Source organism: Dermacentor albipictus, unplaced genomic scaffold (assembly GCF_038994185.2).
Source record: "Dermacentor albipictus isolate Rhodes 1998 colony unplaced genomic scaffold, USDA_Dalb.pri_finalv2 scaffold_19, whole genome shotgun sequence".
Lineage (NCBI taxonomy): Eukaryota > Metazoa > Arthropoda > Arachnida > Ixodida > Ixodidae > Dermacentor > Dermacentor albipictus.
Genome location: NW_027225573.1, coordinates 283,716 through 427,894, shown reverse-complemented (window position 1 = coordinate 427,894; position 144,179 = coordinate 283,716). Strand labels below are relative to the sequence as shown.

Sequence of the window (144,179 nt, the reverse complement as noted above, 5' to 3'; positions counted from 1 at the left end):
TGACCATCAGCTGCGAAACAGCCGTACGCCGCACATGAAATTTATCAATCGCGTGACTTGGCCGCACAAGAGTGAGGGCGAAGATTGGCATCAGTTAGTGCAGCCTCAAAGCAAGCGCCCAATGGAGACAGCAGCACCGCGGTGCGGCCCAGCAGCCGCTCCTGCGTCCGGAGCCGTGGGTCGCATACATTTTATTGCGACTGTACATAAGGTATGATCAATATCCGGTAAACTGCAACAGCCTACGGGTGCACTCTCTAAGGGACGGACACGCTGGTCACGCTGCACGAGTGTGAAGCTAGACGCGGCCACCCGATACTGCGACCACGAAACGATGCGCACGTGCGGGGTGCGTGATAAAAAAGAACGTCTGGCAGACAGTAAGTGTGAAAAGGAGAGCAGAAGGGGCCAATGCGAAAAGACCCATCGTCTGAAGAAGACATGCATAAGCTTCCTTGAATGTAGCCAATGTTCTTTTTTTAACATTAGTTAGTTTTGTCCCCGTGTGAATTATCCGCTGTTAAGGCCCGTTCACACTACCTGAAATATCCGGCGAGCCAAGCGGATTCGGCCGCTATTGACGCCGAGGAGGGCGGAAAGCGCTGCGGTGAAGGCAATCGGTCCAGGACCAATTTTTTCCGCTTTCGCCACAGCTGGAAGTTGCGTTTTTGACGTCACAACCCATCTAATATCAACATGGCAGCCAGCATATGTCTGAGCGACCGGCCTTCTCCCTGGAAATGCTCATCGATACAATCCCGCTCCCGCTCCTGCAAAGACGGGAGGACCCATCCACGGTCGTCGCCAGCGCCGCGATCTTGGTTGCTCAATCCGTCGCAGCTCTTGAAGCATAGCCATCATTGAGTTGCAGAGGAGATGCCATGGTTTGGTACTCCTTATGCGATGGCGCACGCCCACTGTGAGAGATTGGCCAAGGTTTGGATGAAATTAGGCAATCTTTATGAAATACTAAAATTGGTAAAGCTAACTGGAGGAAATGAACAAAAATGAAATGTTTAAGAATTCCAGACAATCTCTTTGTAGCAATTATAAATTCCTCCACGGTTGAGCAAATATCCCTGGGGCACTTTCCAAGACAGGAGGCTCCTAGAGAAAGGATATTTATAGTTGAAAAGCTTAACCCAAGCTGTGTAAATCTTAGTTCTAGAATATTTTTTTCTTTAAGAGATAAAACGGCGGCAGAATATGAAAAAATGATCTATTGTTTCATCTTCTCCACAGACTGGGCACAGAGGGGAGGGCACGAGACCAGCCCTGGCAGCGGTTGTGGCAACAGGAACCCAGACTTACCAGCGTTCTTTGTATCCGCAGGCTTCTATCGTCGTCTTCGACTCCCCGTGACCAACGTACCGCTATCTGCTTCCACGTGTGTCCACCCGGCCTACAGCAGCTGCGCCATTCAAGAATCTCCGGTGCTATCGGAACCAGCGTTGCGCTTGCGCCACCAGCCCACCGTGAGAAAAGGATATAAGGAGGCGCAGCGGTACCGGCACCTTATTCTGGCAGCGGTTGTGGCAACAGGAACACAGACTGACCAGCGTTCTTTGTATCCGCAGGCTTCTATCGTCGTCTTCGACTCCCCGTGACCAACGTACCGCTATCTGCTTCCACGTGTGTCCACCCGGCCTACAGCAGCTGCGCCATTCAAGAATCTCCGGTGCTATCGGAACCAGCGTTGCGCTTGCGCCACCAGCCCACCGTGAGAAAAGGATATAAGGAGGCGCAGCGGTACCGGCACCTTATTCTGGCAGCGGTTGTGGCAACAGGAACACAGACTGACCAGCGTTCTTTGTATCCGCAGGCTTCTATCGTCGTCTTCGACTCCCCGTGACCAACGTACCGCTATCTGCTTCCACGTGTGTCCACCCGGCCTACAGCAGCTGCGCCATTCAAGAATCTCCGGTGCTATCGGAACCAGCGTTGCGCTTGCGCCACCAGCCCACCGTGAGAAAAGGATATAAGGAGGCGCAGCGGTACTGGCACCTTATTCTGGCAGCGGTTGTGGCAACAGGAACACAGACTGACCAGCGTTCTTTGTATCCGCAGGTTAGTCATATGCGTATGTATCGTTGTCATTTGTGATTCCAATATTGCTGCAGCCGCTGCCAAACATTGCTGCTGAACTTGTGTTAACTTGTACTGCCAAGCTTGCGTCGTCTCGTGCGGCCTTCCGGGTGTGGTCGGTGAACAATGCCTACAAATGCGGAGCTTGCCAAAAGAATTGATGACATTGAATCTAAGCTTGGAAACGTAAGCGAAAAACTTCTTGATGACATTTTTGGGAAATTTCTGCTGAGGGCGAGCAATTCGGGCATAGACGTCGTAGAACTTAAGCAAAGAACTGACAGTTTAGAAACTAGCGTTGAATTTCTAAGCAAACTCGTCGAAAAGCTGAGCGCCGAAAACAAAGAGCTGAAATCCGAAAACAAAGCTTTACAAGCAAACAACAACACTCTCACAAAGAAGGTTGGCGAACTGGAGCAATATTCTCGATTAAACAACGTCGAGATTAAGGGCATCCCTTGCACGCAAGGAGAGGACTGTGTGACAGTCATACAAACTATTGGCAACAAAATTGGCTGCCCAGTAACCGCCAGTGACCTCGACGTTGTTCATCGTGTTCCTACTAAAACAGAACATAAGAACATCATCGCTCGCTTCTGCTCGAGAACGAAGAAAGCCGAGTTCGTCGCGAAAGCACGAAAAGCTAGACTCTGCCTGAGTGATATTGGCCTCGCAACAGCAAAAGAGAACCCTGTCTTCGTTAATGAACATTTAACACTTGAAAACAAAGCTCTCTTTTCCAAAGCCTTGGGTCTGAAAAAAACGAAGAACTGGAGATTTCTGTGGACAGAAAACTGTCAAATCAAGGCCCGGAAAACAACTGAAAGCCGCGTCTTTCGCATCGCAACCGAATCCGACCTTTCAGTAATAACCTAACTCTAATCCACCTTTGCGCCACACCTGTCCCGTAGGCAAATCTCACAATTTCGACCTATCTCACAGTTAACCAGTTAAACAATCTTCTTTCAAATCATCAGCGATCTGTCTTGCACTTGAATGCGCGCAGTCTGCGCAAGCACTTCGATGAATTCTCCGATCTCGTTTCTTCATTCACCTTCCCATTTTCAATCATCGGAGTATCTGAAACTTGGTTGAGCGACCATGATAAACACCTTTTCTGTTTTTCTAGTTTTGTTCCTGAATACTCCAATCGTCCGTTCAGCAACCATGGCGGCGCAGCGCTGTACATCTATTCAGATATTACTTACAACCGAAGAAACGATCTTAAACTTAATGTAACTAATTGCGAAGACGTTTGGATTGAACTTAAAAATGACTTCCTCAACATAGACAACAAAGACCTAATAATTGGTTGCATATATCGTTCACCCTCGTCATCAGCAATAGACTTCTGTACTGCTCTCCATAAAGTCATGGGACTACTAGCAGATGAAAACAAAAATGTAATAATTATAGGTGACATCAACATTAACCTCGCTGATAGTACGTCTACTAATGCTTTACATTATTCTGATTGTTTTAACAGCTTTGGTTATGAATGTTTAATTAAGATACCGACACGATGTGCTAACCACCCCATAGGTACATTAATTGACCATGCATTATCAAATTTAGCATATCCACCAGACGCAGGTGTTATGATGACCGACATAACTGATCACTATCCTATATTTCTAAATTTTCACTACACTCATGGCTCCGAAAAAATCACGTACACGAAGTTTATATTAGACAAACAATCATTCCTTGACGCCGTGTCAAACCTTGACTGGTCCCCCATCTTTTCTACAAATGATCCACAAAAAGCATTTGCACTGTTTATCTCTATGCTTAAGTCATGTGTTGATCGTCATTCCGTTCAAGTTAAATGCAAGAAGAAGTACGCGTCCCCTCAAAATCCATGGATAACAGATAAGCTCTTAGCTTTAATGCGCAAAAAGGATAATCTTTATAAGAAAACCAAACGACAACCATTTAACAAGAATTTAGCAATCCGGTACAAAAAGTTTTCTAACCAACTTTCTGCCACATTGAAAAAAGCTAGAAAAACATGGTACGAAAGGAAAATTTTGGAATGCGATAAAAACGTAAAAAAGAAATGGGAAATTCTTAACTCCTTCTTAAACAGGGCAAATAATCGCGAAGCTATAACAGAAATTGCATATCAGGGTATGGTATACAAGACCGCCAAAGAAATAGCTGATGCGTTTGCTGATTTCTTCTTTAGCAGCGAGCTACAGCCACCTGCGCATGACAATCCCGTGCCCCAGCGCCTGCCACATTCTTTCTTTTTATTTCCAACTACATCTCAGGAAGTTCTAAACATTATAAACAACATGAAAATAACCGGCGCCGGCATCGATAAATTACATCCTTCACATATAAAATTAATTGCACCCCTAATAAGTGATGTCCTTGCAGACATAATCAACGTCATGTTTAAATCAGGCAGTTTCCCACAAGAGCTAAAACAAGGCAAGATCACCCCAATTTTTAAGAAAGGTGACCGCTCTTTAATTTCCAATTATCGCCCCATCTGTGTATTACCATTCTTTAGTAAGGTAATCGAAAAGCTAATAGAAAAACGTTTAACTAATTACCTTACAAAATTTAACATTCTCTCACCATTCCAATACGGCTTTCGCTCGGGTTACTCGACCGAACTGGCTCTCATTGCTCTAACCGATCAACTAAAACTAGCTATCGATGAAGGGAATTATGCAGCGTCAGTGTTTGTAGATTTAAGCAAAGCGTTTGAGAAAATAAATCACCGCATCTTATTTCGTAAGCTTGAATCATTGGGAATCACCGGCCCAGCGCTCTTGTTACTACAAGATTACCTAACAGACAGAATGCAAGTAGTAACCATTTCAGCCGTTCATTCTAAAACCATGTTCACTAATATTGGTGTGCCCCAGGGTTCCATATTGGGTCCGCTTTTGTTTTTATTATACGTGAATGATCTGCCTAACTGCCTGTCCTTTTCGAAATGTATACTTTATGCAGATGATACTACTATTATTAATTCCAATAAATGTATTACAACCTTAGTATCTAACCTTAATAGCGACTTACACAGCCTGATGGAGTGGTGCCGAACTAACCAGCTACAGATAAACCCGTCTAAAACAAAATTTGTTGTATTCACTTCCCACCAACGAACACTTCACTCCATTCCTCCTATCTTATTAGGCGGAAGTCCTATTACTACAAGTTTTTCATGCAATTATCTTGGTATAGAAGTAGACAAACATCTTAAATTTACTGAACACATAACCAAACTAAAACAGAAGATTGCCTACGGGATTAGGGTACTTCTAAAAGCACGAAACATATTTGACCATCAAATATTACTATCATTATACTTTTCATTTATTCATTCCCACATCATTTACTGCGTTACTTGCTGGGGAAACACTTACGTAACCCATTTAAACTCATTGCAAATTCTACAGAATCAGGCTATTAGGATAATTACGTTTAGCCCGTATAATAACAGCGCCTCATATCTTTTACGAACTAATCACATTCTTACAGTCACACAACTCGTTAAATACAATCTAGGTACCTTTTTATTCCGCCAAATCAATTACACACGACGCGATAGCTTGTTACCACAGTCTTCTCTATTAAATACTAATATTACCAGGTTTGCAATAAATAGGAACTTCATTTTACCTAAAATCCATACTAATTATGGCAAACAGAGCGTCCATTTTTCATCTATCGCATTTTGGAACACACTACCAATTTACATAAAAACACTTAAAATTCACGAATGCAAGAAACAACTAAAAGATTACATTATGTCGAATACTGATGCCTAGTCCATACTCGTAACATTTCTTTCAGGGTCCCTTCATTTCATTTTCATTGCCATACCGTTAGGTTTCTGTTCTTGTATCACATATACATTAGAGTTAACAAATTCTACTATGTTCGTCACGTCATCTACGCAGTTACTTCATCAGTTGTCAACGAGATTGTGTTACAGAGCTTTTTTTCATGACATTTATGCATATGTAATTCTTCAATCATGGTATTCATACTAAAACCTGTAATTTTTTAACAATGTGTTGAAAACTGCTGTACTTTTGTTTTATTACGTTTACTTTGTAAAGGAGGTCCCATTGCAGTCTTTGACTCCGGGACCTCCTCCTGAATATTAACAACTTGTAATCATTCTAATGATCTCAATAAAAACCGATTCTGATTCTGATTCTGACGATAGAAGTTTAATTTTGGTATTCAACAACGTAATCGGGTAAAGATTTTCCGTGAAAGGAATTTTTGGGCCAAGGGAATAGGAGGTGTCGATATTCTAAAAATTTGCTACAGCTGGGTTCAAAACGTCTTGAACAATTGTATGTCTCTTGAATCTAGTAGTCGTTAGGTAAGCTATTGGAGGAAGTAATGGTAACACAGGGCCACTGAGGGCCGCTCTCGCGAGACTGTCAGCCATTTCGTTCATGAGTAATCCTTTATGTCCAGGCACCCAACGCAATCTAATTAAATTTATGTGGGCAGGTACTACAGAATGAAATGTACGTAAAAGGTTAGTGGCACCATTTGCTGTGAGCGAGGAACATAAGGATAAAGAATTCGTTATTATTATTACCACCAATATTGACGAATTTAGTTTGCATAAAGCTAGAACTACAGCTAGGAATTCAGCCAAAAATACGAAAAAGAAGTCCGGAATCCTGATTGCAAATGACCAGTCTAGAGCAGGAGAGAAAATGCCAATTCCAGATTTTTCTTCACACTGTGAGGCGTCTGTCGCTATGACCGTACTTATAAATAAACTCAATAAATGGTCCTACAATAAGTCGTTTAATATAGTATAAGAGAGAAGATTTGCATTATTCGGGTAGATGTCATCATATATATCTTATAGGTTCTCTCACACATCACAAATAGTCGGTACCTCCTAGAGACATACATTTAAGGGATTGATCCATGTTTGTATGAAGACCACCTGTGGTGTGTGAAAACGATGCCAGTGTACTCCGAAGAATAGCGCAGGCTGGGAAATGAATATGTATTGCAATCTTGTTATAGGGGATTCATACAATTTTAAGACTGTTTGCACCGTCAGTAAACGAAATCTACACAATATTGAGGGCAACCTTACTTCTTGGTGTAGTATGTTATTGGCAACACATTTCGGTAATCCGCAACACAGTCGTAGGGCTTCCCGCTGAAGTAGAACAAGGGGACGTAATTTATAAGCTGGAGCACCAGAAAATAAAACACATCCAAATTCTAAAATGGGCCGAACATATATTTTGTATATCATTAGAAGTGGATCTCTCCGCATTCCGGACCGACTGTTGCACAGCTTACGTAGCATACCAACTGCTCGCACTCCTTTTTTAACTATATGGTCAATATGGCCGAGCCAGCTGAGGGAGCCGTCATATACAACACCTAAATATTTCACCGACTCCACTTGAGGTGTAATCAAGAGGCGATAGGATATCCATATGTTAACGGGATTGCTAAGGGAGAAAACCAATATCGAGCATTTTCTAACGTTAAGTGAAAGGCGAATTTTGTTTACCAGGTTTCTATGGTGTTGAGGTAGTTCTGTAGTCGATAATATAGAGAGTGAATATCACTGTCTGACGCGAAGAAATCAATGTCATCCGCGTATACGTATGTTTGTACATCTTGATGAAGAGGAATGGAACACATCAGAATATTGAATAGTAAAGGTGAAGTGACAGCTCCTTCACGAACACCACTGATTGATTATATATACTCCAGGAAACGCCGCTTCAACAGCAGTAAAATGTCCTTCCATTTAAAAATTCATCAATCCTGTTTGAAAAATAATTTGTAATCTCTAGATTTCGCAATATATCTAATAAAATTATTTGTTCTACACTGTCGTAGGCTTTGGAAATGTCTAATGTCAGAAGAGCACTTATTGGCCTCTGTCGCCATGCTAATTTTGTTCTACTTTCTAAGTCCACGTGAGCACGCAAAATTAAACATGATGGTCGGAATCTAATTTGGAGGGGCTGAGCAAGTTTTTGTTTTGCATAAATTTGATCATACGGGCATATATAATTATTTCGATAAATTTAACCAAATTTAAAGTTAGCGCTATTCGCCTAATGTTATCTATTGTATATCCTTCCCCATGATTTTTAAGAATATAGATGACTTTAGCAATTTTCCACGCAGGCGGAATCCATGAGAACAAAATTGAGTAATTTACAATACCTAAAAGGTCATCAGAAGCTTCCTTAAATAAAATTCTGATCATAGTAGATGTTACCTGACCCACGCCGAGAGCTGAATCTGGAAGTCGTTCCCCGATTTCAGCCAATTCTAACATGGAGATTTCTGTAAAATCATCTGACGCCCTTCGTAAGCGAGAACAACTTGGCAAGACAAAAGAAAATCTAATTTCTGATACCTTCGCGGTTTCTTCGAGTGATTGTTTCATTTCATCGCTACTTGAGATTATAGAGCCAATATTAATTTGACGCGGAAGAACTTTTCTACCACGGAGAAAACGGAACAATGCAAGCTTATTTTTATTGTTAGACAAGAAATCAAAAAGCTTACAGTCGAATTCATCTTCGGCTTTAGAAACTGTATGTTTAAAGACAGCTCGAAAAAATTTATAGTCGCTCCAATTTTTGGGACTCTATTTATGCAATAATTTTTTCCAAGCAGCTTTTCTCTTTCTGTAGTCTCGAGTGCACTCTTCATTCCACCAAAGACTGTAAGAATTTCTTTTTTCTATCTAACCTCAAATTGAGCCTTTTTGGAGAAATTTCCAAAGCGGAACAGAAAATCGTGGTTTTTTGTTCTGTAGGCGCATCAGACAGAGATGGAAGAACATTTCGGCAGCATTTTTTTAAATGTTGTAATTTATGAAAGTTCGAACCTGGTCACTCATAAATGATACAGGACGTGCAACGTCAAATACTATTGGAAGGTAATCACTGCTTGTCGAACAATCAATAGTCGACCAAGAAGTTACGGAGAGACAGGGGCCACAGAATGAGAGATCTAGTGAAGAGTAAGATAGGCCTCTCACAAACGTAATAGATCCGGAGTTTACACACGTTAGTCAATTGTCCGACGACCAGTTCCACAATCGGGTGCCACACAAATCTGTTCTTGAACCCCATTAGATATGGTTACACTTGAAATCACCTGTGATTACAATGTCACGTCCACAAGACTTAATAACACCATCCAGTGTGCTAGTATCCAGTACGCCAGATGGAAAATATGCATTAACTATGGTAAAGGGACAACATCCCGGGAGAACCAGCTCTATGGCTAGGATTTCAGACTTAGGAGTAGAAAGTTGAAATGAAAGTTTATCCTTATGGCAAATTTTCGATGAGATAAATGTAATTAAGCCGCCATCTCTTATAGGACGGTCTAATCGAAATAACTTGTAAAATTTCATTTGAAAAGATTTCTCAGGAGTTAGCCACGTTTCTTGTAACATAATTAAATCAGTAATAAGTTGAGAAGTTAGACAAGTTAAATCTACTGAAGCAGAATATAAAAAGCGGCAGTTCCACTGAAGCACTTTTAGTGATCCTATTTTTTGGAAAATGCCGCAGTCGAAACTGCCTTCTGTAGAATGTTTTCCTTTAGCCCAACACTGGACTGACTTTTCTTAGTTTTTGAGTGAGGACCGGGGAGGAGTCTTCATTAATAGAAGATATGGTTCTTTTATATGCTCGAGCATTTTGTTCCACCTATGTCATCTCCAAATCTGTATTAATCATATTACTAGTTGTAGGGCCCGCGGAAGAGGGAGTTGAAAGTTCAATAACATTATTGCAAGCATGGGCATCTGATCTTTTATGGTTCGTTTTGTGCTCACGGTGAACTTTTTGCGTTGTTACAGGAGCTGGGTAGGTAGTTTGCGTCAAATGAGATAAATAACTAGAAACGGCCTGTGAGATACATTCATAAAGACTCATTGCTAACCTTTCCATAGCTTTTGCAACTGCCTTTTCCACAGTGGCCTCTATAGTTGCAGTAAGTGATAGGTCCGTGGTAAGATTTTGTCTGCCTAGTATCCCCGCATAGCCAGAAGCCCTTGCTTTCACAATGTTTATGGCCTCCATCCTAGAGCAGCGTCGTCGATAAATTATTTCAATCACCTGTAATTCTTGAGCCCTAACAAATAATTTAAATAATTGGCTGGATGATTTCCATCACAGAGACAGCATCGCTCTTCTTGGGCACTACAATCACTTTGAGCGTGTTCTTCCCCACATGCGCAACAACGATGTCTTGATATACACCCTGCCATACTATGGCCATATCGCCAGCAATTACGGCATTGAATTGGACGCGACGCCAGGTGTTCAACTCTGAACACAAGGGGCCACACCTTTAGCTCTGATGGGCACGAAGTTCCAGCAAAAGTTGCGATCACCGATTTTGTTCGGAACCGCTCATTGTTAAAAAAAATTAAAATATGGGGTTTAACGTGCCAAAACCACTTTCTGATTATGAGGCGCGCCGTAGTGGAGGACTCAGGAAATTTCGACCACCTGGATATCTTTAACGTGCACCTAAATGTAAGTACATGGGTGTTTTCGCATTTCACCCCCATCGAAATGCGACCGCCGTGGCCAGGATTCGATCCCACGCCCTCATGCTCAGCAGCCCAACACCATAGCCACTGAGCAACCACGCCGGGTCCGCTTATTGTCTACCACTCGATTGCATCGGTAAACAGTAATTACTCCAGTCCCAGACAATCTCTCTAGTGTTTCAGTGGGAGAAAGATCAGCATCGACACCTCTGACTATTGCCTTAGTGCAGACGAGGTGAGCAGGGATGTAGGCACTCACCGGTAATGACGCGAATAATGAGCACTTAAGCAAATTCCCGATACAGGACTGGTCTGACTATCGACACACGATACCTCCACCTGCCTCACTTCCGTGATGGTCTGATATGAAGAGGTAGCAGTATCCAGAGATTTCTGGATCACCTGGGGGTTGGTCAGACGTATAAAGCCTCCATTTGAAGGAGCTAGAGCCACCGGGATGCTGCTCACACCTCTGCGGATGAACAAATCAAGAGGTAATTCATCCGTTGGAATAGAGGCCGCCAATGGGGAAAAACCCCTGCCGGGGGAGTTTATGGCCATCAGCCTAGGATGAAGCTGGCGTTAGAATCAGTGAGAGCTCAACAAATAAGATTAGTAAAGCCTAATATCACCCAATACCTGGCCAAGTGATGGAAGCCGCAGCGAACGTGGAACGTTCGCTTCTTCGTTCGGCCACCGGTTCTTTTCTTCTTCTTTTCTTTCTTCTTTTCTTTTCTTCTTTTCTTATTCTTCCGACACTTCTTCGTTTTCTGAAAAGCTCGCCATCGTGCTGTGCTCAGTATCTCGCAGCTGGAAGCCCAGCAACGGCGCAATACAAGCAGACACAACAAAAGCGCGCGAACGAGACGCACTCATGTGAACTCGCGTCTCGTTCGTGAAGTCGCGAAACCAAAGAAGAAACGGCCGTGAGATTTCGCTGTCGTCGCGGAAAAGCGAGAAGCGGCGGCGGATCCGCCGATGCGCACGTCAACGGATTAGAACACGCTCTCTTTCTACCGGCGAGCGAATTCGCTTCGCTCGCCGAATTTTTGTAGTAGTGTGAACGGGCCTTTATTCAAGCCCTAAGGTTTAAAGTTATAGCATCATCGCTCAATTAGAAAACTACTACAAGGTCATTTGTGTACAAAGGCAAACTCCTAGCAGCTGTCGTCGCCTTCTATCGTTCCCACGCACTTCGCTCTTTCCTTTTTTTTAAAGAAGAATCAAAATGGTGCTTTTTTCTTTTCTTTTTCGTGGCCTTAGACGCTTTATCGCTTCGAGAACGCTCGGCCAGCAGCATGCATTTGCATCGTCATGCGATAATAGCCGCATGCCCAGATACCTACTGTTACGTTGCGCCTACGACGCGCGGTATAGGCGGCGTGGATGCAACGGACGCCGCGGCTTCATTCAAAGTGGCGGACATTTTGGCCCGTTCAGCGCTGCCGTAATGCCTCCTGCCATGCGCGTCCAGGCATGTTTCAATGCCACGTGTTTTCGTGTGTGCGTGTGCGTGTGTGTGCATGTTGGTGCCCACGCTTGTCAAAGCGCGGCAGCCGGGGAGAGGAGCTCCTCCAACTGTGAAGCGAGGAGGTCTGACCGGCGCCGGCCCGGCGGATGCGTCACCTACTCGTCTCAACGTGTCTCTCAGCGTGTCCGTGCCCGCATCAGGTGCGCCTCTGACGAGGCGTTCCTCCTTGCCCTCGACTCCGAGAGTATAAAAGCAGCTGCCCCCGGACGCCAAGAGAGAGGCTCCGAATTCTTCCGTCGAGTCGTGTGCTCTCCCGTCTCTCCACTTCGGTCGACCTGACCGGCGGCTTTTTTGCAATGCTAGAATAAACAAGTTGTTCTGTTAGCAGTCGACTCATGCTTTGCCAGGACCTTCGGATGCTTCCAGTTGTGCCCCAGGCCGCCAGGCCAGCGCTACTCTTGGGGTTTGCGACCCAGATACAACACTACACCAGGCATAACGCCCTGTCTCGGGCCAGTCTCACTGCAGCCGACCTTGTTCGTCCATCGCACGCTTGAAAGCCGCGCAATAACAGTGCGCAAGCGCCCCGTCATGTGGTATTTGTTTTCATATTTCGCACGCTTTCTTTGGAACGCGGAAAAAAGGACCATGTGAGATACATCGTGTTGGAACAACTTATTGAGAGGTTTCTCAAGGTGCTCTACAACTTTGCGTATGACACTTGGGGACTGCAGCCAAACTTAAAAAGTGGGTGAATTAAACATAACTAATCCGTCAGTTTAGGGGGAAAATAATATATAGCTTGAGTAACTCTAGGCGGTGTCAGCAATATGCAACTCGCCGTTGTTGCTTAGTGGCTATGGTGTTGGAGTAATAAGCGCGAGGTCGTGGGATCGAATCCCGGCCACGGCGGCGATGTTTCGATGGAGGCGAAAACAGCCGTGTACTTAGATTGATGTGCACATTGAAGAACCCCAGGGGGTCGAAATTTCCGGAGTCTCCAACTACGGCTTGCCACATAATCAGCAAGTGGTTTTGTTACGTAAAACCCCATAATTTAATTTTTTTTATTTAACATTATGCATTCAATTGAACTCGCGCCCGGAGTGCCTTTCATTTTTAAAACATTGGCTGAAGTTATGTGGGCCAAGCTATGTAGCCGCACTTACGCTTATCGCTGGAAACACTTCATTTTTTGGTAAAAAAGCGCGCAACGTAACGCTCATAAAGACGCCACTACATTTTTGTTTCACATGTGCAATGCCTCTAAGAAGCAACGTGCCATGGGAAATCCACACAGCAAACCGTGATAGAATGCGTAAGCGCGACTGAACGAGAACGTAGACAGAAACAAACACACAGAGACAGCGCTTCTTCTGTTTGTTTCTGCGTCCTCGTTCAGTCATACTTGCACATTCTATCATGGATTTAACCAATTAGTCGCAAAGGTGTTTTAGCCAAACATCAAAGGAAAGCGACAGCCGACGACAGCCATCGTCGTCTGATGATTGGATGGAGATGCGTATTCTATACCCCTAACACCAGCCGTAGGTGAAATTACTTCATTCACGCCTTTCAGTCGCTTCGTGCGATGTTGTTTCTAGCTTTTACTCTTCTGACTTAAGAAACCCGTCATAGGCGTTTGTGAATTCAGTGCACGAATTTTCTTCCGGCCCGCGACGCTCTTACGGTGCTCCGTGCCTGCTTCTCAGTAGTCAGGTCAGTTTGACGGCGTTAAATAACCTGCGCAGCTTGCACTAGTGGTGCAGGGCTAGAGTCAACACCGGAGCTTGTGATCACCTAGCTTTTATGCGGCTTGCCTAAGTTGTTTGTAGGTATTGCGAGGTTGTTGTAGGTTTTGCTAAGTTGTTGGTAGGCCTGGCTAAGTTGTTTCTAGGTTTTCCGAGGTTATGCTATCTTTTCCTAAGTTGTCTCGGTGGGCTTGACGCTGGAAGATTTCGAGCAATCGCAAGCCGGGATCGCTTTCTCGACGACGTCGTGCGTTCAGGCGCCGACTCTCGCGTTCCCTGGACTGAAACTCAGGATCCTCGACTCGGCGTCGCCTCTTCTCAGCGGCAGCTTCGGCGCGGTGTTCCGGATCAGCTCGGCGGCGACGCATCGCTTCTCGCTTCGTAGTACGGCGCTCTTCCTGGTAAGCCACTTCTTCTTCATGAAATGAGCGCTGCGAAGACGCGGACGAAAGAACACATGTACGACAGACAAGGCGCTACTTCCAACTAAATGTTTTTTGAAGAAACAGAACTTTAAATAGATGCAACCAAGAATGGCCCATCGTGACATCACAACCTCCCTATCTCTTCAGAAAAGCTATCTCTTTTTCAGTAAGCGTAACTGAAGGGCAACTAATGCACGTGCCCTCGGCCTTAGCAATGTAAAAGGCTTCCAATATCTCCCGTTCTAGTCTATCTCTAGACCATGCCAGAAACCTGGTGTCGCGAAGATACGGACGGCAATTGTGGCGTTTACAGTGTTCCGCCAGATGGCCCCCCGCGTTGTTATTTACGGCCCAATTGTGCTCTCGCGCCCTTTCATTAAAACACCGTCTGGTTTGCCCGATATAAACCTGTTGGCAACTTAGGGGTATTTCGTATACGACATTACTTTTGCAAGCAGTGTACGGTGCAGCATGTTTCTTAGAGCATGGTTCGGGTTTTGCTTTTGTCATCATAGGGCATATCTTGGCCAGCTTACATGGTGCACTGAAGAGAAGATTGATGCTGTGCCTTTGTGCCACCTTCTTGAGATTGTGGGATACCCTGTGCCAATAGGGAATCACGTGTGATCTCTTCTTATCAAATGGCTTTTTTGTGTTAGTACCCCCTCTTGCCTGTTTGATCTTTTGAAGAAGCTTGTCGCAAACGCTAGAGATTAGTAGTGAAGGGAAACCGGCTAGGCGTAGCCTTGAAACTTGGTTATTGAAACTGATTTCTGTTTTGTGGTTGCAAGATTTGTTTAGCGCTTCTTTTAGACAAGTCATTGCAACCCCTCGTTTCGACACCTCAATGAGGTATGTCGATGACTACCTCGTGGTTGTTAACCACGTTCCAGGGTCTAGACTAGATGACACTGTAGAATCGATAATTAACACTTTTAGGAATGCATCGGATGCTCTAATCTTCACGTGCGAAAGGCCTTGTGACAACAGCATTCGCTTTCTGGACCTCAATCTCACTCTGATGAACACGCATGTCTGTTTCGAATACCAGCCCAGGTTGAACAAGCAGCTAATGTCATACGACACTGCGCATTCCAAGCTAGTTAAACGAGGGGTTGCAATGACTTGTCTAAAAGAAGCGCTAAACAAATCTTGCAACCACAAAACAGAAATCAGTTTCAATAACCAAGTTTCAAGGCTACGCCTAGCCGGTTTCCCTTCACTACTAATCTCTAGCGTTTGCGACAAGCTTCTTCAAAAGATCAAACAGGCAAGAGGGGGTACTAACACAAAAAAGCCATTTGATAAGAAGAGATCACACGTGATTCCCTATTGGCACAGGGTATCCCACAATCTCAAGAAGGTGGCACAAAGGCACAGCATCAATCTTCTCTTCAGTGCACCATGTAAGCTGGCCAAGATATGCCCTATGATGACAAAAGCAAAACCCGAACCATGCTCTAAGAAACATGCTGCACCATACACTGCTTGCAAAAGTAATGTCGTATACGAAATACCCCTAAGTTGCCAACAGGTTTATATCGGGCAAACCGGACGGTGTTTTAATGAAAGGGCGCGAGAGCACAATTGGGCCGTAAATAACAACGCGGGGGGCCATCTGGCGGAACACTGTAAACGCCACAATTGCCGTCCGTATCTTCGCGACACCAGGTTTCTGGCATGGTCTAGAGATAGACTAGAACGGGAGATATTGGAAGCCTTTTACATTGCTAAGGCCGAGGGCACGTGCATTAGTTGCCCTTCAGTTACGCTTACTGAAAAAGAGATAGCTTTTCTGAAGAGATAGGGAGGTTGTGATGTCACGATGGGCCATTCTTGGTTGCATCTATTTAAAGTTCTGTTTCTTCAAAAAACATTTAGTTGGAAGTAGCGCCTTGTCTGTCGTACATGTGTTCTTTCGTCCGCGTCTTCGTAGCGCTCATTTCATCAAGTATGCATAACCAACTCACCCACATCAAGCTTCTGCCACTTCTTCTTCGCGTGTCCGGACTTTCTTCGGTCTTCTCATGGCAGCAGCACGCACGCACAGAGTAGAGGACGCGGGCGGGGAGGGGGGCGCTAGCTGTTCCGAGCTAATACTCGCTTGTGACGTCACGACACCGCCCTATGCGCGTGGCGTACGAGGATCTTGCGTGGCTCAGTGCTCTCGCAGCCGGTTGCTAGGCAACGCGAGGCGGCGCAAAGCTGGGCTGCGTTTTGTAGTAACGCTCCACGGCGTAACTAAAAGGTTGAAGAGCTCCGCTGTTAATAAAAAGCCGGCTACAGTGGCCTTGTATCACGAAGTGAACAATGTGAAGCGGGCACGACGCTAAGCGCGGACCCGCCGTGGTTGCTCAGTGGCTATAGTGTTAGGCTGCTGAGGCCGAGGTCACGGGATCGTATCCCGGCCACGGCGGCCGCATTTCGATGGGGCGAAATGCGAAAACACCGGTGTACTTAGATTTAGGTGCACGTTAAATAACCCCAGGTGGTGGAAATTTCCGGAGTCCCCCACTACGGCGTGCCTCATAATCAGAAAGTGGTTTTGGCACGTAAAACCCCTTAATTAAATGTTAATGCTGAGCGCGGTCACTAAAATGTGTTGTATCAAGAAAATCAGCATTTGCGTCGCTCGAGTTATGCTGCCTTGTGCGTTCTCGCAGCGGCGCACAGTTCCATTGCTTAATTCAGTGCGTTTGGAAGAAGCTGCAACATTTGTGTGTAATTAGTGGGCTAAGTGTATAGCGTATGGATTATACTGAAGGACTGAACGATGTTCACATCAAAGCCGTGGTGCTTGCATCATTTGGCTGTCGAGTCATTTTTGTTTCCTTTGTGCGTAACCTAAATATTTACCTTCAATCAGAGGGCCGGTATCCACAACTCCTCAGGCATTGCCTCTGTCTCAGCAATAGTTGCGGCTTCACATATTTTCATTATCTGCCAGACCAGTGGAAAAGTACATATTGGCCAAGTGGTCAGGCAAGGATACACAATCTCTCCAATAGAATAAACTGCATCATTAGAAGAAATACTAAAGTTGCTAGACTGGGAAGGACTAGCACTGACGTTCAACGGTGAATATCTCAACTGCTTTCAACTTGCCTATCACATTCGCCTGTTCAGCAACACTGGGGACATATTGCAACAATTAATTGAGAACCTTAACTGAGAAAGTGCAAGAGTAGATTGAAGAATATGCAGAAAACAAAGGCAATTTGAATAACCTGATAGGCGAACAAGATTTCATGATCGGCAGTAAGTCTCTAAAGTGTGTGCAGGAGCAAGTTCTGTGAGGAAATTAGAATGAGACGGTCTGTTTAGCCCACCATTTTAATGAACGTCCTCTTCTTCCGTCCCCGCACCCGCCGTGGTTCCTCAGTGGCTATAGTGTTAGGCTGCTGAGCACAAGGTCGTGGGATCGAATCCCGGCAACGGCAGCCGCATTTCGATGGGGGCGAAATGAAAAAACACCCGTGGGTACTTATACTTACGTGCACGTTAAGGAACCCCAGGTGCTCGAAATTTCCGGAGTCCTCCACTATAGCGTGCCTCATAATCATAAAGTGGTTTCGGCACGTAAAACCCCATAACTTAATTTTTTTTCTATCCCCGCACCCCCCTCTCGGTCGTCTTCTTCGTTATCTTCAGAGAGGTTCCGCTCCAGACACTGCACACCCTCGGCTGCTTTGACTATCTCCCCTCCTGGGGCAATAGGGAATCACGTTGCGGATGGGCCTGGATACAATATTCTCCCCTAGTGCTCGCTAATAAGTGTTCTTCCGAAGGACTAGTTGTTTCACTGTTTTAGTTACCAGGTAATGGTTGATGAATGGCCACTTCAAGTCGTCCTGTCCTTTGCGTACAAGGACCTAGTGCCCAATTTCGATGTCTGGAATTTTAGACAAATGTTTAGTGTCGTAACATTTCTTGTCTAACAGCTTGTACTGCTGCCATTGTTCTTTTGTCTTGACACGCTCTTGTGTAATTACCTTGACTGAAGTGTGCAACCAAGGCCAGCCGTATAGGAGCGGTTGTGATCCTGGACAGAAGCTTCTAGAGCGCATTTCCAGCCGCCACGAAAATTTGGATATATTGTTATGTATGCCTTCCAATCGCGAATCATTCTGTTGACCAGAGCGTTTATCTCGGTATCGTACGGTGTAGTGAACCAATGGGTAATCGCCTTTTCCTCTGTCCAAGCTGTTAGCCTTTCGCTTCTGAATGCTCGACCGTTGTCGGTGACAATAACTTTAGTATTCTTAAACATTTCCAGGTGCATCAGAGGAATGGCAGCGTTAGAATCATCATTTCTTGATTGCGTTGCTGCCATTCGTGTACATTGGTCAATAGCAACCATAAAATCTTGCTTCTTATGCACTTCCGCTTTCTTTTTATTCTCACGAAGTTCAGCTGCACGACTTGAAGTGGCTCATTGAAGCAAACAGGTGTGGTAATTTCCTTTCCTTTAACAGTGTACTTCACTTTTTTCACTTGGCAATCATAGCAAGTCTTTACATAAGCATGAACACCATTTTTCATATTTCTTTACGTGAATCACTGCTGCATCTTCCTATATGTCCTCCAAGAACCGTCGTGCCCTCCTGAGTCGGGGCTTTAGTGACCAACCTTCAAAATCTTCTAGAGACTTGTTTATGGTACATCGAAATTTCCATCCTTCAACACAATCTCTTCAGTGTCTTCGCAAACACTTGCGACATGCTCATTTTTAGGTATTTCCGGCTCCGGATTATGTAATGTTGATAAAGCGTCCGCTTCCATGAGCTTTTTTCCGAGACGGTGGACGGCGTCGAAGGCGAACAGCTGGATTTCGCTGACCCAACGAGCAACCCTTCCCATCGGTTGAGTAAGGTTCAGCAATTAAGTCAAAGCTTGATTGTCTGTAAACGAGGTAAAGTGTTCCCCTTCAAGGTATGTGCGAAAGTGCCGCAGTGCCATGACGACAGCCAAAGCCTCTTTTCCCGTGGTATTGTAGTTTCCGATTTGCTGAAGGTGTACGAGTAATCTTCGATTACATTCAGCTGGCGCCCCGTTGGTTTACGGACATTTTCTTCATAGCAGACTGCGCCGGTTCCACACAGGGATGCTTCAGTACACAACTCAAAGTTTTTCTTGAAGATTGGGAGTAGTAAGACAGGATCCGACGATATTGTTTTCACTAGTTCTTGATAAATGTTTTCGCATTACTTGCTCCAAGTGAACGGGGCGACTTTTTGGATTACTGCTGTCAAACACCTTGTTTTGTGGCAAAGGTCGTGATGAACGCTCGGAAATGTCCAGCTAAACCAAGGAAAATGCTCAAAGAGTGCATGTCGCGCGGTTTCGTCAAAACTTTAATCCTCTTCCCCAACTCTTCCTTCGTACTCTTTGTATGACCATCAAATGTCCTTCTAGAAAAACCTTTTATGTCTTGAAAAACTCGCTCGTTTTAAAATTGATCTTGAGCTTTGGCTTGGCCAAACCATTGAAAACTTGCGAGAAACGCAGCTTATTTCTGTATTTGGTTCTAGAGTAGGCAGTAATGTCATCGACGTACACATTTCAGCATTTACCAGTCAGGGGTTCCAACACCACGTTCATCATTTTCTGGACGCCGCTGAATTTTTCCAGTCAAATGGGAATCTATTATATTCATATATATCAAATGGGCTCCCACGGGCTGTGCATTTGTTTGTACTCCTCGAGTGGTGCCTGCTAATACATTTTGCAAAGATCGATTCTAGAAAACTATCGACATCCCTCTGTCAAGAAACGGAAAGAGGTCTATTTGCTTATTAATCATGCGGTAATCAGTACAAAGCCTGATTGTTCTATCTTCCTTTGTCACTGCTGTAATGGGGGAAGCTTATATCGGCGTTGATGGCATTATAATTACACTTCAAGCATTTGCTGCATTTCCTTCTCCACCATCTTTTTCTCGTGTAATAGACGGTATGGTTTCTTACGGACCGCAGTTGTGAATCGTAAGGGAAATGGCGTTTCAATGAACAACGCTGCAGAATGGTAAGGTGCAATGTATTGACCCTTTACGCGGCGATCCCGTGGGTGCTGCTTTATTTGATCACGTGGTGACGCGTCCATTGCTTGCCTCAACTGCCTCCGTTGCCTACGCGTTTACAACTGGTATGACCGACGTCGGTACGACTTAGCAAACCTATGTTTCGGGAGATATCGTACACAGGAACTGGGTGAACGACACGAACTTTGGGACAAAGCTTCAAAAACATGCAGAAGCACTTTGGAAGCTTGTTAAGACGAAACTTGCCAAGGTTGAAGACTGTGAGTGTTGGTATAGCATATTAGATGATGGACTTCGCAGCAGTTTGACGAGACACACAGAAGAGAAACACACACCACAGAAGCGCTCTGTGGTGTGTGTTTCTCTTGTGTATGTCTCGTCAAAATGTTGCGCAATCCAACCTCTAATAAACTTGTTAAGACATCTGCAAACGGCGCGAACAGCGTATATGGTGCTTGTTTTAAAAGCGAGGCTAAATATGTATTCTAAGCTGTCCAAACTTTCCGCTCATGTATTGAATCACGATTAGTGAGTTTTGCTCTTCGTTCTTTATTTGGCAAATATTTCGAAGCAGCGGCTGTCACATTTCTGACTTGGTAGATTTCCTTGGTGCGGTCGCTATCTGATTGATTCTGCCTAATCGCTCCAGAGTGTGCTCATTTCCGATAGATAGATTCCTGCACGCAAGGCTTGAAACGTGGCCGTTTTGTAAATTGCAATACCTTGTAGCAAAGTTTATTATCGCTAGTAACTCGCCTACTCTTGTGCACCGTCATGAAACATTAATATTTGCAAACATTTTCAGCATAATGTTCATTATCTCCTGAAAGGTATCGCCAACTTCATCCGTTGTGCTGAGAGTGTCTCCGCGTCGCCGCCTCCTCGCCAGCACGCAGACGCTTAATTTGTTCCAGTACAGAGACAACTGTTGGGTGTGTTTACGTGGCGAAGTCGCTGGAAGGTTCACCTTACCGTTGTTTATGCCCCAGTTGCCTTCCATCTATTCCCATCTTAGTACAACAGCGGAGGCGCTTCCGCGCCAAAGCACGCAGAGCATGTCGAGTGCTAATTGGCGCGTGCGCGAATGTTGCGCATTCGCGCCAACCCACAAGTTTGCGTTCCTCCCCACTTGCGATGGGAAGTCATGCTTCGCAGGCGGGCGACGCTCCGTCGCTAACTTTGTTAGCGGTCGCGCGCGCGAACAATACATCCTCCGACGCACCTGCCGCGGTTGCTCAGTAGGTATGGTGTTGCGCTGCTGAGGACGAGGTCGCGGGATCGAATCCCAGCCGCGGAGGCCGTATTTCGATGGGGTCGAAATGCGGAAACGCCCGTGTGCTTAGATTTAAGTGAACGTTAAAGAACCCCAGGTGGTCCAAGTTTCCGGAGTCCACTACGGCGTGCCTCATAATCAGAAAGTGGGTTTGGCACATAAAACCCCATAATTCTTCTAATCTTCCGACCCAAAACTTTCCGGGGGCAGGACGACGGTGAAAGAAGCTAAGGTAAAGCGGATGTCTATGGCAAGCGAATGCCCGTATCGCTGCTGTTCTATTCAGGAACGGCTGTTTTAAGCTCCAGAAAAGGAACGAATCACTGCCACAACGAGAGCACTGCACAAAAGAAATAGAAAGAGCGAGAAAGAACTGGCACTTAGTTGAAACGAAGACAAATGGTGACAAAGTGTGCTTTTCCAACCCTCCCACTTACGCGCACGGTTTCGCTTCCAAGTTGGAATCCACGAAGAAAGCGGAACACTCGGCACCGGCGGCAGCGTCCGCGGGGCTCCTTCCGCGAGCAGTAGGCCGAGGCATCTCGTGTTGCCCGAGATCTCATACGTGGCACGGGTGGAAGTAAGAGAGAGGAAGACGCTGGTGATGAAAATTCAAGTGAAGCACTTAGTGAAGAGGGTCAGTTCCACTAAGAAGCTCCGTGCAGATTGAAGCGAATTGGTCTAGCCCGGCGCGAAGGAGTAGTGGAACCAATTAATAGGCCGGGAAACTGAAAGATCTGAAAGACTCAGAGATTAAGTTGAACAGCCCTTTTGGGCCAGTGGCGACATATCTAAATTATTATAAGCGAAGACGGCCAGCAAATGACAAATGGCTGTTACGAACAAAGAGCTTCAAGAATGCAAGCTCCGGTTTTCGAAACTATATAAAAATTTCAAACTAAAAGACGTTAAATCACAAAGCATAACAAATAGTGGCGCACCGAAGCCCCGCGAGTGCACGCCTGTTTATTAAGCGGTGAAATGTGAGTTATACAGTTGTGAGCAGCCCTTGGATACTCAAGGTGCAAGCTACAGCCAGAATATAGGCTGTGCATTATTCCTGAGCTTATTTATAGTTTTGTACAAGACCTGGAGCTGAATCAACACAGGTTTTTGTTCGTAAGTGCTGTTTGCCATTGGCCGCGGTCGCCTTCGCTGGTACCGTGTCCAGCATGAGGATTAGTAGAAATTTTGCCTTACGAGCGCTCTTAGCGTAAGAACGTTTTGTGAATAGGGGACCTAGTTAATCGATAAAGGTGTAGGTTAGTGTGTCGGTGAAAACGTGTTTAATGAGGAGTGTTAAGAGACGATTTGCGCATGAGCCGCAGTTTAGCTGAATGTTGTGCACACAGCTCTTTCCATAAATTCTCAACGCGTTTTCCTTTTGTTTTTTTCTTGGTAAAGTCACGGATATCAAACCACCTTGAAGCACTTCCATGGACATGTCCAACATGTTTTCGCTACAGCTATCTTGTTATGTTCTGTTATAATGTTCTTCACGTTAACCTTCTTTTTCAATACAGATTTTTGTATTTCCTCAGATTTTCGCTGCCTAGTGTCTCCGAACAACTCCAGGCTCTCTCTAAAATGGCACGCGTGCATCAATGTTTTTGTACGAGACAAGCAAAGATACAGTTAGTGCCTTGTCTAGGGAGAGAGTGGCGAACAAGGCCTACAACATATATTGCGGACAACGTCAAGTAAGCCTGATGCCTACAATTATGTTTATACTTCACCCACCACCCTGCCCTCTTTGAGGTAATAAAATGCAGCTTAAAGTATCAACTAATACTGCCTTCTTACGCCTGATTTGTTTATATTTTTCTTCTGTGCAATTTTTGTTGTAGATATTTCATTGCCCAGTATGTCCTGATAGGTGTTGGATCGTTGGTATATGTTGCCTGCTGGTATAAGTTGCGCCTGCGTGCCGCCCCTTTATGACCTGTGCTTGTACTTGTTTTCTGCTCCCCAGATGTCCTCAGGCTACTTTTTGCAGATTTTTTGGGTGGGTTCATTCCCCAATTTACTAGGACGAACAAAAATTCATTCATTCAGTCATTCATTCGAACCATTGGCTGTGGAGAGATAGAGGTTAGCAATATCTACGTTACTCTATTTCTTTATGTTCCCTAGGTATCCTTAATTAAGGCGCGAAATACAATTCGTGAAAAGGGACTGAAAAAAGAAAGACAGTGAGGCGCCAAACTACCAACTGTTTATTAAAAGCCTGAGAAACGTATAGAGAAAAAGACAACTTCTGCGCATGTGCAGAGAGCCGAGGTGTGACGTAGAACAACATGGCCACGAAAGCACATTTCTGCAGAATACAATAGGATAGATGTATCGCTGACGCAATCAGACCCATTCTTTTTAATATAGAACGCTTCCAACAACTCCCTAAAAGCTTCGTTCCTACTTTTGCGAAGAATCAATACTTGCTCAAAACAGGGCGTACAACGAAAAGCTTTACAGTGCGCAGGGAGATGCACATTGTCGCATATGCCAACACTATTACCAGGCTGTCGTTATTATAACCTCCAATTTTTCCACCGTTGAACTTCACGCAATCTAGGGGTATCTCATAGACCACCCCTTCAACACAGTCCCTCAAAGGTTTGGCGTGCTGCTGCTGACAGCCCGGCGGCACATCGCGTGTGATCCGGGGGCACAATTGAGCTAACTCGGGAGCCGAAAAGACAACCAGAATGCGATATCTGGTAACCACTTTCTCGAGACTCTGGCTCACACGAAAAAACTGACCTTCGCTACTTACAGAGTGCGAAGCTGGTATTGTGCCTAAAATAGAGATGTCGGCGTCGGATTTTGTTTCCCACTTGGAAGCTTATCTCAAGAGTACCTTTGTAACTTTTGAACATGGCATATCTTTTTCAGAGCAAGGACATTTGTATTGGCTCCCGTGTAGCACACATTTTAGGTGACATTTTTTATCCTACTTTGACCACGCACACAATGTGTTTTGACTTCATTTGATCCTAATGTTCTTAAAATTCAGGTACGTTGATGATTTTTTAGTTGTTTGTCGCAATAGGTGCCTCCTACCACGTCATGAAACGGTTGAGCAGTTTTTAGACGTTTTTTGAGCGAACCCAAAAGGACATACTTTTACTAGTGAGCTTCCGAAGGACCGTTCGTTGGAGTTTTTAGACCTTAGCCTAACACATCTGAGTGATCACATTTCTTGTGCGTACCTCCTTCGGGGCTAAAAAAAAATTGTTGTGCTACTCAGCGCATTCTAAGGCTGTGAAGCGTAGAATCGCCTTACTTTGCCTGGAATCGGCTATGCACAAGTGATGTGTGCATATGATGCGGGCCAGCTTTCGCAATCAACTTATGAGAGTTTTAAAAGCAGGCTACCATCAGTCTGTCTTAAATACCGTGATTAAGTCCCTGCTGCAGGAGGTGAAAGCTGGCGCTGCGAGTGTGAAAGCGCACTCGAAGGAAAGGGAACGTGTTAAGCCAGAGGTAGTCTCTTATGTGCCCCGTGTGAGTCATAACCTCTAGAAGGTGCCTACAAGATATGGCATTCCGGTTGTCTTTTCGGCTCCCAACAAGTTGGCTCAATTGCGCCCGCGGATCACACGCGATGGGCCGCGGAGTTGCCAAAAGCAGTACCCCAATCCTTTCAGGGACTGTGTTGAAAGCGTGGTCTATAAGATACCCCCAGGTTGCGGCAAATCCTACGTTGGACAAACGGGACGTTGCAATAATGACGGACTGAAGGAGCATGCTAATAGATAGGTGAGTGTAACAAAGCGCATCTTCTTTCGCACTGTAAAGCCTGTCGTTATACGGCATGCTTTGAGCAATTATTGATTCTTGGCGAAAGTAGGGACCTAACTGCATGGGGTTGTTGGAAGCGTTCTATGTTACAAAGAAAGGGTCGGATTGTGTCAGTGATACATCTATTCTATTGTATTCTGCAGAAATGTGCTTTCTTCAAGATATATTATCTACCCTGTAAAAAAGTTTGTCTTAATTTACAGAAAATCTGCTGGTAATGTGTGACTGAACTTTTTTCGTAAATAAAGAACGGTCATTTCCGTAGAACGGACAGCTGCAACAGAGAGACCATATTACAACATACGAGTGATTTTGTATCTAGAAAACGGAAAACTCTGTATGCTGAATCTGTACTGTAACCATCAAAGTACAGTTGCTTCTCGTATTCAGAAAACGGAATACCCTGTATGCTGAATCTGTACTATAACCATTAAAATACAGGTGCTTCCGGTATTCAGAAAACGAGACTCCGTATGCTGAATCTATACTATATCCGTTGAAATACAGGAGCTCCCCATATTTCGTCTTGCAAAGCACGGCCATTGTTTGGAGCATGTATCATTGGGGGCAAAATTGCCCAGGATGCGTGAGAGTCGACCAAATTTTGCAGGTGCGCTATTTGCTGGGATCAGCCGCGCTAAGATCTGCGTTGGGAATGTGCATACGTGACTTTCTGTTTCCAGCGGTCTTGAACACATAGTTGCAATTTTGTCGACGCTCGCACTTCCAGGGTACTTTTGTACGCGCTAGTACATCTTTATTGCAAATGTCATGAAGGCAGCTCATAGCCGAAGCAGCAGGTCACCATTGAGAAAACTGTATTGCCAACACACTGACACGGCTGCACAGATAAAACACTTTGTACTTTGTGATATGAATGCAGTGCATAGAATATATACTAAAAGGTGCAAAATTTCAGTCTCCAAGTTCTTAGATCACAGAAGCAACTTTATTTACTTCAATCACTCATCTTGCACTTTTTCCAGGAGAAAGTTGTTCTTGACCCCACACGCCTTGCAGGGACAAACTAGCTGCTGTTAGCAGAAACAAATAGTATTCGTGAATTTCGATCCTAAAGAAAGCGGTAAAAAAGTATAATCACAGAACACAACAAAACAGTAACTTCTACGTTAGAAAAACATGTACGTAGACCAACATTGTTTGAACAAGGAATGTTGCTGTAGCCGACATTTTGACATAGGTGCTTGTCATCAGGGTAGCAAATGTTTTCCTTGGCAGTGTTTTTTCTGCATTGCTCATTGGACCCTACCCTCTTTGAGGGAGAAGCTGCTGCATATAACAGGTCAAGAGAAGCCAAAGTGTTCAAATAAAAGCAGGAAGGGTGTGCTTAGCAGTAGTGATTGTGAGGGAGTGGGTATGAGCACTGCTGTCAGTCCTTGCTAAGAGTAGGGGTGACTAAGGCAGAAAACGATGTACGCAGAATGTAAGCAGTCATTAATCCGGTAGACCTAATCTTCCCAGAAGTCAAAATAGGTAGTAAGATAAACTGTTTGCACATTTGGAAAAAGGCAACGAATAATTAAGGAAAATAAATTATGTGTCAAGATGCATCTGGTTAAGATCAGTGTAAATGGTAAATGAAGGCACATTATGAATACACATTTTGTTGAAAGTTGACGCAGAAGAAATATATTGACCAAAGTTTAAAAAATGACATTAAAATTAAACTGGGTATGACCATACCACAGTAAATAAAAGCCTGTGGGAAAATATAGGATGGACAATATGATAACCAGGTGCAAGATTTCGAAACGTTGAGCGCTGTGTATATTCATGTTGTTGCTGATGGCTTCAAGATTCTGTCTTCCCATGGAACCTTTGTCTTACTTGAACAAGGAAATGGGTAATTTTTCAACAAATGTAAGTTCAAATGCTGCTCAAAGCTTCAGCATTAATATAATGAAAGTAAACATTATGGGCAGTTCTCCTGGGTGGGTTTTCATTCATCAGTAATTTTCACAGGTGTAAGCTCAAAATTTAATGGTCTAAATGGACCTTAGCTCCTGGCAAACCTTTAGCTGGCCTTTTTTTCAACACAGATGCCTACACATTATGTATGTTGGCAGGAGCGCTAGCGAACTACATATACTTGTTGCCACAACCAAATTGAAACTTGGTAACAGTAAGTGGAAATTAAAGCATTCCACAGTAATGATTCAAGTCATCTGGAAAAGTTGCTGAAGTTATACTACAGCCCCCACCCCACCATACACACTGACTCTCAGGTTGTCAACAATGCTATTATAACAATAGGCATCAAGTAAGGAGAATTAGGGGACAAGAGGGCACAATTCTTTTTGTTAGAACATCAAATGTGCTTTACTATATTGCTACATTCCAACTAAGAAAGGAGTAGCCGGTTTGTAAGATAGTGACCAATGCATACGAAAGCTCATGATATTTTGTGCAGCAGAACGTTGCCGATGAGGAGTTGTGCGCACAAGTGCACTCTTTCACACAAAATGACATTCTGCAGTCAAACCTTGTGCCAACATTGCAGTTTCGAAAATAGCACAGTGGAAGGCAAAGAGTGCTAAATTTGTTGAAAAGTACTAAAAATCATTCAATTATTCATTATGCTTACTATTCGCTAAAGATTCACAGACTGTTCTCTACGTATGCCGTAAACAGGCACCCTGCTTTTACACTCGTGGTAACAATGATCTGTAGGGCAGACAAAGAGAAATGCTTATGAAGTTTTTGCAAGAGCATACCCTACAAATTACACCCCTTTTCACATTCCAACCTGGTAGAGGAAGCAGAGGGAAAAAGTTATTTTCTGTTGGAGAATGCTTACACCAGAGTATAAGAAATTAGTATACCCTAACCATTGCTGTTGCCGATCTCTGTGCACTAGTAGTTACATATAATATGGCAGTTACAATTGTTATTGCACAAGCACTGCAAGCTGCTGCCAGTTTACCAGTACACAGCTGCAATACATTGAGGGCAAGTTAAGGCTCTCTAATGAATTTAACTCATGTGACACTATTGGAATGCCATAAGAAGCCAACAAACACTGACACCAAAGACAACATAGGGGGAATCACTTGTGCTTAATAAATGAAATAAAGAAACGATAAAAATGTTAATGAAAGTGCATGAAAAACAACTTCCCGCAGGTGGGGAACGATTCCACAAGCTACGTATTTCTCGCGCTATGCTCTACCAATTGAGCTACCGCGGCGCCGTTTCCCCATCCACTTTCTTGTGTATTTATGTTTTCTAGTAGAACCCTGGGAGTGTTAGCCAGCGCCACCACTCAAGAACCTTGGCATCGGATGTGGACCATCCTTGCTGCCCCAGGCGTCACGAGAATGTGACTTTTTTGGGGGGTGAAGGCAGCCGGTCAATAAACCCACACACTCTCCCTGAAGGCATCAATCTTGCCGGATTCGAGACGCTCTTTGTGTAACAAACGATAAGAAAGGGGGTTAACCGAGGGGCCCGAGTTTTATTAGTCGTATCATATCCCACAACATTCACCCCCAAAAAGATCACCTTCTCGTGACGCCTGCAGGATAAAGGATGTTCCACATTCGACGCCAAGGTCTGTGAGGGGTGGCGCTGGCTAACATTCCCACTGTTCTTCTAGAAAGCATAAATACCCAAAAAAGTCGATGGGGAAACAGCGCCGCGGTAGCTCAATTGGTAGAGCATCGCATGCCGAATGCGTAGGTTGTGGGATGGTTCCCCACCTGCGGCAAGCTGTTTTTTCATGCACTTTCTTCTACATTATTTACCGTTTCATTATTTCATTTATTAGGCACAAGTAATTTTCCCTATGTTATCTTTGGTGTCAGTGTTTGTTGGCTTCTTATCATAAGACTAATAAAAATCGGGCCCCTCGGTTAACCCCTTTCTTATCGTTTGATACATAACGAGGTTCTCGAATCCGGCAACATTGATGCCTTCAGGTACAGTGTGTGGGTTTATTGACCGGTTGCCTTCACCCCAAAAAAGAGGATCACATTCTCGTGACGCTCGCGGCATAAAGGATGTTCCACATCCGAAGCCAAGGTCTGTGAGTGGTGGCGCTGGCTAACCCTCCCGGGGTTCTACTAGAAAACATAAATACCCAAGAAAGTGAATGGGGAAACGGCGCCGCGGTAGCTCAATTGGTAGAGCATCGCACGCGAAATGCGGAGGTTGTGGGATCGTTTCTCGCCTGCGGCAAGTTGTTTTTTTATGGACTCCATTTCAATTCTTTATCGTTTCTTTATTTCATTTATTAGGCACAAGCAATTCGCTTTATGTTGTCTTTGGTGTCAGTGTTTGTTGGCTTCTTATGATATGGCTAATAAAAATCGGGCCCCTGGGTTAGCCCCCTTCCTGATCGTTTATTACAATTGGAAGGCACTTTTCTGCAAATAAGTGAAACGCTATGTGCCATCCCATACAATGAAACACCCTTGAAGAACCTGAATCGCCACCTGGGCCGTGACGAGGTAAAGTGTGTGTTCTGTGTAATGTAGAGCAGCTGTATCCTAAAGCTGTGGAGAACGTACTTAGTATCACTTCTGAAGGCCTCTAATTTAACTTGCACACAGTAAAAACCTCCATGCAGTTTTGCGATACGCAAAACCCCCACCTTTTTGTTCTTTCAAGGTAATGACAAGTAGCGCCATTACACTATGGGCTTCGTTCTCAAACAATCAAAGCGAATAGCACCACCCTAAGTGTTATGTTCCGTCTGTCTCTCATTTGCTGTCAAAAATTGCCAGTGACGGATGCTGCGATCGGCAAAGAAACTGATTTCTGGAGCAACATAAAGTATTAAGTGTTGTAATCTGAGTTCTATAACTGCTGTTTACCATTATCAGTACTTAAAGTCAAAAATACAATATAGTACAACAATATATACATGTAAATATAGAACATGTATATTGCACGTCGCAAGCCTCATGAGGTATTTAGTTTTCTGAATTGTAAGGGATTCCAGATTTACAGCGCAATACAGATTTTATGCCACTGTAAAGATGACATCACGCCAATGATTCTTGCTTTTGGTGCTATATTTATTTGTATTTATTTCGGTTGGAACGTGTGTGAATTGTCTGCGATATCGGTTGACATGTTTTAGATTGACTGTTTTCCCAATTTAAGCAAAGTTGTATTCGCAAGTAACCTTGTGGATGGCATGAAGAACTCCCTTAGCAGGAGCATTTCTAACATTTGCAAGATATGAGGCTCTTGAATGCAAATCTAAGCCTGGGGTGCATGCCGCCCTCTAATCTCATCAGCAAGTTTCTGGAAATCATCAACAATGTTTCTTATGATGGATGTAAATTTGCTTGTACGGGAGAACCAGGGAATTGAAACAGGTGAAATATGCAGCATAAGAGTGATGTCAGCAAGAAGCAAGCATCAAGAAGCACTGTCGCTGTTACAAGAAAGCTCAAGAGATGGTGCCACCATCCCGCACGTGCTGGCTACGCACCCCTTCTGAAACATCCGCTCCCACCGTCGCGGCAGCCCTCCTCCTCTATGAACTCTGAGCAGACGACATATGAAGTTGCGTCTGGCTCTCCCGCTCCTCTCCTGCTGGTCGGCCGCCGCCCCGTCTCAAGACACTCTACTCTCTGTGCCTCCATGTAACCACACCCATTCCTGTGTACTCCATGCTTAATTAACCCAGTTAACCTCCGTTAACAAAAGTCCAGTGTTCTATCGTCCACTATACGAGACATAACGAAACATGGTGCCAGAAGGGAACTAGTTCTAACGTCAGCGCATCAGCAATGGAGAAGATTCCTGCACCTGCAAAATTCGACTCCAGGGGAAACGCTGCGGAACAATGGCGAGCCTTCAAGCAGAGCCTCACGCTGTACCTCAAAGCAACTAACGCAGCGAGAGCACCATCTGACCGGCAAGTAGCACTTCTTTTGACCGTCGGTGGTTCTTCACTGCTTGATACCTACAACACTTTGGACTTCGGGGGATCGACTGAGGAAAGACCAAACCCATAATTTAACTACGCATATGTCATCATCAGCGCATATGTGTACGCATATGTCTACGCATATGTCATCAGCCTCCTCGATGCGGATTTCTTACCGAAGCACAAAGAGCTGTACTCGCGATACGTCTTCCGAACTCGCATGCAACAGGAGGAGCTTCGTAACAGATTTGAAGCTCAAAGCGCGCGATTGTGGATTCGGAAACGAAAGAGAAGAAATTATTCGCGACCAGATCGTCTGTAGTATCTATGACGAAAAAGACCGTGCAGACATTCTCAAGTTACACGATCCGACCCTAGGGAAGGTTGAAAAGGTGTGTCGAGCACACGAAGCAATGAAAATTCAAAAGAAGGCATTTAAAGAGGGTACTCTATCAAGGAGTGAGACAGTGCGCGCGGTGAAGAAATTCGTCCATCGCACCAATGCCAACTCGAAAAGCGCGAAAGGAAAACCACAAAAAGCTAACGTACCAAAATGCAGGTATGCGGTGGTAGCCACGAGCGCAAAAGAGAAACATGCCCAGCTTGGAAACAAACATGCAGCAAGTGCAAAAAACGAAATCACTTCGCGGCAGTTTGTAAAAGCAGCAAGGTAATTGCTGGCCTGGCAGTAGATGGTGGGAATGAAAACATACTAGCAGTTCAAAGCCACAAACTAAGCTCAGATCACACATTTCTGAGAGTGAACGGAACACAAGTAAAGTTACAAGTGGACAGCGGTGCAGCTGTTGACGTCATCCCGGCTAGACACGTCAAGGAACAGCAAATAAAACCATGCACAACAACACTGCGAACGTGGAATGGAAGCAAAGTTCACTGTTCATGCAAGGCGCAACTAGATGTTACAACTGCAAACGGACAGAGACATTCTGTGGAATTCCTAGTTGTTAAAGATGACTTCACTCCTCTCATCGGAAGATTGACAGCTGAGAGAATGGGTCTGATAACCATAGACTATAACCTTGTGGCTGGAATTGACGAAATTACAGAAGAAAATTTCACTCGTAAGATAGTGGAAAAATACCCAGATATTTTTGGTGACACTCAAGGAACACTCCCGGGAAAAGTACACTTGGTGACCAAGCCAGATACGCTTCCGAAAGCGATAACAAGTTGCAGAGTGCCTGTCAGCAATAAACCGCAATTAGAGCAAACATTGGCTAGCCTGGAAAAAAGAGGTGTCATTAAAAGTGCATCAGAGCCAACGCAGTGGATGAGCAGATTGGTTATGGCAGCCAAGAAAAATGGTGAAATGCGAATATGCATTGACCCACAAGCACTGAACTAGGCTCTCGAATGAGAACGTCACACATTGCCCATCCTCGATGATGTGCTACCCGATCTTGCCAAAGCAAAAATCGTCTCAAAACTAGATGTGCGAGAAGGCTACTGGCAATATTCTCTCGATAATGAGTGAAGTTTTATGACCACATTTCAAACACCAAAAGGACGTTATCGGTGGCTCCGCCTGCCGTTTGGACTCGTGGTAAGCAGTGAAATGTTTCAGAAAAGACTTCAAGTGGCACTTTAAGGACTTAGTTGAGTTCTCTGCGTTGCAGACGACATTCTTGTCTATGGAGTGGGCGAAAATGAAAAAGATTCTGTCAAAGATCATGACAAGAAATTAGAGAGTCTACTCCAGAGATGCCGACAAATCCCAATTCGTCTCAACAAAGAAAAAACTCAGCTCAGAGCCTCATCCAATGTCTTCCTGGGTCACCTGGTGACAAAAGAAGGACTAAAACTTTATCCAAATAAACTCAAGGCAATTGAACAAATGCCAAAGCCAGTCGACGTCCAAGGAACACAACGCTTCTGCGGAATGATCGACTATCTCTCCAGATGCTTGCCGAAAATTTTGCGTGTATTAGAGCCATTGAGAAAGCTCACTGTCAAGGATACGCCATGGCACTGGGGAAAACCGCAAGAAGAAGCATTTCAAAAGGCAAAAGACGCCGTGACAAGAGCTCCAATTCTGGCCTACTTCGACTCGCGAAAGCAGTTAGAAATTCAGTGTGATGCAAGCGATCTTGGACTCGGAGCAGCTCTTCAAGACGGACAGCCAATCTCGTTCGCCAGCAGAGCACTTACACCGACAGAAAGCCGCTATGCACAAATTGAAAAGGAAATGTTGACTATCGTCTTCGCACTAAACAAGTTCCACCAGTACACATTCGGAAGAGAAACAAAGATCTTCAGCGATCACAAGGCACTACAAGCGATCCTGAAGAAACGATTGGATAACGTTCCAAGACGACTACAAGGCATGATCCTTCAGACGCAAAGATACAACTTTGTCATCGAGCACAGACCAGGCAAAGAATTACTTTTGGCTGATGCGATGTCACGTGCGTTCCTTCCCAACGAAAGCAATGAACAAGAACTTGAAAATATCGACGTCTTGCACTACCCTCCCGTGAGAAAAGAAACCCTGGAAAAGATTCGGTCTGTGACTGAGAGAGATGAATCACTGCAAAGTTTAAAAACCATCATCTTGTCCGGTTGGCCACAAGATAAGCGTAAACTACCCCAAGACACGCGCATGTACTTCACACACAGAGATGAGCTTACAGTTGAAGACAGCCTTATTTTCAAGGGATTACGTCTAATCATACCAATTTCTCTGAGAGGTGAGACCAAAGCAACGCTTCATTCATCACATCTTGGGATTGAGAGCCGTCTAAAACGCGCTCGTGAATGTGTCTTTTGGCCAGGAATGAATGCAGAATTAAAAAACCTCATCGCAGGGTGCGAAGTGTGTCAAAAGCACGCACACTCCCAGCAACGAGAAACATTCTCCCCTTACCCAGAACCAATCTATCCATGGGAGCGAGTTGGATGCGACATTTTCGAATTGAATGGAAATAACTTCTGGATCACATTGGATTACTACAGCAACTTTTGGGAAGTGGACCAACTGAAATCAATGACCTCCAATCAAGTAATACTGAAACTAAAATCCCACATTGCAAGACACGGAATACCAAGAATCTTGATACGCGACAACGGACCACAATTCACCAGCGAGGAATTCGACAACCTTTCGAAATGCTGGAACTTCGAACATAAAACGTCAAGCCCAGGATACCCGCGTTCCAATGTAATGGATGAATCAGCCGTAAAGACGGCAAAAATGCTGCTCAAGAAAACAGAATACAGCCTCTCAGATGCACAAATGGCGTTTCGTGATTACAGAAACACTCCGCTGCATGGACTCAACGCTAGTCCAGCGCAATTACTCATGAGTCGCCGCACTAGAACGACTTTGCCAGCACCATCGGAGCTACAGCAACCTAAAGCAGTCGACGTGAGCGAGAAAAGAAAGGCGAGAAGGCAAAAAGCAACGTTGTACTACAACAGACAAGCCAAGGATTTGCCGAGCCTATGCGAAGGTCAAAATGTCACATTCGACCACAAAGGGACAATAACTAGAATGGACGAAAGGTCGTATGAAGTTCAAGTTGGTGAAGGCGTGCTGCGGAGGAACCGAGTATTTTGGTGAAGGCGCGCTGCGAAGGAAACGAGTATTTATCAGACCAAGACCTTCCGCGACTGCCGACAAAAGTTAACAAGAACAGCACGACACTACACCGCAACCAGAACCGGATACCAGCGCGACAAATCGGGCAAACCGCACCACCATCAGACCTCAAAGAAACAGAAGACTTCGCAAGAGGTTCGAGGATTTTGTCGTTATCACGAAAAAAGTGAGGATGTTACAAGAAGGCTCAAGAGATGGCGCCACCATCCCGCACGTGGTGGCCACGCGCCCCTTCTGAAACCTCCGCCCCCACCGTCACGGCAGCCCTCCTCTATGAACTCTGAGCAGACGACATATGAAGTTGCGTCTGGCTCTCCCGCTAGTCTCCCGCTGGTCGGCCGCCGCGCCGTCTCAAGCCACTCTACTCCCTGTACCTCCATGTAACCACACACATTCCTGTGTACTCCATGCTTAATGAACCCAGGTAACCTCCGTTAACAAAAGTCCAGCGTTCTGTCATCCACTATACGAGCCATAACGTAACAGTCGCTCTATGCGCATAGACTATCAAACGCAAGAATTATTTGGGATGATTTAAAATTCCGGTAGTGGAATTAAATATCTCATCATCATCGCCATCAGCCAGGTGACGCCCCCTGCAGGGCAAAGGCCTCTCCCATACTTCTCCAACTACCCCGATCATGTACTAATTGTGGCCATGTTGTCCCTGCAAACTTCTTAATCTCATCCGCTTACCTAATTTTCTGCCGCCCCCTGCTACGCTTCCCTTCCCTTGGAATCCAGTCCGTAACCCTTAATGACCATCGGTTATCTTCCCTCCTCATGACATGTCCTGCCCATGCCCATTTCTTTTTCTTGATTTCAGCTAAGATGTCATTTACCCGCGTTTGTTCCCTCACCCAATCTGCTCTTTTCTTATCCCTTAAAGTTACACCCATCATTCTTCTTTCCGTAGCTCGTTGCGTCGCCCTCAATTTCAGCAGAACCCTTTTCGTAAGCGTCCAGGTTTCTGCCCCATGCGTGAGTACTGGTAAGGCACAGCTGTTATACACTCTTCTCTTGAGGGATAGTGGCAACTTGCTTTTCATCATTTGAGAATGCCTGCCAAACGCACCACAGCCCATTCGTATTCTTCTGGTTATTTCAGTCTCATGATCCGGATCCGTGGTCACTACCTGCCCTAAGGAGATGTATTACATTACCATTTCCAGTGCCTCGCTACCTATCGTAATTTGCTGTTCTCTTCCGAGACTGCTAAACATTACTTCAGTTTTCTGCAGATTAATTTTCAGACCCACCCTTCTGCTTTGCCTCTCTAGGTCAGTGAGCATGCATTGCAATTGGTCTCCTGAGTTACAAAGCAAGGCAATGTCATCAGCGAATCTCATGTTGCTAAGGTATTCTCCATCAAGTTTTATCCCCAATACTTCCCATTCCAGGCCTCTGAATACCTCTGAATATCAGACAGAGAGATCGTATCTCCCTGTCTGACGCCTTTCTTTATTGGGATTTTGTTGCTTTCTTTATGGAGGACTACGGTGGCTGTGGAGCCGCTATAGATATTTTCCAGTATATTTACATATGGCTCATCTACACCCTGATTCCGTAATACCTCCATGAGTGCTGAGATTTCGACTGAATCAAACGCTTTTTCGTAATCAATGAAGGCTATATATAAGGGTTGGTTATATTCTGCACATTTCTCTATCACCTGATTGATAGTGTGAATATGGTCTATTGTTGAGTAGCCTTTACGGAATCCTGCCTGGTCCTTTGCTTGACAGAAGTCTAAGGTGTTCCTGATTTATTTGCGATTACCTTAGTAAATACTTTGTAGGCAACGGACAGTAAGCTGATCGGTCTATAATTTTTCAAGTCTTTGGCTTCCCCTTTCTTATGGATTATGTTAGCGTTTTTCCAAGATTCCGGTACGCTCGAGGTGATGAGGCATTACGTATTCAGGGTGGCCAGCTTTTCTAGAACAATCTGCCTACCATCCTTCAACAAATTTGCTGTTACCTGATCCTCCTCAGCTGCCTTCCCCTTTGCATGGCTCCCAAGGCTTTCTTTATTTCTCCCGGCGTTACCTGTGGGATTGCAAGTTCCTTTAGAGTATTATCACTTCCATTAACATCGTGGGTGCCACTGGTACTGTATAAATCTTTATAGAACTCCTCAGCCACTTGAAGTATCTCATCCATATTAGTAATGGTATTGCCGGCTTTGTCCCTTAACGCTTACATCTGATTCTTGCCTATTTCTAGTTTCTTCTTCACTGCTTTTAGACTTCCTCCTTTGCTCATAGCATGTTCAATTCTATCTATATTATTTTATTTATTTATTTATTCAGCATTGATTCAGACACAGTGAAGGTCTTGGATGGCAAGGCTAAAGGCAGTACATTGTCTGCCTGACTAAGGCCCTGTCACCCATACATTGCTCAACAGTGTGGTAGCATATAACATACAGATAGTATACACACATATCAATAGCGTGGATTAAACGTACATAGCATACATTGCAAACATACGTGCATTAAATACAACAATAACTATACAACTTTCGAAGTAGAAACAGTTTAGGATCAACAGAGTAATATGAACACGAAAAAAAACTTTATATATATATTTATATATATATATATATATATATATATATATATATATATATATATATATATATATATATATATACAAGCACAAAATGAAACGCAGTTAAAATAATTGTACATAAGACACACAAGAAACCAATTAGCACAATGTCAATCAGAAAGGGACAGCAAATATTTTTTCATGGCACTTTTAAAGCAGTTTAATGATCTGAAGTTTTGCGCGATAGTGATCGTGCTAGGATGTGCATTTATGAAGGATGGGACTAAGTATGCTAGTTGCTTTTTACCGTAGTTCGTCCTGCAAAATGGAGCTCTAATATGGTCATGCCTGAAATTGCATTGGGTGTAATTTGAGAGGTGGTTTTGATAAAAAATGAGTGAATTTTTCACGAGTTCACCTCGTATGTATATAGCGAGCTTAAGTTCGTACAGTTGATTAATTCTTAAAAGTGCATGCTTTATGAAAAAAGGTGCCGTGTGATCGCGGGGTCCAAGGTTCTCAACACAGCAAACTGCTTGTTTTTGGAGACATATTAATCGATCCAAGTTTGATTGGAATGTAGTCCCCCATACCAACAGGCAACAACTAAGATGAGACTGAATTAACGCATAATACAGACGGCGTTTCAACCAAGTAGGAACAAGGTATCTAATTTTAAACAATATGCCTATTGACCTACAAATGCTAGAATGAATCTTCGTTACATGAGGTGTAAAACTCAGGTTCTCATCACAAAGCACACCTAAAATTTAAAAGCTGAAGTCCGCTCGATTACACAACTATTGAACTTCACACAAAAACCACAGTCATCAGGCCTATTTCTAGGCTTAAAAACCACATATTTTGTTATATTGACGTTTAACTGCAGGCGGTTTGCTGATAACCAAACTGAAAGTTGATCTAACCAATTATTAGCTGTAATTTCTAGCACTCGTAGGCTGTCACCTGAGAAAAACAAACTTGTGTCGTCAGCATACAAGACTATGTCTGGAGTAAGCGGTATGTTTACAATATCGTTTGGGACCCAAAATTGACCCTTGAGGGACACCGAGTGCAATTTCTTTCTTGTATTAACAAAAACCATTATAACACGTGTATTGCTGTCTGGTAGTGAAGTAATCTTGAATCAGTTTCAGGGTCACTCCGCGAACTCCGTAGTATGTCAGTTTATTAAATAGGATGGTGTGTTCAATGGAGTCGAAAGCTTTTCTAATATCCAGGAAAAGAACAACCGTATATAGTTTGTTCTCGATGTTACTGAGGAGTTTTTCTTTGATCTTAACAAGTGCCATTTCAGTAGATCTGTGTTCACAGAAGCCAAACTGTTGGTCCACAAGGGCGTGGTTTTTATCTAGAAATTTAGTTAGTCTGCACTTTACGATTCGTTCCAACACTTTTAAAAAAAGAGGTAGCATGGATATCGGTCTATAATTGTTTAAATCATTGACAGAGCCTCCCTTATGCAATACAATCACTTTGGCAATTTTCATAGAATCGGGGAAAATGCCATTCACGAAAGCACTGTTACACATATGGCATAATGGAGCCGAGACAACATCAGCAACAGATATGATTGGTCCTGCTTTTATGTCATCAGTCCCTGCTGCAGTATCCTTTTTTAAAGCCTTAAGAACGGAATACACTTCCATTTCAGTGCAGGGTGATAGGAAGATAGAATTGGAAGTCTCGTGGTTTAGAAATCTTTCAGGTGGCAGTAATGAAAGACTAGAGTAGGATGACCCGCCACCAAGTAAAAAATGATCGTTCAGTTTATTGGCCAAGGAAGTTTCACTGTATTCAGTGTCATCAAACGTTAGAGTATTCGGGTTTGTGTTATGCTGGGTTCCTTTTAACCTGCGAACTGCATTCCATAATTTCTTTGGATTGTTTGCTACCGTAGAAAACATATGTTCGTAATACCTGTTTCTAGCTTTTTGAGGTCTGAAGTCAACTTGTTTCTTATTTTCTTGTATTCATTTAGTATCGCAAGATCCCTGTACCGAATAAATGTATCAAATAATTTGCATTGTTTCTGCATTCTTTTATACATCTCTCGAGTTACCCACGGCTTCCTAGCTTTCTTGTAGGTCTTTATTTGTTGTAGTGCGAAAGCAGCATCATAACACGATTTTATTATCTGAATAAACGTGTCATACGAAATATTTGGATCATTTTCGCCATACACTGTAGACCAGTCTGTATTCTCTATCATGGAGCGAAAGGAACTGATATTTTCATCGCTAAAGTGGCGACAGAAAGAAAGTTGACTTCGAAAACGCCTTCTTTTGTTTTCATGTCGTGGCAAAAAACAAAATACTGGCAAATGATCACTTAGATCAGAGGTGAGAATTCCAGAAAAAACATCATTTGGATCGTGGTTCGTTATACATATATCAATTAATGATTCAGAATCTGGCGTTATTCTGGTTGGCGAACAAATTGTGTTAGTGCAATTATAGGAATGTAGTACGTCAATGAATTGTTGAGTCTGAGCAGTAGGTAATAATAAGTTAATGTTCATATCGCCAACCAAAACAACCGGGAAACTCAGATCAGAAGCATATTCCAATATTTTGGTAATGAATTCAATGAAATCATCAAGATCACCTGAAGGGGGACGGTACACTGATGCAATAAAATATTTACAACATTTTACAGCAATACACACATAGGAATGGGTAACGCACGAGAATTCGCACAGCAGCTCGTAGGACAGATCGTTTTTCAAATAAAGTGAAGTACCTCCACCACGGCGGTGTTTACGATAAACACCTTCACATTTATAACCATGAAATTGAATAATATCATCCGCGCTTGTGAACCACGTCTCGGTAAAAGCTAGGACTTCGAATTTATGTTCTAAAGATTCCAAATAAGTTTCCGTTTCCATATATTTATTTTTCAGGCTCTTAGCATTTACATGAAAGATAGATAGCTTGTTATCGTTTAGAAAAAATGGAGCATTTACGGCAGAAGTAAATAAAGAACTGTCATAGTAAGCTGATGCGCATGTACCCGCCATGAGAAAAAGTATTCTGTAACGCCCAGAAGGCACGCGAAAGTCAGCGTATCTGAGATAAATCAGCTTCGCATGCAATATGGATTGCGCGCTCGCCCTGAGCCCTGCGCACGAACAATTTGCCGTCCTTATGCCAAGCGAATTGGTAATGCTTCTCCTGACATCGTAGCTTCATTTCCCACAGAAGCTTCTTGTTTTCTGGCATCAGATTATCAAGGAAGTAAACATTCGATTTCCTTACTTTCAAATTCTTTTTGTCATCCATTCGTCCCGCGTGACACAGGATACAAAACGGACGAGTACTACAGTTGCTTTGCCTGCTTTGGGTGGAAGCCTATGCAAACGTTCAACATCTGCTCGAGACAGTTCGGCAAGTTGCAGTGTTTTCGCTAAGTTGTTTACTTTGTCAAGCAGTACTTCATTGTCACTGTGCGGCATACCATGAATTTCCTAATTGTGCTGCCTACTATGCTGCTCAAGTTGGTTAACTTGCTGTCGCAGTTTAAAAATATCTTCTTTACCATTGTACTTCCATACTTCCTTATGCCAGCTTTCTTATGCTTGTTGATTAACTTGGAAAGATCTGCCAGTTCTATCCTATCTGTAGGGTTAGAGGCTTTCATACATTCGCGTTTCTTGATCAGATCTTTCATCCCCTGCGATAGCTTGCTGGTCTCCTGTCTAACAGAGTTACCACCGACTTCTGTTACGCACTCCTTAATGATGCCCATAAAATTGTCGTTCATTGCTTCATTATTATTATTATTATGAAAATTTTTGGTGAAGGCTGTGGCAGTAGATTGAATAATCAAAGAGTTTATCTATAGATTAAAATACATATACATATTTCATTTCATGATTGAAGCAATGAAATATGTATTTTATTCTATATATAAACTCTTTGATTGTTCACTCTACTGCGACAGCCTTCGCCAGAAACGTTCATAATGATTATCATATTTAGGCCACATGATCCTGGCCAATATTGAAGCCTTCATAGGCTGCATTTTTACTGCTGATTTTCTGCGGGACAGAGGTGTCCTTATCAAGACTATACTATATACTTATTTCCCGTTTTTTTTTCGAAGTGATTAAAACATTTCACAGTTAAAATGCATTGATCTTGAGCAAGTTCTATGCTTGAAGCTGTTGATTCTTTTTCCGTTTGCCATCTTGGACTCACCTGGTTAGCTAAGCAGACAGAAAACCTACAGGAGAAAGGTGGTGGTGCCAAATTAGACTTGTGCCCCAGGGGACCTTTTCACGGTCACTGGAGGAACTGCCTGTGGTCTTGGCTTCTGCAGTGAACTGCTTTGGCCCCAGCATCTACCTTGAGGGCCATGGCCATATCTAAGAAACGTTGTCTCCACAGGCTGCATAGAGAAGGATAATTTTCTGAGCTAAGTCTTTATCTTAAAAGAACCCATTTAGGTCGAATTCGTCGCTTTGAAACACAAAATTGCCACAAGACTGGCCACTCAAGGCACTTTACGTACGTGTACTCGAACGCCTTTTTCTTGGAAAAACACTTTTATGTGGCACACGATGAGTAACAGAAAGGGGTATCGGGAGGTTTTCATTTCGCTCTAAATTTTTTTCATTTACATTTTTCATTTATTTGTTTGAGAAGTTTATTACGAATGAAGAATTATTATGTAATTAGGCAGAATGCAAAAAGAAGATGAGTATCTCAAAGCGATGGCAAACAACATTGCCTTCGTTCTGTCTGGTTACCCCCATTTACATATTTCTAAATCTTGGTGCATGATCGTTAGGCCACCCTTTAGATCAAAAAACAATATTACAATTTCCATAATCATCTGTTGCGTGTTATTGGTGGCTATGGCTGCTTCAAGTGATTCTGTGAGTAAGGTACAAGCACTTTTGAAGTTAAATTGTTTTGCTACAAGTGCATGTAACATAGAAAATCAAGCAAAAGGTCAAATTGTGTTCGCTATTCAGATGTTTAACTAAGAAGCTGTAGGAAAATAAAACAGGACACAACACCAAACAAACAATGCAAAATTTGAGAATCTCAACTGAACAAGAAACCAGTTTTTGAAAATGCATAAAGAAGCCACCAGCTTACGTCGAGTACACCCTTGCTATGTACTCCAAGTTGTTACTGTAATGCTTGGGCACCATATGAACGTAACGATCAACAACTTTCAGCAGAATATTAACACGAGTAAATGAACTGGGCTTTGAAGGTTCTCAATCTGAAATCCTGAACGACTTGTTCTGGTGTTTAATCCGTTGAACTCATTCTGTATTGTCAAAAGCTGGCTATCGGCCATAATTTCTCCAAATGCAACACCAGCTTAAGTTTCAAGAGAGGGTTGACCTGTAGATAAAGAGGATAATGCATGGCAAACATTATGAACACTCTTACATGTTAACTAGTGGGTTCGCTCATGCAGCCATAAAATTATGTGATGCAGACACATGATATATTAAAGCTGGTTTCGTAAAGTGTTTCACGCGTCCAAGGCTTCTTCTCCAGTTGCGAGCGCTGTCTCCACTAGCTAAATAAGTGATGAGAATGAAAAAAAGAACTTCAGCATGCCAACAATACGTTGGCCATTTGCAAGCAACCAGCAGTCTTTTTGGTTCCTAGGTTCCCTGGTGCAAATTTACTATGCCACAGTACTTGCTTTACCCAGTACCAGCCACTTTAAAAGGCAATGTTTTCAGAGCCACTTCCCTCTGTTTTTCTACTTTCGAACCAGTTTACCATATGTTCAGTTGGCGTCGAGAAAGAGGGCAGAAAACACTGTGCACCACTGATTTCTAATATGTTTTGCTAGATGCAGCACGCCGCACCGGATCCAGTCGAAGTCACTGCATATGTGGTGTCGTGCCGTAACTTGCCGTGGAAGCAGGGCGTATGGTGGACTAACTAGTGCGTTCGACGAGATAATATTGCTTCCGTAAAAACTTTTCTTTGGGGTTTTTCATATTTTAGCAGATGTTGTCTCTACCTGTCTGGTAAGCGCTTTTATGACAATCTGAATCCATATACGATAGTTTTTTTTCTTACATCACGTGTTTTCTCATTTAACATTGTTTCCATTGCGCGCCTCTTATGTTAGCGACACTGTGGACGCTGCAATGGAAAATTCTGGACACCTCAAAACACTGCTCTGGCATGCTTGGGTAGTTTAGGGTGCATCAGGCAGGCATTTTAGTGGAAGAAATGCCTCAACCCGTGCAGACAAACTGCTGCTGCAAAGTTGTGCTGTCCATTCCCTGTAATATAGATCAGTGGTGTGGACCCTTTTACACTGGCTTTTCTTTATCGTCGGAACCTTGGCAACACTTACACCCTACTTTTTTGAACCTGCAACATGTGTAGAGAAAGTCATGTCGCTGTGGGTTGATTCTATGGCTTTATTTTTCTACACATTCTATCAAATCATTAAAAAACACAGTTCACACATTTTTACAACTGTATATAGACAGGCTAGTTGCTAGACATGTGAAACGTTACCATCCCGTTGACAGAATGTAACAACACAAGTATGCACTGGAAAGCTACACTACAATTTAAATTTACGTGACACCGTATCAGCATACAGTATGCTTACTGTATGCTCTAGCCCTGTGTCAAGTAAAAGTTGATTGTCAATTGTTTATGTTGTATTTGTAATTATTCTGAGCCGTAAAACTTTCCAGTCAATGTTCCAAGTTTACACATTGTTGGCTTTTGATTGCCTATGTGATCCGCTTCCTACTTACACATGCAGTAATTCCACTGCACTAAGAAAAAAGAGTTAGAAAAAGAACTGCCGTGATAATCTTCCACATTTGCTGAGGGCACGAGCAGTGGCCGATAGCATGTGGTTGAAGCTACATAAATTTTCAGTTTTTACACAGCTTAATTGCTCAGCAAGTAATAAAGAAGTACGCTGTGTGCCTCTGCGTGATCAATGCAATCTGTCTACTTGAGACTGTACTAAGGCTGCTGCTTGGTACTGTTCGGCAGTTCGGCTTCGGTTTTCTGCTATAGAGAACTGTTTAGGTACCAGTAGTTCACTTTGCGAGAAAATGTAACTTGAAGAACTGGTCATTTGCACATAAATAATGCGACAGCAAATATCCACGCCCGATACTGTTTGAATGTGTGCTGTTGAATCCTAGACCTGAATGAATGTCACTTCATCCCTCGTGTTTTCGCTTGTTTCAAGGTTTCTCATTTCATTTTTTTTGCTTTCGTGAATGGGGACGTCGAACTAAATCCGGGACCCTTGTTTGAGGCGTCACTTCCTCAGCTTCTGGATGGCCAAAGGGTAATTACGGAGAAGCTTACAGCTATCGAGGAAGCACAGACACAGCAGACGCTTATCATAAGTGACCTCGGCTCCCGAATCCATTCTTTAGAATCAAAGTTTCAATGGCTTGATGAATTAACAGCCTCAGTCAGAGAATGCAAAAATGAAAAAGAAAGACAACAAGTACTGCAGTCACTTCTGTCAAACATTGATGACCTCGAGAACCGCAGCCGACGCTGCAATCTGCTCTTTTACGGAATGGACCACAAGAAGGCTCACGAGTCTGGCAGTGTAAACTGGGAATAGAGTCTGTTTCTATGGAACGGGCTCATAGACTTGGAAAGTTTCTGCACGGAAAATGCCGTCCTTTGATTGCTAATTTCACCCTGTTTAAAGAAAAGCAACAGATTCTGAGCAAGGCGAAAAGCTTAAAGGAAGTGACACCAGTGTTTCGGAGGACTTATCTAAAACAGTAAGGATGAAGCGAACATTTTTATGGGGGTACGCCATGTCCCGAAATGAAGAAGGCGACAAAGTGAGCCTTCTATATGATGCTCTGTTCATGAATGAGCAGAAGTATATGTATGACAATGGCGTGAAACAAGTAGTACGGCTGACTTGATCATCCCAAGTAAACGACACAGGGCTCTGCTTTCTTCTGGTCAACTGCAGAAATATTAAAAATAGTAGAGATGATTTCAATTCTTTGATTGAAACAGTCAAGGCAACTGTTATCTTGGGGACTGAGTCGTGGTTAGATGACGACATTGCTGACAATGAAGTATTTCCTGACGGTTTCACCGCCTATAGAAAGGACAGAAATTATCACGGTGGAGGCGTGTTCATTTTAGTAGATAGCAGTCTTTCGTCAAGCATGGTCACCGTTGACGTAGGCGCTTGTGAGGCGGTGTTCTGCAGGCTGATACTACTTATTGATAAAGTGTTGCTTGTGGGCAGTTTTTACCGGCCACCGGGCTCCCCCGTGAGCGCACTGTTACAGCTTGCGAAGGCACTTGAAACACTGCAGACAGACACGTCAGTAATCGGCGGTGACTTTAACTTGCCTTTCCTTGATTGGAACCAACAGACTAATACTGTCACCACAGCGGATAGCTGTAGTCTAATGAAAAACTTAATCGATCTTTTTGAGCTTCGCCAAATGGTTTTGGAGCCAACACGCGGATAAAATATTTTAGATTTAATTCTGACAAATCAACCTGAACTCGTTTTCCCCAGTTTGTCGCACCTGGTATAAGCGATCACAGCGCTGTGGTGTGCGAGTCCGAAAGGCCGAAAATTTTAATCAAAACTTCGGCTCTGTCTTCAACCCAGTGGTCAGAACTGATGGGAAGACACAGTACCCTCGAAGCAAAATAGGCGCGATGGATAACATTCACTTTTCCGGACCTGGTATTGAGGTGTTCTTGCTGGGATTAAATGCCTCAAAGGCCTGTTTCCCTGATGGCTTGCCAAACAGACTTCTCCAGCTCTGTGCAGTATCAGTCGTGCCATATTTAAAGATAATTTGTGACAAATCTCTAGAACAGTCCTGTCTTCCGGACGAGTGGAAAGTTGGGAGCGTTGTGCCGGTGTGAAGTCGGGCGCACGCACTGAAGTAGCGAATTACCAGCCAGTGTCCTTGACATGTGTTTGTTGCAAAGTTTTAGAGCATATTTCGTATACTACAGTTGTAACCCATAATAATGAACATTGTCTGTTTAATACAGCTAAGCACGGGTTTCGGACAGGCATTTCCTGCGTTAAACAAATAACAAAATTTACACACGACATAGCAGAATCTCTCGATCATCGACTCTCAGTAGACTGCGCTTGGACTTTCAGAAGGCATTTCCCACTGTGCCCCGTGCTACTTTAATTGAAAAACTTGGAGCTTATAATATACATCTGCAGGTTATATCTTGAATAAGATCATATCTCACATCGCGAAAACGGTTTGTCATAGTTAACGGGGCTCAATCTCAGATCGGGAGTGTCACGTCCAGTGTACGTCAAGAATTTGTGTTGGGTCCATTGTTATTTCTATTATACATAAACAATATAAATCACTGTATCAGATGCGTTTATTCGCCGATAATTGTGTGCTATACAGGTAAGTAAAATGTGTTGATGATGTGGCTGTTCAACGAGATCTAGACAAAATCAACGCGTGGTATGTAAAGTGGCATATCAAGTTAAATGAAAAAAAACTATGTACATGACATTTACCGGAAAAGGTATCCACACATGAGCAGTTATAATCTGCACAGCATACCTTAAAAGCAAGTATCAGATTACAAATTCCTATGTGTTTATTTTACATCTCCGCTAAGGTGGCTGAGACACGTTGATTACGTTGCAGCCAAAGCTGGGAAAGCGTTGGGCTTTTTGCGTAGGAATACCATAACTTTTCCTGTACCTACTAAAGAATTGTTGTACCAAACTAATGTTAGGCCACGTCTTGAATTTTCCTGCACAGTCTGGGACCCCCCAGCAAAGTGAGATAATGATAAATTGGAAAGGATTCAAAATTTGGCTGCCCGGTTTGTGTCAGGCAATTATGGCAGGACAATTGGGGCGGAAAGTGTAAAAGAAACGCTGAATTGGGAGCATTTAGATAATCGTCGACGTAAGTTGCGATTGAAATCCTTTCATGCTGTTTACCATGGTCATGGGGGGATTCAAAATACAAAATAGTTGCTATGTCTCAGACCAAGTTGGTCATATGTTCAAGGTACGGGAAATCTCATGCAAGACTGATTTATTTCGATTGTCTTTTTTTCCTAGAACAATCCGCGAACGAAACCAATAGCTGTCAAACATTGCCTCTGTTATGTCTAATCATGTTTTCTTTTCTATGTTACCATAACCGCCTTTAAGTTTGTTCCAATGACATGTGTATTTTGTGACTGATTCTGATTAGTGGTCATTTTTATTAGTTGTGTGACTGACACTGTATGTATTTCTTTATCTTTTTTGTGTATACCCTCCCCCACTGCACTGCCTGTTAAGGCGCTGTGGGTAATAAAATAAATAAAATAATTAACACAAGGATAGGAATATGGGTCTTTTAGAAAAATAACATGTACATTACGATTATAATGTGGGGCGCTATAACATAAAACTATTCCAAACTTTTCTATTCCAATTCTGCAATCAGCCCTCCGCAATTGCTCAAAAACTTCTTTGGACCACCGCCACTTCACGTGCCTCTCACGCGACGTCACGAGAACCGCGATAGCTGCCCATCTGATATTACGTGTACACACTGATTATGCCTGATTTGGCCGAACAAAAGAAATATAGTTATTTCTGATTCGACGCCTCTTCGCCATTAGCCCTCGGCTATTGGTCAAAAGTTTTACGGCTGTACCCACGTCACCTGCCTCTCACGCGACGTCACAAAAACGCAAAAACTCGCCGCGTCAAAGTGACGTGTAGGCGTTAAAGATCCATTAGTATGCCGAACAAAACTGAATTTTCTTCTGAATAGCCGCAGGCTGCCCCGTTCCGAAAGGAATAAAAGATGCCTGCGCCGATTGTTCAGGCACTGGCTACTCGCACCTGCTGGAGAGCATGGGTTTGTTTGCGCGTAATAAAACTTCTTGCGTGGCCGTGTAACGTTTTCGAACACTTTCGACGCGTTTACAAACTCGTTCTGCCAATTCTTCTTTGCTGAGAATCCGTTTTAGCGTCATCCTTAAGCTTCCGTTGCATGCCGCCGCGATTTTAGACCAGCCATCGCAAGCTAAGTAAGAACAAGCGGACCAATCGCAGATGCTGGCGCCACCCTCTTGATCCATTTATCGTTTTCAGTGCAGTGGCTCGGCCCCATCGAATTCCTCTCCACTTGAGCGTGCTCCTCTCTTCTTGTGAGCCAATTAGAGAAGACAAGGTGCTCAGTGTAGGCAATGTTATTCGTTTGTCAAGCAAACAAAAGTGGCCTCCTATGAACGAGGAGAGCGTTTGATTGGTCTGTTCAGACAACCCAGCGGGTGAGCGCCCGATACTTGTATCGGCGGTTACGCGAATTTGACGTCAGGAGATTGGAAAAAAAAAACATTTCGGAATAGTTTTAGGTTATAGGGCCCATGATGTGATAGGGCCCATGATAGGGCCCATGATAGGGCCCATGATAGGGCCCGTTATAGGGCCCATGATGTGCCCACGGCGTTTCCACGCCACCAAGGTTATCAGACAGACACTACTTCAAAAGTGCCCACAACACAGTCAAACAAGGCGAAGCGGCCTTTCCTTGTGTGTGTTTTAAGACAGCTCCACACGCGGTTGCGATTCCTGTGCTGCTACCCAGTGGTTTAGCTTGCTGCAGTTTGAAGTGCCACAAACTATGAGGACAGAGAACTACATTCTATAAATTCTATAAGGACAGAGAAGGATAGTGTTGTTGCAAACAAGAATATAAGCTTGAGTGCATTCCGAGGCCTGAAACTATCGTGAAAAAAATGTAGAAATATATTCATGCAAATTGGTAAGCTGCATGACATGTTTCAGATGATAAATTTTCATGATGCACCATTGTGGATGGCGTTATAGGCAAAGTCAAATACATTTCGTGCAAATAATACACTATGATGGCACAGAGTAATGGTAATCTTTAATAATATAATAGGTGTTGCCTTAATGTTACAACAAAAGTTGACATTGTTCAATCAGATGCCGGTAAATGTTAACATGCAGGGGCACCACTTTCTTAAACAATAGTGATGTAATGTCTACGTGTGCAAGTATTGCCCATGCATTGATGCCATTTTCCAAATGGCAGAAATGCATGGGTAATATTTGTATTCATTGACATGATATCCCTGTTGCTTAACCAAGTGGTTAAACTAAGTCTGCCTCATACAAGATTAGAACTAAACCATAAAATATATTTAGTCAACCTAACAGTAACACCTCATTTGAACTTCACAGTAAGTAGACACCTGTTGATGCCAGCCTCCCCCAATGCTAAACAGTTCTACATGCTTTACAAAGAAATTATAGTGGTGTCCCTTAACTCTGAAGCTATTCAGAACTGCAGCATTGTAGAAGACATCTGCAAATGTCCCATTTCATGTGTAACAGCTTGACTGGCTTCCACATCTTACCAAGTGCAAATTGAAATTTCTTCTCGTTTAGCATTTTTGCCTGCTATACCACAAACAGATGACATCACTATCTCAACATATTAACTCAGAGAACCTAATTTGACTGATATATTGTTACGGGGGGAAAAGAGAACAAGATTGACGACTGTGAAGACGACGAAGTGGCGACAACCTCTCGGGATTCGGGGCTGATGTTTATATACACATCGTGTAAATACATCGCGTAAATAGTTTTATACGCGTGACATTTTGGTGGAGGTGCGGAGTACGCGTCTTCGCCACGGAGCTCCACAGTGGACTTCTCACCCGACCTGGGACCATGCTTCCAGTAGAAGGCACCGCGGCGGCAGCTGCAATGCCGACTACGCACACCAAGTACGTTGCTCTACCTCAGCCACAAGACCCCGGCAATTCACCGGCCTCGAAGGTGTTGACGTAGAAGAATGGTTGAAGATGTATGAGCACGTCAGCAAGGGGATCAGGTGGGATACGACCATAATTCTGGCCAATGTCGCGTTCTACCTGGACGGAACCCCGCGAACGTGGTTTTACACACACGAAGAAGAGCTACCCAGCTGGGACTTGTTCAAAGAAAAGCTCTCCCACGTTTTTGGCAATCCAACCGGTCGACAAGTAGCCGCCAAGCAACAACTCGTCACGCGTGCCCAAACTGCTACCGAGTCATCATCATCATCATCAGCCTGGTCACGCCCACTGCAGGGCAAAGGCCTCTCCCATATTTCTCCAACAACCCCGGTCATGTACTAATTGTGGCCATGCCGTCCCTGCAAACTTCTTAATCTCATCCGCCCACCTAACTTTCTGCCGCCCCCTGCTACGCTTCCCTTCCCTTGGAATCCAGTCCGTAACCCTTAATGACCATCGGTTATCTTCCCTCCTCATTACATGTCCTGCCCATGCCCATTTCTTTTTCTTGATTTCAACTAAGATGTCATTAACTCGCGTTTGTTCCCTCACCCAATCTGCTCTTTTCTTATCCCTTAACGTTACACCTATCATTCTTCTTTCCATAGCTCGTTGCGTCGTCCTCAATTCGAGTAGAACCCTTTTCGTAAGCCTCCAGGTTTCTGCCCCGTAGGTGAGTACTGGTAAGACACAGCTATTATACACTTTTCTCTTGAGGGATAATGGCAACCTGCTGTTCATGATCTGAGAATGCCTGCCAAACGCACCCCATCCCATTCTTATTCTTCTGATTATTTCCGTCTCATGATCCGGATCCGCAGTCACTACCTGCCCTAAGTAGATGTATTCCCTTACGACTTCCAGTGCCTCGCTGCCTATTGTAAATTGCTGTTCTCTTCCGAGACTGTTAAACATTACTTTAGTTTTCTGCAGAATAATTTTTAGACCCACTCTTCTGCTTTGCCTCTCGAGGTCAGTGAGCGTGCATTGCAGTTGGTCCCCTGAGTTACTAAGCAAGGCAATATCATCAGCGAATCGCAAGTTACTGAGGTATTCTCCATTAACTTTTATCCCCATTTCTTCCCAATCCAGGTCTCTGAATACCTCCTGTAAACACGCTGTGAATAGCATTGGAGAGATCGCATCTCCCTGCCTGACGCCTTTCTTTATTGGGATTTTGTTGCTTTCTTTATGGAGGACCACGGTGGCTGTGGAGCCGCTATAGATATCTTTCAGTATTTTTACATACGGCTCGTCTACACCCTGATTCCGTAATGCCTGCATGACTGCTAAGGTTTCGACAGAATCAAATGCTTTCTCGTAATCAATGAAAGCTATATATAGGGGTTGGTTATATTCCGCACATTTCTCTATAACCTGATTGATAGTGTGAATATGGTCTATTGTTGAATAGCCTTTATGGAATCCTGCCTGGTCCTTTGGTTGACAGAGGTCTAAGGTGTTCCTGATTCTATTTGCGATTACCTTAGTAAATACTGTGTAGGCAACAGACAGCAAGATTGTCGGTCTATAATTTTTCAAGTCCTTGGCGTCCCCTTTCTTATGGATTAGGATTATGTTAGCGTTTTTCCAAGATTCCGGTACGCTTGAGGTCATGAGGCATTGCGTATACAGGGTGGCCAGTTTCTCTAGAACAATCTGTCCACCATCCTTCAACAAATCTGCTGTTACCTGATCTTCCCCAGCTGCCTTCCCCCTTTGCATACCTCCCAAGGATTTCTTTACTTCTTCCGGCGTTACCTTTGGGATTTCGAATTCGTCTAGACTATTTTCTCTTCCATTATCGTCGTGGGTGCCACTAGTACTGTATAAATCTCTATAGAATTCCTCAGCCACCCAGTCATATGTCTCTTACATTCAGGACGTCCTAGCCCTCTGTTAAAATATCGACACGTCCATGCCAGAGGCGGACAAGGTTGGACACATCATCAAAGGCATCGCGGATGACACATTCAAGCTTCTGTTCTTTAGAAACTCATCGAATGTGGACGCCATCATGAAGGAATGCCGCTGCTTCGAGCAGGCGAAGAGTCAGTGTATAGGCAATCAGTTTACATGGCTTCCAGATACTGCAGCGACCTCTTCCTGTACCGACCCCACCTACCAATCTAGCTCGCCACCACCAAGCAAAAACGTGACCCGAATTGTACGCCGCGAACTCGAAGCAGCGTTTACTGCCTCGTTTCAACAGACATCTTGGAACAGGGACGCTTTAACAAATTTGTTGGGTCCCGAAAGTGTGTACTTTGCAATTGTACACGTTCATTGTGGCAAATAAACTTTCAAACTTTCAAACAGCGCTGAGACGAGATCGTTGATCCAGTGCATGGTTCGCGAGACAATAAATATGGGTCTTCCCAGAGCCTGCTCCTTGAGTCACCCCGACAGCCGCCCTCCTCTTATGCCTCGGTCCTATCGCAGTCCAACTCACAGTGTTCGTTATCCCTACGCTACCAGGAATCTGTCGGACTGGCGTACACCTGACGACAGGCCGATCTGTTTCTGCTGCGGCCAAATCGGTCCCGTTTCCCATCACTGCCGGAGCCATTGGCCATCTCCTCCACGAAACACCTTCCGGAATTCAAGTTCGCCCCGAAGTTCCCACCCCGTCGTTTCTACGACGCTTACGACGCCACCACCTCGACTCACCGCTATGCTCGCTCACCCTCGCCTCAACGTCGCCAGCCACGTCCACCCCAGCTTCACCGCTCACCGTGGCCGACCTACCCAGGACCGTCCCAGCAGGAAAACTAGGCAACGCGGCACCTCGAGGTGGTGCTGCAATGTCGGATTAGCCGCAAAATCCTCCTTTGACGCTGTTTACGAGAGACAAAGCTCTTGACATCCAAGTTGATGGCACACCCAGCATAGCACTCATAGATACAGGAGCATACATATCGATTACGACCAGGTGCCTACGCCGCCATTTAAAGAAAATTCTTGCGCCTGCCATTACTCGGTTCGTACGAATCATGACGGTATTACGGTGACCGTGGTCAGAATGTGTACTGCACGTGTGAGCATTTCCGGCCGCCATACTGTCGTCCTTTGCACTGTGCTCGACCAATGGTCCCATAACCTCATACTAGGCCTAGACTTCCTCTCCGCCCATTCAGCGCGCATCGATTGTTGCTAAGTGCTGTGCGTCTTGACCTACCTCTACTGGACGTTCCTCCGGCACCACACGAAATTCGCGTAAGACTAACTGATTTTGTTCGCATTCCACCACACGTCTTGACATATATCAAAATGTCGCTTTCTACGCCAGTTCCCGATGGAGTTTACATCTCCGCTCCCCTAACTGCGATCGTCCTCACCCGCAACGTTACTGTCCCGCATACAATAGTGAGAGTCACAGACAATCGTACGTATCTCCCTGTGGTGAATTTCGGGCTCGTTAAGCAAATTCTGCCTAAAGATATCACCATGGCTACAATCACTGCTTTCGAAGTTAGTTGCGTGGAGACTTTTGCCATCGACGCTTCCTGTGAGCCTTTCCGGTCTGCCAAATGTACTCACAATGACCTTAGGAAAATGATCGCTCCAAATCTCACTCTTGCGAAGGCTGAACAGCAGAGCAGTCAATTGCGTTCCTACAAGGATATATTCGACCTGAACAACCAAGCCTTAGACTAGACGTCACTTGTCAAATATCGTATACATACAGGCGATAATCCACCCATCCACCGGCATCCCTACCGAGTTTCAGCTTCGTAGCGTCATGACATCAAAACAGAAGTAGACAAGATGCTAACGAAAGACATCATTGAGCAATCGTCAAGTCCCCTCAACCGCATAAGCCCCCTAACCGCAACCGCAGTGGGCTTGGCAACGCCGGTTACAGAAGGATGCTGATCCCAATTCTTTTTGCCCAGATCGCCTGCCGGGCGTACTTCGCCGTGGGATCAACGGACCCTCCATTCGAAAGGACTCCTGAAGAGCATGCGCCGGCTGACCTGGTCATCATGCCATCGTCACGGCTAACCCAAGGAACAACGCCCTACGTGCATCAAGCCTGTCAGCGTATCAGCTCGGTGACATCATCGGATAGCGACCACTTCAGGCATAAATACTGGACGCTCTTGCAAGATTCCTTCAGTGGGCTTGGCAATGCCGGCTACAGAAGGATGCTGATCCCAATTCTTTTTGCCCAGATCGCCTGCCGGGCGCACTTCGCCGTGGGATCAACGGACCCTCCGTTCGAAAGGACTCCTGAAGAGCATGCGCCGGCTGACCTGGTCATCATGCCATCGTCACGGCTAACCCAAGGAACAACGCCCTACGTGCATCAAGCCTGTCAGCGTATCAGCTCGGTGACATCATCGGAGAGCGACCACTTCAGGCATAAATACTGGACGCTCTTGCAAGATTCCTTCAGTGGGCTTGGCAACGCCGGCTACAGAAGGATGCTGATCCCAATTCTTTTTGCCCAGGTTGGTGACAAGTATCTAACTTCTTCTATTAGAGATGATACAGTCATATTGACGGTGTTGCCAAGCCCACAGTGTTTGTTTGGTCTATTATGTGACTGTTTGCATGTGATCAGGTTATTGCTACTAACATCTGGAGAAATAGAGCTAAATCCGGGTCCTACTTCTGATTCAGAGTCTGAGACACAGTTAAACAACCAAATACTCAAGAAAATTTTGAAAGAGCAAACAAAGACTAATAAGACTCTGGCTTCGCTGACTAATAATCTGAAACAAGTAGAATCGACAGTAGAGGATATTCAAACCAGGATTACCAAAATTGAGAAAGAACTGTGCCGAATAGAGAAATGTGAGCGAAGGTTGGAGAAAGTGGACGAATCTTGCAATAACACGAACAAACTAGTGCTTGAGTTAACGAAAAAGGTAGATGATCTGGAAAACAGAAGTCGTCGCAACGATATCGTAATATATGGAGTAAAGGAAGATCCAGAGGAGGACTCAGAAGAACTAGAGCGGAAAGTTAACGGAGAATTTTTAAAAAGATTCTAGGTGTTGAAGTACACTCAATAGAGCGTATTCACCGAATTGGCCTAAAACATGCACAGCGACATCGTCCGATCATTTTGAGATTTTTTAACTACGTAGACAAAACTAAGATTATGAAATCCTGCTTCAAATTAAAGGGCACAAAAATAGCTATATCGGACGATTTTTCAAAAAACATTCGGGATATTCGTGCAAAATTATGGCGTTCAGCGGCTGAAGAAAAGAGCAATGGTTCTAAGGTTTCCCTTCGTTTCGATAAGCTCAAAGTTGATGACAAGCTGTACGTATGGGACGCAACGCGCAATCGCAGAATAGAGTTATCCAAATCATCTGCGCCTGCCCAACCCGAAACGTCCTCTCAACGACCCACACGTGCGAACACGCGTAAGCTAGATAACAAATGACGGGAATCCGTCAAGACGCTACGGCTTGTCTCGTTGAACGCACGCAGTGTACTGAATAAGATCCAGAGCCTTGAAGATATGATTCTGACCTATCAACCACACGTACTAGTGGTAACTGAAACCTGGCTGCATTCCGATGTGCAAAATTCAGAAATAATGCCTCCTTCGTACACGCTTATCCGTAAGGACAGAGGATCTAGGGGTGGCGGAGTTGCAATTGCAATAAGGAATAACATTAAATTCACACGCTTAAACGGCATCAATGATCATGAAAGCATATGGTGCAAAATAAAGTTTTTTGGAAAAACTATATTACTAGGAGGGGTCTATCGGCCTCCGAATGCTCCTCAGGAATACTTAGATTCCTTATATGATTATTTGCTGCGAAATACAAATTCGCGTTCCAACATCCTTATAACAGGAGATTTTAACCTTCCAGGAATTAACTGGTGCAGCCTTTCCCATGACGGCAAAGATTCCAAAAATGCTGAATCATTACTACTAACTGCATTTACGTTTTCGTTAACCCAGTTGGTTTTGGATGCTACAAGAATTTCCAGCTCTGCTGTACTTGACCTTGCGTTTGCAAGTACCTCGCTTCCAGACTGCTCAGTCAGTGTCAAGGACGGTAAATCTGATCATCACTTACTTGTTCTTGACTGTCCTATTTCGGGCTTGCAATCGTATGTTAAACCTTCTGACGCCTTTGTAAGAGACTATACGCATGCTGATGATGACGGAATTATTAGTTGTATGGAATCTTTATTCCTTTCCTTTAATGAGACAAATGACGTTAATGTGCTGTGGTCAAAGTTTACAGACATAGTATTGCACTGTGAAAGCACCTACGTACCTTTAAAGAAAAAGCGCATCAACAGGGAGTACCCGTGGATGAATAGTAATCTGATACATCTGAAACCCAAAATAAAACGCTCTCGAAAACGTGGTGACAGGAAACAACTAGTAAGTCAAGTGCGCAATTTCAAAGATAAAGTGCGCGCTGCAAGAGATCAGTTCTTTTCTTCCACATTGACTTCTTTCATGTCGGAGCAACCAAGGAAATTCTGGCAATATTTATCTAAAGATAAAAGCGGCATCACAGAGATCAGAACATCTAGCACAAGCATTGACGATCCTTTGACCATTGCTAATGAATTTAACGCCTTTTTTTCAATCGGTGTTTACCAGAAACGCATCGCACGCGCACTTGCAACCTTACACGCTTCCTAATCCGATGCCCGAAGTAGATTTAAGCAAAAACGGCATCCTTAGTCTTTTGCGTAATCTAGACATAAAAAAGTCTTCAGGTCCGGACAAAATGTCTAATGTTTTCCTCAATAGATATGCAATCTGGGTAGCAGAGTACTTATATCTAATATATAAAACATCGTTAGAATCCTGTGTGATACCAGATGACTGGCGCTTTGCAAGAATAGTTCCGATTCACAAATCTGGATCCCCTTTAGAACTAAATAATTACAGACCAGTTTCCTTAACATCCACAACTTGTAAACTGCTAGAACACACTTTATTTAAAGCGATTATAACACATATAGAGAATAATCATTTGCTTCATGCAAATCAACATGGATTTAGGGCTGGTTTATCCACAATAACACAGTTAGCTGAGATAACAGATGATTTTATGAATGCACTGAATATGAGGGGTCAAATTGATGCAGTGTTTCTGGACTTTTCCAAGGCGTTCGATGTAGTTCCGCATGCCGATTTAGTAATTAAACTGCTCTCAATGGGCATTGAACGTAATATCATCCGTTGGATAGAATCTTATTTGTCCTCAAGAAAACAATACGTTGCTGTTAAAGACTGCGTTTCTGGTACACTGGAAGTGCACTCAGGGGTGCCACAGGGGTCAGTTCTCGGTCCCTTGTTATTCTTAGTTTATATCAATGACATCTATTTATCTGTTCAATCGCCTGTGAAGATCCGTTTGTTGGCGGACGATTGTGTTATTTATACTAATGTAAATCATCACTCCGACCAAGTAAGACTTAATGATGCGTTGCACTCAATTAGCGTCTGGTGTGAAACATGGGGACTTAAGCTAAACACTTTGAAGACGTCAGCTATTACATTTACCAACAAGAAAGAACCCTTAGATTATGCTTATATTATTAATAATTCTTATACACATAAAACCCAGCAAGTGAAGTATTTAGGTGTTACGCTCACAAGCAATTTAAGTTGGGAACCCCATATAGAATACGTTTGCAGCAACGCGCTAAAAAAGCTGGCATTCTTGAAACGGAAATTGCGCCATACTTCATCGACCGTTAAGTTAACAGCATACAAAGCTCTTGTAAGACCAAAATTAGAATATGCGGATTTGATCTGGAGCCCTCATCAAAAATATTTAATCAAGAAAATAGAAAGAGTGCAAAATTTAGCTTTGCGGTTTATATATTCCACATACTCGCGTTTTTCTAGCGTGTCTGTTCTTCGCAACAGAGCGAAAATGAAAAAACTAGCTCATCGCAGAATTGTATCTCGCATCAAATTTGTATATCAGCTGTACCATGGTCGCTACAAAATACCGCGTAAACATTATTTACCTGAGCCTCCCATGCACTCTGCTCCTACAAACCACAACAAAACAATTAGGCAACCATTTAGTAACCTTAACATTCATCAACGTTCTCTTTTTCCCCATGCAATTTCACTATGGAATAAATTGCCTGAAGAAGTAGTTAACGCAAGTACAACAGAATCGTTCGTTCATCTTTCAAATAACCTTTTCTTTGACCTCTAAATGGCCGCAATCAAAGCAGTTTTCTTTTGCGTTACGCTTTTTTCATTGTTATTTGTTTACGTATTGCACTGTTGTAAGTTCATGTTTATTTCTGTTACGTATAGTGTTACAATGATGTATGTACATGTTTTGTTGTGTTCTTAATTGCTAAATTGGCAGTTGTAGTTTACGTTGTTGTATGTACCCACTCCTGCTTGGGCCCGAATAGGGCCTGCAGTATTTGTAAATAAATAAAATAAATAACAAAGAAGGACGTCTACCCACTACTTCGTATTGATGACGCCCTCGATTGCCTATACGGGGCACAGTATTTTTCGTACATCGACCTGCGGTCCGGATATTGGCACATTGCTGTCGATGATATATATCGTGAAAAGACCGCCTTTATAACACCTGATGTTATTTACCAATTCAAAGGTATGCCTTTTACGCTATGCAACGCTTTGGCTACCTTTGAGCGCATGATCGGCTCACTACTCCAAGGATCCAAGTGGTCGACTTGTCTCTGCTACCTAGATGATGTTATTGTGTTCTTGTCCTCATTCAGCATACACATTGAGCGCCTTTCAGCTGTACTTGTCGTTTTTCGCAAGGTCGGTCTACAGCTCAACTCCAAGAAATGTAACTTCGGCCACTGTGAGATAACTGTTCTTGGACATGTCGTCAATGCGACTTGCACCCGACTGAACCCAGAGAAAATTCGCGGAACTCTTTCACGGGCAGCCAAAGATATCCGAATTCTCGTGGGCCTTTGCTCTTACTCCCGCCGCTTTATTAAAGATTTTGCCATCATAGCACACCCTCTCACAGATCTCGTGAAGAAAAGTGTGCCGCTTTCATGGGGATCCTCTCAGGCCACCGCCTTTTCTCGCCTTACCACCATTCTCACCACCCACCGATTCTAGGACACTTCGCTCCTTCTGCCCCTACAAAGGTGCGCGCCGATGCCAGTGGCCACGGAATCGGTGCCGTCTTGGCACAAGTTCAACACTGCCATGAACGTGTCATCGCGTACGCTAACCGTCTTTTGTCACCTGCGGAGCCGAACTACTCTATTACCGTGCGCGAATGTTTGACCGTTGTGTGGGCAGTGGCGAAATTCCGCCCCTATTTATGCGGCAAGCCCTTTTCTATTGTAACGGACCACAACGCCCTCTGTTGGCTTTCGTCCTTAAAGGATCCCACACGGAGGCTTCGATGATGGGCTGTGCGGCTCCAAGAGTATTCCTATTCGGTGGTGTATAGGTCTGGCCGCCTACACAAGGTTGCTGACTGCTTGTCCCGTTACACTGTACACACGCCCACCAATGCCGACATGGACGCTTCCGCAAGTGTTCTTTCCGTTTCCCAGCTTTTGCACATGGCCAACGAGCAACGCCATGACGCTACTTTGAGGACCCTCATTGACCGAATGAAATCTGCTCCTACTGATTCATCGTTACGGTGGTTTGTCCTCAATGACGGGATATTGTACTGGCGCAGTTTTCATCCTGCCGGTCCTCCTCTTCTCCTTGTCGTTCCTCAACACCTCCGTTCAATCGTGCTTCAGGAGCTTCATGACGCCCCAACTGCCGGATACCCTAGTTTGCTCGTATTTACGACCACGTGCGCCGCCGCTTCTAGTGGCCCGGCCTCGCAGGTTCCATACGGCGCTGTAGCTGCTTGCAAACCCTGTCAACATCGCAAAAAGCCAGCTACGCTTCCTGCCGGGTACTTACAGCCAATCAACATTCCACCTGAGCCACTCTTTCGCGTGGGTTTGGATCTCCCTGGCCCTTACCCCGAGTCCAGCTCCGGCAACAGGTGGATCACTGTCGCTACTGATTACGCGACGCGCTATGCCATCACTCGGGCACTTCCCAGGAGCTGCGCAACCGACGTCACAGATTTCCTACTCCGGGATATCATTTTAGTACATGGCGCCCCACTACAACTGATTACTGCCCGCGGCCGCACTTTCCTCTCCCAAGTCATCGCCGATATCCTAAGCTCCTGTTCTACCAAGCACAAACTGGCTACCTCCTATCATTCCTAGACCAACGGCCTTACTGAACGACTTAAACGAACCATTACTGACAGGCTATCGAAATACGTTTCATCCGACCACAAGGACTGAGGTGTGGCTCTCCCTTATGTCACGTCCGCCTATAATTCATCACGCCACGAGAATGCTGGGTATTCTCCCTTTTACTTACTCTTCGGTGGTGGCCCTATATTACCATTGGACACTTCACTCCCTTTGATACAGAATTAGAGGACAGAGTATGCGTGTGACGCCATCGCCCGCGCTGGCCATGCGCGCCAGCCTGCTCGTACTCTTTTGTTGGCATCGCAGGAATCTCAAAGGCACGCTTACAGTCACCGCCATTGTGACAAATATTTATTACCAGGCTCTCTCGTGCTACTTTGGTCCCCTTGCCGCCGAGTGCGGCTTTGCGAGAAACTCCATACGTGCTACAAAGGCCCTTACTGTGTTCTACGTAAAGTGACTAATGTCACTTACGAGATAATCCCCGTGACCTCCGTCATGTCACCCGGTTCCACATCACATGACGTCGTACACGTCTCTCAGCTTAAGCTTTACTATGCCCTTAGAGACAGCCCCGTCTGAAGCACCGGTACGGCGCTTTTTCTGCAAGGGATCGTGTTACGGTGGAAAAGGAGGACAAGGTTGTCGACGGTGAAGACGACGAAGCGCCAACAGCCTCTCGGGATTCTGGGCTGCTGTTTATATACGCATCGTGTAAACACATCGTGTGAATAGTTTTATACCCGTGACAATATTAACACATTTGCATACTGCCACATCTTCACTCTGTCATATGTGTTGCCATAATGAAGAAGTGCTTGTCCACCGGCACTCCAATGTCACTAACAGTGATCACCTACACAGCTAAGTAGATGGTCAAGATTAAGGTAGCAAATAGCTAAGAGAAAACAATCCACTCACTTTGATAGCTAGAATACTGCGATAATTTGAAACAGATGGACCGATTGTCGGCAGCAGGCCTCTTCTTAGCTCCAGCAGGAGAACAGCAATTTGCCTTTCAGTAAAACAACAGGATGAATTAGTAATGACAAGTTACCTTGTTCCTACTAAGTATCAATACAATCTGATTTATGCATATCCACTCTCCGCTTTAGTAATACAATTGAATTATTCGTAAAATAGAGTATATGGTGCTACCATTCACTTCTCTTGTATGTCCAAATTTTCTTGCACTGATACAATGTTTACTGCTTGCTTGCTGACACGAATGCCTTGACTGCCTGGACATCATTCGAAGCAACACGTCTTGCTGCGCCGCAAGTAGTTGCACCAAGGAAACACACAGCAGAGCAGCCAAAGCGAAGAACTTTCTTTTGGTCACTACAATTAAAACGTGAATCCAAGCAAGAAAGTAACGTTCACACGTAGTACCTCGAGCATTTAATTCCGTATTCTAACAGATTTTCTTGTACTGGATACAGTATGATCTCAAGCCCGTACAAGCGTCAATATAAGTGCGCCACTCAATGGAGTTTTATCCTACGCTTTCAAACAAGTGAGCAAGAGGTTAGAAGTGTCACACGGAGATTGCGATCGAGCCGATCGCGCTACCACTGAAATCGATCTGAAAAGATAAGGTCATCTTTTTCCCCATTCATGCGTCATTTTTTCGCTAAGACGCTGGATAGTGGGCTTCTGAAACAATATTTCTGTTTGCGACGCCGGCTTACCACACATCATTTTAACATCTACGTTATGCAAACCAAATAAAATTAAAATGGGCTTATCTCGTGAGCAGGTTATGAGCGCGCGTAGACTGTTGAACACCCGTTGAGAGCAGTCTATCGCGTGTCCAAGTGCATACGTGCACCCGAACACAGGACTTCTTCGATGCCGCAGCGTGCAGAGTTTTGAACACGAAGTAAAAGACATTCAGCGCAAATATCCCCACGCGATGATGGCACATGACGAGTGCACAAGCGTACACCACACTGCGACAAATTCGGAACTTTGCCAATTCGAACGTGCCGAGACATAAGCAGCGTAACCATCCATCGCTTCTGTTTTCTTCGCGCCCGCGCGTCAATATCTCTTCCTAGGGACTTTCCTCCACTCTTGAGTACAAATCAAGACATACTTACGGTAAATCAACAATTTTTACAACACGACACGATAAATGCCAGCTAACTACAAATATTCAGCTTCCTCTACTACTCCTTAAATCGGAAGCGTTAAGCCCCTTAAACTTCGTAAAGTAGCGGCACGCTTTGAAGAATGCCGCCTCCTCCTCGCATGCTCTGGCCGAGGCCGACGCCACGCCGCTATTGGCCTAATAGCATGACGTGGGCCCTCGCGCCGTGCATCAGCACCATTTTCACTGGAGAAGCCTCTACGGACTTGCGAGGAGCGCATGTTGGCGCCGTTGCTATGCTCGAGCAGTGTAGGCGGCGCGCGCGCGGTCGAGGAGCGAGCGCGAAAGAGAGGAGAAACGAGGAGGAGTGACGGCAGAGGAGGAGAGTGTTGCTACTTTACGAAGTGTAAGGGGTTTTACGAGAGCGCACCGCGCGCTGCCCCCTTGTGCCGCACTCTGTGAGCGCGGAGAACAGAACAGAATCTGTTTCGTTTTCGCATTTGTGCTCTAGTTACTGGAGCAGCAAAATAATTGCTTCACAAACAACTGAATTCTGAAAGAGCAGAACGCTTTCTCTCCCACAAGGTAGTGCGTTTTATAAAAAGGGAGAGAGAATGCAAGAAGCAGAAAAGCAGGGAGGTTAACCAAACCGTCTGCTACTGGTGATAATAAACCCTTGGGTTGCAATGCAGTGCAAAGCATTGCATTGCGATGCGTCAGTAAGCTATAGCATAGTGCTAATCTCGGCTGGTTGGTGCATGTAATGAACGGGCAAATAATGAGTTGTGTCATAACATTTACCCATGGATAAAGCACACGGAACAAATTGTGTTGCATTCTGGGTCAAAAAGAAATAAAGCTTGAATCGTTACAAATCAGCCCTGGGCGTTCTTTCTTGCCGTGTTTTTCTTTTTTTTTCTTTTTGACAGTACAAGCAGTACTAGCACGGTAGTAGGTCTTTCGTCTTCAGTCACCTTCCCGCAGTTTGCACACATGTCGGCGCATGTTCGCGAAGCCGTACAAGAACGTGCGCACTCACCAGTCTTGTTTCAAGATGAAGCGCCAAATATTTGCGATTACATCTTACCGCAATAATTAACACCTGAACAGTGAAGATTATGTGCAATCTATGTGTCGCAATGAATGGGCAGTTATTGACGGAGACGAGATATTTTTGAAATATTATGGAAATGAGTCAAACCAACTATATACATTGCAGTTGTGCAAAGCCCTTTCACACTTGGGTTAATTGGTTCCCGCATTCGGAAATTTCATCCGACCATTGTACTTGAATCTATAGGCCACCAGTCCCCTTCGAGACCATTTGTTGCTAATTGTAAGCGCAGTTACGGTCATTAGACCACTCCCTGCGTTTCTGTACTGATTTATAGTGCGCACAATTTTCGGCGTACAGCACCAATGTCATTCTCAGTGCACCAGCACCTCAGTGCCGCAGGTTTGTTCACATAGGCACGTATGCCCATGGCTCTTCGTTCACTTAAACATATATGCTGTATTATTAACTACAAAGTGCCTAATTTGCGCGTTGCACGAAAAGTTCGTAATCTTGGGCGAGGTGGAGATGATCGATGTTGTCGCACGGCAGCATTCCTTCTAACATAGTCTACACTTCACGGCCGTAAACGAGGTAAAACGGCGTGAAGCGTGTTGTATCTTGCGTAACAGTATTGCAGGCAAATATTACATAAGGAAGAATCTTATCCCACGTTTTGTGCTGTACGTCTACGCACATAGACAGCATATCTGTCATCGTTTTGTTCAGTCGTTTGGTCAAGCCTTTTGTCTGTGGATGACAGGCAGTTGTCCTTCGATTGGCCGTGTAGCTGAGTTTAAAAACGTCTTTAATGAGCTGTGCTGTAAACGCGTTACCTCGGTCTGCGATGAAGTGTGATGGGGCGCCATGCCCTATAGGACGATGCTCTGTATAAAAAACTGGGCAACCTCGGAAGCTGTGCCTCGAGGCAGCACCTTTCTCTCATGATACCGCGTTAAGTAGTCTGTGGCAACGATTATCCACCTATTGCCAGAAGATGACAGTGGAAACGGGCCCAGAAGATCCATGCCGACCTGGACGAAAGGTTTGCCAGGCGGGTTACTCGAATTCAGCAATACCGCAGACTTCACAGCTGGCGACTTTCGGCGCTGGCATTCACGGCAGGCTCGGACGTACCGCTTAACACACTCGACAAGTTTCGGCCAGTAGTAGGATTTGCGCCCTCTATCAAGCGTTCACGTAAAACCTAAATGGTCAGATGGAGGCTCGTCATGACAGGCGAACAAAACTTCCGCACGGAAGTCTGCTGGAACGACCAAAAGGTAGGTCTTGTTGGTGGCAACGGAGTCTTCTTATACAATACGCCATGTCGTAAACAAAAAGACAATCCTCGAGCAATATGCCGGGGTGTTGATGGGTTTCGTCCTTCCACATGTTCGAATATGGGCCGTAGTGCGTCGTCGGCGTGCGGTCTTGTGGACAAATCAATAACGCTTATAGCCCCAAGGAAAGCGCCGTCGTCCTCAATGTGTTGGTTGGTAGTGTCGATAGGGGTGCGCGAGAGTGCGTCAGCGTCTTCATATATGCGGCCCCACTTGTACACGATGGTCACGTCGTACTCCTGCAAACGTAGACTCCATCGTGCCAGTCATCCAGAAGGGTCCCGGAGATTTGCAAGCCAGCATAACGAGTGATGATCAGTTACAACTTTCAATGGGCGGCCGTAAAGATAAGGTCGAAATTTGGCCAGGGGCCATGGCATACGACGGCAAGACACTCTTTCTCTGTGGTGGTGTAGCTGGTCTCTGCACGCGATAGTGTGCGACTTGCGTAGGCGATCACTCTTTCAATACCTTCCTGCCGTTGTACAAGCACCGCACCAAGACCAACGTTACTGGCGTCTGTATGAACTTCCGTGTCCGCCTCCTCGTCAAAGTTGGCCAAAACTGGCGCAAACACCAGACGCTGTCCAAGCTCGGTGAAAGCAGTCTCTTGCTCTGAGGCCCAGGTGAACGATGCATCATCCCTCGTGAGGCGAGTCAGCGGCTCCGCCATCTTCGAAAAATTCTCGATGAAACGCCGGTAGTATACGCAAAGGTCCAGGAAGCATTGGACACCTTTCTTGTCGGTAGATGTTGCAAACGTTGCTACAGTGGCTGTTATCCTGGGATCGGGGCTAACGTCTTCCGCGCTGACTACGTGTCCCAGAAACATCAGCTCCTTGTAGCCGAAATGACACTTCTGAGGCTTAAGGGTGAGGTTAACCGGTTTGATAGCTTCGATAACTTGCTGCAGTCGTTTCAGATGGTCGTCAAATGTCGCCGAAAAAACAACCACGTCGTCAAGGTAGACGAGGCAGCTTCACCACTTCAGACTAGCGAGAACGGTGTCTATCATTCGCTGGAAAGTTGCTGCTGCTGAACAGAGACCGCAAGGAAGTACTTTGAATTCGTAAAGGCTATCTTGGGTGACGACAGCAGTTTTTTCGCGGTCTCGTTCATCTACCTCAATTTGCCAGTAACCGCTCTTTAGATCGAGAGACGAAAAATACTTAGCTCGCCACAATCTGTCTAAAGACTCATAGATACGTGGTAGTGGGTACACGTCCTTCTTGGTAACGTCGTTGAGGCGTCGATAATCAACACAGAAACGAAGCGTTCCGTCTTTTTTCTTGGCCAGAACGACCGGCGAGGACCACGGACTGTACGAAGGCTCTCTGACACTATTCTCTAGCATCTCCTTGACTTGGGCTTGAATTGTCTCACATTCTGCCGGCGAGATACGATAAGGCTGTTGTTTGATGGGGCGTGCGTCGGCGGATGTCGTTATTCGGTGCTTCGTGGTTGACGTTTGGCCCACCTTAGTAGACCGATCGAAGCACGCGCGGAATTTGTTCAAGAGTCCCCGCGCTGCGTTCTTTTGGTCGTCCGTAAGCTCGGATCGATGTCTCCGAGCAAAACGTCATCTGTGTCCACTTCAGAAGCAAAACACTCGACGATGTCCGTTGATGGTTCGGCGTAGGCGATGGCAGGGCAACAAAAAATGTCCCGATGCACAAAAATAATGCTGGTAACGAGGACTGCTGTCTGGGTTTCACGAAGTTCCACAAGGCTTCGCGCCACAGAAATACCTTGCGTATTTCTGAAATAGAAATTTTGCCTTCTACAATGGCTTCACCATCTTGTAGCTCATCGCACTTGACCGGAACCATAACATTCGCACGCGACGGTATCGTGATGCTGTCGTCCCAAACGCGACGTGAGGATCTGTGTCCAATGGCGTCGGTCTGTGTTGTTGCCCTTTGTGTCGAAAAAGTGATGCAGCACTCGCGGAGGTCAATAATGGCGCCATATTCCCGGAGAAAGTCCATCCCAAGAATTAAATCGCGGGAACACTCGCGTAGAATCAGACAAGTGGCAAGAAAAGCAGTACCGCGAATTTCTACTCTTGCCGTGCATAAGCCAAGTGGTGCGACGACGTGGCCACCTCCCGTACGAACTGGTGCCCCATTCCAGGGCAACGTAACTTTTTTCAGAACACTCGCCAGCTTACCATAAAGAATACAGTAATCAGCGCCGGTATCTACAAGTGCACTCATTTTTCTGCCGTCGATCAACAGAAGTATGTCCAGTGAAATCTTGTTCGCGGGAACTAGTTCTATTGTCATCGTCTTTTCGTTGTTCCGTGGTCGGCACGATACGAGGTCTTCAGTGCGTCGAGTATCACCGGCCCCGCCTCGGAAGATCACTGATGTGCGGTACCACATGCGCAGTGGTGTCTACGCTGGCTCGCTGAGCTATACCTCACTATTGATTCGTGCACGACTGCATGAGAACGGCCGCCGCTGGTCTTCAGCAAACAAGGCCACGTTGAAGTAAGGCTCAGATATATAACGTAGAGTGGAAAACTTCTTAGGGAACTGTACGAGCCTGCCAAACCTTAATATTTCTTATTATCGTCTCAGAGCGATACGTCGAATGTCAACAGTACGGATGAATAGCTATAGTAGGAGACCAAAACGCAATAATATTTTGCTACGAGCTTGAATTCAGAAATAAACGCAAGATGGGGACGTGGTCTTGCATTCACTGTCTTTCTTCATTTCTTTTTCGGCATCCCTTTGCAGTCTGCTTTTGGAACTGAGAACATCGATCAGCCTACAGTGTGCTGGCGAGATTGGTTATTGTGGTGGAAGAAAAAAATAAGCCGAGATGGACAAAACAAGTCGAGGTTGTTCGATGGTTACCGAGAATGCGGCAGCAGCTCACTTGTCCAAAAGCTTTCGAGTTCACTTTGAGAACTCTGATACAGAGATCTAATGCTCCGTATTTTAGCAGTGGAGCTGCTAACGTACGGAGTATTTTTTTTCAGTGAGTTTAACCTCTCAGCGTGACATACAGGCTATGAGAGGAGCTGAGCTGACGGGCTACCGAATAACTCTGACTCCATGTAGTTCTTTAACCGGCTGCAAAACACGATACAGGAGATTTTTTGCGTTGCACCGTCATCAGAATGCGGCCGCTGTGGCTGTGACGTACCATCAGGAGTTATGGTGCTTAATGAAGCCTTTTTTTAATATGAGGTTATACGTGCCATAACCAAGGCCTGATTATGAGGCACGTGGTAGTGGGGACTCCGGAAATTTGTGCCACCTGCGTTTCTTTAACGTGCACCTGAATCTGAATACGCGGGTGTCTTCGCATCCCCCCCCCTCCCCCCTCATAATGGGGCCGCCGTGACCGGGATTCGATCCCGTGGCCTCGTGCTTGGCGGCCCAACAAAATATATCCACTAAGCAACCACGGCGAGTAATGACGCATTTTGATAGGATAGTTACAGTACATGGAAACGAAATAGCATGAGCTAAAGAATGTAAATGCCTAAGAGTATGGGTCAAAAAGGGAGAGAACAGCACACAAATGTTTTATAGATGCAAGATTTGTATGGTAATTTATGTGAAGAAGTCTTCCAGAACCGGTTAAATAAATAGCTTAAAACTGAATTCAATACGTACAACTGGCACTTTGTATTCGCTTTATGCACAGTGTAATTTCATGTCATGAGTGTGCTCCGCAAATGTGAAAACATTAGTCTCATGGAGTTTTATATTTGTGGTCTACACCATCTGCAAGCTATGCCGCAATGCAAATGCCAGTTCAGGCCGACGCACACTGTCAAACATCGTCGCAGTGATTTCACGATGACTGAACCGATATTTAATTTTGACCAAGGAAAGAATTCTTAGGATAGTTGTGCATGCAAGGATAAGAAAAACACACATTATAATATACGCATTGTGTCCCCGTACATATATGTTAGTACACACCATGCTTTTCTTCCCCTTGTATCATAACGGTGCATTACCATTCTGGTTTATTAACCAAGGATGGGCCCATGCACAATGGCACATGTACAATGGCCTGAGAATGGTGGTAGGGCACACATGAAAAAGTTACAAGCATGTGTAATTTTGCTATTTAGACCTTATAGGAATACTGTGTGTAGAGTGGAAGCGTACGAAAGTGGCTAATGGCTGACATTACAAACAAAAGCAATTAGCTTTTACAAACATGGTGTTGAATATACCCGACTCATTCCAAGCCGTACTATACATTATGAAGAAAACATATGATTTCCAAGCATATGTGCCTTCGGAAATGATGGAAATGGCATTTGGAATCATTATGGATATAATGCCCTTCCCGGGGATCATTTCCTGCACTTTAGGAGCACAGGTCCACGGGCGACTGCGCGTTTCCAAAACTACTTGGCCTCAGCCGCCGCGTTAGTACGCTACATACACAGAGGTGGCCACAACTCAGGCTGTCAACCAGACCATGCCAGACGCTCGCAGAATGCCTTCTACTCGCACTCAAGAGAAATGCGTGGGTGCAAAGCCTGTTTTCAGTCGTTCATAAGACAGTATTTTCGAGTTCTTTGTTTTTGAGCTTCGTGGCGTTATCTGTTGCGCGTTCTGCCAGTGCAAGCATCACATTCCAGTGTTATGACACTTGGCAACCGCTCGTCGTGCTTTGAACTAGAGGGAGTACCGAAAGAAGGCGCATGTCGTGGGGCCGTAGAAAGCGTCACAAACTTGTCTCACTAAGATTCAGTACACGCCAAACTGATGGTCACCATGGCCAGCTTGATTTTCTCTAACTGCTTCACAACCGCAAGCGCGGCGAGCGTGCCTCTAAAGCATCCCAAAAAGTTACGAAATACGATAATTTTTGGCGTCAGAGAATCCGGCACGAACCTGTCCCAGTAAGATTTAGTGCACGCGAAACTGTGGCACACAGCCGAGCTGCTTTTCCCTAACTGCGTCACAACGCCGGTCTCGGCCTCTGCGCTTGAGAAGTACCCCAAAAAGTAACGAAATTCGTTAGAATAATATTTGGGGTCAGAAAAAGCACCGAAACTTGCCCCAGTAAGTCTACGTTCGCACTTGGTCTCGGAGGAAGTGGAAGTGGCAAAAACTTGACAAAATCGACCCGCCCATGCGGTAAAACGGGCGGAATAGCAGACGTCGAGCCCGATCGGTCTCGGACCGATTTTATCGCCATGGTGGAGCGGAAAGCCGTTCCGCTTCACCGGAAGCTGGACTACCATGTAAACATTCGGTCATAAAATTAAACATCTTCCGTTGTCCACCGGCCATGTACAACTAGCTAAAAGGATCAAAACTATGTCTTCTTCCTCTTACATGGTAGACGAAAGTAAAAGACGGCGCGCGCATTGCGCGAAATGATAGCTTTTAATAACTGATGTGTCAATAAATGCACAAACCGCTTAATGGATGTTGTGAGCGTGTCCTTTGGAACGGGGCAGTGGGTTGCGCTACTAAGCTCTTGCTATTACACTGACAATGCCCTACCTAGGATAAAAAAGAAAAAAAAATAAGAGAAAAGAAAGAAAGCACGATGAATTCGCATAACCAAAAATAAACAGTGCAATGAACAGTGCCACCCCGCCGACAAACGTACACAGACTAGATGGATGTGGGCGAAAGCAACAGTTGTTTCCGTTGCAGTGGCAAAACAAATGTGAACAACTTGGACATGCGCGGAAAAGATTTTCCGTCCGCTATGACCTTTCCACCCGCTTGCCGCTCCCCAAATATGACGCTAACCTAAGAGTCAGTACGCGTGAAACTGCGTCACACTGCCGAGGTGCTTTTCGCTAACTGCGTCACAAAGCCGCGGGTGCGGCGCGCGTGCCCAAAAACTACCGAAATAAGGTATAATAATCTTGGGGCTCATAGAAAGCGTCACAAACATCTCCCAGGATGAGTCTATAAGTCAGATAAATAATAATAATATATGGGGTTTTACGTGCCAAAACCACTTTCTGATTATGAGGCACGCCGTAGTGGAGGGCTCCAGAAATTTTGACCACCTGGGGTTCTTTAACGTGCACCTAAACCTAAGTACACAGGTGCTTTCGCATTTCGCCCCCATCGAAATGCGGCCGCCGTTGCCGGGATTCGATCCCGCGACCTCGTGCTCAGCAGCCCAACACCATAGCCACTGAGCAACCACGGCGGGTAATAAGTCAGATTAACTACACCAGGACAGCCAAGCTGTTTTTCTCTCGCCACGTCGCAAGTCTCGGTTCCGTGCCATAAAACCCAAAATTGGTTTAAATTGCATTGTGCCGAGGCGCTGTCTGGTGAAAGAGGCAGGTAGTGTCGGGCAGTCTTCTGCGGAATCTGTACTGAAACAAAAGCTAGAAGACCCAATCATGTAATAATTCCATGAAGGATGTCGTATAAAAGGGGACGTTGGTATGACTACGTCTATAGCGAAGTGGCGGAAGTGCAGCAGCATTATTCAGACTGGAAAAGTCGGTAAGATCAGACAACGGTGTTTATTTATACTCACGATGTTTTCCTGCACACGCTCAATTAAAATGATACTTTAATTCCTTCTACCATTCCACACCACTGGGGCATAGTCAAGTAATGGCAGACCGATGGATGTAAACAATCTGAGGAACGGAAGTGGGTTGGGTATTATTTTGTAAGTCTGCAGACGGAACACAGCGCTTGCTTGCCTCATGATGCTACCCACTTAAAGGGGGTGGAGAAACTTAACATGCTGTCACAAAGCACAACTGCAGATCACTTATTGCAGCGACCCTCGCCAACACTGCATGATCAACAGAATAAGTAAAGACGATATTCAAGGTTGTACGCGAGCAGGACGAAACTTTAGTTTTCGATTAATTTAGCGTGAGCGAGTTTACAGGCACAATTCGGAGAATGAGGATCGGTCAGACTTCAGAGCGTGTCAGACCTCACTACTCTGATATCCTTAAATATATTGATGTCATCAATGTAAAGACGAAATGAAGACTGTCGATCGGATTGCTGAGAAAATGTCATTTACAATACTCAAGAAGAGAAGCGTACCTGACGCGTAACATTGGAGCACCGCCACAGGATACCATACAGACAAAGGACGATTGATCGTTGACGCTCACTAAACAATATATATCGAGGTGACAGCTGGGTAGTAGCGCCACAACAGCAGCTTCAACAGCAAGTGCCGCAAGCTTCTCGGGCACTGGCGATTATTGACTGCGACAAATGCATTGATGAGGTCGCAGTACACAGCATCAACTTGCCCCATTAGTGTGACAGGCGTGGGTCACTACATCCTAAAGCGGACAACGCTGGCGCTCATTGAGCGTCTAGAAAAAAAACCTATGCTGGTTTCAAATAAATAACACTTTCGACGCTGAATAAAAACAGACTATAGATACCTAATTTGCAAAGCTTGTAAATCGCAGAGAGAAGAAAAATCGAGCCATAGTTTACCAGGAGAAAGGCGAGTGAAAAAACGCGACTGGATTTCTAAGTACGCGGCATAATAAATTATTCAAACAGAATGATGTCAGCATATCTACAAAGATGCTGTCTTGGCCATAATGGTGGTTGGGATATTTCAACCGCAGAACCAAGATGGCCTCAGACGCCTCGGGCGCCTGAGGTATTCACTGATGAGGCTCTCATCATAGTACCGAGCGGAAATTCAAGCTGAAAAGCGCGGTTGGTGAACAGTGCTGTCAGGTGACGGTTTATATATATAGGAGAAATGAGCAGAAAAATACCAACTGATTGCACCTCTCCAACACAGGAGCCAAGCAGACGGATACAATGTCCAGGTTTACTGAAGCGCATACCAAAGTGTCTCTAAGAGTCCATCGGCCGATTAGAGGCGCTGTGTAATGACTCAATGTGAGCCTAACGCTTATACAGTGAATTACCGAGGTAGCTCAAGAGGCGGAATCCTCCTATCCATTTGGTAGGCTGAGGATTTTTTACTTTTCTGTAAGCACGCTCTCTACGCTTTAGGGTGGTTATAAGATTCCCTAAGAATTAATGTGAAATGTACATCTTTTAAGCTTACACAGGAATATGTTGTCACGCATACCATCCAGTACGAGCACGGTAAACCGATGTACCTGTTCGTTGACAGCTCGTCTGCGGTCCAGCTTTGCCAACTCTGCCAAACTCTGCCAAACTGGCGCACCTCAGTGATGTTCTGGAAATGGGACGTCGCCGATTGCACTTCAATCTGAATCGCTTCTGTATTATTCATCCGTATCACGCTGTCATTGGTTGGAACAATAGCCATAAGCCCCAAGAGCGCCCCCAAAAAAGCTCAGAAATGGCCGCCGGAGAAGAGCGGAGAAGACGCGGGGGTTTTCAAGCTTCGCCGTCAGGGTCGGATACTGTTACCTCTTCTTCTGGAATACGAGGTATTCGTTCACCTTCCTTTTCTGGCGCCTGCTCACGCAGCAACGACCGGATGTAAGCAATAGTAAACAACCACTACGCAATATTGGTGACCAAGCGGGCGCTTTGAGGAAAAAGAGGAAAAAAGAGTTGTACAGAGTTGCTTCCGAGCCTTTTTGGGTCATCTAGTGGTGCGAACTTGATATCAGCCAATCGAGGCCTCGTCGTAGCTCTAGATTTTCGGCTACACACTGTCCGCCATCCCAGGTCTTCAGTAAAGTCCTCCGCCGGGAGCACTTCCCCTTCAACGTGCATTGCTGCCATGCCGCGCTAGGTCTATCAGAGGCTAGCTCTTGGCCAGCGTGGCGTGAGCACAGAAGTTCCAATAAAGTCCAAAAAAGAGGTGGCCAACCTCAAAATCAGGTATAGCGACCTGCTACCCTCTCGTTAATGCTATAAAATTCATGATGTTACCAGCTATATCCTTATTAATCAGGAATCCGGCTCCTAGTTCTCATCTCTCCACTAAGCCTCGGTAGCACAGGACGTGCCCACTTTTTAGCACTGTATATGCTTTTTTTGTCCTCCTAACTTCACTGATCCCTAATATATCCCATTTACTGCCCTGTAATTCCTTCAATATCACTGCTACACTCGCCTAACTAGATGACGTTCTAGCATTAAACGTTGCCACGTTCAGATACCAATGGCGGCCCGTTCGGACCCAGTATTCTCAGCACCCTCTGCTGCGTCCCAGGTCTGACCGCCACCGTGGTCAGTTGCTTCGCAGCCGCTGGGGACTGAGGGCCGGGGTTTGATTGTTGTATTCATATAGGAGGTTGTGGCCAAGTACTGCACCAGAGTGGCCAACCCTGCTCTGGTGAGGGAGTGCGTTACCGGTTCTGGTCACTGGGATCACGCCGCACTCCAGGACTGTTTCTGCAATTTTATCAACACGCGGATTTTTTTTGTAAATGCGGTGGAGAATGGCGCGGCCCCGGGATTCGAATCACAGTCCTCTTGCACGCGAGGCGGATACTCTACCTCTACGCCACTAAATTTAAACGCCCGCTCCTGTCCTATAAATCAGCAATCTTGTCCTCCAAGAATTATACCGTGCGTTCAAGACTCTCCACGCGTGTAGTTTGCTTTTCTATTTATAAGAAACCAGAAGCCCAATCCACAAAGCGTTTTTCTGTGCTTGTTGATTGCGGAGCGCTGCTACATCCTCGGCTCACTTATTCTGATCCAAAGGTATTTTTTTCCAGCAATTCACAAGTACTACTATCCTTTGTGTCAGGGCCGGGATTTAACTCAACGTCTCCGCATACGAGAAGCCAGCACATACACTGCACATCATGTGCCATTGAGACACAGTGCTGTGGGCACAGCAAGACCAAAAGACAACGACAATCGCTCCTTAAGGAGCTGTAGTAATGACTAACCTACACACGGCAGAATAATGACCATTCGACCACACGCTCATTCCTGGTCTGCCTTGCCCACTGAAGAGCAGTACCTGAAGCTCTTGATTTATGGCCCGATGTGGTGAAGTCAAGTGAAAGGAAGATGACACTGTTGGAACACCACGAGTCAGCGAAAATATGACACCAGGAAGATGAGGCACTAAGCAGTGTGACGTTCTTGCGCTGCGGTAGATTGGGGTCCCGTGGTAGCTATTTGAAGGATCTGATGATCGATCAGTCCAGTGAAGCTTCTGTCTTGCTTCGTCGGTCCGGCAATAAAAAAAATCTCAGTGCCCTTCAACTCTGTCAAGAAGGATGACCAGGGAAGCTGTGTATGAGGGCCCCTAATGGCGAGCTGCGCCTCCACCGCTGGTCGGCCTGGCATTGCACTATTTTCGGGATCGGCCCTCGTATGGGGAGTGCTTAACACCTGCTTCACCTCCGCCGCGGATCGGCCCGGCATTTCACTATCATCGGGATCGGCCCACGTATGGGGAGTGTTTAACGCCTGCTTCACCTCCGCCGCGGATCGGCCCGGCATTGCACTATCATGGGGATCGGCCCACGTATGGGGAATGCTTAACGCCTGCTTCCCCTCCGCCGCGGGTCGGCCCGGCATTGCCCTATCATGGGGTTCGGCCCACGTATGGGGAGTGCTTAACGCGTGCTTCACCTTCGCAGCGGGTCGGCCCGGCATTGCACTATCTCCGGGATCAACCCACGTATTGAGAGTGCTTTGCTTACCACGCCGACGGCACGAACAATTCCTTGGGCGGTAGAAATATACAGCTTCGCTGTAAAACAAGCACCTAGACAAGGCAGAAGAATGGCCCATTAGACCCCATGCTCATTCCCGGTCTGCCGTGCCCAGTGTGACAGTGTGGATGCAAGCTACTTTTCAATGAAACCACGGTGTTGTTTTGATATCGCGATGCTCGAACATGGATGATTATGGGGGCATGCTTTACTGACAAATCACCAGGCACGTGTGTGAGTCGGCCCTCTGTACCCCTAAGCTCGGTTGCGATTTCTTATCTCGATCAACAATGAAATCGTTAGCTCTAGTGCTCTAGTGCTAATGTTCTAGCTTTTCGTGAAAGTGACCTTTCTTGGTTTTTGTTTTCAGTTGTACTGCACATGTGCGTGCGCTCGTGGTTTTCATTTAGGCTCATGGTTTTCGAATAAAAATTGAGTTGTATGAAGCGATCGTGCGTTTCTTTCTTCTCTCATGCTCCGTAATATTGTCCTACAATTGGATATGCTCGTAATCAGAGACGTAGTAGAATTATAACAACACTAATAGAATTGCTTCAATTGCAAATTATTTCTAAAGCAACCCTATAACTGGAATAAGAATTTGCAACTTTAAGTCATTTATTGTGTCTCGCGGTAAGTAGCCTTATAGTGCTATTTGGGCGGGCAGCATAATTACTGATTAAATTTTATTACAATGCCACAGTAACATTCTTAAATAAGGTCCTATCCACAATGTACCCATGAGAAATTTGATTTATTCAGGAAATGGCAAGGCACCACAAGTGTATTGTCATGCACGGATCACGCAATGACGTCCTAAACTCAAGGCCATCTTGGGAAGCGATTAAAAAGATGCTAGCAAACAAAAAGTTTTCCAATCTCACAGATTTTTGCAAAACGATTCTGAATAACACACAAGCTGCCAATATGATGCAACTCTCCACGAAAGAAATGAGGCAGCTGAAAGAAATAGCATAGGAGAAGGCTTGAAGAGAAGGCAGAAATAACCTCCAACAAGAAAGCCGCTGCCGGAAGTGCACACTGCAATAGATGTACTTACACGCGCAGACAAGGGCGGCTGTGACTACGTACATACAAACGGCAGTAAACGATTGGAGGAAATACATTAAGATTCGCCTGTTGTCCTGCGTATGGGCCATACAGCTTCTAACTGGAACTGAGAGACGATTATCCATGGGCGCCACTCCGTGGATCAAGTATTTCCCCAGGAATCGTTGTCTTGTCACCAAGTACTGGCTCATACCCATAACAGGGGATTGGCCTTCGTGTTCTGTGCTCTTCGTGTCCTTTTTTTCCTCGATATATCTATCAATTCAGCTGTTCAATGAGCATTTCGTCGTTGGTTGTCATTTTGAGGGTTTCAATCGCTGGTTCCTGAAAACCATTTCGCAGCTTCAATTGGTTACGCGCACTCTTTCTCTTTGTCTGCGTAAGTTGAAGTTTTCCCATTCGCTTTTATGTTTCAAACTGAGGCACGTATCTTGAATGACGTTTCTGGCGATGGTCACAAAGTGGGGACTGGTTTGTGCTCTCATTCTCCGGGTCACAACCAAGGAACTCTGCGTCGCAGTTTCCGCAACACTGTTCAAACCAGCGCTGCGCGTGTTTTGAATATGCGTGTGCAGCTATCGCAACTGAATTGTGGGGAGTAGACAACCTTGTATCGCGCTGAGTTAGCATTAAGCTGTTGAGTTCATAGTAAACTCAAATGCCTTTACGAAAGCAATGACGACACATCAGGACGACGCTCGCAATGTATTTGAAAACAAAAATGCATTCAATGGTGTCCATAAGTGAGGCAAGCCACATCTGTGGGCGCTAGCATCAGTGTCACTCTAGATGCAACAGAAGATCTTGAAAAACGTAAAATTCGTGAAACGGCCTCATTTATCCTGATGTTTATTCTTACAGCTACGTATGAGTTCGCTCTTGTAGCGCGCTCAGCTTTCAGAACGCAGCTGTTGGGCGCCTGTTCCCGCTTGAGAGTCGACGTGCCTCGGCAGCGTTAAGGCCTAATCACCGGCACGTGTCCGCAAGATTCGGCACGTGCCAATGCGTCAAAAACCTCGGTTGCGAACAGGGCGAAGCGTGTCGACGGGCAGAGATTTTAACGCGACAGCGTTAAGGAGCTCGTGTCGCAGAAAAGCCGGTGTCGTCGGCGTCGGCGGCGTGGGCCGTGAGCGATAAATCCCGGCAGGCACTTCATGAATAAAAAACAACTTGCAAGATGGGCTGGGTGGGAATCGAACCAGGGTCTCCGGATTGTGAGACGGAGACGTTATCACTCAGCCACGAGTTCGATGCTTCAAAGCGGTACGAAAGCGCCTCTAGTGAATGCGGTGTTGCCTTAGAAATGAGACGTAGAAAGTTATACTGCGGTGTATATCGGTAATTATGAACATGTAACTTACAGAAGTCGCAGTTACACGAGTAGCGAAGTGCGTTTCCGCTACATTTCATCTGCCCTTTCCGCACACACAGAGCCACCTTGCGGAAAACACAGAAGACCCCCTCCTCTCAATGTACGGCGCTGCCCCGACAGGTGGCTCGCCACGCGCGCATTGGGGCTGTGCGGGGACCGGTGCGAGTCGCGTCACGGCCCGGATGCCCTCTCCCCTGACAACGCTTCACCTTGCTCCCTCACGGGTTGCAGAATCAAACGTCCTCCTTTCTTTAGATCACTATCTGTCTATCTCTCTGCCCGGGCCGATCACAACGTTTGGCTGGCGTGCATCGTTCGCCCCCCCCCCCCCCCCCCCCCGAGACACCGAGTTCTTAGGTTCGTTCCGCTTTCTCAGGCACACGTATCGTTGCCGCGCCGAACGCTGCGTTGCTCGACGCTCACCGTGTCCGATACGGGCTCCTCGTAAGTGATCGCTGCGCCCTAGCCCATTGTCTTACACACCTTGGAGGGTCGACGGGAACGCTGTCGCGTTCCACTCTTGAAGGCGAAGCTTAAGCGTCCTCCAATTTTTTGTCGGCTGCCGATGCAACAAGTTCGCCGACCTCACCAACTGAGCTCGCAGGTTTTCTTCAACACGGCGTTGACGTTCAATGTGGCTATCCTCGTGTACTTTTCGCGCACTTCTTTAAACGCTTTCTCTCCAGTGTCATCTCTTACGCTACTCGCTCGTGCTAGACACAACAGAAACATGCAGCTACCTTAATTAAGTATCAGTTACAGGCTAGTTCACATGGTGTCGATGTACATTTCCATTGATCACCGGGACAGAATGTGACCCTCTTTTTGGTGACATCGGTCTACAGCATCTCCCAACAACACCGCTCTTTTTTTTTTGATCACTTCTTTTTTTGTCGACAGGAGCTTACTGCATTTCTTCTGAATATACTTCCGGTTTTAGGTGCGGCCTTGCACGCCCTCTTATTTTGTTACGCTGACGGCGACCGTTGTCGTCGGGCCGCCGCCTGATTCTCAGGTTCGCCGTCACCAGAAAGCACATAAAACTGTCTTCACGAACAAGCCACTGGGATCCGAGCCCATGTATTTGCAGCATTCTGCATTTGGGGAGCTGGGCACCCTAACCATTACACTACCACAACGAAGGACTGTTATACTTCTGATAGGGGTTCATTTATTTTTCACCGCGGAACTGCAAGTGCAGGGGGCGCCGCGCCCATACCGCGGCCCCGTACTGTAGCCGCGCTCTTTTTCCTCTAACCATATGGCCGCCGGCCGCCTCACGCGCAATGTAATCAGAGGATTTGGCAGCCATGTCGTTGATGCAGTGCTGTGCTACTCCGGGAGCTGCACCGACTAGTTTTCCTGTGCCACAAACGCGGGGGAAGAAGAACAGCGGGCTTGCAGTGAACGAGACCGACGACTTAGGGGCGATGGTAACCGGCTGGTTCACAAGGTCGGAGGTACGTTGTCGGTATTCGTAGATGAAGAACGCACAGAGAAACGGGCAGCACCTTGATCTGGATGGTCGGACGGGAAGCTCCACCAAGGGGCGATGACCGACGACGGCGGCAATGACAACCGATATGTCCAACACGCGAGCAATTGAAACAAATCGGCCCATCGTCCGGTATTCTGCAGTCGGCCAAGTTACGATGGCGAGTTGAAACCACTGAAAACGGGGAAGCAGTGGTTGGGCGGGGCCGGTCCTGGCTGAGCGCAGCATGACGAATGGGTCAGAGAAACTATACGCCTAAATTTGCTATCTCCTGTCTGAGAACGGCCTGTACAAGCGATCAGAACGTGCGTTCTCTGGGCAATGGTGACGAGGAACGGGGGGAGATATGGCTTAGAGGTCGCGACGAATTAACCGCGTAAAATTTTCTTGTCCACACAGAGGAGGTCCACATGGCTGTTCTTCCTACGAGGATGTCGCAGCTGTATTTGGTAGCCTGTTGAACTGCTGCGCAATGCAGCGACTCTTTATCAGTTGGAAATCGTGGCACTCTGACGATCGCGTCCACGGAGTGATATTTCTTGCAGATACGCAGGTTAAATGCGTCATCTGCTATGCGCTTCAAGATGTGGCCAATCTTGTCGGTCTCGTTCATGTCTTTGTCAGCTTTACGACAGAGCGCGAGTACATATTGAATATATGCCACTTAGGATTCTGTTGACGTTTGAGCATGGCTCGATAGCTCCTTCTTCGCTGCCAGCTGACGGCCAAAGGGCTTTCCAAAGAGGTCTAGAATCTCCTCCTTGCAGACGTCCCCACTCGTTATGGCGTGGTCATGGGTCTCGTGCTATGCTAGCGGTGTGTCTCGGAGGTAGAATATCACATTCGCTAGCATTAGTATTGAGTCTCACCGATCATTTCCGCTTACACTCTCATGCCAGGAAATACGATCTTCAACATCCGTACCATCGATGCCATTGAAGGTCCCTGGGTGTCGCGGCTGGGACACCACAGCGTAGGTCAGAGTCTGCAGCACCGGATGTGGGTGGTCGGTCATTGTGGCGTTTTGTCTGTCGATCATCGTATCATGGCTCACGCGGCGACCGCTTTGGAGCTTTGTGTTGGTACCCAGCACCTCCACCAAAATGCTGCGAGGCGGAGACAAGCACGAATGTTGTTTATGCAAGGCGAATGCTGAAGGCACCAGCTGACACGAGAACATTGCGGTCGAAATGCCCCAGCAACAACACTTCTACGTCATAGTCTCTTGTATGTACATCCTGTTCTATATCGCGACAATATAACCTCCTTGCATGCAAATGACAGCACGGTTGCTAATAGATTGTTGGCTTGGATATGTTTAGCACGAGGCCCAAGACGGCACCCTGTCTTCTAACGCGTTTTTATGAAGCGTACCATACCGTAGCATGCTGCAAAGTTGCCTGCGTTGAGCGTATGTAAGGCGAGAAACGCTTGTCTAAACTGTCTCTCTAACTTGAGCTGTAAACCCATGCGTATATTATTCCCGTACTCGCAGGAGTCACAAGTATGGCAACCATAACCGCGAGTCACGGTATGGTCGTAAATTATTGTGACAGCGTAGTTGTAATCCACATAACCTGCCACTAAGGAATACGCGGCGAGGTATTGCCGATGAATAATTACCAGGAGTGATATTCAGTAAACGTTTATTACCTAGAATGACGGGTGCTTATAGTACCGCAAAGAACGGATGCTGGGCGGTTACTCCAATCATTTGCTCGCCACATCACACATCTACACTGTAATTCAACCGATTTCCCCAACTATCATATTTAACATAACATATTTTATTGACCATAAACTGCGACCGGACTACAGTTTTTCCTCTTTTTGTCCCCTGCTTCTTTCCCAGTGTACTGAGATGTGCTTGCACCAACGTTTGCTCCTCCTTTTTTTTCAATAAATAAATTCATTCATTCCTAAATTGCTGCAGAAAATAGCGTGTCTTCCTCACGATAACCACCCTGTCTCTCATCTGGACTTTCCCATTGCAAAACAATGCTGCTATGTTGCAAATGGCTGGGCGTCGCACATACAGTTTTCTAGGAATGGGAAGCAGCGCGGCGTGCAATTTTCGGTGAGTGACGACACAGTAAAGATCGCCTTCTTGGCCTCTTTCACACTCAACATTCTGCTTCGTGAGCAACTATTAGCCGCTTGGGCGGAAGACCACTCACGGAGGAAAATACCTTGTGAACTTGACCTAAGCATTATTCGACGCACAAGGCCACAAAAGACTAACTGTACTTCTTGAAAGCACTTGCACTGTATGTAGTACAGTGTTCACTCTCGCTACGTCTTCATTCTTTTTCTTATCTGTCCTTTTCCTTATTTTCCTGTTTTTACTGTTAATGCGCAGCATTGGGATTGTGAAAGAGGAAAAAAAGTGTAAGCATGTGAAGTTTGGCAAGCTGGCCACGTGGAGGTGGTAGGGAAGGAATGGGACTGACCCCCGTCGCTTACACGTCACTCCAAGAGGCAAGACGTTTTTCGAGTGAGCTCCTGAACAGCACTTTCGTCTTTTGCGTGTTTGCGAACCGGAGTGAAGGACAGGAGGGTAACACGCCTTCCTGAAATGAAACATTCAATCAATCGATCAATCAATCAATATTTATTTTTGACGAAATCAAATACAAGATGGGTATACGTGTACATTCAAAGGTCCCGAAGTAACAACAGTCGGGGGGACCTTCTAAGAAGACATGAAAAGGGGTTAGTAGGATCGTGAAAAACAGTCATGTCATATATTAAACAATTTCTACATCAGAATAGGAAATAAACGGTAAGAGGAAAAAAAATCTATTAAAAATATCACAAGTATAACCACATTGTTAAAAAAAGAAAAAAAATTGAAGAAATCTTAAAAATAACTCGCAGAAGTTCAAACGAGGATAAATAGCACGTAAAGCTAACACAGAGGAGAAGTATCAATTATAGGCAAAATTCTGTGACTCAGTAATTTGAATAGTGTATTGCATAATGGTAAAGTAGAACAAAATCTAATTAATGCTAGATTGGTTAAATTATACTATGTGTCAGATAAAGTGTTCATGAAATGCTCCTTCGTTCTACGCTCGAATGATACTAATGTAGATGACTTCATATCAGATCGTATTGAACTCCAAGCAGAAATGCCTGAAAACGCGGCAGTAAGTTTCTCATAATTAGTTCTCGCTTTTGGAAGAAGAAGATTTATATGTGCTGAAAATCTTGTGTTGTTATAATTGATGAGGCTAGAGCGAGTAAAACCTGGAATCTTGAACTCGGTATTCATATAAATAGTGACAGCTTATGATTAAATAACATGCGTAAAGGTAAAACATTTAGGGAACGGAATATGGGAGCAGAGGGACATGTATGCGATTGGAATGCAATTAATCGTAATGCCTGCTTTTGCAGAACTTCTAGCTGATGAAGATCTGTGGCATATGTATTACCCCAAGATGACAGGCAGTATGAGAGATGACGGTGTATGTACGCGTAATATAAAGACACGAAAATGGTTTGCTGAAAGAAAGAGCGAATTTTATGATGATGTGAATACGAAATTACATTTTTTGATAAGTGATTCAATATAGCAGTGGAACTTTATGTTCTCATCTAGAGCTACACCAAGAAATTTAGTAGACGCGGATCTTGCAAATACAATATTATTTAAAGACACTACAATAGAGTTAATGTGCAAAGTTCTTGAAGAATGGTATTCCATAAATGTTGCCTTAGATGGGTTAATTGTTAGCTTGTTTTTTACAAACCATGAATGAACATTCGCTAGGTTAGAGTTAAGTTTATCCTGCAATGCGAATAAATTTTTATCAGATGCGAGAATAGTGGTGCCATTAGCATAAAGAAGGCAGTGCGCATGTGTTAATATTTCTGGCAAGTCATTAATGAATATGAGAAATAAAAGTAGCCCAAGTGTTGATCCCTGAGGGAGGCCTGTATTTAAAATTTTTGATGAGGAGAAGACACCATTAACTTCTACTATATATGGTCGGTCTATTATGTGGTTTCGAATTAATTGTAAAGGCGGCCCAGAAATGCCATAGGATTCAAGTTTACTTAAGTCAATACGATGGTTAATTTCATCAAATTCCTTGTGAAATAAATAAAGTGAGCACCGACTAAGAGGCCTTGATCGATGGTTAATTTAACCCTCTTAGTAAAAATAATAGGGGCTAGTTCAGTTGAAAAATTGTCACGAAAACCAAATTGATCAGCAGTTAAACAATTAAATTTGGATAAGTATTTAGCTAGGCGATTGTGTTTTAGTTTTTCGATCATCTTACTAAGGAAAGACAAAATGCAGATAGGACGAAAATTACTCATGCACTTACGGTCACATGTTTAAATACTCGGATAACTTTACCTGGCTTGAGGCCATTAGGAAAGATGCCATCTATAAATAATCTGTTTGCTTTATGTGCTAACTCAGGTGAGATTTTGTTAGACACAAGCTTAATGCTAGAGGGGCGTATCAAGTCGAGGCCTGGACCGGTTGTTTTAAAGAAGCGGAAGACACCACTTTGTCGAGAGTAAATTGTGAAACAGCGGAAGCCTGACACCATTGGCAACGGCGATTTGTTGCGTCGGAAACACCACGGAGTCACACAACTCGGCGGGAACACACGACTCATGAAGTCGATTGCCCTGCCCTATGGAGTGTTTGGAGCTATGTACACACAATTCACTTGTACTTGCTCGGCACCCGCGGTGGTTGCTCAGTGGCTATGGTGTTGGGCTGCTGAGCACGAGGTCGCGGGATCGAATCCCGGCCACGGCGGCCGCATTTCGATGGGGGCAAAATGCGAAACCACCCGTGTGCTTAGATTTAGGTGCACGTTAAAGAACCCCAGGTGGTCAAAATTTCCGGAGTCCTCCACTACGGCGTGCCTCATAATCAGAAAGTGGTTTTGGCACGTAAAACCCCAAATATTATTATTATTATTACTTGCTCGGCTTGCCGCGGCAAGGTGGCGGTCACGGCACTTCCGAGCTTCATTCGCCTTGGTACCCGGAGATTCAGCGAGTCGCTTCAGACGCACTGCGTCTCTTGCGTTGGCCGGTCGCCTCCCTGGACTGTGCGGTGTCGGACGCGCCTCGCCGCCTTTATGCATGCGACGTATACGCTCAGCCTCTCTCGAGCGCCGCTTGCGTTCAGCAGCTGCCGCACGTCGCGTGTTGGGAGACACTGACCCTTGAAACTTGTTGATACTCGTCCTATAAATGGAAATAAAATGTTCTAAAATTTCGCCCATTCGGTTACACAGGTGCGTTGCCCTGAAGTGTCACAGGATGGGGAAGGTGCAATGTGCAGAATTCCTGAGTATGTCCATGATACAAGGCACGATAGTTTTTAGAGCGCAGCTCTTTGGCGTCCGTTCCTGGGTTTCGCGTCGTCGTCGGCGTTGTCGTCGGCCTCGTAACCAGCTCCGCCCCCCTTTCATCCCCCCAGCGCTAGCAGCGACCGACTGATACCGCTGGATGCCGCTGACGCCGCTAGAGAGTCAAGATAACGTGACTGCATAGAACACCGTCGCCGCCATGCAGAAAGAGGAGGAAAGGGTCCCCCCCCCTGTTCCTGTGTGGCGGATAGGGTGCTCTTCAGTTGCCGACGCGCCGGTTATTTCACGTAGGCCCCGGCACGTCGACGAATACGTGACCACCTTCCCACGGCTAGACCTGGTTCTTAGCGCTGCGGAAGCGAGGGTATCATATTGTTTGTGTCGGCATCGGCGGCGTTGTCCCTGAAACCAACTCCGCAGCTGGGGTTGACTCACTATCGGCGTCAGCGGCATCAGTCAGTCGCTGCTATCTCTTCCCTCCTCCCTTTATCGTGTTGTCCGCTTGCTGCGCGCGCTTCTGCCCCCATCGTTTGCCGCTGGGTGTACACGCCGCCCCCCTCCCCCCTCTTCCTGCGAGTCTCCGGTTGTCAAAGCGCCGGCTCGAACTTAATTCCTTTCTTCGCTCCTCCTCCATTGCAACCCCTGTGCGGTGGCAATCAGAGAGCCAGATCGGTGGCGGCGGATCTGTATATGTGCACCGCCCGAGCCGAAATTGCCGCTGCCGTTCGCCCTGTGCGGTGGCAATCAGAGAGCCAGATCGGTGGCGGCGGATCTGTATATGTGCACCGCCCGAGCCGAAATTGCCGCTGCCGTTCGCCACTGCGAAATTATCTGCCAGTTCTTTCTGAGCCATGAGCGAGACGACCGATGGAAGTCCTCCGTCTGCTGCTGCTGCTGCTGCTGCTGCTGCTAAACGAGCTGCCAGAGCAGAGGCCCAGCGCCGTCGCCGTCAGAATCCAGAGGTGCGTGCCGCCGAAGCAGAAGCTTACCGTCGCCGCCGTCGAGATGCACTTCCTGCAACTCGCATTAACCGTCCATCGATCCACACCGATGTTAGTAGTGGGGGACTTTAATGTTGACATAAAGACAAACAGCAATTTCCTAACACTTATGCGGGAGAACATCCCGTTCCTCTCGCTCGTAACGCGTCCCACGGCTGTGACAACCTCGCGAGGCACTTGTATAGATCTCGTCTTTGAGAATCAAGCATTGGTGTACCAAGTCGAACATATATCAGTCTATTTCTCCGACCACAAAGCTTCCTTCATGACTGTCAAGAACTGTTAGTGGAGTCTTTGTTAAAGGAATACGTGTGAAAAAGAAAAAAAAATTCTGTGAGAGCGCATACATGTGTTGCTCGATTTTTTTGCCTCAATCTATCGAAAAGGTGAAACAGCTTATTTGCTGCGCTCAAATTTCGCATTAGGAAGTAACGTAATCGTCGGTAATTTTTTTCCCGTAAGACAGACATGCGCATGCTTGTTGTTGTCTAAGGAATGAAATTGGATAATAAAGGCGATGACTGAACAAATAAGCAGCCCGTTGCTACGTTTTAGTATGCAAAGACAGAAAATATAGTACTTGCAGTGCACTCCTGAAAAAAACAAAAACTTAAGCTTTATGCTTAGGTCATCTTGGGGGGGGGGGGGGGCTGTCGAATTCAGTCCCACGTAGCGTTAAAGAAAATTATCAAGCAGCACGCCATCGAACCGCAGCCCGCATGACGCGGAGCGATAGGTGCGAGCGAATAAATAACTCGGCCACGGTTGCCAACACTTCCGCAACTGATACGCCCGGGTTTTTGTACATACGACGTGAAGTTGCACAACTGTGTGTCAAAAATCGCTTTAGAGAACAGTGTTACGCCATGTGTAGAGAGTCAAGATAGGCATCAATCGAAAGCTGTGTCTCCGGACTACATACAATGCAGCGGCCATAGAGAAAGAAATTCAACAAGAGGGGACAATCGGCAAGAATTGGCGGCAGGAAACACGTCACGCCTTGAGTCAACTCCATCCTTTAGTTGATGCGAGCATCAGAAAAAAAGAATGTGAAATGAACTTACAGACAAGGTTTTATCTTTTTTATTCTTTCCCGCTAAAACTAAAAAGTTTCGAGTATAGATGAACTTATACTTCGCCACTCATTTTTCTTGCGTCACCTAGCAACAAGCTAGCGGCGTGCCAGACGCGTCATATGCATGCCTGCATGAGTCATTCGCCTGACATGCTACCGAAGCGAGCGAGGCCGGATGCGCATGTGAAGCTCGCCTGCTCGGCGACCCGTCTCTTTTGAATGTAGCCCGTTTGTCGAGCTCCCGGCGTTCTCTTGCGTTCCGTCTGCATTTCGACACGGCACCGCTGCAGTACTGGACTACAGCAAGCTGAGGAATTTCGTTTGACAATCTGCGACGCACTTCATGCCCATTTAGGCATGCTGCACAAACCTGAACCTATATATAGCGACGCAGTTATAGAAGAACAGCTCAGCCGGCCAGGTCTAGTTAAGATGAGTTAGTGACTCGTACTGGAAGATGTTTGCAACGCTTTCTGTGAGCCCAAGCATTATTATAACTTATTTCGGCAGTTCTTGGGCACGCTCGCCAAACCTGGCTTTCTGACGAAAAGCACCTTGGCGGTGTGACGCAGTTTCGCGTGCACTGAATTTTACCGGGACAAGTTTTGGCGCTTTCTCTGACCCAAGACATTATTGTAACTGATTTCACTATTTTTTGGGGTACTTTTCAAGCACAGTGGCGTCGCTCAGTGTAGTGGCGCAGTTAGTGAAAAGCAGCTCGGCTGTGTGCCGCAGTTAGTTTCGCGTGTACTGAACCTTACTGGGAGAAGTTCGTGACGCATTCTCTGACGCCACAAATTATTGTAATTCATTTCCTAACTTTTTGGGACACTTTTTAGGCATGCTTGCCACGTGGGGAGTTGTGACGCTGTTACCAAAAAAGCCGGCTGTGGTGAGTTAGTTTCACGTGTACTGAATTTCATCGGGACAAGTTTGTGACGCTTTTTATGGCCCTGAAACAACATATACCTTATTTCAGCACTCACGCTTGTCAAAAACGCGTCGAGCGATTGCCGAGAGTAATAACACGGGAGTGTGTTGCTTGCGCCGGCAGGACGCGTAAAAGATAACGCGGAGGAGCTCAAGAACTTGACATCTGTCTTCTGAGCGACTGAAGACAGGCTTTCCAACCACGAGTCTGTCTTGAGTGCGATTCGAAGGCGTTCTGCGAGTGTGTAACATGGTCTGGCTGAGAGCGTGTGTGGTAGCCACCTCTGTGTACTTGACGTACCATCGCGTCGAATGAGGCCAAGTTGTTTTGGAAACGCACAGTCACCCGTGCATTTGCGCTCTTAAAGTGCAGCAAATAACGCCCGGGAAGGGAGGGATGCTTGTAAACCGCATGTTCTCTTCTTTTTATGGCATTGTTTGGGAGGAGTCTATTTGCTACTAAATGTACGTAACAGTGAATTTATCTTTAATGCCACTCATTGACCCCCTTACGCACGTTTCGTCTCTACATGCAATATTCCTGTTAGGTCAATATACCAAAATGATACATGCTTATAATTTACTTTTTTTTCAGCTGATGGCATCCGGTGGAGCTTCGTACGGCAACTACTGCAGCTTGCCTGGTGCCACAACTTTCGATGAATGCACAAGTCTGGAACGAGCATTTAAAGAGCAAAATAAACGATTTCATCATTTCAGAAGACGTCTTGGGTTTCTTTATAAAATTGCACGGGACAGATTCGGTGGAGGTTTGTCAAGATCGTTCGCAATCATTTTTACTAAATAATAAAGCGATTACGTGCCGAGGCCGCGCGTGGTTCAGCAGTAGAAGCGAAAAAAAATGAAGAGCCGACACGCTGCTCTTCGCAAGCTTAACGGTCGGTCTGATCCAGGCCCACACGGGGTCACTAAAGAAACGCTTCGCAATCTCGATGACGAGTCCATGTCTCATCTGAATCTGACTGACTACATCAACGATTGCTGGTGCAATGGCGCCCTCCCAGCCGCCTGGAAAACTGTCAACGTTATCCTAATCCCAAATACTGGCAAACCCGTTCCGTAACATGAAAGCCATCCTCGGACTCTACCTCACTCATGCCTTTGACAGCATTTCGCATGCAGTTATCCTTGACCAGGTCTCCCACCTCCACCTGGGAGAGCGAGCCTACAATTGCATCCGTGACTTTCTCTTCAATCGCACGGCCACCCTCTTGGCCGGTGATGTACGATCAAACCAGCTTCCCCTTGGCAGCAAAGGCACCCCGCAAGGTTCAGTTATCTCTCCCATGCTCTTTAACTTAGTCATGATTGGCCTTGCCCAACAACTACAAAGAAGAAGAAGAAACTTTATTAAAAAATAGTGCGGCAGTTCTTGCTGTGGTGGCCTCAGGTGGCGGCTCGAAGGCCTTCGACTCGGGTGGCATCTTCGGCTTGCCGTACGGCCCAGAGCTGGTCTGCCAGCTCAGAACTTTTTATAGGCGCCTCCCAGCGGTGGCGACGCCTACGGAGAAGGTCCCCGGTGGCTCCCGCATCCGATGCGGCGAGTCGACAATATCAACCATACCATCTACGCCGACGGCATCATCATCTGGGCGTACCGAGGCCGTGATGGTCAAGTGGAGTCAGCCCTCCAAACGGGGATTGACACGGTTGAAGCCTATCTCCAAGGGATCGGACTGCGCTGTTCGCCGCCTAAATCGTAGCTTCTTCTCTACAAGATAATTCAGCGGAGTCGCCCTCCCAAACACCAATCTGATCACCGACACTGTGACGCCATCACCCTACGCCTTCAAGATGGCAGTCCTATCCCACACGTCACTAGTATCCAGGTCCTCGGTCTCACCAGCTCTACCAACGGCTCCAACGCCTTGGCTCTCAACATGATAAGTGCCCAATCTCAATACACCCTACGCCTTCTTAAACGTATCTCTAACCGACGAGGGAAACTCAAAGAAAGCCATCTCCGCCTCGTGCAGTCCTTTGTCACATGTCACATTACCTACGTTGCTGCGTACCTCAACTGGTACCGGGCTGAGCAAAACAAGCTCGACACCCTCATAAGATGGGTCTACAAGTAAGCACTTGGCCTCCCGCATTCCACCAGCACTGAACACTTCAACCACCTAGGAGTTCACAACACCCTTGCCGAACTCACTGAAGCCCAACAACGCTCTCAGCTTGAACGGCTCATCCTTACTGAAACGGGACGCTTTATTCTATACACGCTTGGCTTCACCTACCATCAGCAACAGGGCCCAAAGAACCGATCCCGACTGACATCCGTAGCTGGATTACATAGACCCTATCCGTAGAAACATGCACCCTGAATATAACAGCGCCCGGCGCCAAGCTCGGGCCGGAGCTATCATAAAAGCCCTTGCTCACGTACCTGGCGTAACATTTGTTGATGCAGACCAATATTCCCTTGGCACATGATTTGTGGCCGTCACCACACGCGATGGAGTCCTACACCACGCCTCCAGCGTCACTACCCCCACTGCCGAGACGGCTGAAGTGGCCATCGCCCTAGCCACTCTAGATCCCACCTGTCCCACCATCATGCGTGACTCTCGCTCAGCCGACACTAACTTAAGCAAAGGCCGTATTTCTCCCAAAGTTCTTCGCATCCTCTGCCATGCACCACACTCTAAGGACAGCATAATGTCCCTGACATGTATTCCGGCCCATGCGGGCCCTGTCCACTCACACCTCCCCAATCTCAACGAGATCACCCATTCCATTGCGCGAGGCCTAGTCAACCACGCCACAGTCACTGGAGACGCGTTGGACACCAGGGACAATCTGACCACTTCTAACGATCTCGTTAAGGCCTTTTACCTCCGTCGCTGAACCTTCCCCCACCTCATCCCAATTTTAAGCCGGGCGCAGGCTACCACCCTGCGTCTCCTAGAAACAAACACGTACCCTTCACCCGCCCGCCTCCACCTCATATTCCCAGAGGTTTACACTGCCCCCGACTGCCGGTGCTGTGGCATTCACCCGGCTACGCTTCCCCATATGCTGTGGCAGTGCCCAGCACAGTACACACATATTAACAGCACGACGCTCTCGTCAACGTTGCATGAGGCTCTGTGGAGCTCCACCCTCGACGACGAAACCTGGGCGACCCAGCACGCCCGTGAGGCGGCGGCGACGCAAGCCCTCGACGTCCCCTCATGGGAGGCTTGGGCCCGGCCATCATAAACGTGTTACAATAAATGGTTATCACCCCCCCCCCCCCCGTGCCGACCAGTGGAGCCGGCGTGGCGTGTACCAACTGGCGTTCAAAAACGCGCGCGGGCAAAACTGAAACCCGAAGGTGTCAATACCATCCGCTTGGTGCGCTACAGTCAATTCGGCCGCTGGCTTCTATGGCAGCGTCCGCTCTTGTTGAAATTTCTTTCTCTATGCAGCGGCTATTACAATAGACGTCGTAGATTTATCACAACTACCGTTTTTTGTCTAGAAACTCGAGTACAAATTTTCGTCGTTTCCATAGACTTCCATTGCGAAATCTTAAACCGCTGTGGGAACAAAATTCTTGCTTGCCACAGCGTGATCACTGCATTTGGCTCGTGTGGAGTGTCTTCAAGAACATGTCTGTCACCTGTCTTTTCAATAATCAACCTGTCGCTTTACTTATACGCGAAAAACCCGCTCGTTGAATTGAAAGTGCGCTAGCTTTGTGCCAGGGCCGTTCGGGGCGCTAGTTGGTACGTGTCCAGAGAAGCTGGAAATATGATTTCGTCATTCTTTCATGTCAGCGGTACACGGTTTCTACTGTACTTCAAGCGAACAACGAGCAGTGACCGTTCACGTGGTTGATGTAAACAAATGTGCCGTTATGCGGATTTGTTTGCGCATAGCACACAAATATGCTGCATGCAGTATCGCCATGGAGAAACATATTGGTAAAGAGAGCGCACTCCCGTAGGGCCCTGCGGCCGAGCTACTACAGGGCCGCCAGCGCCCTGAGCGGCTGGTCAGACCGCTAATTTTGTCTTGCGAGATTTTAGACGCATAGTTGAGCTCTGTCTTGGTTTTAGATTCGATAACAATGCTTTCCATTCTGGTTTACCGTTGGATGGGAAAATATTCAATACGTCGTGTCTAGTGGAGCGCAATAGCTTTAATATTTTATTTTTAACATGTCACACAAGTGGCCTTAATAAACTCGTGGATGGCAAATATTTTATTGGAAAAGCTGCACGGCTTTTCGAAGAACCACCAAGGCTGAATCAGCTCATGCAGGTTATAAAACAAGTGCAATCGGGGCTCTCTTTATTTCAATTCTGTTAGCGCTTCTGAGCCGCTTTTTTTTAGTTGCACCCAACAGGAAGCAGTGGTTCCAGCCAAAAAAGTTCTCTTTTTTTTTTCTTGTCTACGTAGAGCATTGGACAGAAAAAAATTGGCGGCGGCTTAGCTCAGCAAACCCTGGATATGCAAAGTGAAAGCTTGGTTTAGCCGTGTCAAGTCATGGTTTCACTCGTTCACCTTTGATTTAGCTGTAAATATTATACTTTGGTATACAGTCATCCTTAAGCCAGGTATGACGGCTGTGCCTAGTTCGGTGGCTAGCCATGACTGTTATTAGGCTTGGGTAGACAAGCACCGTTCGACGGGGCGACGCCTGTTGTGCCACAGGGAAAGCGCAAGTGCTAGACATGCAAAGGGACTCGGTGATTATGCGCAGCATCGAAGCACAAACGCACAGGGCGCAAAACATGGTCACTACATTCATCTCGACGGTGCAACGCCATTATATTCCGGACCCTCTCCAGTGAAGCAGCTCACCGGGCGTTACCCGCGGGATGGTCAGACGCCGCTGGGCGACGACGGCTCAAAGCCTCCCGCTCCCGCGTAACGCTCAGAGAAGACAGCCCGACCTCGCTCTCATCCATGGCCAAGCTCGCACTTACTAGGCGAGCGCGGCGCTCTACTTAGGTGGCATGCGGTGAGACCCACGGTCAGGTGGAGACCCAACTGCGGAGAGCACACGCGCCAAGCCGGCGGTCACGTGATACGTTGCCAAAGCTACGGCGCAGCTTCGGTCAAATGAAGGTCAAAATTCTGGCGATGGCGAAACTCGGCTCGAGGCGGTTAGTAAAGCGTTCGCTTTAAAAATACTGAATCACACACTTCATAAATACACAAACCACAAGAAGAATGTTTTAGCAATGACAAGCGATGTATCGAATATAAGAGGCATTTGCGAAACGGGTCAGGCGCATGCAGCGTGTAGTGAGGTAAACATCCTTCACGAAACGACCTCAAATGTGCATTACACTGTGCGAGCCGCGCCAAATGTAAAGTTTGTGCGATGGCACAAGTGAGCCCCATATAGCAAGTTCTTTGCTTTACACCGAAGGTCTCGCGAGTGACGTTTGGAAAGTTACGCGTTGGAAGTCATGCAAACTCGGTTCCGGAAAAGATGGGTGCAAAAACAAACGGTTGGTGGCACGGTTAATGGGTGCCACGCTCAGATTCTGTGCTACACGCCCAAAGTACGCTCACCCAGCATAACAAACGTCTTGCTAACAATTATGTTAACACGATAAGCAGAAAAATTATCTCTGCACAGGAAACACCTTACCACACCAATGAGGGGCGGGCGCTAAAAAGCGTCGTGGGGTGGGCGTAACCAGCGGCAGATGACCGGCGCAGCATCAACGTCTCTATGGAAGCGGGATGCGTGGATAAGCTATCTACCTTTGAGGTAAAGTGGATGCGCAAATCGCTACGCAGCCTGGCGGGTGGTCAGACCCTTACTTGCTCGGTCACGAAACGGCTCGAGTTTCCTCTTCTTACGTAGGTATGTTACTCTATGGTATCGCTCCCTTAAAGATCTATGGCCACTATAGTATGGAGTGAGATATAAAAGCAATTTTTATCATCTTATTGGCGTATACGTTCAGTGCAGGCCTAATAGTGGGAAATGCAAAAGCTCGGCTTCTACGTTACGACTAACCACCGCTGAGCGGAATACATTCCAGCTCGAACTTGATGTGGGTGGCTGGTGAGTGTTCATGTTCGTGAATTTCAACTTCCGAAGCATGTTTGGATACATATTGAGCAGGCCTAAATAGGAATAATAGGGCTACAAGCGAAGGCACTGTAGCAGTCGCGTTACGGTGCGATGTAGTTATTCAAAGGCACATCGCAATGTGACTGGTTTTGTTGGAGTAGCTGCACGAAAGCCAGTAATCATATTTCGACGACTTGCTGTCGGAGGTCGCGGCAGAGTCATTGCCGGCCTCGTTGTCGCTGTCCAGTGGCAGAAAACGAAAATGACGACTGACAAATGCACAAAACCACTTTATCCTGTTTCATACAATATGCCTCCATGTACCTCTCTTTGGCCTGCGAGGCCCCGACGTCTCACATTTTCCTAGGTCAATCCAAATAGGTCGCGAAGCATCGGGCGAAAAACGGTTCAGAACGAATTGCCACCGAAATCAGGAAGGGTGGTTATGGCAGCGGTGATTGAAGCGCGACTATATTTGGAGGAGCAAACATTGGGAAAGAATAAACCATTTTTTTAATGAAAGCGAGAAACTGTTGGATTCATTCAACGAAAATAAAATTCCTAATCAATTTTATATATGCGTTTAGAGTAAAGGCATCTCTATTTTATTTTATCATTATCAATAAGTACCCTTTTCAGCGTCCAACGTATCATCGGGCATCGACGCCGTTGTCACTTGCAATGCAATACAGCTCTTGAAGTGTGCAGAAAGGCGCGCTCGTAAAGTTCACCTGTCAAAATGCGCCCCCTCACACGTTTTGCTGTTTTGCTTGTCGACGTTTGTCTGAATTTGGTGACGCGGGTGGCTTCATCTTTTCTGAACCTGTTCAGTCAAAAGCAGTGGGTCATCACCACCAGATAATTGTTTACTTTCGTAGTTTTCGTGAGACTGACTGCGCTAGGACAATAGGACCAGCACTCTACACCTAAAGCTTACGTCGGCCTCCTAAGAAAGTACGTTTTGTGCAGGGGTGCGATTTCGACAACCGTACGGCTGGCCTCTTCCTGCATCGCTTTCCTCGCTGAATTCTCGAAACGCCCATACAGTCAAATGGGCATTTGAATATAGAGCTCTAATGGCTGGCCACCAAAACAAATTTCGCGCCTTCGAGAACAAAGTGACGTCACTTCTTTTTTTAACGGATATGGTGTCACATTATTTTATCTGCCACCGGAAGTATTCCCTCATCACACAGATGGCGCTAAGCACCATGAACCGCCGATGAACCACCATGTTTGGAACGTATGGCTTCTATGGAAGCTTCGCTACCATAAAGCAAACAATTATCTGGCGGTCGTGACCTACTTTTGACTGAACAGGTTCAGAAAGGATGGAGCCACCTGTGTCACAAAATTCAGACAAACGTCGACAAGCGAAACAGCACAACTTGTGAGGGCGGCGTATTTTGACAGGTGAACTTTACGAGCGCACCTGTATTGCATTGCAAGTGACAGCGGCGTCGATGCCCCTGTTACGTTGCATGCTTAAAGGCGTATTTATTGATAAAGATAAAATAGAATAGAGTTGTCGTTTCTTTACTCCAAACGCCTATTTTACCTATATTTGCCTTGCATTTTTGTTCTCGCGGTGCGCGGTAAGATGGCGCCACAGCGCTATGCAAAATATGGATTGACGCGGCTCCCCGCCTGACCCTCCCGCGCTTGCACGCGGACGCACGGGGCGAAACGGCGGCGAAAGACGAATTCGGGCACCCTTCCTTATCGCCGCCGTTCGCCGTCTGGACTGAGTATCGCGGAAGATAGCCGGCTGTAAAAATTTATTTGACCCGTCCTAAAAGAAAAAATTCGTCACCGTGCGTGTTGCGCCGGCATTGTGGCGACCTCTAGTGTTTTTTTTTGTTGTTGTTGTTTAGCGCTTGTGTTTTTTGTGCCTGCGTGAAGAATAACCCCTGCCCCCCCCCCCCCCCCCCCTACAGCCCCTGCCCTTTTGCGGCGTCACGATCGTATAAGCCGGCGTCAGACAATCGTATACGTGTAAGTGCGGTGATGTTATCACATGCGTGAATCGCGGTAGTTTTGCCGGGGCAACGTACGGATGAGGGAAAAGTTCACCGAGTAGGGGCACCACCTAATGAGACTGCGCGTGCTGAGAAACACGATGAGCTCGTCGGCGTGATAACGGATGAGAAGGGGTCCTGCGTGACGTCACAGAAGGGCTTGGCGTCTATTTATGGATGCCACCGTCTGCACGTCCGTCACTCAGCCGCCCAGCCAGAGACAGCTCCCACCAGCAAACAGGGATACTGAGGACGCAGCATCTTGGTAAGCGCCCCGGTGTTTTTGTGCCGCTTGATTTCTGGGTGTTTCATTCATTTTCTTCCTCGGTTGTCAGCTCCTACCTGTGATGTCGGATCGCTTCCTGTTACACATGTCATTCTTCGAAGAGGCCGATAAGCGAGCTCTTACGGTCAGGGCCGAATATTGTGATCACGCTTGAGGTTACGCTCAGAGAAAAATTAATTACAGCCTTGACAGCGCTCGCGGAAGCAGTTAGTTGCTTATGCGTCAGAGAAACGCCGTCAAATTCTGTAGTGTGCCAGGAAAAATTCAGTGACTGAAAAGTGATAATGAATGTAGTCTGGAGCATCCGAGGAGTACGCAATGCGTGTTATTGACCTGTATACATCATTGGCATTTAAATGAGAAAGGGATTGGACTGGCTAAAGATCCTTGTTGTCCCGGTCCTCTCCTCCGACAATGACCCAAGTGGACTCATTAAGCCTGTCATTTTTTGCACAAGACGTAACGTTATACTAATATTTGTACGCATTGCTTGGATATATTGTTATGGAATTTCGCCCCTTCGCTTTGGCCCTCTTTCGGGCCTGCAGTACTCTGTAAATAAAATATTGCGATATGCAACAGTTACCCGTTGCTGTGGCTGAGCGGCTATGGGGCTTTGCTGCTGAGCACGAGGTTGCTGGTTCGTTGCCCCATAATGGCGGTCCCATTCCGATGGGGGCGGAATGTTCCCGTACGCTGCCTTGAATGCGTGTTGTCAGCTGGTCGAAATCGTTTTGGCGTCTCTCGTATTCGGTGTCTCGCTTTAGGAGGTTAAACTCCACTATTTTAATGGGAATGAAAAGTGAGTGTAGCTGCTGGCTTCAACAGCCAAAAACGCTTAAACAAGGCAGGTTAGTAACGTGCACCCGCAGCCAAGCGGGTATATAGAAAGAGATCTGCCGCCAATGGAGACTCATTAGCCATGCATCGCTTCATTGGTTTATTCAGCCACGTGACTTGCAAACGCAACTTACGGAGCTATTGCGCCTTATTGTACAGATCACTGAAAATTCCGCTTGGTTTCTGCGAATCAGCAGTCAAGTCCGGGAACTACTGTGTTGCTCTGACTGCTGCTGAGTGAAGTTGCAGTCTTTTTTTTTGTCCAAATATTTATATTGGCCGCGCTTTAGGGGCTCCTCCCTCTTCTACCACCATTGCATTAGTTCGAGCACGCACAAGGATGCACCATTGTAGCGTACCACCTGCAACATGCGCCACGTTGACTAAATGTATAGGCATGTCCTCTTGACCATCAGGGATGCGCTTGTAGACGTGTTCGGTAATCCCCGACACGAAAACCACTTATCTCTAGCTTCCAGAAATTACCCATGAATTTCAATTACGCGGAGAGTGCAAAGATATGAATGTTCTTACCGCAATCAAAGAAAGCGTTAGGGTATGGCATACTCCAAAACTACCTGTGTAAGAAGCTCCCATTAAAAATTTAACCTTGCAATGCGACCACTGTAGTTTATTTTTGCGTGATTTGATAAACATGTTTCTCTATGAATACGCTAGCGTTTTCTTTTTGCTGGTAATTGCCTAATAAATTTAACACGCTGAGACACGCGAGTTCGTTGAGCATGCTGAGGCGTATACGATGCGCCTAATAAACGCGCCGCCAGAACAGTGCCGCGCAGCCACGGCAAACTCAAGCTTAATCGTCTTGTCTTAGATAGAAATGCACAATAATTTTGAATGGGGTTAAGCTCTGCGGTTATCTTCATAATAAAATGAAGGAAACGCACACATAAATTAGAAAAAAAGGACTATGTATGCCTCCAGCGGAAGCCGAACCCACAAGCTTCACATCTCGTGTGCGATGTTCTACTAGTTGCACTCTTTATGGGCTCGTTTCCCAATGAACCGTCTCCATATAGGTGTGCTCGTAAGATTATCAAGATTTCATTGAGTAGGGTAATTTTTAGAGGAAGAAAATACGTTCTGCTTGGCACATGCCTCAGCTCGCGCACGTGACCGCGTGCCTCCCGACCAGAGGCCAACGCGCTCGTGCAGGTGCTGCGAGGCTCTGCCAGAAGCAGAAGCCTAGGCTTGCATGCAGCCGAACACAAAGCAGAAAGAAAAATGAGTCCTCCGTCTCTTCTTGGTTCGATTCTGTGAAGTGCACCGGTTTCATGTGTGCGCAAGCTTGGTAAGAAAGCGCAAGTTCCTCTTCGCGCTATCCAATGAAAACAACATAAAAAGGATATGTATCAAGCGTTTCTGTAAATATTCGCAGCCGCTGGTGGCCGTTTTTGGTGTGGCGCACCAGAACTGTGATGAGCCAACCAGCCTGATGTTATCGAAGAGGGCGAGAATCGTGTAGTTTCAATCACAACTCGTAAACGTACTTTCCTCCTCGTGCTCGTGCACTTAAAGGTCAGCAAACCAAATGGTGCCCCTCTTGCCATCCATGTACTGCTTACGGAAGGCTAACAATGAAATCCAAGAGGTCTATATACATATACCGCTCGTTTGTAATAGAGATTATGCAGCGCCCTTCCTGACGTTCCAAATTTTTCTTGCGAAGATGGGTTCAGTCACGAGGAGTCAGAGTAAGACTGTTTTTTGTTTAGCGTGATTTGTTTGCTATTGGATTGTGCGTTGGCTGCGCCTTCCTCCGCTACCATAATAGCTTCTTCCCCTCCCATTTTCGTCTTTTCATATGACTTCCGCTTGCGAATGGCTATTGTGAGTCTCGGCCCAACATATTTGCAAAGCTCTTCGTATACATAACGTCAGTAAGTCTAGCACGCCCTCATATCGTTGCAGCCAGGTTCCATGAGTAGCCCAGTATTTCCACACGCCTCCCGTATTATCGCTCATAAAACAGTGCAAAATTCGAGCATGTATTGAAGGGAACGTTCCAGACACAAGTGTAATTGACTAGCTCACAAGCGGCGGCGGCTCGCATGTCGCCCTCACGTACCAACAGTTGCGTGGATGTTCGCGGTAATCACGCATGACACCGCTGGTTTGCGCATTCGCGAAGTACCAGAGCTTCCACATTCGATTTCTGGTACCTAAGCACTTGGCGCCAATTCGAGCAGTGCCATCATTGTGCGTAACTTGAGCGAAAATCGCAATAATACTTTATGCAGCACAGTAGTTGGTGATTTGATCTGCCGTATTGATGATACTTTCTTGGCCAACGGAATAACAAATAAAGCCCTGAGATGCAATCCAGACAACTAGTTCGTACCTACGCTGCGAAAGGCAACCACCAAGATTTTGTGTGCTGCGGTAATGTTTTCGACTTGACTCGGACACTACGAACGGAATTTTGACCAAAAAGAAACAAAGAAGCCCACTGATGCATTTAATTGCAATATAATTTTAATAAACTTTGTCCTCCGCTTCAACGAGAGCTACGGATAATCCGTGAAAAAAACACCTTCGAGAGCCTCGATGTCGCAATAAAGACCCATTCTCTCCACCACCGAACCATGACGAACGAAGTACTGGCCAAGCTAGAGACATCCAGAATTTTAATTGCATTGAAGCCATTGTAGCGCAAAGGAACACGTACAAAAAAAGAGGACAGTTGTACTTTGTTCTGTGCCCTGTCGTCTCCCTTGTCTGTGTTCCTTTGCGCTACAATAGCTTCAATGCTTATCAACCAACTCGCACAAGAAAAAAGCTTTACTTTGAGTTGCCAGACGTATTGCCAAGTCTAGAAGTGATTGTCACGGAACTACGAGGCGAGTGAGAGTGCTCTTACAGCCGTGCTAATATAGCTGCTAATTTGCGTATGCGAAAGATAAGACGCCACTGTTTTGCACTTCTTTAAACTCGGCGCATAAATGTGGCATAATCAGGGTTGACACGCCGTGGGGAAGCATTCATCTTGCCTTTAGAGTACATTAGTACGTGTAATTAACGAAGAGAATGAAGATGTAAAGATAGCTGACGCCCGCATATCTCGAATGAAAGTGAGTGGCGCCCTCAATTGCGTGACCATTTCAAAACCGACAGCCCTGAACTTCAAAGCCGCCTGAATATATTGGAATACGTTTTTTTTTTTTGAAGCACAGATGTTTTCCGCGGGCATTGAAAAATTGGAAGAACAGGTACACCTATGTACCCGTTCATGCCAGTACTCACATCTTTCCAACTATTTATTCATGCGTGTCTGCAGACCCGTTCAATTTACAAATTTTCACGGGTTTTACTCGACGTGAACAAGCTTCACGGTGTCGCCTTCCAATAGTTGTTTCTTTCATGGAGGCCTATTCATTCCTAAATTGAATGGCGAATAGCGCCAACCGTTTCTCGTGTGGTCTAGAAGAAATTTTAATACACTCCCGTGTGAATGCCCATCTCACGAAGATCACCGGTTTATCCTTCGGACATCTTTAGGAAAATTAGATGATTTGCCTGTATTCATTTGAATTGAATTTTATTCAAATTTTTCATCACAAGAAATTGAGGAGACCCGCATAAAATGCAAACGCATGTTCATTACAGAAGAAATGCTGGTACCGTCGCCAGGCGCATTTCCGATGTGTTAAGTCGCGAAACCGCTGCTGCGTTCGTTGAGATAACCAGCCTATATACGACCGCTTGTGACGAACTGAACAATGAACGTGGCATTTCGTGGTCTGTCTGTGCATACTGTGAGCATTATTGCTTCTCGTTTTTCACTCCATTCCCCCCCCCCCTTTATCAGTTCACAGCAGCCTACCCCTGCAGGGGCGTCTGCATAAGCTGTCGTTTGGCGTGTTGCGACACCACGTACCCGAGCTCGAGGGTTGAACCGTCCCACGTGTAGCCGTGTGCGTCTTAGTTGTGTGTGAGAAAAGTGGGATCGTGGGGTTTGAGCCGATGCCGGTCGAGGCAGCACACCGTTTTGGCCTCAGCTTCAATTTGACGGCGCCTCCAGACGGACGCACCAGGATGACATCGCGAGAAGGCTTTTCGTGTCCTCCTTTTCCATCTTCGTCTTTCTATTCCACTATCCTCTCTCTACTGTTTCCTATTCACTTAATTTCATTTCCATGTTTCCGGGTGGCTACAGTTAACCTTGTGAGCATGTCCTCCGTTGGCCATGGTCATCGGCGTCGCCGGGGTGGAGGAGGGTGTGGGGGTCGAAACTCCCAACGTAACAAAAAGTTTCAGAACGTGGGCTCCGAAAGAGCGACATGGATTAAGGCGAAAGCTTGAATGTGAAAGCGAGGCGAGGGCTTGTGGTGGTCCGAAGGGGGAGGAGGGGGTTGCAATGTCACCATGCCTAGAACTTGGGTTTATCCAGCTTCCCCGCAACCGATGTCATGACGATAACAGTCGCCTCTCTTTGCCTTCTCAAGTCACCTTCTCCCTATCCCTCCTCCCCTCCCCTCCCGTGTGGGAAGAGGTGTCAGCGCAGAGTGGCAAAGCTGTTAGTCGAAGACCCTGTAGCCTAAAGGGCGTTGGTTCTACCTATTATCTGCCCCCTATCCGAACCCTCTTCCAGGGTTGCCAGATTGGGCTACTTTTTGTGCGGGTTGGCGTCGAAAATTCCGAGTTGGCTACATGGCAATATTTGGGCTATTTTTGTCTTAAGGACTTCAGAGTACCGAAGACACGTCAGCTGACGTGTTCTGTCCACTGACAAAATTCTGGAGGGCCGGTTCATGAAAACGCAAAGCTCACTGCTGCTACAAATATATGTAGGCAATCTGCAAGGTTGCGTTTTTAGGAATGTCGGCGCTGGGAGGATGAGGTCAAGTCATGGCTGCCATGTGCATACGTCATTCAAGCGCTAAGCTCTCTTCTTTTTGTTTTGGTATTGGTGCCATCTGCTGCCGCTTCACGTGTGGTTCCGTAAGAAAAACGGTGGGGCTGACAGCTGTAGAGTACATGTTTCATGCCGGCTCTGCAGCAAACTAATACGTGGACTCAACACAAGAGCTCAACCATGGCACGCATGTCGTAGCGAGTCATTTTCGGCAGTGATCCTTCAATGTTTTTCAAGAGTTCTTCGAAGCCTGTTGCTTGGTTTTCCCGCAAATCACCGCGTTATTTATTTACCAAGTAAATTTACGAAAAAACCCGCAAGTTACTTTAAACGAGAGACGCGATAGTTCGATTCTTTATGTACATACTCAGCGAAGCGCAGTAGTCTCGACTGTCGATCAAAACAAAATATGCTGCTCTAGTATCACCAAGCATCAACAAGCATCAAGAATGCGAAAAAAACATTGCCGGAAATCCAGTGTTCCCCACGCTATCTGTGCTTACTTTGGGCCTACTTGCACAGACTTCTTCAAGTGCACCAGTTCAACGCTTGTTCAGCCATGTTTCGTCGGCGAAGAATGATTCGAGAAACCGCATGTAGGATGAGAAACTACGAGCTCACGTTCACATTAAGTCTGGTCTGGTAGAGACCGGGATACCCGCCGCGCTTGCTCAGCGGCTATGGTGTTAGGCTGCTGAGCACGATGTCGCGGGATCGAATCCCGTCCACGGCGGCCGCATTTCGATGGGGGAGAAATGCGAAAACACCCGTGTACTTAGATTTAGATGCATGTTAAAGAACCCCAGGTGGTCGAAAGTTCCGGAGTCCTCCACTACGGCGTGCCTCATAATCAGAAAGTGGTTTTGGCACGTAAAACCCCATAATTTAGTTTTTTTAAATTTTTTGTAGAGACCGGGCACTGCTGCAAAAATCTGCAGCCAGATAAGCTGTATGTGTCGCGTTTCAACTCTGCAGTTCTATATGGTCTGATTTGGAGTAGAAGGTAATTCAAATGGAACTATATTGTATCCATTTCCCTAAATCCCCAGTGTGAGAAGTATCAATTGGGACTCTATGCAGTGTTTTTTTTGTTGTTGTTTGTTTTAGTCAAGCAGCTACGTATTACGTGACATTTGCGATTCTTTTATGGTACTCTTTGAACGCTGTAGATTATTGCAATGATAAGCTCTGTAGATATATAAAAACGATGTTCATCCACAGTGAAGATGGCAAGGCTATTGCATACCAAAGGTCGGTGAGTGAGTACCTTACCAACGTCAGGGTGATAACGCGCCGGTTTTCATACCATACTCTTGCGAGAATTTTTTACCCTTTAAATTTTGTGCTTACGAGTAATTGCGAATGATGCCTACTTTTTATATGCCAGTAATTTATCATCATTGTAATTGCTGTTTCTTCGTCTTAAGTCATTACATTGTACTTTACTCACACATATTTTCCAGCTGTGATGAGAAAAAAAAAACTGCGTTCGATATACGTAATAGGTGCGTGTGGTACTGTTACGTCCATGTTTTATTATTTTTGCGTGAATCACAGTGGTGGTTTCGCAAAGAAATGTTGCCACTTCGTAAGGTATATAAAGTGTTTTACAGACTTCCTATTCTAATGTATGGTGCTTGAATTTGTTAGACAAAGGGGTTTACTTTATACTTAACTTCATCACAGCCGTGCGCGACCCATATAAATTGTTATTGTGTGTTCACTAGTGGAATCACATTTCTTTATTTTTACCAAGTCTACCTAAAAGTAAGATACACAGCCCTCCTCAAAAATTGGGCAACACGCGCATTCGTGCCCGCATTCACAAAAACTTACGTACACATTTTCATATTGAAGTAATCTTACCAGCGAATTACTGTTTAAATATTGCGCAGTTCAACTCTCTTCGACACTAAAACCACCTGGATTATTGCCAGTGCCCTAATCTAGGTGGCAATTAAAACCATAAACTTTAATTCACCGCTACTGCTACGGGTAAACAGGTCGTTTTGTTTGTTCCCACTCAAAGGCGAATTGCGGTCCCCACTTCCGCTTCTTCGCACGAGGAAAAAGCATGAAGGTTTCAAGTTTTTGTCACAGCCTAAAGCTGTCGCTTGGATTCAAGCGGCAGCATTTGCTTACTAAGCGTCGAGCTGCTTTCCAGTAAATTCAGAAAGAAAGCGAGATAGCGGGAGAGAACCAACACGTTTATTTTATGAACCAAGCTTAGGAAAGGCATCCCTATTTTATTGCATTGAGCTTTTGGGCACACGACCGTGCACAGCCGATGCTGATCCTTGAGGTTGGAGCTGGCAATATTTTTCTAGACTTTTAGATAAAAATGCTTCGGGTACAGCGAGGCGGCAACTGAAGTAAGCTAAGAACGTGGCTCAGTGCATACCAATAACGTCATGAGTATATAGGAAAGGAAGCCTTCGGTTGTAACAATAAGTGGTGTCCAAATCCACGTCTGACTGGCAGCTCTCACTAGAACTCTTGAGCCATATCTTGAGGCCGGCGTTGTGCAGGTCGCATGCGGCGGAGGTAATTTTGGAGCCGAAAATACGCGGTGAGACTGCGACATCATTTATAAGACAACGGCAGAACATCATCAAACGTATTGGCTATGATTTTGGTTACTTTTCGCTCATAAAAAATGTGAGTCTGGCTATTTTTGGGCTACATTTCAGAATCATTTGGACATCTTTTGTTGCGGCCATCTGGCAGCCCTGCCCCCCTCCTTCATCTCTACCATCCTACCTAGCGTCGCTCTAGACTTGGATATAAAAGGTTGCGCTGCAATTTCTGCACTGGTTTTGCATGGGGTCACGGATAATTATAGTTATCGAGAGCGTAATCTGGCGATCGACGTCCAGGCAGCTCCAGAAGGCACTGCGCGCATTCGACGTGGTGTACAGGTCCAAATGAGTTTCTGGTGCCTTCTTTCCTCTCTGCTACGCTCATTCCATGTATATACACGCACCGGACCACCACGCCCGACGCGAGCAAACATTCGAAAAAAAGGCTTTGCTTTAGAAGAATGCCCATTTGCGCACGGAAAAATATGTCAAGGACAGGGGTGCTGTGCCAGGAAAGCTAAGAAACCACCACAACAAACAGGTGGGAGTACAGGTAGGAAAATGGCCTCAAAGTCCACGCAGAAACAGAAATATAGGAATGTTAGCGGCCACTGTGCCTTAAACAAACATGTGAATGTTCAAGAGGCTGACAGTGACTGATGAAAAAAGAATTTAAAGGAGGGGAGTGGAGTGATGGATATGGGGAGTGGGGGGGGACGTGCATAAAAGGCGTCAAGAATGAAGTTGGCGGATAATTATGGACATAGGAAGAGCGTCTCATCAATACCCGATCGCTCTACACCAGACAGCCGTGGTCAGTCGCCTAGCTGAGGCTCACCTACTCCATCGTAACCCATGCTGTTTGCTGCGGAGTACCCATCCTAACTAAACGTTTCGGCAATTTTCAGAAGAGACAGGTATTAGGAGACACGATGCTTTCAAATCTCTCGGAGCTACTAGCCCTTATTTTACTGCAAACAACGGATGCCGTAATTTTCGCAAAGGCTTCTAAACAGGAAGCAGCCGCTGCATCAGACTGTTTGCCTCATCGGTTCCCGAGTGCGATCAAATAACAATATGTGTCGTGTGATGACTACAATACCATGATCGCAAGTTACTTCCAAACATCTCTTCAAACAAGTCGGATAGCTGGTCTCCAAAAGGGAGTAGAACTTGCATCATATGATGCTGTGGAAATTCTAGCGCAAGGCTTCGTGCCTTTATTTTCCAATAGAGAATAACATAGCATGCCCACAACGCCGAGAGAGTGATTGAGTGCTAGGAAACTTCAAAATAGTGCACGCCCTCACCGGTATGTGACCCTCACCACCCTCACCGTACCACTCACTAGAAGGTCTGGCTGGCAAGCAACAGCGCACTTGGGAATAATTTTGCGCACCCATATTAGAACGACAGAAAGCTGAGCTAGTTGGTAACGATTCATTATGCAAAATAGAAGTGATGCGTGCAGACAGGACACAAGAGTAGAGAAGTGGACAGCACGAACGCCGACAACACGAACGCCAACACGAACGCCGACGTCGGCGTTCGTGTTGTCCACTTCTCTGCTCTTGTGTTTTGTCTGCACGCCTCACTTCTATTTTGCATAATGCACCCGTATTGTAGTGTAGACAGGCGCGCCCGGAACGTGTGTTCCTCTTGTTTCTTTGAAGGGAAGCTGAAGGGCTTTCCAGGAAAAATGAGTGAAGAGCTGTACGTAATGATTTTCAACCCTCCGAATTCGAATATCGCATCGAAATTGAGCGAAAGAAAGCGCAACTGACTTTATGGCGATGAAAAGTTTAGCAGCAGACTCGGGGCAGCTCGCCCGCCTCGTTTGCACCTTTGATTGGTCGGACGTCTCGTGACGTCAGCAATTGTGTTCGTCCGGACCGACCGCTGCCGCTACGCATGAAGCACGGTGCAAGGTGGTATGGCGCTGTTGTTTTGCTGAGACTGTAGTGGTATATTTCGAGAGCTTGCGTTTCTCTGAGGAATTCGGCGTTGCTCCCTACATGTACGAGCCGATTGCGAGGAGCCGGCCTCTCGAAGAAGCGAAAGATGCTGGTAGCAAGCAGAGGTTTCGATGGCAACGAAAGCGAAGTGTTAGCATCTCCTCGTGTTAGAAATGTTCTTTGGTGAGTATGTTTTTTTGCAAAGCTACATTCAGCGATCCAGTGAGTTCGTCTTCGGGCAAACAACTGCACCGTTATCTTCCTACATGCCTCCTCGTGGAACGTAAGCGAGGATGCAATCGTCGCCATTTGTGCGCTGTCCCAAAGCGGTCGGCGATCTACACAGACGGTTTACATGCGGGAAAAGTTTTCCGGCTCTTGCAGCACGTGTAGTGACCTTCATCATCGCGCAATCCGCACGCTACTCGTAACCGGAGCCGTAAAGGCCGCGAATTCCGTCGACTACGTGAGACGGCCGGTTTCGTTCTGTGCGCGAGAGAAGGGGGAGCGCAGTGACCTGGCGTGCGCTCGCTTTCAAACACATGTAAATTTTTCACTTGTACTGGGTTATGGTGGCTGCATGTAGGCTGTATCACAACGCACATGCGTACAGAAAACGGTGGTTTGCGACAAAACCTGCGTCAAGGCTGGGAGATAAACATGCACCTTCCGTTCAGCATGCTAACACGAAGGAGCTAGCAGTAAATCAAAATTAAGGTTTGAACGAGTTCGTGTATTCATAAGGTCTTCCAAGACCAGTTACCATCCGTCCACCCGCACCCGTCCCGTCTTCACGTGTTCGTTGCTCCGACCTTTTCGCGCTGCGTTTAGAAAGCCTGCTAGCAGCAAGTCGTACTCTCACTCATTCAAACATTGTTGATAAACTCTGGTAGTAATTTTCGTCATGAAAGTGATTAGAGCACAGCACTATTGTTCTTGAGCGCATGAAATTCTTTCGATGCACAGCAGCCTCCCACTTAGCTGAAAGCTCCTTGTCTTGCGGGAAGTAATGGAACATCGGCACATCGTCGCGGCCGCTGGTGTTCGTGCAAACGTAGGCTGCACAGAACGCCGGCATGATCGGCGCACCACTACAATTGATGCTGCGCACGTCAACTACCACTCTACGTACACACAAACAAAGGAATGCAGGGTCGAGCGAAGCAGATTATGACGTTGAGGAAATCAAAGAGGCCCACAAATGGGCTCAAACAGTTCGATTATCCGGCACGCACGCGGGACAGCGGATCCTCGACACCTTAGAGTATCGCCCAGCTTTAGACATTCCGCAACGACAGCGGATACCTAACACTATCCGTACCAAAATCATTATCCACCCGCTACCGAAAAACAGAGCACTGAAAACAGCGGTAGACGCAAAGCTAGGGCCGCGGCACTTTTGCAATGCTACAAAAACCAATCCGCCATACACGTGGATACTGCTCGCACCAGTGATGGTCGGCACACCATAGTCGTCACTACTGGCGACGCATACACCATCATCTGTGCGATGGTAAACACATCTTCCATTGTGGAGGCGGAAGAGGCCGCCATCGCCATGGGCACCTCCATCCCGGGCACTCGAAAACATCCGACTCGAAAGCAGCGACTCGAAAACCGACTCGAAAACAGCGATTCTAACTACACATCAGGTTTCATTTCCCCTCGAGCATTCAGAATCATCAACAAAAACCTCAATCAATTGAAGTTGGTGTGGGTACCCGCTCAAGCGGGCAACCCTGGCAATGAGGCCACCTACCTAGCCGCCCGAGCAGCTAGTAATCGGGAGGTGAGCTTGCCCGACGGGGTTCACCGACATGAAGGTATCCACACCTTTAACGAAATTACCGTTTATTACCGCGAATCCGGGCGAATATATCCATCCATGCACGAGACACTGACAAGAATACAGGCCACTAACCTCAGAAGAGTACAGACTAGATCTGTACTTAGTCCGAAAAGGCTAACTGCAATGACCGGTGGTGAATATCCACCAAACTGCAAACATTGTGACTGCCCCCTGGCGGACTAAGATAACATCTTGTGGGGATGCCAAAAGAACCATCCCCCGAGAGAACTCTTTAGGCGAGCTCCTTCACACGAAGAGTGGGAGATGAAGACGAAAACTTCCAACCCGCAAGACCAGATAGGGTTGGCGGAATGGGCTCATAGCGTCGCGGCGAAGCAGACGCCACGCTAGCCCACAGCGCTGGGAAAGAAAACTCCGCTCAACCTAGACAATAAAAGCTTTTTTCTCTCTCTATGACGGCACGCACGCGGAAACAAGCGCGGTCAGGCACGGTCGCGGAGACTGCGAAGGAACGGAACACTACGCCGCGGTTTCCGGTCTCCGCTCGCATCGTCAGCGTCAGCAGCAGCGCGCGACGCTCGACGGTGACAGCGCAATTTTAACCGATGATTACGTCGCTCCTAAGTGATAAATCCCCACCCCCCGAAATTTTAGCTGCATGGTTTATAAGGTTTCCGCATATGTATATGAGTGTCTTATTGAATTCGACAGACTCTTCAGTTTCCCTTTAACAATAGTAACAAACCTTGTACATGCTATGTCCATCTAACGTGTTTTGGTGGATCTGTATGGCCAGCATATACCATTGTCAATTACGTAAATTATTTTTGCTTGACGTGCCAGTGCGTAGATCATAACGGCAGATCACAATGGTACCAAGCCAGTGACCTACTCTTCAAGAAGACAGTCATGCCTTTCACGAATGATCAGAAGCCCAAAATTATCCTGGTTGTGGGGACGGCGCATAGCGACAAGAGGAAGGCAGCTAAGCTATTCCCGATGTGGCATTGTAGAGGACGCCCTTGTTCGTCAAAATTACAAAAGAACGTATGAAGTCCTTTGCGGGATGGGTAGGTTCACAAGAAGGCGACACAGGACTGCGAAGGTAGTTCAAGAAGCGGAAGCGGATGTTTTGGCATTCTTTTCTGCTAACCCTCAGGTAGTCTGCGTGACGCCCATGCGGAGGTCAGCAGCTCATGGTCATCAGTGGGAATGATCTTATAAACAGGTCATATGCACTCGTACCATGTACATATTCATCATAAACTTCAAGAACGAGATTTTGAAAACAGACTTTGCCAATTTGGATTTACATGAAAGGTGAAGAACCGGACTTACTCGCGTGCTTTGCACGGATGAGGCTAATTTCTCCAAAAACGCACAAGTTATTCTTCATAACGTGCACTACTGGAGTGATAGGAATCCTCGCTGGCTGGCACAAACACGACACCAATACTACTCGTCGTTTAAAGTGTGGTGCAGTATTTCTAATGGCAACATCGTCGGAACCATGTGTCTTGACAACACGCTAACGACGCAACGCTACGTCAGGGACATCCTCGAGGGCCCCGTGAACGACGTCTGTTGCAACTTTCCACTTGGGCACCTTCGAAACATCTGGTTTCAGCTCGACGGTGCTCCTGCGCATGTAGTAGTCAGTCTTCAGCGTGACTCGACAAGCTTTTTCCAAAATAGTGGATTGGCCGGTACGGACCTGTGCCCTGGCTTGCAAGGTCACCGGACATGACACCGCTGGACTTCTTCTTGTGGGGCTACGTGAAACATCGCCTGTATAGTGGTGACCTACCAGACCGGACGCCCTAAACGCAAAAAATAATGCGGACCCACGCACTGTGAGAATTGATGTAAGCGAAGCTTTCTGTGCTGGTTGGCTTGATTGACGATAATTAGCGGTGATTTTGACAGCGAAAGCCTAACTTCTTCAAACCTTAGTCTAACACGAGAATGATGAGTTGATGTTAAACGCTACCTTGCGCGCACCTAACTGTTTGTAGGGAAACATAGGGAGAGGTGTTTGCTTGAGGTGCTGTTGTGCGCCATATTTCATTACCTCTGAGAGGGTTGAGGATTTTCATTACCTCACATGACACATCGCATCGTGTCAGAAGTATCAAACTTGAATTGGATTATGGGGCTGTACGTACCAAAACCACAATCGGATTATGCGACAACCCGTAGTGGCGGTCTCTGGAATAATTTTGACACCGTGATGTTTTTATGCGAAGCATATTAACGTAGGTTTCGGGCCTTCGCGCGACGCCCGGCGGTGGCCACCATTGACCCTGAAGTGGGGTCACGTGACGTCACACAGGCTGCAGATGGGGCCTCATATCGCGCCGTCGGTCGCCTCCCGGCGGTGGCCACCATTGACCTTCAAGTGACCTTCAAGTCGGTCACGTGACATGACGTCATGTGATGACGTCACACCGGCTGCAGATGGGGTCTCATATCGCGAAATTCGGAGCCATAGAAGCTATTCTTAATAGAAATGGATAAAAATTCGGTTAAGAAAAATGCCTCCACATTCTGGCAGTGGAATTGTAGGGGGTACCAGAGAAAAAGAGCGTTGCTGCAACAATACCTCGAGCTGCAACAGGAAACACCCGTAGCCATAGTCCTGCAGGAAACGGGAAAGGCCCCTGCTAGATTATCGGGTTACCAAAGCTTTGACAGCGGCAAGGGGGATAAATGCCGGGTCGCCACCTTCGTAAAGCGAAACATTGCAACCATTGTCCATGATGTCTCCCCCAGCGAGGCAGAGGCTGTTCTCGTCGAGATTATCACAGGGAAGAAAAATAGAGATAGCATATTCCTGCTGAATGTGTACAGCACACCCAAGCAAAAGAAAATTAGATTCATTACTTTATTCCGCAAAGCGCTCAAAGCCGCAGATGGGAGACCTCTCATCATTATGGGAGACTTCAACGCGGCTCACGAGGAATGGGGATATACATACAGGGACCCCAAAGGTAGACGAATATGGGAAGATATACAAATGCTAGGGCTTACTCTACATACTGACCCATGCGTCCCTACGCGCACAGGCAACAGCATAACCAGGGACACAGCACCCGACCTCACGATAAGCCATATGGCGGGAACAGTAACATGGAAAAGCACAGGACAAAATCTAGGCAGCGAACACTTTATTATTTCGCTCACGCTAGGAAAAGGCGTCAAAACACGCCTCATCAAACAACCGAAATTAACGGAGTGGGATAAATTCAGAGAGATAAGAAAGGAGGCCTCACTGCCGGACGATATCTACAATATCGACGAGTGGACACACCTCCTTAAAACGCATATAGAGGAAGCGACCACAACTATAGAGGATGACGACGCACCCCCAGCACTAGACAGCAAACTGCTGAACATGTGGAGCAGAAAGAGTAATCTGGAAAAAAGACTCAAGGCACAAAGATGGAACAGGAATATCCGGCGCGAACTAGCCAGACTCAACAAAGAAATAGAAACATATGCGATTCAGCTCAACGAGCAAAATTGGTACAGCAAGTGCGATGAGATGGAAACCAATATGAGTCTCTCCAAAACATGGAGCCTTCTCAGACATCTAATCGACCCTAGTAAATCAAAAATGCAAGCTAGTACAAACCAGGTGAGAGCGAGGCATGGCTTCGTTGGCACAGATGACGAGCTCATTAGCGAGCTCCAAGAGACATATCTTGGAAAAGCAGAGAGCGAGGTGTTTAGGGACTACGAGGGACCTCCCAATCCAGATCTCGATGCTCCCATCACCACGACAGAGGTTAGAGCAGAGATTAATAACCTCAGAAAGAGATCGGCCCCCGGTCCGGACGGGATAACAAACACCGCTCTTAGGAATCTAGACGATGAGTCCATCATTGCATTAACCAACTTTATGAACCAGGTGTGGGAGAAAGGAGAACTCCCAAAAACATGGAAACAGGCGGACGTAGTCTTTATTCCCAAGCCAGGCAAAGTACCCGGCTTGAACAACATGCGACCAATCTCCCTCACCTCGTGTGTAGGGAAATTGATGGAGCATGTTGTTCAAACGAGACTGACCAGATACATGGAGGAGAATGATCTCTGGCCGCATGAAATGGTTGGATTCAGGCCAGGGCTCAGTACACAAGACGTCATGCTCAGACTTAAGCATGATATCTTAGACCGATACGACTCAACTGACACCAGGGCGATCCTAGGTCTCGACCTCACCAAGGCATTTGACAACGTTAGCCATAAGGCTATCTTGGTAGGCCTCGAAGAGGTAGGTGTGGGACACAGGGTATATGCATACGTCAAAGACTTTCTGTCACAGAGGGAGGCAAATATAAAATTTCTGGATGTAAAATCCCCTCCCATCACACTTGGAAGCAAGGGAACCCCGCAAGGGTCAGTGCTCTCGCCCTTCCTATTCAACATAGCGATGAGGGGTCTCCCAGCGGAACTCAATAAGATTAAATCGATTAAAATTAGCATGTACGCGGATGATATCAACATCTGGGTTAACAGTGGGAGTGACGCAGCCATCGAACTTAAGCTACAGATAGCGGCGAATATGGTGGAAGAGTACGCGGCCAGCAGAGGCTTGGCGTGCTCGCCACAGAAATCGGAGCTGTTAATCATTGAGCCAAAACATCAAAGGAGACACGCTGGAAGCAGCAGACCCATCACTGTTTTCGTAAACGGAAATGAGGTTCCCAAGGTGGAGGAAATAAGAATTCTGGGCATGTATATCCAGAGAAATGGATGCAACCTCACGACAATCAAAAAGCTAGAAGGATACGCGGCGCAGGTAACGGGGATCTTTAGGAGAATTTCACTCAAAGGCAGGGGCCTCAAAGAGAACAGCCTCCTCAGACTCATGCAAGCCTTCATTACCAGCCGTATAGCGTATGCCACACCGTATCTTGTGTTTAGACGAGAAGAAAAGGATAAAATAGATGCGATCATTAGGAAGAGCGTTAAGAGAGCCCTAGGGCTCCCAGACTCGACCTCGACAGACCTCATCCTCAAAATGGGGGTACACAACACGCTAGTTGAACTCACTGAGGCAGTACGAGTGTCTCAGTTGGAAAGATTAGGCCAGTCTAAGACAGGGAGAAAAATCATGGAATGGGTAGGAATTCAATGTGACAGGGGAGCCCCGACTGACAAGAAAGACATTCCGTTGGACGTGCGCAAGCGCTTCCGAATCGCGCCCCTACCTAAAAATATGCATCCTATCTACAACAAGGAGAGGAGAGCTCACAGGGCTAAGGCTCTAGTAAATAAACTTAAAGACACACCGGCGCATAACGTAGCGTACGTGGACGCCGCTTGCGGCAGAGACGGGGCTGCGGTATCGACGGTGGTTGATGGCGACGGGTGCGTTAAAATAGCGTGCTCCACGTGCACGAGGGACGCCTGTACAGCCGAGGAGGTTGCAGTAGCGCTCGCTTGTGCGGGAACAAAAGCGGGAGTAATATTATGTGATAACAAACTAGCTATCCGAAATTTTAACAAAGGGAGAATCTCGGAAGAAGCCCTCCACATTCTACTCAAAAACCCTCCCAGGAGGGACATAACTTTTATTTGGGTACCAGCCCATGAAGAAGTCCCAGGCAACGAAGCCGCTCATGAGCTCGCCCGAGCACTCTACCACCGGGCAAATCTAGAGCAGCCAGTTCCAGGGATAAAAGATAGCCTGATCACGTACAGGGAAATTGTCGATCACTACAAAGCCGAAAGAAGAATCTTTCCGCCTCCGCATCGGTCTCTCTCTCTGGAGGACGCTCGCATTTGGCGACGCCTCCAGGGAAACAATTACACATCACCACATTGGATCTACTTAACACAGACGAGGGACTATAACGACGCCCTCTGCAAAATTTGTAAGCAAAAAGGTACGCTAGACCATATAATATGGGAGTGTGCTGGCTCCCCAGGGGCCAAGGAAAACATTGTCAGTAGAGAAGCCTGGGAGGCCTTGCTCCAGAGCGAGGCTGAAGACGACCAGCGTCGCGCAATCCGCCTGGCCGTTGAGGCCGTGAAGACTCACCGTCCTCAACGCGCGGGGACTGCCTCGTCCTCCTCTCCTACCTAGGTGTAGGTTGGGAGGCGGGCACCCCAGCTCGGTGGAACAATAAAGTTTTCAATTCAATTCATATCCCGCCGTCGGTCGCCTCCCGGCGGTGGCCACCATTGACCCTGAAGTGAGATCACATGATGTGACGTCACGTGATGACGTCACACCGGCTGCAGATGGGGCCTCATATCTCGCCGTCGGATGTCGCCCGGCGGAGGCCTCCACGCTTCGGTTCGCGCCATCGCGCGCGACGCGGCGGCGGCGTCACCATCGCTGCATCACGTGACATGTGACGTCACGCCAGCGATGAAGCGGCGCGCGCCCGCCGTCGCGTCAGTCTCGGTGCCCGCAACCGCGCCAGCGTTTTTGCGCCAGGCGTGTATGCGGTCAAGATGCCTCCAAACGCTAAGGATACGCTAAGGTTAAGCCCAGTGGATGCTTCGCATCCACTTGGCTTAACCTTTATAAGCCTCCAATTTTTTTTAACATGTCCCAAAATCTAAGTGCACGCACGTCTCCCATTTCGCCACCGTCAAAATGCGGCTGCCGCGGTCGGGATGAAATCAGCGATTCTAGCAGTGCCACAGCCGCAAAGCTACCGCTGCGGGCACAGAAATGTTGATCTGACGGTCGACCGTTTTCGTAGTGTCGCCTGGACCCTGTGGTGTGCTTTAATTAATATGGCTCTGCTTCTGCACGCCCTGCGTGATTTGTCGGCTTGACATAGTCGTATGGTGTTTATTTTTCAGAAATAGCCGACATGCAATGTACCGTACCTTGAACTTCAGCTTATCCAGTTTCCCCGCAGCCGCTGTAGTATAGTAGTAGGGTTTCCTTGCTTTCTCACGTCATCCCCCACCATGTATAGAAACTGCCTCTTCTCCTCCCCCACTCTCTACAGTTCTATACACATCCCCTCTGGATTCGCATGTTAGCAGAAAGGGAAGCACTGCCGTTCCTGCAACGCTTTTGATGGTTGTCATGGATAATTACAGATGTCAAAACGCTAATGTGGCGACGCCCAGGGAGTTCCAGAGGGCATTGTGCACATTCCACGCGGTGAGGTCCTAAGGAGTTTCTTGCGTCGCTTTTCCTCTGGCTCGCTCCTGTCGTATATAGGCACGCTCTGAACCCCCCCTCCCACCCAGGAGTGGTGTGCCAGACAGCAGCAACAGCAGCAGCGGCAGTGCGTAAGTCGAAGGAAGAGCCAATGAAAGTTTCGCTATAGAATAGGCACAGTCTGCCGCGAGATTCCAACGTCGTTGGTTAAAGCTGCAACAGCACAACTGTTGTAAAGGAGCAAGTACTGTATTGCTCAAAACTGGTGCAAAACGTGACTGTTTAACGCACCTTCAAGATGTAACGTGATCCTTGCATAAAAAGAAAGCTTGCTACAAAAATAGAAATGGGTAAAAAGGTGCTTTCTTTTGCTTTTTTTACCAAGTTCAGGAGAGTGAAAGCGTAATGGCTAAACCAGTTGGTCCCATGGATGTTTCTTTGTAGGCGGCTGAGACGCCCTACATGCTTTTGCTTTATTTTTTATAGAAATGAACTCCTCAGTAGCTCTTTTCTGCTCTTGCGAGAGCTGCCTTTTTTGTTTTTTTGTGCTCTTCCGCGCACTGCTTTTTTAGCATTGGTTGAATTTCTGTTGTGGCTTTGTTTCATGATACGCGAAGGTTAAAGCTACCCCGAGTGCCTCATGATCGAGCGCAACATTCTTACGCCCACAGACGCTGACGCTTATCGCACCACGCCAGCTTGGTTGCGAAACCACTCGAGCCATCCTACACGACGAAGCCTTCTAGGACGCGGCGATAAACGGACGCATGCCGCTGTAAATTTTTCAAAGATTACTCGAAGGCGCTTGAGTTGCAGCGTATGACCGCACGTCTATTTCATATTTCATCTTCATCACTTATCATTATTTATGTTTCCTTTAGGACCCCTGTCGGGGTATTACATAAGGGAGTTTACAGAAGATAAGGATAGCAACACAGATATGGTTGCAATTTCTTACAACACTCAGCCTGTGGATTCATATTAGAACAAAAAGAAAAAGCCAAGAGGCACACTGAATAGAATGCAAAAGCAAATCAGCAGAACTGAAACACTGTGAGACGGCAATCGCAAAAGAATGAAGGCACAGTACGGTCATTATAAGGTTAAGGTTTAAGGTGATCAGTAAGCAGCTGCTTGAAGATAATGGGGTTGCGCTCATTGACAACTCTATCTGATAAATAGTCCCACTTTATAATGGCGCTGGGCAAAAACGATTGATTAAAGGAAAATGTTGAACCATGCAAGCGCTGGATGCTGCAAGAGTTAAAAAGGTGACGAGATGTACGGGTCAATGGGATTAGAAGCCTTCCATGCAGTTAGGGGAAGTTATAATAAAGTCGCTGGAAAAGGCACAGTTTTGCAATTTTCCGACGCAACACCAATGGTTCAAGTCCTAGAGAGGATTTAACCGCACTGACACTTTCTTCACGGCTGTATTTGGAAGTGCTGAATCTAGCGGCACGATTTTGTATTGATTCTAATATAATAATTAGGTACGCTTGGTGCGGGCTCCAAATAGCTGAGGCGTATTCAAGTTTACTTCGAATAAAAGTATCATAAGCTAGTTTTCTTGTGGATGAGGGGCACAGCGCATGGGTACGTCTGACGTAACCAAGTGATTTATTGGTGTCGGTAGCCAATTTTTTTATATGGTCAGACCAGGTTAGCTTGCTATTAATAGTGATACCGAGATAACGATGCCATTCAACGGTGGATAGGGCTGTCAAGTTTAAAAAGTACGGGTGATCCTTGTCAGAGTGTTTACGGGATACCTGCATAATTTTAGATTTGAAGATATTAAGTTTTATTAAAGAGTTGGAACACCAGGTTTTTAACGAATGTAAGTCTTTTTGGAGCATTGCATGGTCGGTTGGGTCTGTAATGGGACGATAGATTACGCAGTCATCTGCAAAAAGTCGGATATTGGATGATATGCCGTTGGGAAGGTCGTTTATGAAGATGAGAAAGAGAAGGGTACCGAGGACGGACCCCTGTGGTACTCCGGAGATGATGCTAGCAGTGGTTGAGCGATGATTTCCGATAGCTGTGTACTCGAATCGATTAGTAAGAAAGCGATGGATCCATGACAGTGCGAGGGGGTCGATACCGAGGCATGAAAGTTTGGCCAAAAGCCGCTGATGGGGAACACAGTCAAATGCTTTGGCAAAGTTTAGATTTATGACGTCAGTTTGAAGTGATGAGTCTACGTTCAGGTGAAATTAAGTAATAAATTCAAAAAGCTGTGTATCGCATGAAAAACCAGGCTGGAAACCGTGCTGATTGTGAAAAAAGAAGGAATGATCACCGAGATGACATGCTATTTGCGAATATATTATATGTTCTAGGAGTCTACAGGGAATACTCGTTAGGGAAATGGGACGACAGTTGGAAGGATCAGAGTGGCTGTCTGACTTATATACCGGTACCACTTTACTAATCTTCCAGTCATTTGGAAGTGAACTATCAGTAATGGATTGGGTAAAAATTATTTGTAATATTAAACTGGCAATGGAAAATTTCGCGTGCTTTTCTTTTTTCTTCGAAAAGAACCAGGCACACTTCAGCACGAAATAAATGCTTAAATGGTACGTTATTTAAGGTGCCTTACAACCTTGTTATTGACACGTTTGCGATTCAAGCAACAATTAAAAAGTACACTAATTCAAAGCAATGAATTCTTACTTTGTGATGAAAAAGATACAAGCGGTAAGTACACACCGCTACTGCTACTATGCAGTGAGTACGATTTCTCTACAGCTCATGAGTTTCTTTACAATTTTTGTCCAAGCTAACTGGGACACCCGGTATACATTTTTATGGATAAAACCCTATGTTCAGCAAAACCTGATCAGAAGCCGAAAAGGCGCCGCACCGCGATAATAAATTTCACTAAACGTAGTGATAGCTTCACAAACTTTTTATGATTACGTCTCAAACTGAATGAATAATTCCATACATGTCCGCCTTCCTCATCGCCGAAGCACTGAATGAGTGTATAGCCCAGACCTACAAAGGAAAGAATCGTATTATGGAGACCTCTCGCTCGAAGTTATGGCAGCTGAACACAGCAGAGAGATTAAGATACTAGACAAGATTGGCAACAACACTATCAGTCTCCCCCAATCGTACACCCGCCGTGGTTGCTCAGTGGCTACTCCTGCTGCAACTGCGCATGTGGCGGCTGCGCGCGTTCGCGCGGCTGACATGCGTTGGCGGCAGTCTCGGCAAGCTCTCGGTGCGTTGATGGCTGCTAGCTTTGTGCATGGTGTGTGTTCTCGGTGCTGACTTTGCTTTCAAGCAATGGGCAGCACGGTGTCTCTTCGCTCGCTATTGCTGCTGCGTTTGCGGACAGCAGCATTTTGACAGCCAGTTTCCGCGGTGATCGAGGGAGGTATGCTTATGTTTGCTTTTGAGCACGTGGCACCGTGCTTGGTAATTTAGTTAGTATGCCTATGTCTCAAAGTGTATACGGCTGATAAAATTATTATTCTGACTCCGTATTGCTGTCCACTAATTTGCTACCGCAATGGATGCTTCGCTTTTCAAACGAAACTGTGACTATTTTAAGTGTACTACACATTTTAATAACATGTCCCGGATTAGAAAAATTGAGAAAAAGATAATTCAATGTTTTACGAACAAATAATTTCTTTCTATCCCATGCTATTATTTAGCGATGAGCTGCTTGTGCCATATGAAGATACCTTTAATTATTTAAAGGTCACAGGAACCCTACAATACCTGTTGCTCAGTTAATGCCCTCTATATAATTACTTGACCCTTTACATTACCACATTTTAACAACTAAGCTGCTTCGAAAAGCATGTGCGTGGTGCACTATAGCCTGCACGGCTATTGCGCTATTAGAATTTCGAGTCATTATCAGGCTAGACTACCGAGCCTAGATGGGTTATCTTCTCGGCTCTTCTCGTATCACTTCTCTCCCTCCCGAAAACAAACGGGAGTTCTCGTTAGCACAAACCAACAATTTAGGCTCTAACGTCACAGGTGTGCCCGCCAAAGGCATGGTGGAATCCACTGTAAATATTGTGCCATCTCATCGCGCGATCGTATCATGTCACAAACATGCATATGTGTATTGTCGGTCTTCTTATCACTCCATTTACAGTGTAGCTGTGATGCACTAGGATCTGGCGGTTTGTCTGCGCCGGCAAGAAAAGATATCGCCTAACCTTGAGCTAAACGAGCTAAACATAAAGCAAAAGCAGATCGCCTGGAATTGCCCAGCTGCGTTTAAGTGCGAGAAGTGTCAAAACCTATTGTAATAAAAATAACGTAATTAACAACAGTAAAACTTGCATATTCACTGTTTAGTGTGGACTGAGGTTTGACGTCGCGGGTTCTATAGGCAAACCACGTAACCTTATCTCGGTCCCCTTCCACCCCCATGTAATGGGTAGGCCGTGTGCGGTGAGGACTGCACAGGAACAGCGCGCTCATGAAAAACACCGTCGTGAACAGAAGCAGGAATATGTGCGGTGACTGCGGGCGGCGCGTAGTACGACGAAGATCGTGCCGCAAACGCGAAGCGTATGCACCTTTGCTTAAATAACCCCTACCGCTTACACTCCCATCGTAAGTATGGGTGATTTCAACAAAGGCGTGTCTCGGCCAGACTTCATGCCATTTCTTTTGGATTTTTTGCATTATGGGGTTTTACGTGCCAAAACCACTTTCTGATTATGAGGCACGCCGTAGCTTGGGACTCAGGAAAATTGGCCACCTGGGTTTCCTTAACCTGCACCTAAATCTAAGTACACGGGTGCTTTCGCATTTCGCGCCCATCGAAATGCGGCCGCCGTGGGCCGAGACTCGATCCCGCGACCTCGTGCTTAGCAGCCCAACACCATAGCCACTAAGCAACTACGGCGGGTTCTCTTGGAAAGGTTTGGCATTCAATGTTACACAGACATCAGTGTGCCCACGACGCGTAATTGGTCGTGTATTGACCTCACATTGGCCAAGAACTTTCCTAGTGTCGCCACAGGGCCACTGGCAGTATATAATAGTGACCACAAAGCGAAATTCACCTGGGTGACCAGAGAATAAAACCAAAAAAGCAAACAAATGAAGGCTAAAAAATCAGAAAGCATTGAGTATGCAATTTGAAAAAACAAGAAAAAACCGTGACGTGAAAAACGAAGTTTATTGTAGTGTGTGTCTTATTTTCAATTAACATATTTATTATAAACATATTTATTACCATACATACAGCTACACAGTCATCCACCTTCACAGAGTGGAATGGCTCTGAATTTTTCATGCACTCTAAAGCGTTATAGGAGGATTGACCTTACAAACTTTCCTCAATTCCACCGTCAAACATCAGAAACTACCGCCGAGCGTACACCTGCCATGCGCTCCTGCAATGCAAGACAGAGCGATCGCCCAAGCCAGCATGCCGACTGCCAATAGATGGCGCCACTACGTAGCAATATGGAGGCGCCCTTGAAAAAACTGTCTATATACACGCTCTGAACCACCCCCCGACGTGGTGCGTGCGACAGCAACAGCCGACAGCAGCAGCAGAGGCAGCAGCAGTTCGGAAAGTCGAAGGAAGAGGCAAAGAAAGCTTCGCTTTAAAATCATCCTGGCTTGTTCTGGCATGTTCCTTGGGTGGGCAGCGCAACCCGGCGAAAAACAAGAGGAAGTACATAATACGAGCGCTCCTATTGTGTACTTCCTCTTGCCTTTCATCTGGGTTGCGCTGCCCACCCATAGGAACATGTTCAATCACCAACTCGCCCAGCTTGTCATGTTAATTCAGTTTGGTTCTGGCAGCCCGCAGGTAGCGAGAACCGCCATCTAGCCCAACTAAAACGAACGCGCGGCAGAAGTGCATCACGCGGTGGGCGAAGCAACCTCAGGAAACAAGGCGCGCGGGCTGGCTCTGGAAGACCGCGCGTAGTCAGAAGCGTAAAATCATAGAGGCCTTGTGCTGCTTGTGACTACTGCGTCAGTGAGGAAACTATTCAACACGTTGTTTGCTGTTGCCCTCTATAAAGCACAGGTACAGGCCCGCCACGGTCACATTAGGCAGTCCGACCACCGGCCGCTTTCGGAGGCATTTATGAAGTACGGGACAGTAGGGTCGTCACTCCCGCAGTCAGTCAAAGCGCTTTTGAAGGTCTTATTCTCGGGAAACCTACTCGAGAAATTAGTATATCCATTTCCTTCCCCAATCCCCTTTTTCTGCGTGCGTCAGCTTTACCTCAGGTTTTGTTTTCTTTGTTCCTTATATCTCCCCCTTTGTAGGGTTGCCAACCAGGGGTCCCGCTAATAGTCCCAGGGTCCCGCTAACCATCCTGCCGTTACGTTCTCACTTCTCTCGCTACTATAGGTGAAGTGAATGAATCGTAAAGAGTTATGTGGGATCAGCAAGAATTTGAGGGTGTTTGGTTGAAATGTTTGGAGGAAGAGGAATCGGCTATGGGTAAAGTCAAAACAAAATACACTATACTGATGGGCGACTTCAATGCCAGGGTAACCAAGAAGCAGGCTGGAGACAAGTCAGTGGGGGAATATGGCATAGGCTCTAGGAATAGCAGAGGAGAGTTATTAGTAGAGTTTGCGGAACGGAATAATATGCGGATAATGAATACCTTTTTCCGCAAGCGAGTTAGCCGAAAGTGGACGTGGAGGAGCCCGAATGGTGAGACTAGAAATGAAATCGACTTCATTCTCTGCGCGAACCCTGGCATCATACAAGATGTAGACGTGCTCGGCAAGGTACGCTGCAGTGACCATAGGTTGGTAAGAACTCGAATTAGCCTAGACTTGAGGAGGGCACGGAAGAAACTGGTACACAAGAAGTAAATCAATGAGTTAGCGCTAAGAGGGAAACTAGTGAAATTCCGGATCAAGCTACAGAACAGATATTCGTCTTTAACTCAGGAAGAGGACCTTAGTGTTGAAGCAATGAACGACAATCTCATGGGCATCGTTAAGGAGTGCGCAATAGAAGTCGGTGGTAACGCCGTAAGACAGGAAACCAGTAAGCTATCGCAGGAGACCAAAGATCTGATCAAGAAACGCCAATGTATGAAAGCCTCTAACCCTACAGCTAGAAGAGAACTGGCAGAACTTTCTAAGCTGATCAACAAGCGTAAGACAGCGGACATCAGGAACTATAATATGGATAGAATTGAACAGGCTCTCAGGAACGGAGGAAGCCTAAAAACAGTGAAGAAGAAACTACGAATAGGCAAGAATCAGATGTGTGCGTTAAGAGACAAAGCCGGCAATATTGTTACTAATATGGATGAGATAGTTCAAGTGGCTGAGGAGTTCTATAGAGATTTATACAGTACCAGTGGCACCCATGACGATAGTGCAAGAGAGAATAGCCTAGAGGAATTCGAAATCCCACAGGTAACGCCAGAAGAAGTAAAGAAAGCCTTAGGAGCTATGCAAAGGGGGAAGGCAGCTGGGGAGGATCAGGTAACAGCAGATTTGTTGAAGGATGGTGGTCAGATTGTTCTAGAGAAACTGGCCACCCTGTATACGCAATGCCTCATAACCTCGAGCGTACCGGAATCTTGGAAGAACGCTAACATAATACTAATCCATAAGAAAGGGGACGCCAAAGCCTTGAAAAATTATAGACCGATCAGCTTACTGTCCGTTGCCTACAAATATTTACTAAAGTAATCGCAAATAGAATCAGGAACACCTTAGACTTCTGTCAACCAAAGGACCAGGCAGGATTCCGTAAAGGCTACTCAACAATAGACCATATTCACACTATCAATCAAGTGATGGAGAAATGTGTAGAATATAACCAACCCTTATATATAGCTTTCATTGATTACGAGAAAGCGTTTGATTCAGTCGAAACCTCAGCAGTCATGGAGGCATTACGGAATCAGGGTGTAGATGAGCCATATGTAAAAATACTGGAAGATATCTATAGCGGCTCCACAGCCACCGTAGTCCTCCACAAAGAAAGCAACAAAATCTCAATAAAGAAAGGCGTCAGACAGGGAGATACCATCTCTCCAATGCTATTCACAGCATGTTTACAGGAGGTATTCAGAGACCTGGAGTGGGAAGAATTGGGGATAAAAGTTGATGGAGAATACCTTAGTAACTTGCGATTCGCTGATGATATTGCCTTGCTTAGTAACTCAGGAGACCAATTGCAGTGCATGCTCACTGACCTGGAGAGGCAAAGCAGAAAGGTGGGTCTGAAAATTAATCTGCAGAAAACTAAAGTAATGTTTAACAGTCTCGGAAGAGAACAGCAGTTTACGATAGGTAGCGAGGCGCTGGAAGTGGTAAGGGAATACATCTACTTAGGGCAGGTAGTGACCACGGACCCGGAGCATGAGACTGAAATAACTAGAAGAATAAGAATAGGCTGGGGTGCGTTTGGCAGGCATTTTCAAATCATGAACAGCAGGTTGCCACTATCCCTCAAAAGGAAAGTGTATCACAGTTGTGTGTTACCAGTACTCACATATGGGGCAGAAACCTGGAGGCTTACGAAAAGGGTTCTGCTGAAATTGAGGACGACGCAACGAGCTATGGAAAGAAGAATGATCGGTGTAACGTTAAGGGATAAGAAAAGAGCAGATTGGGTGAGGCAAGAAACGCGGGTAAATGACATCTTAGTTGAAATCAAGAAAAGGAAATGGGCATGGGCCGGACATGTAATGAGGAGGGAAGATAACCGATGGTCATTAAGGGTTACGGAGTGGATTCCAAGGGAAGGGAAGCGTAGCAGGGGGTGGCAGAAAGTTAGGTGGGCGGATGACATTAAGACATTTGCAGGGACAACATGGCCACAATTATTACATGACCGGGGTAGTTGGAGAAGTATGGGAGAGGCCTTTGCCCTGCAGTGGGTGTAACTAGGCTGATGATGATGATGAGGATGATGATGATGGTTGAAATCTTGTTGACACCACGTATTTCGTGCTGTTAGTAAGGATCACACATGCATAGATGGTGTTCTTCTATGAATACTCCGTTAGAAAACTAAAAGAGGAAGTCATTCTGAGACATTCAGTGCTACACGATGCACGACCCATTGTGGTGCATTGTCCGGCAGGGCCCGACAACGCAACAAGGCCGTAGCGGTCCGCTGTCGGGCTCCACCTGACAAGGGTGTTCGGCCCATAAATTTCTCGGTATTTCTCCGTGCGATTCGCGCCCATTCTTTTTTTTATACATAATGCGCGACCTCTTGAGGGATACGGGAACTTTGTTTGTTGAAGTTTACTTCTGTTTGCACTAGGGTTCAGCACAGTGTCCAGCACGGCTTCAGAATCCCAGAGCGTTCTCACTTGCGCACGGAACCGCACGTGTGGTTCGCTGAGAACCATGGCCACTTTTTCACCGCGTCCGTTTTACGGTGGTGCAGTTAGTAAACGCGATGATGACTTCAGTGAGGAATAGCAATGCGTACCTCCATCAAACAGCGATGACAGTGATTCGACAGAAGCGAGTTACGAAGACGACGACTGTGGTGGAGACGGCACCTCTGTTGACAGATAAGGAAACAGTGCGTGACCACGAGGCGAAAATTTTTTTTTATGGCTTCTAGAGGGTTCCATTGTCACTAGTTGTATTTTGAGGCATACACAGCTGCAGAATCATGGCGAAAAGAACAGCGACACCTCCGGTACCTCCGAAACCTCATCCAACAGCTGGTGGGTGACGTGAGGGCTAGAGCCAAAAAGCGGAGCCCGTCTGCACGGAAGGAGTGCGAGCGAAGGCTAGATGGGAGAAGCAATTTCATCTACAAGATTCCAGGCCGAAGCAGCATGCACTGGGCTGTTTGTAGTGATCGAAAAATGAAAGGAGGCAGGAGGGAAACTGTGTTTTTCTGCAGAACCTGCAGTAACAACCCTGGCCGGCACCCACCCAGCAGAATGGTTCAAGCGGTATCACACACTGCTCAAATATCGGTAAAGAAGTTGCCTGCAGAATGAAAGAGAAAAAATTAATATCCTGTGGGTTTTTCTTCCACAGTTTGTGTTTTTCTTCGCGGCATCGGAAAATGGCAAAACAGTTTCGGACCAGGACAGCCGGAAAGTGGGTAAAAGTTTTGGGCCGCAAAGGGTTATAAGAAGAACCTTTATGGTTAGTTAACTTTTCAGTTATAGCTCAAAGACTAGATTAACAGAAGGATTGGAAACAAGCTAAGGTACTGCTGATACGAAGTTGCTGCAGCCATCTATGTAGAGTAGAAATAGAAAAACGAAAAATTCCCCTTCGTAGTCATGTGACAGAGCTGGCAGGGGCACGCGTTCTGCTAACAATGCTCATTGTTGTTACTGAATCTATATAGCCAGAGGAATTTCAAACCATTGTTTATGCAGCTCATAACCGAAAGGTACTTTTTACTATTCTGGTTAGTGTGTGAATAAGTTCGACTGGTATTAGCAAACATTGTATTGCCCGTTCCCATAATATAACTGCTTTCATTGCTAATTTTCTATTGGAAGTAAGTTTTTCTGATTTAGTGTAGTCCTCGTAAAGGAAATAAATAGGGTACTTCAAAATGGAGATAAAGAACCGAAATGAATACGCTGTGCGGGAAATATTCGCCTTCGATGTTCAGTTTGATTACCCACATTACCTTTGCTCCTAGAAATTCTGCCAGACCGCCAATTTCCCCAGCACTAGCATTCGCATGAGGTTGTTTTATTATGATGTGCGCGCAAAAGATTCACAGCTGATGAAACAAGTTGCGCCCACTTTGTTATGTAGGGAAGACAGGTGCCTAATGATTCACTATTACTGTCATTGAAGAGTCCGTCTTGAGCTCGTGCATGCCGCTGCCTTTCAGGCATTCTGCTGCACGTTCGGAAACAGTGGCACACTTCTTACCCACCATTTGGAAGCAGTAATCTTGATCAGGCTGTTATGAATGCAACGCTGAATGTAACATTTATGTAACCCTGCGCATGCAATAGGCAGGAAATGTCTGGCCGATTGTTTGGCTGGGCTACAAGTTTGTTCCTTATAGATAAACTCTTACCTTTTCCTTTACTGGCAATGCTGCAGCCGTCGTAAGGTTGTCACGAAGGATGGCCGTCAAGATCAGTGGCGGGATTTACTGAACGAACTTACGCACAATATTTGGCGTAAAAAAGCCATGCGAAAAAAAAGCGCATTCACAAAGCTGAAACTGATCTTAAGATCTTCATGCTTGCGATGCCCACCGCTGCTAGGACGATCGTAGTAGGCGAAAAAATGCTTACATGTGAGGGTAGAGCAGGTACGAACTTCAGTATTTCCGCCATTAGCGTAAGTCTATTGACAAAACCTAAACAGCAGTCGCAGATGACGACTTCACAGGAAACTTCTACGACAGGGGTTTAGCTGTCTTACGAACCTAATTATGTCTACCTGTGCCGCACGAGCTGACGCGAGTAAGCGTTGAACGCGCTGTTGCGGCCAACTGGCCAGAGGCCACGAGTGGCAGATCAGAATGGCGCGCGCTTAAGAGGAAGCTTTAGCTCGGGCCCAACTCCGACGCGGCCTATTCAAATACATGTAAAACGCAAAAACGTTTTTCTGAGATAACCTCTGGGCCGATTTTAATGCAATTTGTTGCATATAAAAGAGCAAGTTAAATTCTAGTGACTGTTGGAGGCCGAATTTCGATTTAGGCTCAGAATTTTGTTAAATGAATTTTCAAAAATTTGGTAGTTTGAAAAAAATAGAAGCACCAAGCTTACACATTTATAGCTGTGCATCAAGAACAGATATCGCGGTTCTGTAAACGGCATCCATTATATCGTTAAAAGCGGACAAATTGGATCCGTCATATTATATCATACGTGAATTTGCTACCTTGTTCACAAGGGTTCTGCAAAAGCTGTATTTCCATATTACTAAATTTTTTATATTCATGTTTGACACATCAATTTTGTTCGCTTTAGATGGGCAATTAGATGCAATTCGCAGCATTATATTATCGTTTTTCGTTGTTGAGTTAGAGTTGTAAACTTGATAGTTTTGTTTTTTGAAAATGTTTGATTTTTGCCATTTTTTTATAAAATATTGACGACGTAAATCGAAAATTCAAAACAAACAGTCACTTGATTTTAAATTTTTCTTTCAAATGCAGCAAACCTCATCAAATTTGGTGCGGTGGTTGCTGAGAAAAACGAATTCTCTTTTTACACGTATTTAGATAGGAGCACCCGAGCTAAAGCTTCCTCTTAAAGGGCCCCTGAAACGGTTACAGGCGCGTAGGGTACAGCTTAAGTAGAACATTCGCACCACAATTTAAGTGAAGCGTTACGTATTAATGGAGCTGCAAGCGATTAGAAGTTACCCTCCTCCCTAGCTATGCTTTTCCTCCTCAACTCGCTCGCCGAGCGAGCGGCGCTAAGCTCCGCCTTCACTGGTTCAGCGTCACGATGCGACGTCACATCGTTCACATCCGGTTGTTTAGGAGCACGCCCCCTCCCGCGCGAGACCCCTCCGCTAGCCGCTTGGCCGTCGACCGAGAGCTATCGAAGCAGCGTGCGTTGCGAGCATTCTGTCGTAGCGCCGAACGTGTCCGGTACTCCGCTAAAAACAGGCAAGCTGGTCATTTCGACAAATGACTGGAGGCATAAACTCAAGCTGATGAAGGAACTTTAACCTAGACGTAGTACGTGAGCAGCCTGCTCGGTCTGCACGGTCCAGACACTTGCTGGCGCAGCGCTTAACCAGTCAAACAAAGCGCTAATATTGCTCTAACCAAGTGTAAAGCATTTTAAACATTTATAAATCAACGTGTTGATGATTACACTCCTGCGAAAAATACACACCAGCAGCAAAGAATAATACACTTCGTTGCTGCTACTGTGTATGATTGAGCTCTGTGCCACCAGGTGGCTGCACCGTGCAGACCATTCACATTTGCCCTTCTGCTCATCTCGTGGCTCATCCCGGCACAGTCAAGCGGCCAGACCCTGTCCCTTTGCGCTTGCGTTTGCCCTAATACTGGACTCGCGAAACGGTATTGCATTAGTAATCTTCTGGTGTAAAGTGACGGCCACAAACGCTCAAATCCTGGCGCCGATCGGATACCGGCAGTCCCATGCGCAGCAGCCAGTTCGCTTGTATACTGCCTTGCAGAGGGACACGATGTCGCAGCTTGACATATATTGCCAGTCGCTAGCTTTGCAGTCCACAAGGCAACAAAGTCGAATCATAGTGCTCGCGAAAAGACTGAGACCGACTCTGACCGCGGAGCTCTCGTCAAAATGGAGTACGTTGTAACACAAGCAGACGACAGTTGCTGTGTGCCAGAAGTGCTGAAGTGTACAGAAAAATTGTTCTTGTGCATTCTCTTTATGTTACTTTCTTTTTATAAAAACAAATGAACTAACATTCCAACTATTACGAAGATTATTTGTTTACCATACAGTTGGAAAAATTATCGACCATGCGCCCTGGTCAGCCAATCAGATAGCTCGCCCACGTGACGTTATATGGGTTATTTGCATCATATGGGTAGGGGCGGCTTAAAATTCCGCCGAGCAGTGTGCTACGACCGGCAGCGATGTGTATCTTTAAAACCTTATAATAAATTACACGCTTTACGCAGAGCACTTAGGTGCATCAATTAATGATCAGAAGGACCTACTCTAACGACTCAGTACGTTTGTAGAAAATCGCCAAAATCGTTTCAGGGTCCGTTTAAGTCTTTGTGGCGCGCTCCTATTTGTAATCTCAAAGTGCATTGAGCTGTTTCAGTGCATAATTGTATTGAGCGTGCGCTGCTCCGGAAGGCAGCAATATTAATGCTGTGCGGCGAACTTCTGCCTAACGTCTCATCGGCTGTGTTTCTGTATGCGCGCGATAGCCTGAACTTTCATACCCGCCATGACACTGTATTGGGCGTTAGCAAATGAAAGCGTCGCTCCCTGACAGCTGTCAAGTTTGTCACTGATGTGTTATGAGCACTTCTGTGGTACCTCTTTTTGCTAGTTTGAGCTTTCGTTTGCTCAAAGAGCTGCAGATGATTATTTTTTCCAAGGCTATTATTCTCCATGCGAGATGTAACCGTGCAAAATTGCCTAATTGTTTCTAATTATCAAAACGTGTTGCTGCTGCACAATTCACCATCGTCTTCCGTGCTGTTAGCCTCAGCTTCTATTATACAGCATATAGTTTCTATTCAGCCCTAAGTCAAAGCGACGTATAGGTATGCACCTACGGTGTTGCTCATTATGTTGCCTATATGGTGTGAACCAACGTATGCATATGACGGATAGCAATCGTATGATATGAAGCGGGGCACCAATACGATGACATAAAAAATGGCGAAGAATAGGACGTACCACCATTGGTAGGAAAATCATGTTGACTGCTTGAACAACAAGAGTGATGCTCTGAAATAAAACGCGCCTCACAAACGAAGCGAAGAATTGCCGCATGAGCCCAAACACACGCACAGATTTATATAGTCCCAGTGACGAGTACCACTAGAGGTACTTCGTTTATGCTAAAAAAGCGCCCAGCATAACGCTCATGAAGGCGCCATAAAATTTCCGTTTTGCATGCACAAAGCCAGTAACAGGCTACATGCCATGGGAAGACCAGATGACAAAGAAAAGCAACAGCAGACGACAGCCATCGTCGTCTTATGATTGGCTGAGGATGCTTATTTTAAACCCCAGAATAACTTCAGTCCTCGGCGAAATGAGGTCATTCACGTCTTACAGTCGCTTCGTGCAATGTTTTTCTATAGTTTCCCCTTCACATGAGAAACCCTTCATAGGCGTTTGTGAATTCAGCGCAAGAATTTTCTTCCATACGGCGACACTCTTACGGTGCTCCGCGCCTCCTGCGCAGTATAGTCAGGTCAACATGACGGCTTTAAAAAGCCAGCTACAGTGGCTTAGTATCGTGAAGCGAACAATGTGAAGCGTGCACGACGCTAAGCGTGGTCACTAAAATGCATCGTATCATTTGCGTCGCTCGAATTATGCTGCCATGTGCGCTCTCGTGGCGGCGCACAGTTCGATTCCTTAATTCAATGCGTTTAGACTAAGCTGCGACATTTTTGTGCAATTAGTAGTGTAAGCGTATGTCGTATGGATTATACTGAAGGACTGAAAGAACTCACATCAAGGCCGCGGTGCTTTGAGCATACGGCTGATAACTCAATAATTATTTCATTTATGTGTAACTTCCATATTTACGTTCAGCCAGAGCGCACGTATCAGCAACTCCTCAGGCTTCAACTCGGCCTGAGTGATATCTCTGGCTTCACATTTACCCACAACAAAAGTAGAAAAATACTTATAGAAGACATCATCAGCCAAGGATACACAATCTCTCCAATTATATTCATTGCGTACTTAGAATTATTCAAGGTATTAGATTGGGAACTAGGAAGGATCCCGGGTGATGATCAACGCCGAATATCTCAACAGGCTTAAGCTTGCCGATGACATTGTCCTGTTGAGCAAAGCTGGGGACACATTGCAACAATTGATTGAGAGCCTTAACTAAGAAAGCGTAAGAGTAGGTTGGAGAACAACATGCAGAAAACAAAGGTAATGCTGAATAACGTGTCAGGCGCACAAGAATTCTTGATCGACAGTCAGCCTCGAGTATTTGCAGGAGTACGATTATGTAGGTTAATTAGTCACAAGGAACGTTGATCATTAGCCTGAAATTTACAGAAGAAAAATAAATGGTTTCAAGTGCACACGGCCGGCATCGTGATCGGGAGCTCACTGCTGTTGCCGAAAAGAAAAGTGCACAATCATTCCGATCTTAAAGTACTATCATATGGGGCAGAAACATGGAGGTTGAGAGTAGGCTAAGGACCGCTCAAACAAAAGATGGAACGAAAAATGCTAAGCCTAATCCTAAAGAAGAGGAAAGTGGTGTGGATCAAATGTCAAGCAGGGGTAGTCATACTTGAAATTAAGAGGAAATATAGGAGCTCGGAAGGTTGCGTAATTCATACGGCACATAACGGTGCTCCATTAGAAATACAGATTGGTTGCTAAGGAAAGGAAGCGCTGTTAAGGATGGCGGAAAATTATTTCGAATAATGAAATCAGTAAATTTGCAGTCATACCTTGGAATCAGCGTAGGTCAGGGGTAACTATGGATCTCTGGGAGAGGCCTTCATCCTGCAGTGAACATAAAACTACGCTGATGACATTTACAACATCCAAAATTAGCGCGGAATATTCATGAGCTGTTGCTCTTGAGCCGCAGTTCGCTTCGTACTGCGCGGTCACATACGCATGTTTACAGAGCGGCGTCGGGTGCCGCTTGGATACCCCCCTCGGCATCATGCTATATGTGAAGCGAGTGCGCTCAGCAAAGTGCGTCAGTGTCGCAAGATTGACGAATTCAACCGATTTGATCCAATACCAGCGAGAACGTTGAACGGCTGTGTGCTTCGCGTACGCTACTGGGTAGTATTCTGAAGTGCATTTCAGCGCGCGCTCTTATGGGGCTGGTAAATTAATGGCAACTTTGGCGCTGAGCACCTTGGTGATGCTGACTGATTAGCGTTGACTTCTACGAGATGGCACTAGGGCTATGGCATAAAACATAGTTAGGGGCTGCATGCCCTAACGTGATCAACCTATCATTTCTTACCAGACTCCAAAACTGATGTGTACGCAACTTTGTGCATTTCACCTCTGTCGGAATGCGGCCGCCTGAATCTGCAAAAGCAAACTGTTCACCTGGTGCGAGGCTTCATCGTGTTTTGTCAGTTGAGTAGAAGGCAAGGAGAAGCGATGAACGCTGATACCATGTCAGAGTGTGATAGGCAGTGAAACTTGCAGGTGTGGATGTTACGTACGCTGAAGTTTTCTGTCGTAATTAGGGGGAAATTGGTAGCGCCGAGGTATTTCTGTATTTCTCTTTCAGGACTATCTTAATAGCTCTCTGAGCCCTCGACAGCGATTCTGTGCAATGCGAGCGCATGTTTCATCGTCAATCAGCACTCGATGACACCGCCGACCAGCACCTTGTAGACGGTACGGGCTGCCGAGGGAGCTGCTATTGAGCCTATGCGCGGTATATGCAACCATGTGCAGCGCGATCACATACTATAACGGATAGCGCACCGGTGCTGGTCCCCCTGCCTTGAGGTGATACGAACTATATATTATGGTGTATTTTTTTATTTCTGTAACTAGTAACGAAATAAAGTCATTTAGTCGCTTTGTAATACGTTTGTGGTGGTTATGGTGTTGGTGATGTATAAAGGTGGGGTTAGCCTGGCATACCTCACCAGGAATTGCTGTGACTGAGCGTCTCTTTCTACGCCAAATGCCTCGTCATGTGCCCATCAGCACTGTATCTCGTTAAAATGACAGAAGAATGCGTAACACTTCCACTGCAATTCTTTTGGCGGCTCTGTGGTGAATGGGCATGCGCGGTTGAGCTTGTCGGCACTGTAGCAGACGCCCAGAAAAAACAGCTGTGGAATGGAACTCTACAGTGATTTGCCGCAATAATATCGCCTCAACTACATATGCATGATCTGCCATCATGCTAACAGTAGACCACACTTTCATTTCTTCGCGTTTAATCCGAGCTTTGCTTTCTCCTCGGTCGCGTCCGACGCCGCAATTTAAGTGCGCTGCCAATTCGATTGCACCCTTATCTCCGCGTAAGAACTTTTTGGGTAAGAAACTGCGTTCGAGCAGCACTGTTTAGTGAATTCCACCCCAGAATACTTGCTTCCACAAACAGCGATCTGTAGGACACTGCACTTACACTTTTAAAACTAGCTGCTGTTTCCTTGACGTTTAGTACAAACTACAATGTAACCGATAAACGTGGTGCTAGGATGAGTTCCCTAGTGATGCTAAAATGAAACAGAAGTTACCAACTCTACACTGTGCGTCCGATTCACTAGGAAAGAATATTTACAGAAGAAAATTTACAGCAACCTTTACACTGAGCGTTTATGCCTTCATCCGTCTATGCAGCATTTTAGAGAGACACCAGAGCTTTTTATGTCTTACTTCCGGGATGTCATACAGAAAAGAATAATTCGTGCCTTCCAGACTTCTTTCTTCACAGACGCTGTTTATCACCGTTGCACCCAGAAAGTATCAAAAATAATGTCTTGGGGCCCTATACCGTAAAACTATTCCAATATGTTTTTATTCCAGTCTCCTGAAGTCAAATTTGCGTAACCGCCGACGCAAGCATCGGGAGGTGACCCGCAGGGTTTTCTGTGCCGACCAATCAAATGCTCTTCTCGTTCATAGGAGATCACTTTTGTTTACTTTAAAAACGAATAGCATTGCCTACGCTGAGCGGCGTGTCTTACTTAATTGGCTCACAAGAGGCGAGGGGCACGCCTAAGTGTAGAGGGATTCGATGGGGCAGAGCCAATGCACTGAAAATCAATTACCGGATGAAGAGGGTGGTGCCGGCGTGTGCGATTGGTCCGATTTCCCTTACATAGCTTGTGGTGGCTGTTCGTAAATCGCGGCGGCATGCAACGGAAGTCTAAGAATGCCGCTAAAACGGATCCTCAGCAAAGATGAGCTGGCAGAGCGAGGTCGTAAACGCGCCTAAAGTGCTCGAAAATGTTACACGACCACGCAAAAAGTTTTATTATACTCAAATAAACACACGCTCTCTGGCAGCTGCGAGAAGTTCATTAAAACTTCTTTCTGGGTGAGTTGGTGCATACTTGACATAAATATTGTAACAGCGCAAACACATGCAACCACTAGGTAACAAGGACGAGACACAAGCGCTGTCTGGTCCTTGTTACTTTGTGGTTGCATGTCTTTACGCTGTTACAATTTTTATGTCAAGCTTTTAGTAGCCAGTTCCGGAGCTACCGGCGGCAGCCATATTTTATTCTTTTCGGAACGGGGCAGCCAGTGGCTATTCAGAAGAAAATTCAGTTTTGTTCAGCATATTAATGCACCTTGAACGTGTACACGTCACTTTAACGCAGTGATATTTCGCGGTTTTCTGACGTCGCGTGACAAAGAGGTGAAGTGGGTGCAGTCCGAAAACTTTTGGCCAATAGCCGAAGTCTAATGGCGAAAAGACGTCGAATCAGAAATAACTATTTTCTTTTGTTCGGTCCAGTCACGCATAAAATATGTGTACAAGTCATATCAGATGGGGAGCTATCGCGGTTTTCATGACGTCGCGTGACCGAGAGGCGAAGTGGGGATGGTCCAAAAAGATTTTGGCCAATTGTGGAGTGCTGGTTGCAGAACTGGAATAGAAAAGTTTGGAATAGCTTCACGCTATAGAGTTGTTGGTCTGGTTTTCTTTTGTTTATAAAATTTTGTTTCTTTCATTGCTGCCTCTCAACGGCACCTTTTTATCAGTGCAATGAATGAGATAATAGCAGAATCGAGTTTTAATCGCATATCACTTTTATTCTGGCTAACAATTATAAATTTTCTGGAGAACACCTAAGAGGTCTCTAAACTTATGCTCTTTCACCATCTCTAAAGGAAGTTCGTAGGCGGAGCATTACATAGCTTTCTGGAAATATAATGTATGTTTTTTTTGTTTTTTTTGCAGACTCGAGTACAAGAAATACCGTATACCACCATGAGTAGGAAGGAAGTTCAGAAGAAGCAGAGGCAGGTACCTTACTACAACATCATTGATGGCGTGCCCCGAGGACCGTACTGCGAACCGGACTGCCTGCGCAATGCTCTCAACTTCAAACCGCGCGACGGTGACGTCATCCTAGTGGCATACCCAAAATCGGGGTCGCACTGGGTTCAGCAGGTCATGCTCCTGATCCTGAACAAGGGCGAGTCGGCCACGGATTACTACGACCACATTGAGAAGGCCGCTTTCATGGAGATGAATGGAACGCCGGAACTTCTGGACAAAATGCCGTCCCCGAGAATGATGCGCACCAACCTCCCGATCCTGAGTCGAAACTTGTGCCACAAGAACGCCAAGTACGTCTACATGGCTCGGAACCCATGGGATTGCTCCGTGTCATTTTATCATCATGTCAAAGGAATCGCCAAGTTCCGCTTCGAAAACGGAAGTTTTGAGGACTTCCTCGACTGCTTTCTCGAGGGAAACTTTGGATTCGGAGACTACTTTGACCACATTCTGGCTGGATACGAGATGAGGAACGAGCCGAACGTGTTCTTCAGCACCTACGAGCAGTTCAAGCAGGACACGCCCGGAAGCATCCGAAAGCTGGCGTACTTCCTAGGTGAAGAGTACGGCAAGCTGCTGGACCAAGACGAGAACATCTTCAAACAGGTCATGGAGAAGAGCAGCCCTGAGTTCATGAAGAAGATTATGGAGTTCGAGTCGACAGACTCCACCGATGGGAAGCAGCAGGACGTGAAGGTGTTCAACTTCGTTCGCAAAGCCAAGGTGGGCGACTGGAAGCACTACTTCAACCGGGAGCTCCTGCAGAAAATGGCCGCGAAGATCGAAGAGAAGACCAAAGGGTCGGACATCATGAGTCTCTGGAAGCGACCCACGGAGCAGGATCTATAAGCGGCGTGGTCTTTCGGATATTGGATAGTGGTAAATAAACAATCATTTGTCCTTCGACCTTATACCCTGGCCTTAACGGGCGCATATTTTCTTACAGGTCAACTTGGCATGCAGAGAACGCGCAGAGGCCGCTGTACTGAGCAGTGTTATTTCGGTGAAGCGCGATATTCGTATTCGCAATGTATGAATCAACAGCTGTTGACATCTACTCCTTAGTTTTACAGTACTAATCACACATGCCATATACCGCAAGGTCAGTGTTTTTTGTCTTTTCAATAAGCAATGAGCAAAAAAGACTAAAGAAGCAGACAAAGGTTTGCACTTTCCTTCAGAAAAGATACCGTCGTAAACTTCCTTCATTTTCGTGCCTTCGAGCCAACTACTTTTATTTTTACACTTCTCGAAGCATGCAAGGTGGGAGCAGGCAATAATACAGTGGAAGCCCCTGGCAGGAATTGCTCGTTGGTTGTGCCTTACTTTCGATGTACAAAAAGCATGCTGGAATTCATTTTGCCAGAGCAACCACTTATTAATATTTAACTCGATTTTCTACAGTTCTATTAGTTCCGGATGGAGCACCGTCTCTAATTCGGCACAAGCAGAGTATGGTAAACATACTACTTCGTGTAGTAGAGACATTGAAAGAAGAATAGCTAAATTCCGCGTAGGAGAGTGGCCATGATGCATTTCCTTTCAGAGTGCATTCCTCTGCTGGTAGCGATAGTCACGCTGATAATGCACAAACTGGAGGTGAATTCTGTATCATGCGAGGAAAGGGAGATTCCGATATAAGAAAACACATGAAATGACCACTGCCGAGCAGTTTCCTTCAGGCACGCTTCAACCATCAGAAAATGATGGCTGACTGCGTCATCACAATTTATCTCTCTGTTTCTGCTATTACATAGATCATGTCAAACATGTAGATCCAGACACATCAGAGCGTAAAATAAGCCCGTCGAAAATGTGGTATTTCTGTTCTTTCCCTGTGGAACACCACAGGTGTGGGAGACTACAGGTCTCTCTGTGGTTTCCCAAAACCCTATTCAGAAACTCGCACCAAGCACATTCCGTAAATCTGGCGTGCGCAAAACTGTTTAGCTCCGCAAATGTATGGGGCCCATAAATATCGCAATCTTGTACAATAAAAAATGTTGCCAACAAAATTAAAGGTACTTGCAACGTAAGAACCGCCAGGAGTTTCCAGTTTCTTGACAAGCATGGCTTAATAAATATAGGTTAAAACTGGTGCTTCGCCAATTTTTAAATACATGCGATTTTTCTATCAATAGGTAGTCATCCCACTCAGCATACGTCGAACACAAGTAAACAGACAGGAGGGGGGAAGGCGTGGTGGACAGTGGAGTGGGCAGTTGCTTTCCCCCCCTCCCAGGCTCTAGAATAACTTTCACTGCAGATACTCGCTCAACGAGCTTGGTGGTAAGCAAGTGAGCGCTTCCCCAAAACATTACATCAAAACCAGACCACTCTTCTTCAATAAAGTTTTCCACACGCGCACACACACCTTACTTCAAGGCTCCTGCACGTACCTCAGAAGCACTCTTACAAAAATGACTTTAGACTGTCTATAGAAAGTCTATAGACTTTTCATAGACGACCTTTCCTTTCTATAGATTTGGACTTTTGTTGATACAAAGTCTGTAGACTGTCTATAGACGAAAGTCGATAAAGTTTCTATTTCTTTTTGTCTATTCGCAGTCTATTGACGGTCTATAGAAAAAAGTTGATAAGGTGTTTGTTTCCTTTTTGTCTACTTCCCCTCTATAGAATACCTACAGACGAAAGTCGACACAGTCTCTATCTATTTTTTCCATACTTTGTCTATAGACTTTCTATAGACGAAAGCCCATAGGGTTTCTATTTCTTTTTGTCTACTCGCAGTCTATAGACGGTCTATAGAAAAAAGTCGATAAGGTGTCTGTTTCTTTTTTGTCTACTTCCTCTCTATGAACTACCTATAGACGAAAGTAGATACAGTCTCTATCTATTTTTGTCCACACGTTGTTTATAGACTTTCTGTAGACGAAAGTCGATAAGGTTTCTATTTCTTTTTGTCTACTCGCTGTCTATAGACGGTCTATAGAAAAAAGTCGATGAGGTGTTTGTTTCTTCTTGTCTATTTCACCTCTATGGACCACTTTTAGACGAAAGTCGATACAGTTTCTATCCACTTTGTCGATACTTTGTATATAGACTTTCTATAGACAAAGGTCGATAAGATTTCAATTTATGTCTGCTCGCAGTCTATAGACGGTCTATAGATAAAATTCGATAAGGTGTTTGTTTCTTCTTTGTCTATTTCCCCTCTATATGGACTACCTGTATACGAAAGCCGATACAGTTTCTATTTATTTTTCTCCATACTTTGTCTATAGACTCTCTATATTATGGACAATAGCCGACGAGGTTTCTATTTCTTTTTCTCTGCTCCCGGTGTATTGAATGTCTATAGAAGAAAGTCGATAATATGTAATTCTGAGTTCCCATACCCTCTGCGAACGCGATGATATGGCACTGGTTCATGCACGACGGCACCGCAACCCCGGCGCGGCGGGCAAACCGTGCAGACTGCTAGTCTGCGTTCGGTGCAGCTGCCCCGAACGAGGATAGCGGCGGAGCAGGCACCGTCCGAGTCACCAAGGTCTTCCAGGCATCTGAAGGCCCTAAACCTGGCTGCTTCCCGGACGTACACTTCACGAAGACCAGGTGGTGAAGGTCAGATGGTGATGATGTGGCAAAGGTGGAGAATAAGTCGCGAAAGCCGGCAGACCAGGTGGTGAATTCACCACCTGGTCTGCCTCTGAGTTGTCGTGGTATTGCATGTCTATAGATTAACAATAGACAAACATCATTAATCTGGGCCCAACCCATGTACGCTGTAACCAAGCGCAGGTACCGGTGGATAATACGTAGCTGCGTTTGATATAAGCCACTGAAGTTGTATACTGCTGAGATTGCTGTAGAGCCTATTTGTAGACATTAGTATACACATAGTGTATAGCTCCGCATTTGTTGACCACATGATATGATCTACGTAGTCGGTCTCGGCAATCCCAAGACAGTCTTCACAGTTGTCGCATCACTTTTGCGGCAGTAGAATAAAGAAAGCAAAACGCCGATCCAATTGTTATAATAGATGTTATGAACGCCAGCTTCAGCTACAAGTGGATTCCAAACAAGCATCGAGCTAACAGCAAAGACACTCGTAATGTTTGTAGCTGACAACGCGGACTTTGTGAATGTGCGATGAACCGATGTCGCGCATGTGGTGTTCGCGTTGCGTGTCGTCCGATTCCCGGATACTTTTCACATTTTCTTCATACCTCGGGTGCGTCACTAACATCGGGCGGTTTTTTGTTCACTGATATCCTGCACTATAAACCCATCAAAGTTTCTCATTCACTTAAAATAGGTGCCAAATTATCAGAGCCCACCCAGTATTTCGCAGGTGGTATGCCTGGGCAGCCACGCATATGAGTACCTCAATGCTGTACTGATTGCTTTGACCTATCATCGGAACAGAAAATTAGAACTAACATACGTGCGGGCATCACATTTGGCGGTACGCTGGAAGATATGCTACAAGTACGCTGTATTACTAATCGACGCTGGAAATAATGCGTCGGAGACGTTTGAAGGGCCCTGTAACGGCTTTTACAAACAGCACATTCAAGTTAGCGTTCCAGTCTCATACGATAGCCCAAAGCGTTTGTCATACAACCTGCCAGCGCATTTCCTTCGTCCATGAAAAAAGATGAATAATGCTGATAAAGATGAATAGGCCACCCGTTCCGGTGTGCATGGCGCGCAGAGAGAGCGAGAAAGAAATAAAAAAATGAAGGAGGAAAAGGCGCTCACACTCCTCCGAGCGCGCACGCCCTCGCGCGCGGCGCTCCTGCGCATGCTCGGAGCTCTGGCGCATACGCGGCGGTGCGCCATCTCAACGAGTGCGCCAGGCACGTAAACGGTTGTACCGGTGTGCGGTGTCCGCCTGAACGTTGATGTCTGTGTATGCGTGTCATCTTTGTGGCACCACACGTCAACTACACTGAACGGTAAGCTTTAGCAAAGATGTTTTGCGTCAATAGCTCATGATTATGTGAACGCATTTCGTAGCGCGAAGCGGCTGCATGTAGCGCAGGCGACTCGGGTATAGTGTCGGTTTGCCGTTGACATGGTTTGATAACGCGCTCTTGTTCTCGCTTCTACTATACGGAATGTTTTACGGCGAGCGGTCGCCCGGGCTTGTTGATTTTAGCATTATAGTTGAAGTGCGTAAAGAAGAAAGTACACCATGCTTTAACTTGATATTGAGCTACCACTAAGCGGATTGTGTATGTTGGGCAGCCAGTGTGGTAGATCTCATTTCGTGGCGCTTGATCCGGCCGCGATGAATGCTGCGCCGCATGTGTAGTGAAATTCTCGTGACATGCTTTACGTATATATCTCGAAATTCTGTTAGCATCAAGAATGTTCTGACAGACACGTATAGTTGAATAAATGCTAACGTACTCGGTTGAAAGGCCGTGTTTGCGGGGCATGCATCAGCAGTGTGTGCGCTGCCGTTTTCGCATTGTTTAATAGTAGCAGTATCTTTAAGGTTTCTGGCAACCTATCTAAATAATTTTGGGAAGTTACCGCAAGCAAAACACCAGACTTGAAGACATGTCAAGCAAAAATCTCTAGATTCACCCAATCTATTTATATGCAACCACAAACGCTTTTGGAGCATGAAACCTGCGATAAGCTCAGTCACTCGCAGCTTCGCAACTCAGCCGAAAAAATTGGAGCACAATAAATTAGTCGCTCCGGGAAGCACCTTTACACGTTTCAAACTGAAAGCATTGCGTTTGACGGTAGTTGGAAGATTTGTTTTTTTGTCTCTTTTTTAAACAGTTTAGCAGCAGAAGTTATCTTTCGAGCTGTATGAAAAGCGTTAAGCGCCTTTCGATGCTTCGGCGTTATGCAGTTTACGTGCTCCTAATCACTAGGCAGCTGCTGGCGCAGATTCGCATTGTGCCAGTCGTGCATGGTATGAAGCCCTTGTCGTGCGCAATAAGTGTTCCGGTTTTCATTACTGTTGCATGTAGTGCCGTCGTCTTGGACAGATTGCATGCTATATGCGCTGTACAAAAGAAAAAAGAGCCAGATTATCAATTTGGTGGTCTTTTCTTAGTAGATAACGCACAGATTATTCAAATAATTCAGTGGACATTGCATTTGTTCTACCCTTATCAATTGACACACCTAAGAGATTGTAACATGTTTTAGTTGATAAGTAACCTGATCAGTACGTCCCCATTCATGTGCATTCTACTGAAAGTGTGGCAAATGTATTCATCTCGAAGTATCAGAAAAGAGACAATGCAGACTGTTCTAAGCGGAAATAAATTGCAAATGTTAACGTGATTGTTCAAAACTGCAGTCAGTATGCTGAGCATGTTCGTTCGGCACGGGAACATTGCATTAACACCTGAAACACAGTCCAGCCGGGTATCTTTGTTTCAACAAGTATTATTATAGGGATTGAACAAGTATTATTATAGGAATCGTTTGGGATTCTCGCATTTCTTTTATTTTTATAAGTACACTGTGTGTCACACGAACCTGTCTTGAAACGAAACGTACCGTTGCTAACGCCGGCGATCATTATGGTTGTCTAACTGCTTATCATACTGTAACATAATGAAACATCATAAGGGTACTGATTAATATTGCCATGTAGTCTTTAGTCAGAGGTAAACAAAGTTAACTAGAGGTATAAGTGATAGCAAATTATATAGAAAACTACTCTTGAACCGTACAAATAACTCATTGTATAGTTTTCCCTCACATTGTTGCATTTGCTTTACGTGTGGCTGTGTGTCTTCCGTGCTGTACTCACGTGGCCATCAATTACGAACTTGCCGAAGCCCTTGTCAGCATTATTAAACGAGGGATTCAAGTCAGTTGCATCTAATACTACATGTTAAGTGACTGACGTGTTATTCATTTTGTCTAAATATTATGAACTGGCACTACTTGGCAAGCATTAAACCATAATATCTTTTTATTGGACTTAAGCTGCAGGCGTCATAGACTGCCAGAAAAGTTTCATGAAAACAGCCAGGAAAGGCTTGGAAAAAGATCGGGAAATTTTAAAATGGCCACATAGGTATGCTGTCTTGTTACATGTCAAAGTTTCCAGAGAATCTCTGTGTTAAATATATTTTTAAAACGTTTCACTTCATAAAAATTGAGGGAAATTGGTTCTACTTATTGAAAAAAAAAGAAAGTCAAGCAGACTGACGAGGCATTTCTTACTCAATATGTTTTTTTTTGCGTTAACTAAACGTCCTGAACCTCGATAGCCTAGAAAAAATTTTCATATTTCAAAGCACCATAAATAATTTGCTGTGATAGAATTCATTCGAACTATACTATCAGTTCTGTTTCCTAGGAGGTGCATATCTGTCGTGCCGTGACACGAAGTGCTCGTGTGGTATTTCAGGTGCTCATGTGGTATACCTAACTTGGAAACCTGTTAGCATGCCCAAGAGGCCTCATTACCTGCAAGAAATTAAGGTACCATATGAATACAACCAACCCATCTGCCACCTGTTGAAGTTATGGCCAATGACCCATTCATTTAAAAGTATGAGAAATACATTTAAATGTGTACTAAGGAAAATAAATTACAATCTTAGGCATGATACTGTGAATATTCCACTCACGTCTTCAGAAAATATCCCTCTGCACGGGCATACTTAACTACCAGCCAAAAAGACTGTTCAGCACAGCCGAACTGGGTAACGTTTCCGCAATAAATATAGAAACCATTTGGGATAAGTACATTAATGCATCATATATGAACTTATCATAAAAGGGAACATACTGTTGCGGACACGAGCAGCAGTTGTGACTGTTTAATTGTTCACCATACCATGCAATAGAACATTGCATAAAGGTACTGATTTGTAATGCAAAAGGATAGACAGTTGGGCGAGTTGGTACGGTAACATGATTTTGGCTTCTAGCGCGAAGTGAAGCACGGACACAGAAAGGAGCAGACAGGACGTCCTGTCCTGAAAGGAGCAGGTCCTGTCTGCTCCTTTCTGTGTCCGTGTTTCACTTCGCGCTAGAAGCCGAAATCATGGTACTGATTTGTATTGACAAACAGCCATTAGTGATAGTTAAACCGCATTAAGTATTGACCTAGATGGTTTGAGTAAATATATTAAGCTGCTTAATGAACATACAAAGAATACACATCTGTTATTTTTGCCTCATATTGCTGCATGTACTTATTTGCAGCATACACCTGCAGCACCTTTGGGACTAATGACACGAAGGTCAAGGCCAGCCTGGCGACCATGCTTGCCAAGGAGTAGCGTAAATATTTAATCTGCTTTCATAATAGCATAAGACATGAATTTAAGGAATTCATCTATTATATCGAGCAATAAAAACGGTTAATGCATTGCCGGTGCATTTGTTTTATTTTTTGCACTGCATGATTCAGCACTATATAAATTCTTTCTGTTTATGCAACATATATGAAAGTACAGCTGGTTCAGGAGCTTTATTAATCTACTAACGGTAATGCATAAGTGCAGATGAAAAGGAACAGGTGCACATGCATAATATCTGCATTCCATGCATTTCCATGCATTTCATATCTATAAAATGAAATGAAATACATTCAAAACGTTTTGCTACCGCATGTAAAGAAAAATGTTAACTAACTTGTGGATAGCCGCGATGGAGTTATGGCCTTATACACTCTTTGTAAACTTGTCTATAAAATGTCTCTGTCTATAGAGTGTCTATAGATTAATGAAAACGCATGTTTGTTGACAAGTGTATGCAGAATGTATAGAAAAAAGTGTATTGGATTATAAAGTTCTGTTTTTGTAGACTGAAGTCTATAGAATGTCTATAGTATATCTATATACGTTTGTCTGTAGACATTCCATAGACTTCAGTCTACAAAAGTAGAACTGTAAGCCTATACACTTGTCCATAGACATTATGCATACAACTGTCTACAAACATGAATTTTAATTAATCTATAGACACTCTATAGACTCAAGACTTTTATAGACTAGTCTACAAAAAGTGTATGGCCATAAGTCTACAGACAGTCTATAGACAATCTATAGACTCAGACTTTTTATAGACTAGTCTATAAAAAGTATGGCCATAAGTCTGTAGACTGTCTATAGACAGTGTATAGACAGTCTATAGACTCAGACTTTTTATAGAGTAGTCTATAAAAAGTGTATGGCCATAAGTCTATAGA

The 144,179-nt window shown here is 45.7% G+C and overlaps 1 protein-coding gene across 1 annotated transcript; it reads left to right on the top strand.

Moving 5' to 3' along the window:
* Window positions 1-96,018: 96,018 nt before the first annotated feature.
* LOC139052121 (amine sulfotransferase-like) lies at window positions 96,019-143,362 on the top strand. The gene is made up of 3 exons (XM_070529219.1): window positions 96,019-96,195; window positions 134,927-135,907; window positions 143,192-143,362. Exon 2 carries the CDS (start codon window positions 134,957-134,959, stop codon window positions 135,875-135,877), a length of 921 nt encoding a protein of 306 aa, XP_070385320.1. The 5' UTR covers window positions 96,019-96,195; window positions 134,927-134,956; the 3' UTR covers window positions 135,878-135,907; window positions 143,192-143,362.
* Window positions 143,363-144,179: the final 817 nt, after the last annotated feature.

Bases quoted from the DNA above. Each gene is read 5' to 3' on its own strand.
- LOC139052121 (XM_070529219.1), top strand. From the start codon at position 134,957: ATGAGTAGGAAGGAAGTTCAGAAGAAGCAGAGGCAGGTACCTTACTAC.